The sequence below is a fragment of the Rhododendron vialii genome, chromosome 10a (assembly GCF_030253575.1).
Source record: "Rhododendron vialii isolate Sample 1 chromosome 10a, ASM3025357v1".
Lineage (NCBI taxonomy): Eukaryota > Viridiplantae > Streptophyta > Magnoliopsida > Ericales > Ericaceae > Rhododendron > Rhododendron vialii.
Window position 1 is genome coordinate 9702999 of NC_080566.1, and position 108468 is coordinate 9811466.

The window sequence follows — 108468 nt, forward strand, 5'->3', positions numbered from 1 at the left end:
GAATAAACCTCACATAATTGGTTCGTATTCCTTTACTTACAAATGTGATGTGAGCAAACCATACAATCAAAACCCTTGATCCCTATATATCCGGATCGTGGGCACCTATAATCATGGCAACACTACGTCATGATCATGATGACGCTTCCCTTCTACTTTTAGGGAACACGTACAGTAATTAATGACGGTTAAGTACAACAAATGATGTCGTGCTACAGTAATTCAGCCGCCTTACTTTGGGAAACAACAACTGAGAGCCCACTAACCCTATTAGTTGTCACGTCTTTTGATTTTTTACCTCGGGATAACTGTCCACGACCCACGTCTTTAGATCTTCCTTGGTCTATAAATACCAGCACTGAGTATAAGTTCAAACACTCATGTTTCTACACTATGGCCACCAACATCTCTTCCACTTCTCTTTCTACACAAATCACTCCCGCTCACATTAAGCAACTGGCCACCGAGCTTTCTTGGGCACTCATGGAAGATCATAATGAGTGCAAACGAAGGATTCAGGCTATCCACGATCGAGTGGAGGGCATGGCGCTTCGACTAGAAAAGATGGAGTCTGCCATCAAACTTGTGGTGGCCAACTGGGACACCATCGACTACAAGCCTCCTCCGATCGATCCTGCTAACATCAGGTCCTCCATGGCTGGCACCTCTAGTCAGTGGAAAGAATGGCCTAAAGAGTAGGCCTTCTTTTGTGGGGAAGTCCTGGTGTTTTTTTTTTTTTTTTGGTTAGATCTCACTTGAGATCTTTTCCCTTTTTGTAGGTTGGTCCCCACAGGGGTTTCTTTTTTTTGGGTTCCCGCTTTGGGTTCTCTCTTGTTCTGTTAGATCCTTCTTGGGATCTTTTTCTTTTCTGTTAGATCCTTCTTGGGATCTTTTGCTTTTGTTTGGACTGCCTCTTGTAATGCTGCCCTACTCATGGGCAGCTTCTGATTATGAAATGAAATATTTTGTTTTAACTCATGTTCTCCCACATAGACGGAAAATAATGCTTCAAATATTTACCATTAATGGTCCTTTCATGAAGGACCCCTTCGATTGATGCCAAATGATATGCACCTCCCCGTAAGATTTGAGCAATACGGAAAGGACCTTCCCAATTTGGAGACCATTTTCCAAATCTTCCCTTCTTCCTTTTTGAATCGATTGGGAGGATTGTTTTCCACATTAAGTCTCCAACTGCGAAAGATTTTTGTTTCACTCTTTTGTTGTAAGCCCTTTCTACTCTTTTCTTTTAGGCTTGAATTTGGTTTAGGGCATGTAACCTTTTTTCTTCCAATCCATCGATGTCCAAAAACATTGCCTCCTCATATTGCAAGTCTGGATCATAATGATGTGCCACCCTTAGAGATTGAACATTAATTTCGACTGGCAAAACCACTGCGTGCCCGCAGACTAATTCGAACGGAGTTACCATAGTACTATCTCTTTGTGATGTTCTGTATGCCCACAACACTCTGGGCAACAGATCATGCCATTCTCTTGGGTTATCATCGATTACCTTTGCCAAGGTATTCTTTATAATTTTGTTAGTCGATTCGACTTGCCCATTAGCTTGGGCATAGTATGGAGTAGAATTCAAAATCTGTATTCCATATTTTTGTGCATACTGGATAACTTCTCTACCATTGAATACAGATGCTTGATCAACAGTAATAGTTTCAGGAATTCCAAATCTACATAAAAGATATTCCTCAATAAAATCAATCACTTGTTTTTGTGAAACACCTTTTAAAGGTATTGCCTCCGTCCATTTTGTGAAATAATCAGTGGCTACTACCACAAATTGGTGCTGTAATGAAGACGCTGGGTGGATTTCTCCTATCATATCGATTGCCCAACCTCTGAACGGCCAAGGTTTGATAATCGATTGCAATTGATAAGCAGGTATCCTTTGGATAGGTCCATGCTTTTGACATTGTTGGCAACCTTTAGCATACTGAATACAATCAGCTCGGATGTTTGGCCAATAATACCCGTGTCTCTTAATTAATCATCTCATTTTATCACCAGCTTGATGGGCACCATAGGTTCCTTCATGAACCTCTCCCATGATCCTCATCGATTGGTCTTTGCTAACACACAACAGTAGTAGACCATCAGAAGTTCTTCTATACAAATCCTGTCCTAACAGAACATAATTGATGGATCTGCATTTGACAATCCTTTCTACTTTCTCATTAGGATTCAGAAGATAATTCTTTATTGGGAATCCAATCATCAGAAACGTCGATTACCAATGCATCCAATCGATCTTTTTCCCTTTCCTCTGAGAAGGGTAAAAACTTTTTTTGGATTCTGATCACTCTTTCCGTGTCCCCTTCAGGAATTTTAACTCCCGAAGCTGCTTGGGCCATTTGATTGGCCTCACTATTTTGAAGTCTCAAGATATGCTGAAAACATATCTCATCAAAGTTTTGAGCAAGACACCGAACTTTTTCAAGCTGCAAATTCAATAATGGGTGATTGCACTTATAATGCCCTGTAACTTGTCGAATGACCAATTGTGAATCCCCAGAGACTTTCAGATATCGTATATTCAAATCTTTTTCTATTTCCAAGCCTATGATTAAAACCTCATATTCTGCTTGATTATTTGTCAAAACTCTACTCTCATCGAGTTGGAAAGAGAATTGCAACATTTCTCCCTTTGGAGATGTCAAAACAACACCTGCCCCAACTCCATTGTCTGTTTTTGAACCATCAAAAGACAATTTCCAAGGTCTGAGCTCCAAAAAATGCACTTCAAAGGTATCCTCTTCCAGGGGTAAATTTGGATGCTCAAATAAGAAGTCTGCCAAGGCTTGTCCTTTTACTGCCTTTTGAGGCACGTATTCAAAGTCATACTCGATTAGGGCTAATATCCATTTCCCTTGTCTTCCCCTTAAAATGGGCCTAGACAAGATGTAATGATCTTTACCCTAGCTGGCAAAAGGTAATGCCTTAACTTAATTGCTGAAAAATATAATGCCAAACAAATCTTTTCAACACATGAATACCTTCCTGCACAATCATTTAACCTTCTGCTTAGGTAGTAAATTGATTGCTCTCGGCCTTGTTCATTATCCTGGGCTAACAGACTTGCAATCGAATGGTGTGTTGCTGATATATATAGCTTCAATGGTTTTCCATTTATTGGAGGCATCAGAACAGGAGGCGTCACCAATGATTGTTTTAAAATATCAAAAGCTTTCTGATGCTCTTGTTCCCATTTGAAATCCCTTTCTGACTTCAATTTTAATAATGGGGAGAATGCCATTGTTTTCCCAGATAGGTTGGCAATGAATCTTCGAAGGAAATTAATCTTTCCCAAGAACTGTTGGAGCTCTTCTTTATTGATTGGGGCTTGTGCTTTCAAAATAGCATTAGCCTTAGTTTTATCAATCTCAATCCCTTTTTGATGCACCAAGAATCCCAAAAAGTTTCCTGCTGTAACACCAAACGCGCATTTCAAAGGATTCATTTTTAAATTGTAACGCCTCATCCTTTCCAGAGTCTGTTCAAGATGATGTAAGTGCTCATCAACTGAATTTGACTTTACAACAACATCATCTATATAAACTTCCAAGAATTTATGTAAAAAATCATGAAAAATCAAATTCATAACTCTTTGATAGGTTGCTCCTGCGTTTTTTAATCTGAAGGCCATAACCACCCACTCGAACGTCCCTCTGTATCCAGGACATCTAAATGCTATTTTATGTGTATCTTCTTTTGCTATATATACTTGATTATAGCCAACATTACCATCCATGAAGGATAGCATTTGATAACCTACCGTTGCATCGACTAGCAAATCAGCAACAGGCATTGGATATTCATCCTTTGGTGATGCGGTATTCAGGTCTCTGAAATCAGCACAAACTCTAACTTTCCCATTTTTCTTTAACACTGGGACCACATTTGAGACCCATTCAGCATATTTGACCGGTCGAATGAACTTTGCCTCGAATAAGCGTTCCATTTCTTTTTTGACTTGAGGAAGAACGTCATCTTTCATTCTCCTGGGTGCCTGTTTAAAAGGTACATAATTCTCTTTTATAGGTATTTTGTGCTCGACTAAAGATCTATCTAAACCTTGCATTTCATCATAACTCCAAGCAAAGCAATCTTTAAATTTACGCAACAAATACTTAAACTTCTCCTTTATTTCATCAGGCAAAGTGGCATTTACATACGTGATCTTAGGATCTTCTGGAGTTCCTAGATTTACTTCTTCCGTGGGATCCTTCACTTGGGCCCCATCATCATCCAGCTTAGCCGGTGCTGGTTTCAAGTCTGCTAGACCTAACTCTTTCATGTTTAATGGACTATCATCAAAAACACATTCAGCCCAATTACAAGAAATAGGCTCGTCTGCCTGCAACTTTCTGTCAACAAGAAAAGAAAACAATCTTTTAAAAGTAGCTTTAACAGTAGCCAACTCTTCACTTCCTGTATCGAATAAATTTCTAAACATTAAAAACTTGTTGGTCGCTTTTGACAGGCCTTGATATAATGTTAGGCCTGGTGAAATCCTTGCTTAGCTCCTGGAATCCTTCCTTAATGTATGTGAGGAATTGACTCTCAGTTACCCCAACTTGGTTAGATCTGACTTCTGAGTCTTCTATCCTTGCTGGCCACAAATGTTCGTTGTAGAGATCTGCTTCGATGTTATTGGTCTCTGCTTTGAATGGATGTTGGTCTGCCCAAAAGACCTCCATCCCTGCTGCTTCCTCCTGCTTTAGAAAGATCAAAGCCTCATGCAAAGAAGATGGCACACAACTATTTATATGGATCCAATCCTGTCTAGTAAGGCATTGTAATTAGATGAAAAATCGATTACAAAAAACGTTGCATTCATCCTCCTAGTCCCAATTTGCAGTTGTAAAGATATGACCCCCTTAGCAGGAGAACATCCTCCAGTGAAATTGCCCACTATAACTTCTGTTGGGATCAAATTGTCATTGGTTTTGTTCAAGACTTTCAACATTCTAGAGGGTAAAATCTTGACTACTGCCCCATTATCGACCAACACTTTTGACATAGGCTGGCCATTCATATGCAGTTTAATATATAGTGGTCTCAAATGCCTTATGGAGGCATCATCAGGTGTTCTAAGAACCACGATACTGTTTCCGTGTTCATCCGTCTCGACGTTAATGGGCTGTGACTGAGAATGCTTCTCTTTATCCATTATTTTTACAATCGATTGGGTGGTATCTTCGACATCACCTGCCAAGTTCATAGGCTGATTTGGTTTTTCCTTGAACTGCTTTGGCAGAACTAAAATCATATTACACTGATAATTTATAGGTACTGACCCGAATTGGATTGCGGCCAGACTTTCACCAAAGGTTGCAGATCTCTGTAGAGATGGGGAAGCATCTTTGATCAGGTCTTCCTGTTCTGAACCCTCGTCAAAGAGATCATCATCGTTTGCTTCCATGAGTTTCTAGAATTCCTCCATTTTCTTCTTCAAGCTCTGCTTCAACTCTTTCCTACCCTTTGGTTGGGCAGTCGACTGGGGAGAAATTACAGCATTACTCTCTTGCCCTCCATGCTTGAGAGTTGGTTTTCCCTGCACACTGGCTTCTCCTTGCTCTCGGGTCCACACCATGTTTGAAACCTTTGATGATTCCACTCTTTCTCGTGGTTCGAAACATGATCCCATGGATCACCATATGCCCTGGCTGTAAATTTCCTTTGAAGCCTCCTCTTCTGTGAACTGGATACTTTGGTATACCAACCCTCTGCTGGGAATTTTGGGTGGTTAAGCGTGCTCCAATCCTCATGATCATGATTAGGCGGCATTACCATCCTGGGTTGGTGCCACCCACGTCCATAAGGTCATCTTCCTCGTGGTCCAATACCTCTTCTGGAACCAACACCCCTTTGATTAAGGTATCTCCCTCGATTGGGAAATTGGTACCCCACTACTTCAAGGTCTTGGCAAGAAGGTACCCCGGGCCTTACAGGCACCACTAAGTGTCCTCTGAATAGAAATGGTCCATCATCTGGCCCATAACAATGTTCTGACTCTATCCTATTGAAGAGCCCTGGGTCTATTCCTTCATAAATCAGTTTGGCCCCAACATATATCTGAAGATCATTTCCCCCCATTGTGTTGAACCTTAATCCGGACTTGGAGAATGCACTTTTCTGCTCCTTTTCTGCTATAATTGCTTCTCCATACTGGACCTCATGTCCACACCTGATACAGAGGTAATCGTTTGGGAACCTGGAGGTATGAGACTTCGCTGACTCTTCTTCAGTCTGCATTTGATCTTCATCCCTTTGCTTTTGTTTCTCAATATTGGAACCCAGCCTTTTAGCTAGGCTGGCCGTCACCATGTTCACTTCAATCTTTGGAAACGGGTTGGATTCAATACCTATCGGGTCCTTGTCACCTTTAGCATACTGCAGCAACCCCTTCTGGATCAAATCCTGTACACAATTCCGAAATGTAACACAATTGTTAGTATTATGCCTAAATGAATTGTGCCATTTGCAGTATTCTTTTCCTTTTCTATCTTTATCAGAAGGAATAATATGCCCAGGACTGAGAGTGATAAACTTTTGTTTCAACAGTTCATCAAATATTTGGTCAGCTTGTGCTAAGTCAAACGAATACTGTCTATAATTTGCTTGCCCCCCACGCCTATTGGGTTGGGATGAAGGCATATTCATTGGTTTTTCTGCTTTAACCAGAGTGTCACAAATTATGGGGGTCTTTCCAACAACTTGTGCTACATCGATTTCAATATCTCCTTCTACATCTTGGTAATATGTTCCTAGAGATGTATTCTTTAATTGCTCTTCTTCCTGCAGAATAGCTTCAAATTGAGATGCTCTCATAGAAAGCTCAAATAGATCTTTGAAATTAGATCCATTAAACTGCTTTTTAAAGTTAAACTCGAGACCATCCTGAGCTATTCGAACTATCTCGGTCTCTGGCACATTACAGTGGCACTGGTTTCTTAATCTCTTAAACCTAGTTAAGAACTGTTCTGCTGTTTCATTTGGCCTTTGTTTTAACTTAGCCAAATCAGCGATCGAAACCTCTGGTTCGTGCCTAAAGTATTGAGCATAAAACTGTTCCTCCATATCTTGCCACGTATGAATAGAATTCGCAGGCAAACTTATGAACCACGTGAATGCTGTTTTAGTTAATGAATGCGGGAACAATTTCAATTTAAAAACATCATCCAAGCCCAGTTCGCCTAACTGTAGGCAAAACCGGCCCACATGTTCGATTGTTGATTGATTTTCCATACCACTAAAGAGTGATAACTCAGGGATTTTATATCCCCTTGGTAAAGGCACACTGTCAACCCAATGTGGGTAAGGCTTCCTAAACATAGGTTTCTCTACCCTGCGCAGCCCTGGTCCGTACACATCTTGAATGACTTCTAATATTTGTGCCCTGTTAATATTCATGGGATCTGGGGCTCTAAGAACATTTGGTACGTGAGGTTGTACGAAAGGGACGTTCTGACCGTTTCCATTGCCATTATTTGGCAAATTGTGAATGTACTGACCACTATTTCCATTATTTGACACAGTTGGCATAGTATGGTACGTGTAATTGCCATGATTTGGCAAAGTTTGTGCAGAACTGTATATGCGCTGACCATTGTTCATAACATGGACCCCTGTGAAACCATTTTGAGGATTCTAACTAGGATTTAGACCATTCCCACTACTGTTTCCAACTTCATATATAGATGGAACATTCTGATAAAAACTGGATGGCCTTGCGGATCGTAAAGCAGTTGGACCTACAAATGGTCGACTATGCATATTCATATTTGAGTCGAATGCTGGATTTGAATATACCTGTTGAGGGGCCTGTCTAGGCAAATCACCGGATTGCAACTGTTCATGAACTACACCATTTGCATCGACATCTATGATAGATGGGGGTGTAACCACCCTTCTCATTAGGGTAATCAATTCCTGTGCCGCTTCGTCTTCTGGGTTAGACAAAACCTGTGCCAACTGCCTGGAAAGGCTCTGTATATCCATTGGCGCACTCAAGCCATTTCCTTGGCTATTCTCTGGCATCCTTTGTTCAGGATGCATCACATCGTTTAGGGTTTCCAAGCCTTCATTCTGAGGCTCTGTTGGTCGGTCGCCTTGCTTTCTTGTTGCCGGTGCCATTACTTCCAAATTAGTAAGGGCCCTCCTTCTAGTGCCAAAATTGTTTGTCTATTTTACTTACAGTCGACGAATCGACTAAGAGTTGATGAGCGTGCTGGAAATGTAGGTGTTTGTGGTGGTGGAGTTTGGTTCCTTGCCGTATTTCAGAACTTCTTTAGAAGCAAACTTAATGAAGTGAATGGAGATGGAAGAAGAACAACAAAATGGACTTTATTATTCCTCGAGGTAGAAGTCAATCGACTATGAGAACACAATCGAACAGACAGTTACGTTACAAGCTACTCCTAGAGCAAGAAATGTAAAGTACAGATAAAAGTAGAAGCCTTTGGGCGATTGATTGGGGGTTCTAAATATCTTCTATTCTTGTATTTATAGGCTGTTATCGACTTGAAATTCAAATCATATGGAATTCCCTCATTCGATTTGAATTAAGTGGCTCCATGCTCCCTATTTTTGCTCCACTATCTGCACGAGGCGGTTACTTCTCCATGGTCTCACATGTTCCCAACGTTGTAATTACTTCAACTGCCTGCTTGCATTAACTGTCATGCCCACGATATGTATGTGATGCATATTCTAAAACGTGTTCAGTTGAATATCAACCGTCGATCAATCCACTTGATTTAATTTTTCCTTAACAGGCTTCATACTGCATTTTATTAATTAGTCTAAAACGTGTTGACACATGTAACATTTTGACCCAATCGATCATATTAGACTAAATACTAAATTATGGTGTAAACAGCTAGTTGTCCAGTTTTAGTTATTTCTTTCGTTAATTTAGTGGGTTTTAATTTACTTTTTGCTCGTAGGGTATTCTGGTTCCGTTTTGTAGGAAATCATTCTAAGCAAGGGTCTTTAAAGCCAAAGCATGTTAAGACAATGGAGGTTCAAAAGTGACCAAGTTCGAAGTTATCGGAATCAAAGCCCAAGCATTTAAGGACCCGTCGGCTCACAGAAGCAAGCCAAAAATCAAAGAAGTAAGTGCTGGACACTAATGGCTTCAGTATTGATATCTTGAGATATCTCCTATCAATACCAAGATCATCATGCAGCAGCCCCTAATAGCCTCGGTATTGATACCGAGTGATTCAGTCTATCAATACCGAGTGGCACAGTGGTAACCCCTTAACCACTTCGGTATTGATACCACTTTTGGGCATCTATCGATACCGAGGTCATTAGCACAGCAACTTAAGGGCTTCGCGATCGATACCGAGGGCCTTAGGGATGGATTTTCAAAGCATCTTGGGAATATTCCAGGCGCGGATCCCCGGAGTATAAAAGCTTATTACATCATTTTATAAAAACAAGTAGATAGATTCAATAGTACAATTTTCTATATTAGATTTCATTGCAATTCAAATTGTTCTTGAGTGTTCTTCATTTTCAGTTTTAAATATTTCAATTTCTGCCTTTAGTTATTAGTTTTTGACATTGTCTCTTTAATTAAAGTTGTTTATTTTCTCTCGATCTATCTTAATCTCTAGTTTATTTCAAGTCTTGTTATTTCATTATGCTAAGTAGTTTTTCACTTGCTTTTATCTCTCTAGATATGGGTGAGTAATTTTTCAAGGTTAGGTCATGGGGTGATTAACACCTCATGGCTCGGGCGAAAATTACATTTTGCACCCAATAAAGCTTTAAACTTTAATTTAAAAATTGATGTGGGGTTCGGGTTTGTTTGTCAAATTACCGAGGTGTTAACCTCTTTGATCATGTGTAGGTGGGAGCATCGCCTACCCACCACACATGATGCTTAGAGCTCTGTCGCTCGAGGTATTTGCCAAATGAAATCTAGAGCTAGCTTGGTTCTCAAATCATTTTATCTTCCGATTTGAGAACTTTAATCAAGTATCTTAAATTGTGTAATTGGGTGAAGAGTGTGATTTAGCTCGAGTCTTGAGTGTTAATAATTCCTAGACCTAGCCTATCTTTTCTCTAGTTAATTCGTTTTTAATTTAGCCTTTTATTTCCACCGTTTAAAGTAAAACAAAGTTGGCTGTCTAAAGGACGAAAGCCCTTACTTGCATCTATAAATCCGACCAAGCCATATAATTATTCCCTTGGGTACGATCCCGGATTTCCGGATTATCATGCTTCAACTGACGTATTAGGCCCTACGCTTGGGGCGTTATTCCATAATATCGGAAGAAACGAAGCATTTTTGGTGCCGTTGCCGGGGATTTCTTATTATGGCTTTCTTGGAGGTTCGACAAACCACTGTAAGTATCCCGCTTTCGTTAAGTAGTAGTAGTAGTAGTAGTTTAGTAGTTTATGTGTTAGTAGTTCGTATTTAGTTTGGTAGATACCTCTAACCTAGTTCTACTAAACTTGAGGTGTAACGAAGCCAGGCTAAATATCGAATTTGTTTCTTAGTTACTTTAGGATAATTAATTTAGTTAGTTAGCTTAAATTTGATTGCATTGCTTAGCCGAGGTGGTGGCATAACCCCTCGCATATTCTATTTACTGAGTTGAGGTGGCGGGATGGCCTCTTCTGTCTAATAGTTTGTTGGTAGTTAGTTAGTATTTGTGCTTGTGTATGGGTGTTTACCGAAGTCCAATTTCAAATCGGCTTCATCGTTCTTCTTCGCCACCAAGAATCCGTAGCATTGCCAGGGCGTATCCTGCCCACTCTCTGCCTCGCAAATTAAATCGCAATCGCAAAGGCCCAATGGCCGAAGAAGTTCCAGTTCGTACTCTGCGTGATTATCTGAATCCAGAACGGGCTCCTCAAGTATCTCCTATCGTTAGTCCGACTCCGACCGCTGGGAATACATTTGAATTCAAGGCTGAGTATCTTCGTATAATTCCAGAGTTTCGGGGGCGAGAATTGGAGGATCCTTATTTGCATATCCGGGAGTTCGAGAATATTCTACACTCTTTTGTTACAGTTCCAGGGCAACTTGATCAAGCCCACCTGAAGTTGTTCCCATTCACTCTCAAAGACAAGGCGAAACAATGGTTCAACTCTTTGAAGCCTCAATCTCTGCGTAATTGGGGAGAAGTTCAGGATGCTTTCACCACTAAATTCTTTCCAGCCAGCAGGACAAAGTTACTTATCGATCAGATTCAATGTTTCAATCAAAGGGATGGAGAGACTTACCACAAGTATTGGGAGCGCTACAAAGACTTGCTTATGTCGGTTCCTCATCACAACCTTTCGTTGTATCTCAGAGTCAACTATTTCTACACAGGGTGTTCTCAAGAGAGTAAACAGCTTCTAGATACTATGGGTGGAGGTGATTTTATGGGAAAGACACCGGAGGATGCATGGGATTACTATGAGTCACTAGCTGAGAAGACCCAGTCTTGGCAGTTTACAAACCTGGGAGATAGAGCGATGTTCAATCAAGGTCCTACAGGTTCAGGAAAATTCTCTATTGCGGAGCATACAGCTTTTGAAACTCGATTGGAGGAGATTGCTCGAAAACTTGACAAGTTGGAATTAAAGAGTGCTCAATCTCAAGAAGTGAAAGCAGTGCGCCAAGTGGAGGAAGTTTGTGTTATTTATGAGATTGTGGGCCATTCTACCAAAGCGTGCCCCAATATTCCTGCTCTTAAGAACGTGATTAATGGGATTGCTCCAGAAGAAGTACAAGCCGTGCAACGCTTTGACCTTTATTCTCAATCTTATAATCCAGGGACAAGGCAACATCCAGCTTTCCGTTGGAGTCAACCTGTTGAGGGGGGTTCTTCTAAAGCTCCACCGCAAGCTCCTCAAATTCCTTGGAAGCAACCTCAGAATGCTTTCCGTTTCCCTCAAGCTCAAGGTCCGCCTGGTTTTGCTCCTTCTGCTCCATTCCCACATGCAAACCAATTTCAACAACAACCAGCACAATTTCAACAACCACCAAAGCGTTCTTGGGAAGATCAATTCAGTGCTCTCTTGCAAGGTCAAACTGCTATCAATGAGCAACAAACTCAGATGATGAATGATATTAGAAATCAGTTGGGCAAGTTGACAACTACGGTGGGTTTGTTACAACAAGAGAAAAGGGAAGTTTCCTACTCAACCTCAACCTAATCCGCAACCGAATTCTAATCCAACTTCTCAAGGTCTTCACTTTGCTAGCTCTTCGGTGATTTTCCCCGAGCAAGCAAAGGCTATTATTTCTCTTCGAAGTGGCAAGACGGTGGATTATCAAGTGGTGATGCCTCCGAAACCTACCTTGCTACCTTCTCGTATCGAACGGTCAATTTCAATCCTTGGGGAATCTCCCAAGGAAGCAAGTAAAGAGACCCTTGAAGAAGAAGGAAAGGATAAAGGCAAGAGTAAGGAAAGTGTACCGGACCCTCAGGTTATTCCAACACCGGCTCCGTATCTTAATCGTTTGAAGGCTTTGGCGAAATCAAATTTGAATACGGAGTTGCATGAGTTATTCAATCAAGTGAAGATCAACATTCCTCTTATGGATGCTGTCAAGTAGATTCCCTCATATGCCAAGTTTCTTAAGGATTTGTGTATTCGAAAGCGCAAGCTTAATGTTCAAAAGAAGATATTCCTTACTGAGCAAGTGAGTTCTATCATCCAGACGAATATCGCGCCTAAGTACAAGGACCCGGGGAGCCCTACTATTGCTGTCACAATTGGAGGAAAGCGTATCGAACAAGCTTTGCTCGATCTTGGTGCTAACGTTAATCTACTTCCGTTTTCTGTTTATCAAGAGCTTGGTTTGGGGGAGATGAAGCCTACTCGTGTCACTCTACAATTAGCCGATCGAAGTGTTCATGTACCGAGGGGAGTAGTAGAAGATGTTTTAGTGCAAGTTGATCAGTTTATCTATCCGGTGGATTTTGTGATTCTCGATACCAATCCGACCGACTCTTCTGCTGCTTCTACTCCGGTTATTCTTGGAAGACCCTTCTTAGCCACGGCGGATGCAGTTATCAATTGTCGAAATGGACTTCTCAATATGACCTTCGGTAACATGAAGATGGAGGTCAATGTTTTTAATGTGGGTAGTCAAATGGGGGATGACGAGAACGTGAATGAAGTGAGCCTTATCGATACTCTTGTAGAAGAACACGTGGATGAGTTGCTTTACAGTGATCCCTTGGAAGTTGCTCTTACAGCCGAAGAGGTAGAATTTCTCGAGTCTTCTGAAGTGAGTTATTTGAGTTCATTGCTTGGTGAGGAAGATGAAGCTTGTGCTATAAATTCTTGGACTCCAAAGTTTGAAGAGTTTGAGGAGCTACCACCAATTGAGAAGAAGGTTCTCCCATCTAGTGTTGAGCCACCGAAATTGGAGTTGAAGCCCCTACCTGATACTTTGAAGTACGTTTTTCTTGGAGACAATGAGACTTATCCTGTGGTTATTTCCTCTTCTCTTGGGAATCTCCAAGAGATGAAGTTGATCAATTCACTAAAGGGGCACATGAAGGCTATAGGATGGACAATTGCTGATATCAAAAGGATTGATGCTACTCTTTGCTTTCACCATATTGCTTTGGAGGATAACGTCAAGCCGTCCCGCCAACCTCAACGTCGTTTGAACCCGATTATGAAGGATGTAGTTCGTGCTGAAGTTTTGAAGCTCTTGGACGTGGGAATCATCTATCCTATCGCCGATAACAAATGGGTGAGCCCGATTCTAGTTGTACTAAAGAAATCCGGAGTTATAGTTGTGAGAAATGAGGAGAATGAGCTTGTACCTACTCGTGTTCAGACTGGATGGAGAGTTTGTATTGATTATCGTAAGCTCAACGCAAGTACCAGAAAGGATCGCTTTTCCTTACCATTTATTGATCAGATCTTGGAGAGGATAGCCGGCCATGCATTTTATTGTTTCTTAGACGGTTATTCCGGTTACAATTAAATTGAAGTTGCTCTAGAGGATCAAGAGAAAACGACATTCACTTGCCCCTTCGGAACGTTCGCTTATCGTCGTATGCCTTTAGGTTTGTGCAATGCTCCGGGGACTTTTTCACGATGCATGATGGGGATTTTTAGTGATATGGTTGAGAAGATAGTAGAGGTTTTTATGGATGATTTCTCTGTTTTTGGCGATTCATTCGATTCATGCTTGGCCAATTTGGAGAAAGTCTTAACAAGGTGTGAAGAGAAAAATTTGGTCCTGAATTGGGAAAAGTGTCACTTCATGGTCACTCAAGGGATTGTCTTGGGGCATATTATATCGTCGGATGGTATCGCGGTAGATAAGGCCAAGATCGATCTTATTTTCAATCTCCCGACTCCAAAATGCGTGAAGGATATTCGTTCATTTCTCGGGCATGCCGGATTCTATTGTCGGTTCATCAAAGATTTTAGTGCCATCTCTCGACCCCTGTGCCATCTTCTTGTCAAAGACGTTCCGTTTGAATGGACCCCCGCGTGTGAGCAAGCTTTTGTTAAGTTGAAGGCTAGTCTCACCACTCCTCCTATTGTGCAACCACCAGATTGGAGCCTCCCATTTGAGCTTATGTGTGATGCAAACGATTATGCTGTTGGAGCCGTCTTAGGACAAAGGAAGGACAAGCATCCGTATGTTATCCATTATGCAAGCAAGACTTTGAATGACGCTCAAGTGAATTACACCACCACGGAGAAAGAATTACTTGCGGTAGTGTTTGCTCTCGATAAATTCCGGTCTTATCTTATTGGTGGCACCCCTATTGTTGTGTATACGGACCATTCTGCTCTCAAGTACCTACTTACCAAGCAAGATGCCAAAGCTCGTTTGATACGATGGATTCTACTTCTCCAAGAGTTCAATTTGACTATCAAGGACAAAAAGGGTGTCGAGAATGTGGTAGCCGATCATTTATCAAGGTTACAATTCGAGGATCCTACTCCAAGTTTACCTATTGTGGACGCGTTTCCGGATGAACAATTGTTTGCTATTTCGAGTACCCCATGGTTTGCGGATATAGTGAATTATTTGGCTACGGGACTCTTACCGCCACATTGGTCTCCTCAAGAACGTCGTCGGTTCCTTCATGAAGTACGAATGTTCTCTTATGATGACCCTTATCTCTTCAAGTATTGTCAAGATCAAATAGTGCGCCGTTGTGTTCCAGATTCCGATCAACGAAGAATTCTTGAGTTTTGTCACTCAGAAGCTTGTGGAGGCCACTTCTCTTCTAAGAAGACTTCTGCCAAGGTGCTACAATGTGGATTCTATTGGCCAACCTTGCATAAGGATGCTCATCACTTTTGTGTAGCTTGTGAACGTTGTCAAAAGCTTGGGAGTGTGTCTCGGAGGGACGAAATGCCATTGACTAACATTTTGGTGGTTGAGATCTTTGACTGCTGGGGCATAGACTTCATGGGACCTTTCCCCGTTTCTTTCGGCAACCTATACATCTTATTGGCGGTTGATTATGTTTCAAAATGGGTAGAAGCCATCGCAACGCGTACCAATGATGCCAAAGTAGTGGTGGAGTTTCTCAAAGACAACATTCTTTCACGTTTCGGGATGCCGAGAGCAATCATAAGCGATCAAGAAACTCACTTTTGCAATCGTGTTTTTGGGGCATTAATGAAGAAGTATGGAATCACTCACAAGGTCTCCACTGCTTATCATCCTCAGACGAATGGGCAAGCTGAGTTGGCAAATAGGGAAATCAAGCACATTTAGGAGAAGACGGTGAATCCAAACCGGAAAGATTGGAGTCTTCGTTTGACCGATGCACTTTGGGCTTATCGCACAGCATACAAGACCATTTTGGGAGCTTCACCGTATTGTTTGGTTTTTGGAAAAGCATGCCATCTTCCGGTAGAGCTCGAGCACAAAGCATATTGGGCAATCAAGACACTCAATTATCGTTTACCGGCCGCCGGAGCACACAGAAAGCTCCAACTCAATGAGCTTGAAGAAATTCGGAGAGATGCTTATGATAACACTGCCACTTACAAAGCAAAAGTCAAGGCTTTCCACGACAAGCGAATTCACCGGAAAGAGTTTGAGGTTGGACAAAAGGGTACTCCTATACAACTCTAAGCTTCATTTGTTTCTCGGTAAACTACGTTCTCGTTGGGCTGGCCCTTATGTTGTTGAACATGTTTATCCTCATGGTGCTGTTGATGTTGTGAATCCGTTAAATGGTAAATCTTTCAAAGTTAATGGCCAAAAGCTTAAACCATTTCTTGGAACCTTTGAGTTTGGAAAGCCGGATGAGGAGTTAATCGATCCAGTTTACACGGTTGATTAGTTTGATACATAAAATTGCACGGGGAGCGCAAGCGTAACCGCTGAACTTAACTGTTTGTCGGACCCGGCCCCCGGGTAGGGGGTACCCTCCATTGACTTGGGTATATGTAGCTTCGCACGCCGCTACTAAAAGAAGGATCGTGTGCCCAGCTCCGGTTCGAAGGGCAAATCATTTAATATCAGTGACATAGGGCTTTAATTAGCTTTTCTGATAGGAGTAATTCACAATAAACCACTCACGTCTCCCAGATTAGCCCCAACGGGGGCGGTATAGATCCTTAGGTTTGACCTTGATATTCCCATGCTTACGCACTTGGCTCTATCTTGTTTGCTTGCCTGGTTACGTTCTTAGGGGACGCTGGACTTCATTGTTTGGCTGAGTCTAGCTGTGACTTTGACGCTCCGAGCTCTGATATTAAATTTGAATATAATGTGCATATTTGTTCTTTCTTTCTTTCTTGCTTGATTTCTCTTTTAGTTTAGTTATGCATGCTTTGTTTTGTTGTGTTTTATTTGTTTTGTTCTGTGTTTGCATCAAATAAAATCTTGGAGATACATCACTTGCAAAAGATTTCATCAATGTGTTAGTGTAAAAAGGGCTTTCATTAGTTCTTCTTGGTAATAGTTTATCGTTCATGATCCATGCTCTCCGCGATTGCCCCTAATCGGAGGCAACTTAGGTCTGTGAGCGAGGTTTGATATTGCCTAGAGTGCACGCTAGGTTGTATTGCATCTTACTTTGTTTTGATCCTAGGGGACGCTGGACTTCATTGTTTGGCGAGGTCAAGCGATAGATTTTATTACGGGCGCTAGCATAACAAATTTTCGACGGTCTAGTATAGCCACCCATTTCTTACCCCAACGGTAAGAGATGGGAAGAAAAGTATGACTCGTGTGATCGCGTGATGATCGGGTGGTGCATTGCATTCCATTCTGTTTTCCATGTTTTTATTTGTTTTGTGTGTTTTTTTCGTGTTTTCTTTACCTTATGTCTTTTCACTTTTTGTTTTGTTTGGAAGCCGGATAAAATGGGCCGGTATTTCTAATGTCATTTGTTTTGTGGAAAGTCGTTCTCTTAAGTCTTCTGCAGGGTTTATTTGCTACCACACCAGCCTTGGTAGTCTGGGTCTAAAGACGGAGTGAGTGAGGCGTTCAGGAGCCCTAAGCATGGGTGTGGCTACGAGCCATGGTTGTTAGTCCGATAAAGCTTTGGATATGGCCCTGTCTGACTAGCTGTGGTTCTGAATTGGTAGAACCGAAGGAGTAAACCCTGGAAGCATCTAATCTGGCTGGAGCAAAACATTGACATAAAATTCTCCAACTTGGTTGAGGTATTTAGGGGTTGACATTCCCCTTGGACGGTACATTCGTGCACTCTTCCTCTTTCGCTCTTGTTCCTAATGCTATGAGGGCATAACATCGCTTTAAGTTGGGGGGAGGGGTTAGCTTATGTACTATTGCTATTTGTTTGCATTTTGTGAAAATTTGAAAATTTCAAAAACATTTGAAAATTGAAAATTCAAAAAAATTGAGAAAATTGAAAATTTCAAAAATAAATAAAAGGTTTTTACTTGCAATCCTTCCTTTTATCATGTTTTTTGTTCTTTTTCATGACTTGTTACATGCTCAATAATTATTAGTTGGCAAAAGTTTGTAGCAATTCTAAGAAATTTTGTGCTTCTCAATTTGTATGCTTAGTTGAAAATTGAATGGTTTAAGTGTTGAGCAAGTTTTTGAGCAAGTTTTGGCCCATATCCCCATCTTTCAATAATCGTACTTGTAGTGTAGGTGAATAATCGCATGTCCATCTCTAATTGTGTTTAATGTCGATTCTCAATCATTTTGGAATCCAATGCGCATTTAGGAAAGGATACAAGGCATTCTTTGCATAATCATACCACATATGTGTCACCTCGTCCCACTTTGCATCCTGTCTTTTCCCGTTCTTTGCTTAAACCTAGGTGACCGGTTGTTTGGAAGGTTTTTGGGATGAGTGTTGAATGTTCAAAAGGTGTTTTTGGGAGTGTTAAAAGAGTTATTGGAAGTTAAGGGGGATTTGTTCAGCATCGGTAGGATTAGAAAGTTTCCATCGGTACCGAGAGGGTCAAAGGGATTTGTTCAAAGCAACTCGGTACCGATTGGAATCAATTTAGTCCATCGGTACCGAGGATCTTTTGGCTACAGATCTGTCAGCCCAGTGCAGAACCGAAACCCCCCTTTCATCTTTTCAAACCCGACTTTCTTTCCTCATCTCCATTCTTTTCACTCCAAAATCCCTAACCCTAAACCACAAATCAACCCACCAAATCTCCCATAATCTCAACCAAAACTCTCAAATCCTCCATCTCCCTCAGGAATCTTCAGTTTCTCTCCATCAACTTCAAGGTTTTCAATCAAAAATCAAGGTAAACCCATCAACCTCTTTCAAATCCGAAATTTTTATTTTTTTTCCATCAAAATCCATAGTTTCCTCCTGTTTTCTACTCATAATCCACTCCCCACCATTTTTCTACCTACATTTCCTATTTTCCACTAAAAAAATCAAAAAAACCCTAGAAATTCCCCCATAAATCTGAAAATACCCAAAAATATAAACCCACAACCCTTTTTGTTTTCAATGCCAAGGATCAAAAAGACCGCACACCGCGCTACATCATCTCGGCCAGTGGTGGAGGAGGAGGATGCTGCTTTGGCCGGATCAGAGGGGGATGAAAATCAGTTTGGAGAGGCATCGGAACAGCGGAGTAAAAGAAAGAGGCGTACTCCGAAGGAAATCGCACTGGACAAACAGAAAAATTGGGAAGCAAGCATGGACAAACGAAAAATCAAGAACGAACGGCAAGTGGACGCCGAAGCTTTGGGAAAGGAACACCGGGGCCTCCGCATTGTTATGGGAAAAGGTTTGACTTTCTGGACTGAAAAATTAGGAGGTTACAATAAGAATATAGTTGTTGAATTCTATAAGAAATTGAAAGTGCCTGTGGGTGAGTGGGATAATGACCCCAATGCTACTGTTGTTTCTAGAGTTGCAGGGATAAATATTGTGATTACGCCTAATGATATAGCCCGTTATTTGAAATTCACTCGGCCGACCCCCAAATCCATTAACTATCCAATGAAAGATGCGCAAATTGATCTAGGAGTTATTAATAAAGAGCTGTATTTGGACATGTCTGAGGCTGAAATTCCCCATGTGCCCGGAAAATTCAAGGGAACTTACCGTTTTTTGAATAAGTTGATCCATCATAATGTTTATCCTAGAGGAACCGAGCACAAACCATCACGAAAGAGTGGGGAATTGATATATGCATTGGCTGCAAACGATTTGGTTATGGATTGGTCTATGATTATCTTTGCTCAGTTAGTGGATTTCAAGAACGATACCCTGTCTACAGCCCGCATGCCATTTTCATGCATGATCACAGCCTTGTGCAAAGAGCAAGGGGTAAGGGGTGAGAAGTATGAAAAGTTAGAGGATCTTGAACCGGGACCTATGACTGATACCTTTGATGAGAAAAGCATTTCACAAACTCATGCCGCCAAAGCTAAAACCGTTGGGTCAAGCAGCTATTTAACCACTTTGCCTTCTAAGAAATCAAAGCAAAGCACATGGATCAAGTTACTTTGTTGTCAAAACATCTCGATCATTAAGAGTTTGAGGAAAGAAAAAGTAGAAAGGAGAAGGATTTTGAGAGAGCAAGCTCAACTCAAGAAGGAGGTGGCAGGCAAACTACCATTCTTTAGAGTCAACATGGAGAGAAATATGTATCGGAGCATGAAGTCGAGGCCGAAGTGAGTGATGATTTCGGGGAGGAAGAAGCAGTGGATGTTGATGAAGTAGAAGGATGAAGGGGCAGCCTGATGTGGTGGTGATCCGATAGAGAGTCGGTGGTTCTAGAAATTCCCCTTACTTGGTCGGGGTCTTGATTGGTTGACATGCCAACTATCCTATCCTTTTATTTTGTTGCATTTCATTTCATTTCATAGTTTAGTTTGCACATTATTGGCCAGTATTAGTAGTTGGTTTGGCCGATTTGGCCCTTGACTTGGTTCATTTTATGTGATTGGCGGCGGTCATTCGGGTAGTTAACCAAGCTAGTAAAGACCGTCACCCCTTTTTGTGCTAACCTGTTCTTTGTAACCAAGGTCATTACAAGCTTAAAAAGACCTTAGTTGATCCTTAGTGCGCATGTGATTCCTTTTTGATTGACTGTTTGATAATTGCATAACTAGTTAATGGCATGCTTTCCTTTCGTTATCCAAATATCATTTGCTAGTTTTCAATTCTGTTGAATAAGTGCTTTCTTTGTTTGAGGCATAGTATTTCTTGCTCAGTGTTGCCTGTCTGTCAAACACTTCTTCGGTGGATATGGTTTAGTTTGAATTCACGAGTTTTGTGTCCCGTATCCTCTCATTGTTCGAGGACACAGACCATTTTGACTTGCTCTTAAACTTGCTTGATGCTTGATCTGTTTAGTTTGATGCTGAAATTGTGGATTGTAGAAAGGAAATAAAAAGCTGGAAAGTTTGAACTCTTGCTAGTATACAACATTGAGCATGTTCTGAGTTATGATAGTGGAATGGATTGCAAAGCTGTTAGTTTTCAAATTTCCTATAGTTTATTTGCTAGGGACTAGCAAACCTCAAGTTGGGGGGGTGTGATAAGCACCCGACAATGACATTAAGGGTGCGCTAGTTATCTAGTTTTAGTTATTTCTTTCGGTTAATTTAGTGGGTTTTAATTTTCTTTTTGCTCGTAGGGTATTCTGGTTCCGTTTTGTAGGAAATCGTTCTAAGCAAGGGTCTTTAAAGCCAAAACACGTTAAGACAATGGAGGTTCAAAAGTGACCAAGTTCGAAGTTATCGGAATCAAAGCCCAAGCATTTAGGGACCCGTCGGCTCACAGAAGCAAGCCAAAGATCAAAGAAGCAAGTGCTGGACACTAATGGCTTCAATATTGATATCTTGAGATTTCTCCTATCAATACCAAGATCATCATGCAGCAGCCCCTAATAGCCTCGGTATTGATACTGAGTGATTCAGTCTATCAATACCGAGTGGCACAGTGGTAACCCCTTAACCACTTCGGTATTGATATCACTTTTGGGCATTTATCGATACCGAGGTCATTAGCACAATAACTTAAGGGCTTCGCGATCGATACCGAGGGCCTTAGGGGTGGATTTTCAGAGCATCTTAGGAATATTCCAAGCGCGGATCCTCGGAGTATAAAAGCTTATTACATCATTTTGTAAAAACAAGTAGATAGATTCAATAGTATAATTTTCTAGATCTAGATTAGATTTCATTGCAATTCAAATTGTTCTTGAGTGTTCTTCATTTTCAGTTTTAAATATTTCAATTTCTGCCTTTAGTTATTAGTTTTTGACATTGTCTCTTTAATTAAAGTTGTTTATTTTCTCTCGATCTATCTTAATCTCTAGTTTATTTCAAGTCTTGTTATTTCATTATGCTAAGTAGTTTTTCACTTGCTCTTATCTCTCTAGATATGGGTGAGTAATTTTTCAAGGTTAGGTCATGGGGTGATTAACACCTCATGGCTCGGGCGAAAATTACATTTTGCACCCAATAAAGCTTTAAACTTTGATTTGAAAATTGATGTAGGGTTCGGGTTTGTTTGTCAAATCACCAAGGTGTTAACCTCTTTGATCATGTGTAGGTGGGAGCATCGCCTACCCACCACACATGATGCTTAGAGCTCTGTCGCTCGAGGTATTTGCCAAATGAATTCTAGAGCTAGCTTGGTTCTCAAATCATTTTATCTTCCGATTTGAGAACTTTAATCAAGTATCTTAAATTGTGTAATTGGGTGAAGAGTGTGATTTAGCTCGAGTCTTGAGTGTTAATAATTCCTAGACCTAGCCTATCTTTTCTCTATTTAATTCATTTTTAATTTAGCCTTTTATTTCTACCGTTTAAAGTAAAACAAAGTTGGTTGTCTAAAGGACGAAAGCCCTTACTTGCATCTACAAATCCGACCAAGCCATATAATTATTTCCTTGGATACGATCACGGATTTTCGGATTATCATGCTTCAACTGACGTATTAGGCCCTACGCTTGGGGCGTTATTCCATAATATCGGAAGAAACGAAGCATTGACCTGTCCGATCAAGTTGTGGGGTACAAATTTGTGGTAAAAAGAGGGGGGGAAAAGTGAACCAAGTCACATCTGAATATCTGATCCGTGTTGGTGGTACAAAAATGTGTTACAAGACCTTCCAATAAGTAAATATCTAGTGTCTAAATTTGCCGTTCTTTAAAGAGTTGAGAATGCACCTTTTTCGTTTACAAACGCTTCATGAATTTTCAAAATGAGGATACAAATACACCCAAAATATTTGGAAAAAATGACGGAATTGTACAAATATTACAAATTTCTTTTGTCGTATAACTTTCTAGGTGAGTTCTTGCCATAGTCTTTTAAGTTTCATTGACTCAGGCTTCGTTCTTGTAAACTTACAAGTCTAAAACTTATTTCGGTATTTTTTACTTTTCGTAATTATTTATTTAGTTTTTCGTCGTAATTTTTGGACCAATATTGAAAAAATTCAAATAAGACAGCTGTTTAATAATTCTTTTGTCTTTAGTGTTTTTTTTTTCAGTCATAATTTTGTACTATTTAAACTTCCGTCATCCAGACGCATGATTAATCCAAAAAATATCACACGAGTCTAACATAAATTCAGAAAAGATGAACAAAACACACAAAACGAAGAAGAAAATTAAGTTAACAAGAACGGAGTGCCAACGTTACTTGCAGGATACAATTTTTATGAACATGAAACGCTATCATAGCTAGACGCCATTAAAGCTGAGATAGCTAATGCTAGTTAATAATCGTCGTAACGCCACTTCATTTAAATTTTAAACCTCTTTTACTACCAACCTACTATATATATAAACTCAACGTATAACCCCGGGAACATTCAAACTCATCTATAGATCCCTAACTCCAAAAAACCACAAGTCCAAACAAGGAAAAAAACGAAAAACAAAAAAAAGAAGGCACCATGGTGAAGCTAATTACCAACTTCTCGATCGTGGCCATCTTGCTCGTAGTGATCATCGCGATCGCGATGAAAGCCAGAGTTACCTCGGGTGACCCGTCAGCGAAGGAGATCCTCTCTGATGCTTACTACGAGACGTGCAAGAGTAAGGTTGGAAGGGATTGCGGAGTAACGATCGTGAGCGAGATGTTCTTCCAGAACGCTACCACCGACGCTCCGTGTTGCAGGAAGGTGCTGACAATGGGAAAGAACTGTCACGCTAATATGTTGGGGAAGATTTTGCAACAGTCTCCGTTCAAAGAAAACAAGGCTCTTGCATTGGACAGGAGTAGGGCAATATTGGCTAGATGTTCTTCAATGAAGAACTAAATTCGGTCGAACCAACTACGAATAAATGGCGGATAAAAAAAAAAAAAAACCCACAAAAAAAATGTGGGGCACAAGGGCGGCTGACAAATTTTCGTCTAGCGGTGATAAAAATGTATAAAAAAGACTTTGTATACGAAACACTACACAGAATGAGCATATTTGTTTTGGTAGATAGGTGAAAAAATGTATGAAATAGACTTTGTATAAAAAAAAAAAAAACACTATACAGAATGAGCATATATGTTTTGGTAGAAAACTAATCAGGCCTAATTTATTTTGTTTATTGAGCTTTATGACCAGCCTACTTATTAATTTGAGTGGTTTATCATTTATTCTTGACTTGTACTAATAATTCAGACAATATTAGAAATATTAAAAAAGAATTAAAAAATGTACAAAAATATATATAGAATTTTAGAGCAATATTTTGAACCCAGGGTTCGCTTGAAACCCCAAAATTACTAGTGGAGCCGCCCTTGGTGGGGCATAAACCCTAGGACATAAGTACCTGCTAGAGGCGGAACCTCAATGGGGCCGGTCAAATGGGATCACTTGACCCACTAGCCTCCAAAATTTTCTATTGCTAACTCATATTTTTTCATGAATTTTGCAAATTTGCTAGGAAATTTTGGCTCCGCCCATGCATAGTGGAGCTTGTGTGCAAGTGCTCAACAAACTATTGAGGAACCACGTAAAATATCTTTGTATCTTGCGTTCTTATTTTTTGTTCTTTTGATTATTCTTTTGCGCTTTGTGTGTTTGTTGGCCGAATCCAATTGATATAAATTCCAATGGATAAATGATGAGTATTGCTAGGCAATGTGAGCATCACCAATAAGGGGTTGGTTTAGTGGTAAGAAGTTGAACTTGGTTGGTCAAGGCCCCGGTTCAACTTCCCGTAGCCCTAATCGGGGCTAAATGTTGATATCTTTTCTATATTGCTTCTGATCAACTAGTGCTTGTCCATGTTAGAATAGGTCCAATGAATTCGACTTCAAGAACATATAGGAAATCTACAATAAAAATCATTCAATATAGATGTACTTCATATTAGAATGTATTTGAGGATGGTGGACATTGTTTTTGGGACTCGGGGATCCTGTAGGGTGGGCTGATTCGGCCGTCTATTTCGACAATGGATGGCTCGGATTTTAATTCAAGTAATGGGCGGTCCAAATCAATAGGAGCTAAATCCGAGCCCATCGGCGTCGAAATGGATGTCCGCATCAGCTGCCCTACAGGATCCCCGAGCCTTTTGAGGTATTATCTTCCTGCATATGGACCTACAAAACTCTCCTTCCAAATGCTGACATGGGAGTGAAAGTGATGGGGGTCGCTTAATTAACTGGCAATGGTCCAGTTCTTACCTTTTTCTGGCAGATTTCTTTTGATTTGTTCTTAATTTAATTTCCTCCCTACTGTCATTTTTCTGTTTTTACCTATTCATCTACAACTGCAGAAACTTCGGATTAGTAACTTTAGAAGGCTAAACTATCTCCCAGGTATCCTCTCTTTGACTTATTTTGTTTCTTGAAGTGAACATTGAAGGCATTAATTCATTTTGTAATCCTGTCTCAATGGTGCACACTAGTTTATTTTTCTCTTTTTTGACACCAGTACGACAAATATGACTAAAATGCTGCTCAGTTATCTCATATCTGCATTACAAGATGTGGGTATTATGTGTTATCTGTCCTTGTTATTTGAGGATGCTGGGAGGGTTATTTGATGTAGATTTAAACCTGTGCATTGTAGTTGTAAAGTGGATGCTCCCAGCTTTTCTTCGCAAGAATCGCAACATACTCCAACATTTTATTTACACGGGTAGCATCAGTAAAGTACTATGGCAGCCATTATGATTTTCCAGGTTTATGAGTTTGGAACCTTAGAAACACAGCATAGCATTATGATTAACAGAAATACATGAAAATTGCATGCAACTGTAGAAACCTTTTCACCCAATCGACATCTGCTCACCCTTTGTGAGACGGTGCCAAATGTTTATCTGATTCGGGTTGAATCCTGGAAGCTTCTTTCACAACGAAGCATGTTCTCCTGTGAGCAAGGAAATTATTATGATGAATAAATTGATTGATGAAATTATGAAAAAATATTCGTGGTAACCGTTGTTTTGTGGTTTCTGCTGAATCCTCTAGTGAGAAGTAGAGTACCTAAAGACAAGATACCAAATTGCTGGTGTGGGTTTGTCTGCATTGAGCAATATAAACATGAATCCTTATTTTCACTGGATATATCTATTGAAGGGTTTACTTGGTTGTTAACTTTAGAGCCTCAGAATTAGTCGAGGTGCATGGAAGCTGGCCCGAACATCTGGTTATCGGAAAAAAAATGAAGGGCCCCAGGTGAAGTAATATTTTAGTGCCATTTCTCTCTTTAGTCATTGGAAAGTATAAATTGGATCCAAGACTGAATGAGATTCTTTTTTTTTAGTGAAATTACTTACTTTTCAAGAGTGTCAAGACTCTAGAAATAGAGAACTTTACCCTGATCTTGTAGCCTTTGGTGTCACCTCTTGACTCTGCTGCTGAGGTTGGCTTAGCTGGAGATGGATGGGCACATATGAGTCATCCGTAATGCTGAAACCATAAGAATTTTGTGTGTTTGTAGAAATCGCTATCAAATTGCTTGCTCCATAAACCTGCCCCAATAGGCCTTTCTTTAGTCAGGAACCAACTTACAAGCTATGCATGCACAGATGCACTGGTATGAGTTTTGCCAAGAATGTGAGAATATCGAGTTCGTTGATTAACCAAGTACCTTCTTATACAATTCCATGTTTTCTTGACGGATGAGGTTTACCTTCTCGTAAAGTTCTGCATTTTCTCGAGTCATAAGGTGTCCCTATAATGAATCAAGAAACGATTAGTTTATACAACTCGCACTATCCTTGAACAAAATGGTTGCTTAACAGATATCAGTTGGAGCCTTGGAGGGACCTTTCGGTTTTGCTCTTGTATCTCATCTGTTAGAATCTTGTCCTGTTGAAGTTAGAAAACCAAAAAAACGTCGTTAAGTATGAAGGTCTTCATCATAAATGGTCACGATTTCGAAGACAGGATTAGTAGTGACCTTTTTCATGCGGACACCTCGCAAACCCATCTCCAGTTGGCTCTCTAGATTTTGTAGATCTTTGGCAGTCAAACCGTATAGCTCTTGTCCCATCAACTGCCTGTCTCATACAATGACAATCTATTTATTTTGTTACTTTCAGGCAGCCCCGGATATTTCGGTATTTCAATTACTTTTAATTGAATTCAGTATTTTAGAGATTTAAATCATAAACAATAAAATTTGCGAGAGTTCTGCGTGTGATTTGTTATTGGAGCATAAGTTAGAACGTGGTTCCGCTTGCATGTGATAAATTCTTTGTGCTCTTATATAGCAAATTATCCTAGGGATATTTATCTTTCTCTATACGTATCTTATCTTACGTAGAGAGAGAGAGAGAGAGAGAGAGAGAGAGGGGGGGGGGGGGGGAAAGAGAAGGAAAAAAAAACTAAGGTGCAGGGCTGTTCTTCACGAAATTATTCAAGGTACCTAGAAAACTTGTAAATTTATGGTATTTTTATTGAAGGTTCATTAGTGTGTCTGATATATGGTGTTAAATTTTCATAATTTTTCGAAAGGTGTAGAAAAATATAAAAATCATAAACCTAACTATGGTCAGGATCCTATTGTTTAGGAGATAGCTTACAGAGCTGCGTCTTTTATCAATTTTTTTTATAATTAAGCGATCCTCCTGATTATGGGCCCTTATGAGTTTGAAATATTGATAAGTTGGTGATGTTTTGGCGTTGGAATTACTAAAAAGTATTAAGTATTCGATTTTTAATGAATTTTCGAACACCAAACGTTCTGCTGGAAATTGTGCTTCGCTGCACAAAAATTCTAAGTTTGGAGGTGATTTTGACTAGGTTTCTTTATTGTGAAAAATTGGGAAAAATCAGAGATGAACATTGGTGTGTACCAAATTTAGGGTTTATTAGATGCATATTCTAAGTTTGGCGGATTTTACAAGTTGATGCGTCCCTGCTGAGTTTTGTATTTGCTGCATTGACACATTTTGTGAAAATAGTCATATCTTTTAGCTCGGGTATCGGATTAGCGCACGGGTTATTGATTCTGAAACTAGACTCGTATGTCTTTCGAAATATGTGAAGGTCGTGGCTTAGTTTATGCCAGGTTAAATCAGTTTTTGATTTGAAGTTGATGGACGTGCAGAATCTGTGATTTCGGACAGATTTTTGTGTAATTTTGGACGAGCATAACTTTATCGTCCGGACTCCGTTTTTAGCAAATTTTATATCAAAATTCATGTACCGGAGGTTTAGTTTCTAATGGTGGTAGTCTCATGACCTAATTTTAAATCAGTAGGAAGTTATGGTCAGAATACGATAGGATGGTTATGATTTTCAAACCGATTTTAAGAGTTATGTCATATTTATACTCTTACGTTTGATTGGGGACATATTTGTATTCGTTGGGTATTGTCTAATACCTTATTAGTTTTTTAATTTGGTATCAAATGGTTGTTAAATGGTTTAGGAGGTGTTGGTGGTCTTGTTAACCTTTTTGACACTTGTTAGCATGGTAAATATATTATGGGGTGTATCATATATTTACTTAAACATTCGAAGGGATTTATATGCTAATAGGAGTTAGCTTGTGATTAGGTAATGAGCTGGTCAAATGGGAGGTGCCGAAACCGTAAGTTTGGTGTATCTCGGTCGATATAAAGGTGAGTGTGTTTGATATGATTTTTCTCCATATAATACTGTTGTGGTGGTGGGTGTATATCTTGCTAATCGTAGTTAGCTTTTGATATGGTTATCCTTACTGAGATATTGCTGTAGTGGTGAGTGTATATCATGTTATTGTTGTTTAGCTTTGATATGTTGTGAATGTGTGCGTGTGAGTCACACCATGTCGTAAGCCATATCGTTCAATGGACGATGGTTGGGAGCATGGTGTGAGGGACATGAGATTTGGTTGTGTTATGCGTATTTGATGAAAATACATACTGATGGGTGTTGATTGAACCGCCGAAAGTTAACGTGTTAGGCATACCATGTCATATGCCATGCCGGCTAATTGTCGGTGGATGGGAGCATGGTATGTGGGACACCTTATCTTGGGTTCATGGGATATGGTAGACGTGCCACTGCATGTGATATGATTACATTCATATTGTTATGCATTGATTATTATTGCTCAGTTGGGTGGATATCTTGATTATAATTGTTATATACATTATAGTATTTCAGTTACATTGGTGATGTATATTCATGTTGATATTCCTTCGGGTATTGTGGCATTATGTTGAGTATTTCTATATCTCACATACTCTGGCTTTCCTTTTTGGTCTGCTAGGTAGTAGGTTATTTAGAGTGGGTCCACTACCAGTCGTCGTGTTGAGATGTTTTGCTAGCGCCAGGTGGGGTTTTGGTTATGATGTTGTGGAGAGCCTTAGCTGGTGCAGAACTTAATTTGTAAGGAGTTGTGGCTAAGGATAGTTAAAGCTTTTAAATTGTATAGGCTGTAATTAAGTTTGGTCGATGGCTGGCGTTCTGTTTGAGATTTGCCTTGGACTTTGTGGATGGTCGAGTTTATTGTAGGTGATTGATGAAGATGGTTTATTCAAGTTGTAAGTAAGTTGTCGATGGATGTGTTGAAGTATAGAAATTTTAAAGTACTATAATACAGATGTTGTTGCTTAGGTATAATCGATGTTGTAGTTGGTTGGTCAATACGTTGACTCATTTTTATGTTAAGGTGATAAGTCTTCCCCTGGGTGTTTATTCTGACAGGTTATGAGGTGTGATTTGGTCTTCTGTGTAGAATGTCACGTGACTGCGTTGACTCGGACCCACTTTGAGTGCCGTTTGTGGGGCGGGGTGTGACATCTTAGGTGTCTTGAAGAGATAAGGGAAGCACTTTTTCATTATTCGTCCAGAGAAGTCTAGGAATCCTCTTTCTCTTTCTGCCATTTCGATAATCTCATTGCTTGTTAATCATTTCTTGTTCTCAGATTTAGGAGGAAACGACTAGATGTCTCAATTATGATGCGACCAAATCAAGGATTGGACTTCATGAGAGAGAATTCCTAAAGGGAATACAAAGAGTATAAGCTCTAATATGACGCAACCAAATCAAGGATGGGATTTCAGAAGAGAGAAAATCCCAAAATGTGATAGAAGAATCTAAGCTCTAATATTTGTTCTTTTAAAATGATCAAAAATAACTTATGAGGAGTCTAGACACCTATCTATAGACTCACTAGCACTGGAGGACAAAAATGAATTAAAGACTAAAATAGACTGCATCAATCAACTGAAAAAAGCAAAAAATCAACGTGCCATAAATAAGGCAATGTTTAGGGATAACCTTTGAAAAAATGTGGGCAGAATTATAGTATATAATATCTTGAGAAGCAGAGGCATGTCCACCAGCTTTGGGTATCAATTTCTAACACATATCAAGCAGGGTCATGACACTACATGCTCTGGACACGAGCCAACTATGCTTAATTACATTCCCAATTTTGTTTATTTTATGTGTATTAGTGGGACGTGTTTGGGACGCTACGATTTGTTGAGCACACAATGGGGACACAACAGGATCTTATAGACTTGCTTCGTTAATGAATCTTATTCCGTGAATTTAATATCTTCATAATGTTAATAATATCTGTCTTATACCATAGTTTGTATGAATGTACAGTATAATTAAAGTAAACGAGTTCCAACGAGTTCATGTTCTGATATTTGTATGATATACGTGTCGTGCCAATGTTTCTGTGTTCGTGCCTCAAACAATATAGTAGTCAGATCTTGAATTACTGAAGTTTGTTAGATGATCTTGTTATCAGTTATAGCCAAAGCTTCTATGTTTTGCTTAGGAATGTTTGGTGTAATTACATAACATGACCTGAAGTGGTGACATTACTAGCCGGTGAGGACATGGCAAATGTGGTACAACAAAAGATGTTGACTGGTACAATATTGTGAGAGGTTGCTGTGTCAATATGAGTCTCTTTCTCTTGTCAGAGGTTTTTAAGAAAGGTGCGAGTCATTGAACAAATCTATACAGTTAAATTGAAGTCTTACTTGAGTAGTTCTAATCCTTTCCTTTTTCGGCCAAATGGTGCTTGAAGACTAGACTACAATTTAGTAGGTGTTTGAGAATGTATGTTGGTATTACTGAATAAAAGAGTGAATATTATCATTGTTTCTTCTTCTTCTTCTTGTATTTCAACCAGAGCAGTATGGGAAAAATACGAGAGCAACAATTTGAATGGTTTGTTGAAAAAATCACGATGACCTTGTTTCAAGTCCATTGGCTTTTAACCTGTTGTTTTGATTGTAACAAAATCACAGCATTTCTGACTTGAGAGTCTCTTCAAATATGGATATTAAAATGCTTTTATTTCCTATTTGTCCTGCTTTTTTGTCTATGTATTTTATTGTACCTAGTCTCTCTATTGGGTCTACCGAATTGTGTTTGGCCTTTGGACCATTCCTTTGTAAGCTAAGGTTGTTGGTTGTCAAGTATGTTACAGGAAGAAAGCTAAACTGAGGACTCAAGTAAGCCTATCAGATAAACCTGTCTAAGGCTAGTAATGCCGCAAGCTAATCAGGCCTATGAATTTGTCGACTGACAGTAGAACCTTCATCGTTGTGTACAGGTTGCAATCGTTTTCTTTTTGTTTGAGTACTTTTGCAATGCCACCGAGTGTCTGCTGCAGTTATTATTTCTCCATTATCTTCTTTGATAATTGTCTCAGATATGATGGGGATAAATAGCAGAGAAGTTATAAACCATGCTATCGACATAGCGAACTCTTCTATGGAAGTAGTGCTGTTAATTACCGTTTCAATTACTACCTTGTCATTTGAAAGTAAGTATTTCCCGGCTAAAGGTGAAGGATTTACCGATGGTTTTCTTCCAAGTTGTGTAATTGTTGCCTCAAGATTGCTGCTTCCCTTTGCCAAAACTAGCACGTATGGTGGCAAAAATTAAGTACAACTACATACAAAAGAATTAGATACTCTACAGCATCATGACTAACTTCTATTTGATATGCATGTAGCACAACAGTGAAACAGAGGGATATTGTAGCATGGTAGGAAAAGATACGGTTACAGAAGAAGTAAGCCAAGCGACTAAAACAATGCATTCTCTAAGGTAATTCGACCTTTAACGGGTTTAGAATCACTTCGTCATTATGTTAATTGTATCCGATGAAAATTGGGCATCCTTTTTTATTTTGAAAATCTATTTAGAATCCATTATCCCCAGATTTGGTGAATTTGGGGAGCGAGGATTGGAAAGAATTCGTGGCCCTGTCCAGTGATGCACGTTAACATCTCAAAATCTGTAATAATAAATTTTCTTTCATTTCATGGCGTAATCCTACCCTACTTTTACCGATTTTGAGTTCTGTATACCTTCAATAACTTGTGGGATACTTCCCACGTAATCTGGATTGATCTCAGTTACATTGACTGACATATAAATTTGTTTACTTGTAGTGATCTTTTCATATAGTTGACAATACAAATGTGTCCCTATAAGGGCTTAGTAGTATTGATCTTGATGCTCACTCTGCCTAGACAAGATTGTACCACTGTTGTGCTTTTCAAGTGTTTTTTTCCCTTGCTTGAACTACTTTACAAGTTATTTCAGTTCATCCCTTCCCCTTGACCTTTGATTCTCTACTGCTTGCTCCTATCAATCATTCGTAATACAATTACGACAATGAAAAATTGTGTTCATGTTAAGTCGTAAAGGGGAAATGGGTTCAAATTATGTGTATGTATAGCATTGTGTGTGTGTGTGTGTGTGTGTGAAGCTATGCTTACCAACACTCCCATCATGTGCAATTCTAATTATATAGAGAATTCGACAAGATGAATGCATGAACTAAATCAAACAAATTTCAGACGAATGTATAGACAGGTAGGATCCACAAGTTGCTGATATAGTGATATATAGGTTTTGTCTCGAGAAGTAATCTGGTGGCACATCCAAATTTATCTTGAGAAGTTATCCAGCGACACATCCAAATTTGTCTTAGGGTGTTTGTTTATTTCAGAAATACTACAGAGTCAAGACAAACTAATTGTCTTTTAATGTATCTATGTCAATGATTTTGTTGTCATTCATAGGCTTTTCGGAACATAAACGGTGTAGACTATTCATGTATGGTACTCTTTTGCTCTTGCAAACGATTAGACATGAACTTATTTACTTGCCTTCATAGAAACAACATTCTAATTATGTGAGGTATGGAAGTAAAGAATTCTTTTGACTTAGAGTACTCATGTGGATAATTAGCTTAGATAAAGTCAAGTTGTCATGTTGCATGCTTCAATCTTTAGATGGTTAATGTGTAGGTTATGGAGTTATGCTTCCTTGATCAAAAGTTTCATCGATCCTTCAACCTACTATTATCGCCAGTGGCAGATGCAAAATTTGTACATAGTGGGGGCCCGAACCAATGTATGAGTCCCTATAATAACGTAAAGTAGTACATCTTTTTTTAGAGGCACTAGGCATGTATGTATGTCCAATAAATTTTCAGCACTGATGCTGGAAAGATCAAAGACAAAAAAAAGTTAGAAATGCAGTGTCAGTTTCTTCCAGAGAGGGAGATATAGGGTGATTAAAGAAAGTGTACCTTGACTTCTGATGCTTGATTATGTAGTTGATGATGCTCCTCTTTGGATTTGTTGTATCTTTCAATTACTGACTTCAAGCTGGCGAAGTAAACACCGAAGTGATTATATTCTTTTCAATTGTTCTATAGTGTCTAATACACAAGTAATGGCGTGCATAATGCAGAGCAATGCGCATACACATATAGAGATGAAAGGTATGACGCGAAAATAATCACTTTGTCTCTAATAACTGCTTAAGTTGTTAAAATCTATGCATTTGGGGATGCAACCTTTGAAATCCAGTTGATCGTTTCTAGATCGGGATATATAGTTTTGCATATCCTTGTGGTGGTTGACTTAAGATGCAACTATATGGTGCAATAAATGGATAGGTATGATGGAAACAGTTTCCTAAGATGGCAGGAGGAATATTGTGATGGGAATATGAGATCCACCCAAGGAGAGGCTTGAATCTAATTAGCTAGTCGGTATGGCAATAGCTTACCAAGGCAATGATCAATGTAGCTGGTCATGGTCATATAAGAGAATGGATCAGATTTTGGTTCAAATATATAGACCTGAAAACCAAATGTGGTTTTGGAAGTCAATTTTCAGCTATTTAGTTACAATTCCTAGTACTTCCCCAAACAAGTGTCAATTGTGTTTCGTGTTGCTCTTTCTTGTCTTAAGGTTAGCGTCAATTGTCAATGATTGTACTTTAAAGCCTTCCATGTACCTAACACGTTCTCCAAAGATCATGGTACGTATTTGGTATCAAAAAACTCATGACACTAACGAGGTTTTTTGAAATGCCAGTAGTTGTAGCTGTGGCGAGAGCCCATGCACCTTGCACCCTCTTTTGCAGCGAAAAACAAGCAATTTATTAATCTCAGACATAGTACAATAGCAGATTAGAAGGAAAAAATAAGCAATTCATTGCTTGTGAGTGTGTACTTGCGTGTGCTGATAGGCGCGTGTATCATAGATATAAGTGCCTAAGTAGGGCATATTAGCGCGTTAGAGGCGCGGTTTATTCTATTTTTCACTTGATGCCATGCTTTGTCTTGTTTTTGTGTTTTTATTAGTTTCGCAGGAAGTAAGGCGGTTATTGTGCCAAGTTTGGATTGCGAGGCCTTGAGGCCGTGTCAGACATCGCCATGGGAAGTCGTGACGGAGGCGTGAGGCGTCGGGTGACGTGATGGACACGTCGGGCGCCAAAAAGTGCATGCAAGCACAAAATTCTCACTAAAGTAGGCGGTAGGGCTACAGCTCAGAAGTGTAGCCCTACGGAGTGCACTAGCTGGGGAACAGAGAAACCCGTAGCCCTACAGCTATTCTTTGTAGGGCTACCGAAGGTTTTAACGGGAAAAATTGTATTTCAATTATTTTTAATTCTAGACTTTGGGGATTAATATAAATACCTCCCCAGACTTTGTTTTTAGGGTAAGAACATTACGTAGCAACTTTTTCTTACGTTCTTTTTCTTCCAGAGCTCTTTTCTTTTGATGTTTTCAAGTTTTGTTCAAGTACTCGCACTTCGGTAACTCGTATTAATTTTCGTCCTTCATTAAAGTTGTTCGTTGGAACTTGTTTTATCTATTTCTTCTGTTTGTTTTATATTCGGAGGCATGATTAATTGTAGGGTTTCTTTCTTTTTATTTTTAATAATGAGTGAGTAGCTTTTCTGAGGCTTGGTTGCTGGGTAAAGGCGCGCCACGACCCAATTAAGATTCGTCTCACAATTTTCTGCACATTAATTTAATTAAATAATTTAGTTGGTGAAAACTACGTCTGTTGGACGAATCCGAGGCATTGCCAGGGCTCATGTGAGCAGGAACGGGGGACCAAAACCTGTTTGCTGCTGTGTACGGGACCGGCAACCATAGGATTCGCATCTTTCGGAGTTTCCAATCCTCCCTAAATTTAACAGTTTTTAGAACTTTGAAAAGCGAGCGGATTCTGATTGGGTAGCGATCGTCGGATTCCCTACGACCATGCCTCTCTTTTTAATTATTTGAGCAAGTTATCTGTTAGTATTAGTTAAATCAATCAACCAAAAGATTAGGGGTGGCTACCTAAGAGCTAATTTTAATTTTACAACCCGAGGTTCCATAACACACACATCACGTCCTTAGTGGATTCGACTCCGGTCTTACCGGGTATTGTGCTATATCGGTCTCAGCCCTACGCTTGGGGCAACCCATTATTTTAGATCTAGGAATCGGTCAAGCATGTGCACTGAGGAAAAATAAAAGAAAGGCATAGATCAACCACGACAGACCCCACCCCTCTTAGTGAGGGAACACATAATTTATTTTTTCCTATTTTCGATTTACTTTAGGAGTTTCATCGAAATCCAAAATTTGACGGGTATTAGATCCTTTCTGCTGAGATTCATCTTCATCACACATCTTTGTATTTCATGAAAATTAGTTAGATCAATAAAGCATATAGTTTAGAACTTATATAACTTCTTTATTATTCCCTTTCGCTCACTTCTATTGTTTATTTGGGGTTGTGATGAATATGAAAGTCAAACGGTGGTCAGATGAAGCAGCTTCATCTAATGATGATACAAGAAGGCATATGGTAGGTTATACAGTAGAGGAGAAAGAATGGAACAGAATCATGTCCACTATTGACGATTCTATTCAACTCGACATTGATGGTATCCTCTACAAAGTCAAGGTTAGGGAAGAACCTCTTGCGTTTGGTGTTAAGGTTCGGAATAGGTCTGGTCAGAATACTAGTGTTGATAAAGAGGTCAGCGAAGGAGAGATGGCGGTCAACGTGGAAGATATGGTAGATAATTCATCTAATAATCGGGCTGAGGATGTGAATGGTGAAAATAAGGAGGCCGTAGTTGAGACAAATCCTAGGGATGATGAACCGTTCGACTTCGATGTAGACAAAGCTGTGTTGGAAAATGAGATGAAAATTGTTGAGGAGGTGGCAGAAACAAATGTGGAAGCTGAAAAGGCTATTGGGGCAAAAGAGAGAGCTTTACAGCTAATAAATGTAAGCATGCAAGAATGTAATGATAAGACAGCTAATTCTTCTTCGGGAGTTAAGGCATCAGCTTGGGGACGTGGAAAGGTCATGGATAGTATGAGAGTGATGGCAACAAATAACACTACACTCAATATCAATTTGGACCCACTAACTTTTGTAAGGCTGAATACGTTGATAAGCCCACAATTGTGGTTATACTCAGGCTTATCTCGCTCATTTTTGGTACGCGCGCGCGTATAACTCTATGTTTTTGAATGATATTGCGCGAAAGGTGAGTTTTTGGTGTTTACAGGTTCTTTTCATTAATAAGGCGGATTATACGCCGTGAACTTTTTCCATTGTGAATCGGGGACCCGGGAGGTATAAATGCATCGATAGCGGAGTCCGGAGGAGCTGTGTCGAAGCCCCGGAGAGTTTGGAGAAGCCCAGAAGAAGCTGAAAAAGTTTCATAGAAAAGGAAGTTCTACCAGTAAGAGATCAATGCCTACCGGTATAATCCCATTCCTACCGGTAGGAGGGCCTGCTCTACTGGTCCAACGCCTGATCAGAGAGGTCACAAATTTGCATCATTCAAGTTCTACCGGTAGGAGATCAATGCCTACCGGTAGGAAGCCAGATTGTTCAGTGTCCCCCTTTTGCTCGAAATCGTTCTACCGGTAGGAGATCAATGCCTACCGGTAGGAATCCCCAGTTTCTGCAGATTCTTATTTTCTTTTTGTTTTTCTTTTGTAACTTTAAAGGGGTGCTATAAATACCCTCTTGCACGTTTTTTAGGGGGATGTTATGTTATTGGACATGAGCTCTTTCTCTCTCTACCGCCTCTTCTCACCAACTCTTTTCTCCCTCATTAATGGAGCATTGATTTGGGGATTTGGAGGGTGATTGCTTTCATTAATGTTGTAAGTTCCTTCGGGATCCTTATTAATCTAGTTTTTCTTTCTGTTTTTAGCATGATTTCATGTTCTCTCATCCGAACCCTAATCCATATCACTTCTCCTTTCATTATGTGTGAGTAGTGTAGCAAGGCTAGGTTATGGGATGATTAACATCCCGTAACCAGGGGTGTGGCTCGTTCTCCTCTCGAGAACTCATGTTTTCCAGCTTAAACATGGCAAGGACCTATTTTATGAATCAAAACTTTGAGGTGTTACTCTCTTGGATCAAATGTAGGCAAGGGTTAATCTTCTTGCCACATTTGATACCTAGAGCTATGTCCCTCCTTGTGTTTGTCTAAATGCTTAAAAAGGACCCCAAACATGTTTAACGCTTTCGTTAAAAAGAGAAGAATCGAGCTTATCCTTGCGTTACGGGTGTTAGTTATCCCTAAACCGAGCCTTTAGTTTAATCTCCAGTCAAAAAGCCGTAGTTAGGTTAAGTAGCCAGTTAACCAAATCTTTCAAGTTGGCCGTCTAAACGCCAAAGATCGGTTGGCGGTCCTAACGCTAAAACTCTCTACAAGCTAATCTTTGAAACTAGTTATGGATGCGCTCCCTGTGGATTCGACCCCGGACTTTCGGGTATTATGCTTTCAACCAACCTAGCCCTACGCTTGGGGTATTCTTATTACAACACACATTAAGGTCGCAAGCATTTTTGACGCTATTGCCGGGGAGCGCTTTCTTTTATAGCTCATCTTGGAGGTTCGCCAACCCATTGTAAGTATCTCGTTAATTTTTACTTTGTGTGATTTGTAATTAATCTAGTGGATACCTCTAACTTGAGCCTCTCAAACGTGAGGTGTAACGAAGTTAGAGTAAGTACAAATCACCTTTTCATTCATTGCTTTTCTTATCGAGGCAGCGGCATAGCCCCTCTTGTCTGTTTTCTTTATTCTTGTTGTCCATTGTTTCTCGAGAAGGGTTTTTCAAGTGTATGCGTGGTGGTCATCATGGAGCCTTTCGAAGCCCAACTTCTAAAAGGCTTCGTAGATCTTTTTCTCCTCCTCGACCCAAAACTCCTCGTCGGGTTCGAGCAAGGACACCACCACCCCAAAGAACTCCTTTTTTTCTGTAAGAACCCCTCATCGAGAAAGAATGGCCGGAAACGGTGAAGGCGAAATGCCACCGGTCGTGCCCGAAAGGACCATGAGTGACTACATGAATCCGGCCCGTTCTACTCCACGGCCCACTATAGTCCTTCTGGCCGCAATCGAGGCGAATACTTTCACCGTGAAAATGCATCACATTAACATGATGCCATCTTTTTATGGCAAAGACAAAGAATGCCTGTACACTCATATGCGGGCATTCGAGGAGTTGGTATCCACAATAGTGTCCACGCCCGCTCAACTTGAGTCCGCAAAGCTAAAACTCTTCCCATTTTCAGTAAAGGACAAAGCCAAGATTTGGTTGAACAATATGAGGCCCCAATCTTTGGCAAACTGGGTGGATTTGTCAAAGGCTTTCTACATGAAATTTTTTCCCCCTCATCTTACAAAGGAACTCATGCATCAAATCCAAACGTTTAAACAAAAAGAGGGGGAATCATTTTATCAATATTGGGAAAGGTACAAGGATTTGCTAAACTCCATCCCACATCATGGCCTCCCGACTTTTCAAAAGGTCAAGTACTTGTTAAAGGGATGTTTCTAAAGTACTCGACACCTTATGGATAGCATGTGTGCTGGTGGAGTTATGGCAAAAACCCCTGAAGCGGCGTGGGACTATTTTGAGGAATTGAAAAAACTCAAAACTGGGATTGCTCAGACCCCTCTGAAAAGAATGTGTTTAATCCGGCTCCGAGCAATCCCGGTAAATTCCAATTGAATGAGCAAAATGAGCTAGCCCACAAGGTCGCCCAGCTTTCCCGCCAAATTGAAACTTTACAACTTAACAAAGTCGCTGGGGTGGCCTCTGTGGCCAAGGCGGAAGACATTTGTGTTTTATGTGAAGTTGCAGGTCATGCTACGGGGGATTGGCAAATGCTCCCCGCCATCAAGGATATTCTTCAAGGAACCGGCCCATCGGAGGTCAATGCCGTTAATCAACGGTTTGACCCTTATTCTCAAACTTTCAATCCGGGGTGGAAGATGCATCCTAATTTCCGGTGGAGCGATTCTCAACCTCCCGGACCGCCACAAGTCCCACCGCCTCAACAACATCAAACTTTCCGGCTTTCTCAATCTCAAGGAGCGCCGAGGTTTTCTCAACATCAACAACCACCAGGGTTTGCACCTCCGGGACCTCCGCAAGGGCCAAATCAATTCCAACCTAAGAAACGGTCTCTGGAGGAGATTATGTCAACTTTCATGCAAAGCCAAACATCCCTCAACGAGCAAACCACTCAAACACTCGGGGAAATCAAGAATCAAATGGTGAAGTTGACTAATACGGTGGGAATTCTCCAACAAGAAAATGGGAAGCTTCCGACTCAACCCCAAGCAAATCCCAACGGAACTCATTTTCTGGGGAGCTCTTCGGTGCCTTCTCCCGAGCAAGCCAAGTCAATTATAACACTACGGAGTGGCAAGGAAATTGATACGGCCGTTGTCCCCACGCCTAGCAAGCCACGGGTTACGCCAATTGTTGTACAAGCGCCGGATGTTCTTATTGACTCACCAACCTCGGAGCCTTCTCCCGTTGGTGAGCAATCGGCAAAATCTCAGGAAGAAGAACCCAAGGCTCCTATTCCTCCAATTTCGGCCCCGTTTCCTCAACGTTTGAAAGCTCCGGCCCATGCCAACAACAACTCTGAGATCTATGAGCTTTTCAAGCAAGTGAGGATCAACATTCCGTTGGTGGATGCAGTCAAGCAAATCCCTACCTATGCCAAATTTCTCAAGGACTTATGCACTCAGAAGCGTAAGTTAAATGTTCACAAAAGGGTTTTGTTGACAGAGCAAGTGAGTTCTATTATTCAAACCAACGTGGTTCCTAAGTATAAAGATCCGGGGTGTCCCACTATTTCCATCACAATCGGAGGCATAAAGATCGAGAAAGCTCTCCTTGATTTGGGGGCTAGTGTGAACCTGCTCCCGTATGCCGTTTATGAGCAACTTGGATTGGGGGAGATGAGGCCAACATCCGTTACCCTTCAATTGGCCGACAGAAGCATTCGTGTCCCACGCGGGATGGTGGAGGATGTACTCGTGCAAGTGGATAACTTTATCTACCCGGTGGATTTTATTGTGTTGAATACATGCCCTGTACCCTCCTCGCAAGTGTCAACGTCGACTCCGGTCATTCTTGGGCGTCCATTCCTGGCCACTTCCAACGCTGTTATCCATTGCCGAAGCGGTTTGCTAAACCTCACTTTCGGCAACATGAGGATGGAGGTGAATGTGTTTAATATCGGCAGCCAAATGGGGGATGACGAGTGTGTTCATGAAGTCAATCTTATAGATTCTTTGGTCCAAGAGCACGTCGATACTTTCTTATACAAGGATCCGTCGGAAGTTTGCCTTACCGCTGAAGAGGATGCATTTCTAGATTCACCGGCGGTGGAGTACTTGTATTCTTTGCTCGACATGGAAGATGTGTGTGAGACGGCTGTTTGGTCCCCAAAATTTGAAGCGCTACCGCCGTTAGCAAGCAAGAGTCTCCCTTCAAGTGTGCAATTTCCAAAGCTTGAGTTAAAGGTTTTGCCCGATACTCTCAAGTATGCTTTCCTTGGGCCCGATGCCACTTTTCCCGTGGTGATTTCTTCTTCATTGAATGAGCATTAAGAATCGCGACTCTTGGAGGTATTGAAGCGGCGTCGCGTAGCTATTGGGTGGTCTATTGCTGATATTCAAGGAATTGATCCCTCCTTATGTACTCACCATATTTATCTCGAGGATGACATCAAACCTTCCCGTCAACCCCAACGCCGTTTAAATCCCATTATGAAAGAGGTGGTCAAAGCAGAAGTCTTGAAGTTGTTAGACGTTGGCATTATATACCCTATCGCTGATAGCAAATGGGTTAGCCCGATACAAGTTGTTCCGAAGAAATCTGGAGTCACGGTGGTAGCCAATGCCGATAATGAACTAGTGCCCACTCGGGTCTCCACCGGTTGGCGAGTTTGCATTGACTACAGGAAGCTCAACTCATGCACTCGCAAGGATCATTTCCCTCCCCTGTTTATTGATCAAATCCTCGAGCGTGTTGCCGGTCATGCTTTCTATTGCTTTCTCGATGGCTATTCGGGGTACAACCAAGTCGCGGTCTCTCTGGATGATCAGGAAAAGACCACTTTCACTTGCCCCTATGGGACGTTTGCATATAGGCGAATGCCATTTGGGTTGTGCAATGCTCCGGGCACTTTCGCCCGATGTATGTTGGGTATATTCAATGATATGGTGGAGCGCATTGTCGAAGTCTTCATGGATGATTTCTCGGTCTTCGAGACTCTTTTGAGAATTGTTTACTGAATTTGGACAAAGTGTTGGAGAGATGCGAGGAGAAAAATCTTGTGCTAAATTGGGAGAAATGCCATTTCATGGTTACACAGGGCAAAGCCAAAATCGACTTGATTGCCAATCTTCCAACGCCCAAGTGCGTAAAGGACATCCGCTCCTTCCTAGGCCATGCAGGGTTCTACCGGCGGTTCATTAAGGATTTCTCCGCCATATCGCGTCCCTTGTGTCATATTCTCTCTAAAGATGCTCCTTTTGAATGGACCAGCGCTTGCAATGAGGCTTTTCAGAAACAGAAATCGAGTCTTACTTCTCCTCCAATCGTGCAAACTCCGGATTGGGAACTCCCGTTTGAATTGATGTGCGATGCAAGTGATTATGCTGTGGGAGCCGTTCTTGGCCAGAGGAAGGATAAGCATCCTTATGTCATTTCCTATGCGAGCAAAACGCTGAATGACGCGCAAATGAACTACTCAACGACGGAAAAGGAGTTGCTCACAGTCGTCTTTGCTTTGGATAAATTTCGATCATACTTGGTGGGAACTCCTATCACAGTTTTCACTGATCATGCAGCCCTCAAGTACCTTTTTGCAAAGCAGGACGCAAAGGCTCGATTAATCCATTGGCTCTTATTGCTCCAGGAATTTAATCTCACTATCAAAGATAAGAAAGGAGTAGAGAATGTGGTAGCCGACCATTTGTCTCGGCTTGAGTTTGAGGACCGTAAGGCCAATCTCCCAATTGTCGACACCTTTCCCGATGAGCAACTTTTTGCTATTTCTTCTACCCTTTGGTACGCCGATATTGTCAACTACCTTGTAACTGGGCAACTTCCTAGCCAATGGAATGCACAAGATAGGAAGCGTTTTCTCATAGAGGTGAAAAGATTCGGCTTTGATGACCCTTATCTTTTTAAATTTTGCCCGGACCTCATTATCCGGCGTTGTGTTCCGGAGGAGGATCAACAAGGGATCTTGCAGTTTTGCCATTCCAAGGAGTGCAGTGGCCATTTTTCCCATACCAAGACCATTGCCAAGGTCCTCCAATGTGGTTTTTACTGGCCCACACTTCACAAGGATGCGTATTCCTTTTGTCAAACTTGTGAAGCTTGTCAGAAGTTGGGTGCAGTGACTCAGAGGAATATGATGCCCCTCACCAATATCCTTGTCGTTGAAGTGTTTGATTGCTGGGGGATTGATTTCATGGGGCCATTCCCCATGTCGTATGGTTTTCTCTACATTCTCCTCGCGGTGGACTATGTTTCCAAATGGGTGGAGGCCATCCCGACCAAGACCAGCGATCACAAGGTGGTGCTGGAATTTCTCAAGGAGAACATTTTGTCCCGGTTTGGCACACCAAAGGCCAATATAAATGATCAAGGCTCTCATTTCTGTAATCGGCCTTTCGAAGCGCTCATGAAGAAATATGGGATCACGCACAAGGTGTCCACCGCATACCACCCTCAGACCAATGGCCAAGCCGAGCTTGCAAACCGTGAGGTAAAACGCATTCTAGAAAAAACCGTTAATCCAAATCGCAAGGATTGGTCACTCCGTCTGACCGATGCCTTATGGGCATATCGTACCACGTATAAGACCGTTTTAGGCGCTTCGCCTTATCGGCTTGTATACGGTAAGGCATGCCACCTTCCGGTGGAGTCGGAGTATAAGGCCTATTGGGCCATCAAAGCTTTTTTCGATTGCGCGCCAGCGCAAACTCCAACTTAATGAACTAGAAGAAATCCGGAGGGATGCATACGATAATACGGACATTTACAAATCTAAGGTGAAGGATTTCCATGATAAGAACATCCAACGGAAAATTTTTGAAGTCGGTCAGAAAGTTTTTCTTTACAATTCAAAACTTCATCTTTTTCCAGGCAAGTTGCGGTCCCGTTGGGTTGGTCCTTATGTTGTACAAACCATTTTCCGCCATGGGGCAATTGAAGTTGTGAACCCTTCAAATGGAAATGCTTTCAAGCTTAACGGCCAGAGACTTAAGCCGTTTTTGGAAAATTTTGCAAGTAATGAAATAACGGAGGATTTGATCGCTCCGGTTTATGTGGATGATCCATTGGTTTGACTTTTCAAAAAAATGTTTTCACGGGGAGCTTTTGCGTACTTCTGGACTTAATTGTTTGGAAGGCCCGACCTTTTCGGAGGTACCCATCATTGACTTGGGTTTATAGCTTCGCATGCCGCTATTCAAACAAGGCTCGTGTTCCCAGCTCCGGTAAGTAAGGGCAAATCTTTTGTGGTCCGGTATAGCCACCTGTGTTTCGCTTAGGGTGTTGTCTATTTTGCTTTGCGACACCTTATGCGAACCATGGGCAGAAAAGTAGTACCCATTTAATCACGTGACGATTCGGTGGTTTACATACTTGTGCATAATAATTTTTGTGCCGGGCTACCATGAGCCGGAGGTACTAATGTCATTTGTCTCCTAGTAGGTAGTTGGTTCTTCAGTCTTTTGCAGGGTAACATGCTACCGCACTAGCCTTGGTAGTTTGGGTCTAAAAGCCAGGGTGAGTGAGGCATTCAGGAGCCCTAAGCATGAGTGCGACTCTGTGTCGCGGTTGTTAGCCCAAGAAAGCTCCGGCGATGGCTCTGTGCGACTAGCTATGGTTCTGATGGCGGGGCCGAAAGAGTGGGCCTTGGAAGCGGTTCCGATGACGAACGGTGGCATTGACAAAAAATCCTCCAACTTGGTCGAGGTATCAGGTGGTTGACATTCCACCCCGTCGGTACATTTTTGTTCTCCCTTCCTGTATTTTCCGTCTCTTTGCATCGAGGGCGCTGCATATTTCAAGTTGGGGGGGATTGATTATTTATGGTTTGCGTTTTCGATTTTGCATAGAATTTTAAATATTGTAAATTTTTTTGCAGAATCTCCCCTTGTTCTAAGTTACTTAGCATATGCTCGTTTTGGTTTCGTATGTAGTAAGGACATCGATGTGAATGCATCTCTTGAAATTTGTGCAACTCATCTCGTTAACATGCCATGAACCGTGTGGAACAAATCTTTAAGTGCATTTGAGTCGGTTGAGCATGTAGAGTGGAGATTCATTTTTGTTGTATCCCATGTTTCTTTTGATTTTCGTACCCTTAGAGTAGGATTCCATCTTCTCTTGTACATACTTTGGTATTTTTTATTCCGGTTGTGCATTGCAAAGGAGGCTAAGGTGTGTTTGAAAGATGATTCAAGGCATTGTTTTTGTGAATAAACCACATATTGTCACTTTTGATCCATATTTGAGCTGTGTCCGAGTCCAATTCTTTTGAAAAGCTTAGGAAACCGGTTGTTGGAAGGGCGTTCGGGGTTGCACTTTTTGATTTTGGGTGTGGCTGGGAATAATTGGAGGTGGAGAATTGCTTTGGGGAGTCAATCTGCAACTTTCAGATTTCCAGAAGTTCTACAGGTAGGGAGGTCGAGCCTACCGGTACAAACAGCAAGCAGAAAGGCCATCAAACGGTTCAACAGGAGTTCTACCGGTAGGGGATCAGTTTCTACCGGTAGAAATGGCAGTTCATAAACGATTCAACAGGAGTTCTACCGGTAGGGGATCAATGCCTATCGGTAGGTCGGCTGACTTCCAGAAAAAATTTAAAAGGCCCCGTCGGTTCATTTTTGTTTTAAACCCAACTCCTCCTCTCCCTCCTCTTCCAAACCGACGGTTACCAATCTCCTCTCCTCCTCTTCAAAACCCATGGAAATCCACCTCTAACCCTCCCAAATCCCACCAAAACTTCACCAATCTTCATTAATCCCAAACCATTTCCCCAATTTCAAACTCGTGGATCCACATCTCTCCACTGTGCACACCCAGGTAACTCTCTCGCTCTCCACTCGAAATTTTCCCAAGAAACCCACCAAGTTAACACCCCAATTTCCATTTTCTCATCTTCTCTCATCCCTAATCCTTCATAATCATTCCCCCATTTGTCCTGTAAACCCCAATATCTCAAACCCCCTAGCCCTAGATTCAAAAATTTCTGCCTTTTGCCATGTCGAATGTGATGTATTCGCGGGATAGAACCGGGAAGAGAGTTGATCTGGGTAAGCGGAAGAGGGACAGTGGGCCATCAAGAGACCAAGGGGAGGAGCGCAGGAAGAAAAGAAAAGAGGAGGGAGAGAGGAAGAAACACATCGAGTGGGTGGCCACCCTTAAGGGGCGGAAAGTTACATGCGAGCGGCAAGTTTGCGAGCATAGCTTGGCGAAGAATGGGTACATCAGCGTCATCCGGGAAAAAGGTATGCAGCATTTCTTTAAGGAGGTTAGGGGCTATGTTAAGAACTGGGTTGTTGATTTCTTTTCACGTATGAAATATGATATTGAGAATTCAGAAATTGAGACCACAGTTGGCGGTATTGACATGATAATAACCCCGGATACCATTGCTGAATACCTGGGTTATAAACGACCGGAGGCTGAGACCATCACGTATCCTCGACCTGATGAGGAGGATATTGATATGAATGTAGTTTACGCCGAAGAATTTGAGGGGGGTGTTTTGGGGGAAGCAGGAGGTGATTTGAAAGATGAGTATAGGACCATGAACAAGGTCCTGCATTACAACCTTTATCCCCGTGGGACGGAGAAGACACTGGGAGATTTGGAACTTGAATTGATGTATGTGTTTATGAATCCGGTTGAAACCATGGACTATGCTAAATGGATTTTTGATCAATTGGTGCAATTCAAGCATTCATACAAGAAGGGGTTGAATTTTCCATTTCCTGCAATGATCACCCAGTTTTGCCTAACCAACGGTCTCCGCCTAGACAACCAAAAGCTTGACCCTAGCTCACCGGGCATTATCAACGCTACTTCGGAGCATAAAAGCAAGACGAATGTGACAAGGGCTCGGGAAGCCCGTGCCCTCGCCCTCGCCCAAGCCCATGCCTAGGCCCAAGGCCAAGCAGTTCCTCAAGCCGGCCCTTCCCAAGCCCCCTCAGGTTCCGTTCCTCAGAAGAAAAGGATCAAATTTAAAGAAGCTCCTGTCTAAGCTATTGTGCTGTGCGGCTGAAATTCAGGAGGACCAAAGGAGGGCGGATCACAAGGCAAATTTTACTATGAGCAGATGGCTGAACAGTCGGGGAGGAGGTACGAGCCCCCAGCGGAGTTAGCAACGGATCGCGCTATTGGGGAGCATCGTAGCCCGGAGTACCCGGAGGATGAGCTTAATAAGGATGAGATCCGTGAGTTGGAGTAGCAATATGACCCGATGGTTTTTGAGTGCACCTTTGGCCCGGGAGCTCAGTGATGGTGGTAGTTTATGGATGTGTTGGAGAATGCGGGTGTTAGAATTAGCTTTTGTCGAGTTGGTGATTGAGTCAAGTCCTCGTTTATTGAGTCAGTCATTTACTTTCCGTTCTTTATTTTTGTTTGGTTAGGTGTTTGGTGGTTTGGGTAGCCTAGGCTGTGGTTCCTGTCGTGGGTAATTTACCAAGCTAGCATAAGCCAGGAATCACTTTGTTTAATCTGTTTTTCATTTCCCGTAATTCGTTATAAGCCAAAAAGCCCTTAGTTGATTTCAGGTGCACTGGTGTGCTTTTTGCAATGCATTGTCGGAATCTTTTATTACTCTAGTTATGTCTTGTTTTGAATTTCAATAATCTTTGTTTTTTTGGTTTTTTTGGTTTTTTTTTTTAACTATAATTCTCTGTCGAGCGGTTATTTGTTTGCATGCGTAACTCTTTTGTTCCCGTTATCGCATTAGCCTTTGGTATCTGATCATGGGATATGTTTTGCATAGCGGTTGCTTCGTTCAAGCTTAAGAGTTGTTGAGTGTTACCTTTGTGAGTGCTGGAATCGAAACTTGGTCGTGCTTTCCCCCTCACGTGGTTCACTTGAATGAGATTTGTTTAATATAGTTCATGGCCTGGTTGTGAGATGATTGTTGCACCCTTTTGAAAAACAAAAATTAGTTTGATTCTTGCTACTTTGAAGTTGAAGCATATGTTTCGTACATTGTTATGTTGGGGAGATTTGGTAGTTGCTTTCGTAGTGTACATCTTTTGCTAGGGACTAGCAAAGTCCAAGTAGAGGGGTGTGATAAGCCCACAATTGTGGTTATACTCGGGCTTATCTCGCTCATTTTTGGTACGCGCGCGCACATAACTCTATGTTTTTGAATGATATTGCGCGAAAGGTGCGTTTTTGGTGTTTACAGGTTCTTTTCGTTAATAAGGCGGATTGTACGCCGTGAACTTTTTCCATTGTGAATCGGGGACCCGGGAGGTATAAATGCATCGATAGCGGAGTCCGGAGGAGCTGTGTCGAAGCCCCGGAGAGTTTGGAGAAGCCCAGAAGAAGCTGAAAAAGTTTCGTAGAAAAGGAAGTTCTACCGGTAGGAGATCAATGCCTACCGGTATAATCCCATTCCTACCGATAGGAGGGCCTGCTCTACCGGTCCAACGCCTGATCAGAGAGGTCACAAATTTGCATCATTCAAGTTCTACCGGTAGGAGATCAATGCCTACCGGTAGGAAGCCAGATTGTTCAGTGTCCCCCTTTTGCTCGAAGCCGTTCTACCGATAGTAGATCAATGCCTACCGGTAGGAATCCCCAGTTTCTGCAGATTCTTATTTTCTTTTTGTTTTTCTTTTGTAACTTTAAAGGTGTGCTATAAATACCCTCTTGCACGTTTTTTAGGGGGATGTTATGTTATTGGACATGAGCTCTTTCTCTCTCTACCGCCTCTTCTCACCAACTCTTTTCTCCCTCATTAATGGAGCATTGATTTGGAGATTTGGAGGGTGATTGCTTTCATTAATGTTGTAAGTTCCTTCGGGATCCTTATTAATCTAGTTTTTCTTTCTGTTTTCAGCACGATTTCATGTTCTCTCATCCGAACCCTAATCCATATCACTTCTCCTTTCATTATGTGTGAGTAGTGTAGCAAGGCTAGGTTATAGGATGATTAACATCCCGTAACCAGGGGTGTGGCTCGTTCTCCTCTCAAGAACTCATGTTTTCCAGCTTAAACATGGCAAGGACCTATTTTATGAATCAAAACTTTGAGGTGTTACTCTCTTGGATCAAATGTAGGCAAGGGTTAATCTTCTTGCCACATTTGATACCTAGAGCTATGTCCCTCCTTGTGTTTGTCTAAATGATCAAAAAGGACCCCAGACATGTTTAACGCTTTCGTTAAAAAGAGAAGAATCGAGCTTATCCTTGCGTTACGGGTGTTAGTCATCCCTAAACCGAGCCTTTAGTTTAATCTCCAGTCAAAAAGCCATAGTTAGGTTAAGTAGCCAGTTAACCAAATCTTTCAAGTTGGCCGTCTAAACGCCAAAGATCGGTTGGCGGTCCTAACGCTAAAACTCTCTACAAGCTAATCTCTGAAACTAGTTATGGATGCGCTCCCTGTGGATTCGACCCCGGACTTCCGGATATTATGCTTTCAACCGACCTAGCCCTACGCTTGGGGTATTCTTATTACAACACACATTAAGGTCGCAAGCATACGTGCATTCAGACTCCAAAAGCAAGCCTAAGTAATTTGGTTGATAATCAAGACAGTTGGGTGGAGGATTCAGTTAAGGAAAATCCAGTAATTGCTGAAAATTTAAAAGGGGAAAATGATGAGGACGATAATATTCCTGAACATCATATTGAAGCATACCGAACTGAAAATGGACCTCTTTCTGCCCCAATCAAAACTGTCATAAATGGGGTAAAAGGGAATAAGAAAAGGAAGACAATTGATGAGATTCTGGGATTTTCAAGGGTCAACTCTCTCAACAACAAGAGTCGGAATAACAAACCAAAGTGTGCAGTTTATAGGTCTGCCGTTGCAGCGCTAGCACTCTCTGCATCTATCTCTTCAGACGGAGTTACTAACAGAAACAAAATAATTCTGGACGAAGCACAAGCAATTTGGACCTGCAACAAGATCATGGGGTTGGGATATGATGGTGAGGAGGATGAAGTCATAAGCAAATTTGCAGGTATGGTAGGTGAAGACTTGGACATAGCTGACAAAGTGACAGGGCAAGCCTAGCTTTCTATTTCATTGCAGGTCGCTTTTTGAGTCTTGTTTGCTGAAATTGGGGTTGCAAAGTGTCTTGATTTTTTGGTGGGTGGGGTGTCGTGTTCTATGTGGGAGGTGGGAGTGTCTTGGTTTTTGGGTGTGTGGGGTGTTTTGCTGTTGTTTTGGTTTCGTTGGATCCTTTTGAGAGTGGAGTTGGGCGTTGTTTGGATTGATTTCTTGTCAATTCTTGAATCTTGATTTCTTTATTAATATAATATCCTTTTTTGCCGTTAAAAAAAAGAATTCTTGATTTGATCACGAATCCTATTTTGGATATGGTATGGATAAAAGATCTTTCTATAGTACATTGCTAAATTCTCAACAATGAACTGATTTGATAGGGGGGTCCGATACTTTTATTCATCCAAAATGAAATTTTTTATTGCTTTCTTTATCAGGTCCTTGCTCTAGATTCTAGTTCAAACTGTTTTGGCAAATTACTTCAAACCCATGTCAAAAAAAAAAAAAAAAAAACTACTTAAAGAGCAACTCCAACAGGCTAGGCTAAGTTTTTGTTGAAGGGTATAGGTTGAGTTTTTGCGAGTGTCAACATTGGTAGAGTCCATGTCAACTCTTTGAAGCTCTCTCATGCATTTCTTTTCCTATATTTATGATTTCATTATTCTATCTTTATGATAAATGAAAATTTTCTTGGGCGATAAATAACAATTCCTCCAACAAGCTAGGAGAATAAGGTGAAAAATGTAATGTGTGCATGCATACTATAAATAACCTTAGATACGGTGTCGTCATTTTGAGAGATTATTCATCGGAACCAAGTCCTGATGCCATTCTTTGGTTTCAAGAATGGAAAGCGGTTTTCGCTAGGCATAGTCTTTTGCATGTTAATCAACCGATTTGTCTAGATATTTCTCATGATGAAGAAGGCCCAATCGTCGCAGAAGAATCAATCGGAGACATTGCAAATTCGTTTGGAGCGTTGGTGGAAGAATGATCTCACGAAAGTGAAGAGTGCTTAACCACTAAGGCTAATTCTCATGTCACAACTCACAAGTGAGATTTATCCATTGCAAAATATGGAGGCTTCGGATGAATCGATTGCGGCTATGGGAAGTTGGCAAGATGTCATCTCCCGCATGGCACAATGTTTCACGTACGATTCTGTGCCACACTCCAATTTGTATGAAAATCGTGGATTGATGTCACCTCCACCAGGTTTTGAAGGAGCAAGGGAGAATGTGTCTGCTCCGACTTCCTTTATGTCAAATGCGGACGTTGGAAGCAGCGAAAAAAGAACATCTTGACGTTCTCGTTCGCAGACGGCCGAGATTTAAGCTCACGGCATGAAACAGTGTTCCTTGTCATGCTTCTCTTAAGAAGATCAATTTTGCTATAAAATAAGGATTTTGTAGTAATTCTGTGTTATTGAATTCTTATGGTTTAGTATCTGCATACAGTATAGGCTATGTCCACACCCAACATGTTAGTACTTACGTGATCTTTCTTTTATTATATGCAGTTTAATTAGGTATTATTGTATGTTTTCGTTTATGTAATTTTTTTTTATCGGCTTTGCTTATGTAATTTTTGCTTTTCGTTTTTTCAAGGGCGGCTTCACTAGGGTTTGAGGGGTTCAAGCGAATCCCCCGAGTTCAAAAAATGTACTAAGATTTTGTATTTTTTTTTGCATATAATTTTTTTTTTTTGCTAGTGTCGGCACTGTATCAGTTGTGCAAAACAGAGTAAATACAAATTTATTGAAATTTGTGGGTAAATAGATCATATAGCTCAATAAAATAAAATAAATTAGGCTCGATAAGTCTTCAAGTAAAGTAAACATAGTTATCTTATGCAGTGTTTTCGTATGCAACTTTTTTTTGTATACATTCCTGTCACCATTGAGTTTTTTTGCATTATGACTAGATCGATTGGTTACATGTGTCATAGCATGTAATTAATATTTGGTCATACATAAACATCTCTAGGTATATAAGATATGAGATTGCATGATTCTGGTGTTTTGGTTCATAGACTCTCACTTCATCAATAACAAGATTTACTGGACTTGTATTTCAAGATATGCAGAATTTATTTATTTTTATTTGTAAGCCATTTTGAATTAAGCTGTACATAACATAAAATGTTTGTAGAATTTACATGCATGTTTTCTGCATAAAATAAACAAAATGGTGCATGTAAAGGATTCTTATAATGAATGGGTTTATTTTTTACACTTTTACCAAAAGACACCTCTTTATATACATGTAATTAACTAACATAATATGTTGAGGTTAATGGGTGGAAGCCAAAAGGTGTGATTCTTGGATTTAAATTAAAATGGTGTGATTATTGGAGGCTAAACCAAGTGGTGCATGGAGTTCTATAAATAGGCTTTGGATCATTCAGTTTTCCCTTTTACATTCTAAATTAAACCTCAGACTTTGTTTCCTTGTAAAATTATGCTTTGCTTTCAAGTTTCTTTTGAGACCGTTAGATTCTAAGTATGAATTTACAGCAGATTGCGAGTGCTGTTTTTTGCATCAAGCTACGTCTGAGTGAAAAACATCGACTGCCTTGTGCTTTCTCATTTTACAATAGTTAGATTTTTAGAAACTCGAAAAAGATTTTATTAGAAACTCTGTTATGTATGTGAGGTTGCACTTATATAGTTAGATGATTAGTTTGAATTTGTCCAAATTTTTTGTAATGAAAGTGTAGCTGGGCAATTGTTAATATAATCTTATCAATTTTGTCGGAAAAAGTAGACGTGTATTTTGGGACAATCAAAAATAAAATGTAGGAGATTAAATTATTTACATCGCTGGTATAAACATTTTTTCCCCCCAAATCAATTACATTGCATCACGTCGCAATATTCTATTAATTGGGACCACTGTTTTGATAACGTGGAGCAATGTGATTGATTTGAAGAAAATAAATATTTACACCGCCAGTGATATAATTTATTCTCAAACTGTAGACTAAAATTATGGGATGGATAGACTATGATTGAAGGATTTGTTATTCTTTGTTTGCATTCATGCAACAAGTCCACGAAGCCAGCTTATTTGTCAATAGGTTTTTTTTGGGGGATAGTGGAAAACCTAGTTCAAGTTTATTTTATTTTAACACGAAAGGGTAAGAGAATGATTTCACTTACCACCTTCACTAGGCAATGTTGGAAAAACCTAGTTTAAGTTACATTTGTATAGATGCATGGAAGCCAAACATCTAAGTCGCAACGCTCCCACATCTTCTTTTTCCTTTTTCAACTCAGGTGTCTGAGCCAGCCTATGTCTCGACTAATTTTATGAGACCAATCCCACTGCCCACTTACGGAGGACTCCATTATGAACTTGCCTCAAAATAATTTATAGTGCATGAGAGGTTTCGATATTGTGACCTTAGGAGAGAGCAATCCCCTAAATCCTAAGCCTTGACAACTAGGCCAGTCCTTGGGCTTAAATGCTTCCCACTTCTACGATTAAAGAAAGGAACGGAGAACCAGAACACAGACAGAAAGTTACCAAGTCTACATAGTTGATCCAGTTCATGGGTTGAACTCCACGGGGTTTGGCCATGTGGGAATCCGAAAATTAATCAATAAGTGCTTATCTTCTATGGGGTCAAACATTTCAAATTTTGGCTTTTGGGCCATTAGATAATTTGTTTGATCGCTAACTTCAGGACCCCGATATTAATTGAGGTGTGCACAAACTAGTCCAGACATGCGGATATTAAAAAATAGATACGAGACCAAGTGTTATATATATACATACGGACAGGTCAAGGACAAAAGGTCTTATTGATGCTCTCATCAAGAAAGAGAACTGTACATAACATATTACTTGTTTGTTCACTTCTTAATATGCATGTGTTTAATTAATTTCGAGGAATTATTTTCCCGAGTTTCTCTCATCTCTTCACTAGAGCATATCCTTGAAGCCAATCAATTTCATGGTACTGTTAGATATACATTATTGGGTCTGTTTTCTAACAGCTTAAGCTTTTAAGAGAGTTAGTAACTTAACATGGTATCAGAGTTCTAGTTGATAGAGATCTTGGGGTTCAAGTCTCTATATATATCTGCATTTGTCCCTTCGTTTGCATTATGTTTCTAATCCCATTCATATTTTAATTCTCTCTTTCTATGAAAATTTGCATCTTCACGTGCAAAATGGTTTTGCACGTGAGGAAGGGTGTTATATAACATGATATACATTGTTGGGCCACTTGCGTAACTTACATTTTTGGGAGAGTTGGTAACTTAACACTACTTCCAAGCGCTAGAACTTCTGTGTTGTATAATAGTACAAGGGGGACAAGTTATTGTTAACCTGGCCTCCACCCTCTACAAGTATTACTGGAAAAGCTTGAAATACCCAGATATGGTTTCCTTCTATGCAATCGAAGGTGAATACAAAGAGAGATTAATGAAACTTGTACATTTATGATCCCCTAAAATGTATATCTCATGGAACTCCTTGAAAAGAATTGCATGATTTGTTGGATTTGTCTTTCTGGTGGAACCTAACTTGGGTGGCTCATTCAAATGTGTTGGATCTATCTTCTTGGTGGTTTTCATCTCGGTTCAAAAATTTGGAGAAACATATGTGGGAATGTTGTTTTTATACAACATTATGGTCTATTTGGATTGCAAGGAATGGTGTTATTTTTAACAAAAAAACTGCGGATCGTAACCAAGTAATAGAGCTAACCAAGCAGCTTTATGGATCAAAGCTAGATTTGATATCAAAGTGTATACGGTGAAAGATATTAAAAGAAATTTTGATAGTGCTAGACGACTCATTATTTAGGAGTATTTGGGTGTAATTTTCCTTTCATTTACCTTGTCTTTGTAGGGCTGGGTTGAACTTTCTGGTTCTCCCTTCTCTTTTACTTGATGTACCCTCTTTGAATTTAATAAAATTTTCTTTTGCCGATAAAAAAAAAAAGTTGCATGATTGAACCACTTGATTTCTATTGCCTCCTTGAAATTATAGGAGTTGGAGTTAAGGCTATATGCTTGTATAAAGAACAAGTTACTTGAACTTGAGCTCGACATCAAATTGTTTTGTAACCAAGCCTAGCTCTGAGCATATTTTTTTCATGATTCAAAGTCATAGCCATCGTTGTTAAAATAGGAGATCCAGATGATCAAATTACAGAAATCAGGACATATAGAACAGGGGAACAAACTCCCAAACAAGCACTATGTTAATTATTTCTTGAATCTAGGTCAGTGCTTTGAGCATATTTTGAGTTAGCTATTTCATTAAGCGTGCTATGCAGGTCAATTTATATTGGCACTATAGTAGGGAAGAAAAGGTCAGGCTACTGAGATTCATCTCTAATCATACCCATTTAAATCCACCTGAAAACCTAAAAAGTACTCAAAAAGTACTCATGCTGCTTTCGAATCGGCTTGTTTACAACCATTGTCAAATGAGCTTGTGACTTAAAGAACAAGACCTTAATTTGTTCGCGATTTTAGATCGTTCTTATCCCCAAAGTAGACATCATGATATTAATATCACACCATAAGATCACATACTGATCTTTAAATTCTTATGAGAACTAGTTGGATTACTGATACCGGTTGAGAGAAATTCGCAACTGGTTCAAAGGTCTTGAGTCATGTGTACCTATAATTATCGTTGTATTATTCAAGTGAAACGTTGCAGTGTTGTAAATCTAGCTAGAACACAAAACTATCGTACCAAAATAGAATGTGAGATAGCTGAGGCCAAAGTACTTAAAACAGTTAAACTCTAAGGTAGCTCATGATACTAAATTGTAAAAGTGATGTTCGAACCTGGTGCTTGAATACTCATACAACTTGCCGGTGCTGGAGACGATGATCAGACCTACTTCTGCGTCACACAGGATGCCCAGCTCCTTCGCCTTCTTCAGGAGTCCGTTCTTTCGCTTGGAAAAAGTCACTTGTCTGCTCGTTGTGTTATCGATCCTTCTTATCACAGTCTTTCCTCTCCCCATGCTCTCACTTTCTAGATTCTAGGGTTTCTGCGAGTACTGTTGCAAAGTATTTGCATTTGAGAACTAGATATTAACAACACATACATTGAATTGCTAGATATTAACAAATGGAAGACAGATATAAAATAAATACATTAGCTGAAAATGAAAGAAGATCCAAAGGAAAAAGCTTACAATGGAACTTCAGATCTGAAAATGGAATGTATGAGTACTTTTTGTTGTGAGAGCATTTGTTTCAGGTTGAAGTCAAGGTCTTTTTATAAGAAGAAAAGAAGCACTGCTATCAAGGGCAGTGGGAATGGATTCTGCCCTGAACTATTCCAATTTTTTTTTTGGTGGGTTAAACAATGTATATAATATGCATACGGGTAACCTCTATGAAATAACAACATAAGTGCAAATTTAAGCACACCAGCTGATTTAACTGGGTTTTCATGAAATTTCTTGAGTCTATTTAACTGGGTTTTCAGTTTTCAATAATCAACAAGAACCATCCCTTGACGGTCGGTGGTAGAGAGAGAGAACGACAGAGAACGCAAGAAAAGAAAGAACGCAGGAGAGAGGGAGCTAGAGAACGTATGTTAACAAAGAGGCTGAGAAGGCTGGGCCAAAATGGGTTGGTGGGATAGGTTGAGCTAAAAGAAAAAAATGAATTAAGCTAAAATTATAAATATAAATTTTTTTTTTTGGTTTTCCAGAAAACCACCTGGGCTATTGCCCAATACAGCCTACATGTGGTTCCGCCCTTGACTGCTATTAAGGGAAACAATATTCCACTAACATGAGGGCGGGCTTTTTATAAACTAAAACAGCAAAAAGATAAAGGTTTTTAAACTTGAAAAGATGATAAAATGAACTTTAAACACTGGAGAGATCGAGGGCAAGTTGGGCACTTTTTAAAATTTAATTTAATGAATCCAGTTCTTTGATGGCGCCGCCGCGTATCTCGAACCGACACGTGGGGAAACGGTCTAACCTTAATGCCTTCTAAAAAGGGAAATAATAGAACATTTCTTGTTAAAGTTGGTCGCACGTCCAAGTCATGGCGCAACTGCGCCATTTTCTTTTCTTAATTCCTCCATTGATGTTGTCAAAATTTTTAAGTAATTAATACTGTACAAATTTCGAATTCCTTTATAGTAGTATTCTAATTATTTTCTCTGAACGTTTCCTAAAAATTAGTTGAGGAATCAAATGGGTATAGTATTCTTCCCATAAAAGTATTAAAGAGCAATGTATATATATACGGTATGCGTCATATACTGTATAAAATAGCGATAGGGGTGTACACGGTTCGGATTGGTCCGGTTCTCTAGAAAACCAGTAACCGGACCATTTCAAACGGTTCTAGAAAATTGGGAACCAGAACCTAACCAATATATACATGGAATCTAACCAGAAACCAAACCGCAAGACCGGTCCCGTTTTGGTTCGGTTCCGGTTCTATCCAATAAGCATAAAACACTTATTTACAAAATATGAACTCATAAAATTAAAGAAATAGAAAGATAATTTTATGGAATAGGATAGGAAGGAAGAAAATAAAAGCTTTCCTAATAAATAAAATTTCATCTCTAAATAAATTAAGTTTAGTAAGAAAAAGATTAACCTTCCAAATTCGAGTACATATTTAATTACACACATATGTATATCTATATTTATCTTAATTTTAAATGGTCCGGTTCGGTTCTAACCACGGTTCATTACTTGAGAACCAGTAACCAAACCAAAATTAACGGTTCTTATTTTTTTGGAACTATAACCTGACTATAGAACCACAGAACCGGACCAAATAGGACGGTTCGGTCCGGATCAGACCGGTTTTACAGTTCGGGCGATTTTCTTGAACACCCCTAAATAGCGAATCCAAGTTTTAGAAATAAATTACACAGGTGGTGCTTACCAATTTTTCCCTCCATCGAAATCGACAGAAATTTCGGGACACAATGCCAACAACAAAAATAAGGGCGAATGCGGCTATGTCTCCACAAAATAGATCCGTGGTTCCACGCCGTATTTCAGGACTTCACCAGAGAGAAATGGCGGTCGAGTCAAATGCGAGATTAGTGATGAATCGACTCGGAAAAGAAGACTGTCACCCGCCAATCTTCAAGAACAGAATCGACCCATCAATTGGGCGGAGTGAATTGATGGTTTAGTGAAGTGGGATGGAGCGGAAGAAAAATAACAAATGGACTCTGGTATTTTTCCAAGATAGAATTACAATCAAGAAGGACAGATCCTCATTGAAAGTAAGAAAACTAAGTTAATCCTACTCCTAGGAAGACAAAAAATAAGAACAAAGTTAAGACTTTGATTTGTTGAAGGAGTTTCCAATGAAGCCAAAAGAGGCTATTTATAGAAAAACCAAATGTGCAGGAAATAACTTTCTAACTTCTCACTACTCTTCATTCTTCTAATCATCTTCCAAGTGTCCAAATAACTTCCCACAGACTCCAAAGTGTGTAGGAGTATGCCACTTGTCCAAATAACTTCTCTTCAACTTCATAGTGTGTAGGACGATGACAAGTGTTCTGTACTTCATTAAAATACAAACAAATAAAAAAAATAAAAACTAGTTATATTATTAATACAAAATAATAAAATAGGAAACATTTTCATAATTGTCACCTTTCGGTTGATTATTGACAGGCGGTAAAATATGGTACATACAGGTGGCAAATGTTGAAGTAACAGTACGTTATGTGAATCAGGGTCATCCCTAAATTTTTGGGGGCCTAAGGCGTTTTGTAAGTTGGGACCCACTCTAAGTACTTGAACATTGTTGGAATTTGGGTGTCCGGGACCAAATCGGATCGCTCATGTGGGCATGACCTGGTGACTCATTAGTTAGAGATTTCTATCTTGTCTTGGAGATAAGATAGGAGAAGTTGAAGTAATTCTACACTCTTTTTTTTTGAAAATGTCAATTTCATTTCATAACAAGCCCGAAGGCAATACAGACTCCATTAAAGATACAAGAATGAACTAAAACTACCAAGACTTCGACACAGGCACCCCCTGCAGAAGCAAGACCGACGAAACGCCTAGATTAGGAACCAATTTAGGTCTAGGTAGTAGAGAATCCCAAGGGACCACAGCTCAAAATCGAGAAAGCGCAAATGAAATCTGGACATCGAAAACTCCCAGCTACAATACCCCAAACGCAGCTGAAACTGCTGGCACAACCTAGACGTGAAAGGAGGCCCTAATCGCAGCTGAAAACTCCGGCCAAACACCCAAAACATAACTAAGAAAGATTATTCACCCACCACCAATACCCACCGGATCTAGAAACTAGACCAGTACAGACCGGGCAGGGGAGACCCGCCGGTAGAAAAACCAAGCCAAAATAGCCGACAGAGAGGAAAATAAAAGGAAAACCTAAATCTCATCCTCACCTTTATTAACTAACCCACGTCCGCCGCTTGCCGGACCACCATACGCCGTTTCCTCAGCTCCGATCTGCACCGAAATCGCCGAACAATACGGACGGAACTCCGTCACTAGAGTCGGACCATCGGATAGGAAAACGGAAACACCAAAAGAACGAACGAGAGGGCAAGAGGGGAAGCAGAGAAAAACGGAGGATAGTAAATCTAGAAGGAAGGAGAAAAAGGGGGGGGGGGGGAGAGGAGGGAGAGGAAGGCGGCAGCAACCCCCCTCCCCCAAACCAGGCTCGGAAGTTTTTTTTTCTAGAGAGAGAGAGAGCAGCAGGTTAGAGAGAGAGAGAAAGTTTCAATTCTAATCTCTTAGGATTAGAAGACTTTTAAAACATCTAGGATGCTCTCTCTCTCTCTCTCTCTCTCTCTCTCTATATATATATATATATATACACACACACACACACACACACACACACACAACATAATATAAGAGATATACAAAATAATAAAGTTTTGTGAAACTCTCTCTTTTCGATAGTTCTCTCTCTCTTTACCATTAAAGAGCAATCCGAGCTTTTGCACCGTGGAATAGATGGTGATGCTTGATCATCGTAGTATCACTCCATCGCAAGAGTTTGTAGTTGATCTAGTACGTGATTGAGAGTTTGTAATCCATCCACAAGGTCCGGTTTGGTTAAAGTTCTCAGGAGGTAACCCAAACCATCCGTTTCTGCACTATTGTTATATTTTTCTAACAAACATAATAAAAGATATCACTGACGAAATTAGAAAGAATACTCTATGGTAGTGTAGAGCTAGTCTAAGGATATCAGTCGAGTAGCAGCATAAAATCAATTAAGTAAGGGCTGTATACAATTTCAACTCTCATCGATAGGAAAAAAAAGCTCTTGGTGACACTAGAGGTTTACCTAGTTATATAGTTGCTAACTTCATGACATCAGAATTAGTTGATATACATGCACGCAAGTTGTCTCGAAATGACAGATAAAGGAACCATAATATGAATCAATTCAATTTGCCAAAAGACAACTAAAGAATCGGAAGTAGGCGATACTTCGGGCATTATATATCATGGCAGGAAAAGAGAAATTATTAAAAATTATATTGAGATGGAAATGGAGGATGGTGAGATTTCAGATCGATAAAGAGCTTGAGGCTATTGTTGATGGTTATGATGATTTGGAGGAAGGTGCTTCCATCTCTGAGGAGTTTTGATACCGTTTTCTTCTGTTCCTTTTGGGTTTACGTTTGCTAGTCCTGCTGTTTTTTCTGCTCTCTTTGTTGTTGGTTGGCTGTTTTGTTTTTGGTGTTTAGGGTTCTATGCTGCGGTTGTTGGGTTGGTTTTTCGGTTGTTTTTCTTGCTGTCTAAGGTCTTTTGGGTTTTTCTTGGCTTTGATGGTCATGGGTCGCTTGCAGTTTGCTACTGTTTCGTTTTGGCTGCGGGTTGCTTGCTGTTTGTTGTTGCTAGTGTTTGGTTTTGTTGGTCTTGGTGGCTGGTTTTTGTTGGAGTGGCGGTTTTTTTTGTCTTGTCTTTTCCTTGTTGGTTTCTTGCCAACGTATTGGGTCTCAGGTTGCCTTTACCTGTCTTTGTCCCTTTAATCTTTGTATTCCTTTCAAAGATTAATAAATTTCTATTGATGAGAAAAAAAAACTAAAGAATCGGACACTAAACTTTGTAAAGTACTCCCTCCGTCCCCTTTTTAATGTCCAGTATTTCATTTTTGGTTGTCCCTTAATAAGTGTCCATTTTGTAAAGTTAGTGGGTAAAAATGGGTACATTTTCCATTTTGCCCGTAAAAGTAGATTCCATTTTGAAAAGTTAATTAGTGAGTAAAAGTGTAATGATGATGTCTCCATAGAGGGTAAGTAGAGAAAGTGGATGTAAAAATTGATATGAAAGGTGTAATGATGATATTTTTTTAATAAGTTAGAGTTACGAAGCGGGACACTTAAAAAAGGACGGAGGGAGTAGTATTTTGATTTACGATGTGCGGCATGTGCCCTACCCGAAAAAGCAAATACACATTTTGAAAGAATAGTATGCTCTATAGTCAAATGATGTTGAGAACGCCTGATAAAATCATTTTACGTAGTTGAAGTTACTTAACCAACCTAGTTGCGATTGTGAATTGTGGATAGTTTAAAATGTCATTTTCTCTTGACGTTTTAAAGCCTTTTCAAATTCGGTACAAAAGTAGGAAACTAAGGATGCATGCATGCGAATTCACGTCCAAAAGAAAGTAGGGTGGTTAGTAGATAAACCTTCCAAAGAGTAAAAAAGAGAATAAAAGCATAGAGGGGGACTTAGGGGTTTGCCTGATTAATGTTTGGGATTTAGGGGGCTTGCTCCCTTCTAAAGTCTCAACTTTAAAATCTCTTAGATGTTATCAACTTCTTTGGAGTCAGCTCATACAAAGCTTTGCTCCGACTTTAAATGGACTCCCAATAAGTAGACGGTTGGATTAGTCCTCGAAAATAAGTCGATGTGCGTGTAAAGTTTGCCCAGACACCTGAGTTGTCGCAAAATAAAATCATGGAGGAGAGGGGACATGCTTTTCGTTCCAAAGTTTCCAAAATTAGGTGAAAAGTGAATGATGCATACACAGAAGCCATCTTATTTCTCCTCTGCTAGCTACTTTAATTTGTTCTTTACAAACAGCTGCTAGTTAGTAGTTAAACCTACCAAACTTCTATTTGAAGATTCAAAATCACTTTTTTTTTTCATACTTCTCTCAATATGCAAATTACTAATGGTTTCCTACTTTCCTTATAGTCAGATACACTGACGGCTCCAGAAATTATTAATAAGGTGTTCAAAAATATTACTAAAGTTGTTATTACATGTAATATAGTAGAAATTCAAAGTATGGGAATTGGGGGTTAAAAAAATGTCGAAACTAAAATAATTACATGTAAAATAGAAATTTTTTCAAAGGGTGTTCATTTGACCACCTTATAGAAAATGCTACATACGATCATATTTAAATGTGTATAGTTTCGACTCCTTTAATTAATTTAACATTTATAACATTCGTGCAGCAAAAAGTCCTACAAATGCATAATTTTTGTGCATAATTTCATAACAATATTGACTTCATAATATTTGCATATTATGAGTTTTTATCTTGATGCATGTTACAAGTTTTTAAATATGAATTATTATCAGTTCAAGGGTTATGTACCGTACACTTCCAAATATGGCTATACATTGGAGCATTTCAATGCCCAATTAAGGTACTTAATAGTAATAGGCTTTATTAATATTCTATTTTCACACATTATCAATTTTCCCATCTTAATAATTAAGAACTAGCGCATTAGATTCTTTTAATACTATATATAAAAGTAAGATTTTACAGTGCCTAACCATCTTGCTTTTACCAACGGGCTTGTAGGCGCCCAATGGTAACACCTAGTCCTCCCACCATGGTAACTCTCTGCTTTCTCTTGTGGGAAATCAGGATTTGAGCCCCATCTTAGGCGTTTGTGGGTTCAGAACTATAGACAATTTTTGAGCTCTTTGTGAACTAACACCCTCTAACCTCATTGAAGTACAAAGTATGGGGAAAAAAAAAAAAACCATCTTGCTCTTACCCCATAATTCATTTTTTCTTGGTTGTCCCAAGCCCACGTGAACAAGATTTGACAAATCAATGAGATCCATTCTTCCCAAGTAATTTCTAAATAAGGTAGTATTAGAATGGCCCCCAAAACCTAGAAATTGTTTCTTTTTCCCCCATAAAAATCATTGTACCAGACTTCACATATGCCTCCAAGTACGAGCTTAGCCAGGTGTCAATCATCAACAAATCATAGATCCACAAAAGCCAAGAAGATAGGTGGTGTAAGATTTGCACATTTGATCAACTTTTTTGATTTTTGAAAATATGGAGCATTTTGATATAAAAGAAATAAAGACAAGTAGCACATGATCAACTTTATTGTGACTGTTCATCCACCCAAGTAAAAGGAGGTGGATATTTTTTGGAAGAGGAGAGGTATGTCCGGTTGAAAGAGACCCATGCCCACATGCTGCAAAAAGTTGTTAGCAGTTCATAGAGTGTAGTGGGCCGAATATAATGATTCGAGCTTAGTGGGTTGAGCCCGGCCGAAAAAAGTCTACAAGCCCAAGGATGGGCCAGAATGAAACGGGCTGAAATGTTTTGATTCACCTTTCAAATGCATTTCAATAGTTTAGTAGTAGTAAAAACTAATGGCATTAGTACTGTCAAATTAACGAAATGAGGGAATCTAGACAATAATTTGTAACGTATAAGGGAGTTTAGTGCAATTATCAGAACCTCATGCGAAGTTCCTTCATTTGTTAGAAACCTCAGGGAGGTCAATAAAATTTACCCAAAACAAAAAGAACAAAGGAAAAAAAAAAAAAAAAACAGGCTGGAAATATACAATTGACAAAATTAGTCCCCGCTAAATTCCAGATAAGTAAACAAACATTACCCACCTCCTTATTGATTGATCACAACTTATGGGCCGTACTTTATTTTAACCTTGGTTATGCATCCCATAAAGAGTAAAAAATAAGTTTGTCATTTTATTTCGGTCAATTCGAAAGAAATGCAACACAAGAACAAATAAGTCTTTCTTACTAAGTTTGTCATTTTTTATTTCGGTCAATTCTTTTTTACTTTTTAGCTCCACTCATCAAACCATCTACAAATAACAAAACTAATTAATAATTTTAGCAAAACTGAGAAATGCTCAGTAGTGAACACAGATTCTGAAGAAAAAAAAGGCTATTTGTAGTGGGGCTGTGGCTTGAAAGAACGTTCATTTTTGTTGTAATTGGTGGTTGGGTTGTATAATAGAAATTTTTATTTCATCATCACTTTTATATATATATGCTTTTGCGAAGTTTGGAGCAATATATTTTTTCTTTGAAGTTTTAGTCTTGCATTTTAATTTTGTTCCAATACTTGAAAATTTAAAATTCTTGCACCCCTATATATTACTCCCTCCGTCCCTTATTTATCGTCCGGTATTCCATTTTAGGCTGTCCCTTAATAAGTGTCCATTTTGTAAAGTTAATGGGTAAAAATTGGTGAATTGTCTATTTTGTCCTTAAAATTAAGTAGATTCCATTTTGGAAAGTAAGTGAGTAAAAGTGTAATGATGATGGGTAAGTAGAGAAAATGGAGGAAATAGTTGATGTGAAAGGTATAATATTGATGTCTTTTTAATAAGTTGGAGTTACGAAGCAGGACACTTAAAAAGAGACGGAGGGAGTAGAAATTTTTATTTCAACATCACTTTTATATATATGCTTTTGCGAAGTTTGAAGCAACTTATTTATATTTTTTCTTTGAAGTTTCAGTCTTGCATTTTAATTTTGTTCCAATGCTTGAAAATTTAAAATTCTTGCACCCCTATATATGAGAAAATCTTGGTTCCGCCACAACCCCACTAATAGTCCAGTAGAATTACTCATCCTATGACGTATATTCACTGTAGATGACCAAATTACTTATAAGAGATGTAAGTCCTATTGCTACTCAACCAACCAATAAGCAATAAATAGGAAGCGAAGAACGACAACGATCACAAGATATATGTGGAAAAATTCTAAATAGGCAAAAATCACGGGAAATAATCAAACACTAAAAATAACATCGTGCGATTACAAACGACCTTAACTCCCAATTAATTGAGAATCCTCTCAATTGACTAAAGACCGAATGCCGAATCCTCGGTCACCGCTTTAAGTGTTTGATTGCTGATGCCTCGAATCCTCAAACCTTCTGAAATACTTTCAGAAATTCACTGAAAGTCGACTCATGTAGATGTATCTAGGTTTGTGTTAACTTCTTGGAGTTGTATTTGATGCTCAACGATCAATCAATCTTACTCGGACTCCAAGAATCAATCAAACGAACCTCTTAAATGTTCCTCCTCACAGAACTATGTTTTTCGGCTGCTCTCACCAATATTGTTAGGTTAGACAATGAGTGAAAGCGAGTATTTATATGTCCAGTTTTTCGACCCAGTCGATTGATCGACTTTCAATGTCGATCGACTGACTTCCCAAAATTCAGAACTCACAAACTGGACGGTAGTACTCCGGTGGATGCCCGATCGACTGCTCAGTTGACCAACTTTGTCTCGTAATTGCCTTTCCAAAAGTCTGCATCACCTCGAACCAAACCCGTCTACTTTCAATTACAAGAATGAATCATTCTACTCTAATCTTATATACAAACTCACTATGCTTAAAGAAATGAAAAAAAGAAAGTTACAACTCAATTAAAATGGGATGCACATACATGTGTGATTTTGTCAATGGAATTGCCAACCGAAAAAGGAGCGCGATTTTTTGGAGCTAACAAGAGACTTCGTCCAAAGAATAACTTAGGCTGAGTTTGAAACTTGGAAAAGAGGAAAGACAAAAATGTGATTAAGACAGAAATTCTGAAAAAGCTTACTAAGTTTTTCTTTGTTTGGCTTTGTAAAGGGAAGGAAAGGAAAGTCAGAAGGATATAACTTATTACTTTGTTTTACTATTTGAATGAGAAAATGAGAAGAAAATAGTAGGCAGGAAAGGAGCTGGTGGAATGAATGAGAAAGGGCTGTGATAGATACAATAACTGATTACCATATATATATTAATCGTTTCTTTCCTAACGGCCTGTGTTTGACCGGTCCGAGGAAGAAATTAGTTGATGTGCACGTATATAAGGTGGTCCGAACACCCCTAACTGGCAAAAAACAAACACAAGCGGGGGGGGGGGGGGGGGGGGGGGGTAGACATTCTGGATTCTAGCAAACAATGAGAGAAAAGAAACTTATATTTATAAAAACTTTTACTTGGAAAAAGTCGACCATCTCGTGTAAACCCTCTAGCCTCTTGAAAACCTCTTCGTGGTTGGTGCTCCGGATCCTTTGTGGAGTGGTCTAGAGTACCACACTTAACGGTGCCTTTCACCAATAAACAAATGTTTTTAAAACCGCTCCGATATTTGACTAGTTAAGTAGATGCCTTGAATTACTATATAGTGGTACCACATGTAGTGGTTCTGATCATTGTTGTTGGTCCAAAATGGTCAAAAACTAGACCGGATTGGTTGGAAGCAAATTGGACAGGACCATTTCCCACAACCCTCTTTTTAGTGTCAGAGCCAGCCCAACCCCAAGGCCCAAGAGGTCTGGGCCTTGAACATCCCAAAAATTCCAATTTTCAAGGCACTCTAATATTTTCATTATTTGAGTTTGAGTATAACTCTTTTTAAGTCCAATAAAATAAAAAAAATGCCCAATTAGAAGTAAGGAGTTAACCCATCCTACCATCTTATAAGTCCAAGTGCCCAACCCACTAAATACCCAATCATTTCCCCCAAACCATCGAATAACTCCCCAAAATTGTTTCCCCCCAAACTCACCCCAAAATCTTGACGATCTCGTATTTTATATTCGTATGTAATAATTAGTAGAACTTTATATTGGTTTGGTTTTCTCGTATTGTGATTGTTGCTATAAAAATTGTTAAGTATTAACCTTTTAAGGACACATTTTTTTTAATTGACCTTGGGCACTAAAAACTCTTGGATCGGCCCTAAATGTCACTATATATTTATAGTTTTGTCTCCTACTAGTGGAACAAGTTTTGATTATATTGGCACCCCCCATTAAAGGCCCAAAGTCAATTTAAATTTTAAAATCGAAGTAAATTTATATTGGGCTTTGAGTTTGATTTTCTAACCTACGAGTTGGACTTTTATTTTAGTTTACGGAAATAAATTAAGACTTTCTATTCTATTAAGTTTGTACACTGAAATGAAAATTGTCTTGAAATTCAACACAAACACAGTCATAAATGACTTTTGCGGCTTGAAAGAGAGTTTTTTTTTTTTTTTTTTTAATCGGTGGTTATAGCAGGTGGTTGGGTTGTATATTAGAAATTTTTACTTTGTCATCACTTTTATATGTGCTTTTGCGAAGTTTGGAGCAACTTATTTGAATTGATTTTTACACTCTCATTTTTATAATTCATACTCCATTTTTTTGTCTTTATCCACTTGAATTTACTATTTTGCTCTTTATTCAATATACATTTTCACACATTCAAGGACAATATTGTAAATTCATATGAATAAAAAAAAATAGGAATGTAGATGGTTAAAAGGGAAATGTAAAAATCATTTCACTTATTTTTATTTCTTCTTTGAAGTTTTATAGTCTTACATTTGAATTTTGTTCCAATGCTTTGACATTTAAAATTCTTGCACTCCTGTATATTGGAGTAAGAAATTTTGGTTCCGCCACAGGCCCACCAATAGTCCGGTAGATCGAATTTCTCATCCTATGACATATATTAACTGTGGATGACCTAATTACTTATACAGAAAGTCTAAGGCCACCGCATAAGGCACCGCACGCCATGTGGGGCCTACTCCGGGTCCCACAAAATACAGAAAATATCCATAAATTTTAAAATATTTATTCACGGTACTATGTAAAAAAATCATCTCCAGCGGCTATCGATATATATATATATATATATATATATATATATATATATATATATATATGTTTTCTGAATTTTCGCATTCACGAATTCGGAAAACATACCTCCTAATATCCGTTGGAGTTGATTTTTTATAGGGCCCCATGAATAAATAAACTAAAATTTATGAACATTGTTTTATATTTTTGTGAAGCCTGGAGTAGGCCTCACATGGCATGCAGTGGACGTAGCACGTTTGTTACTTACTCCATTCGTTCCAATTCTTTAGTCTCATTTGAGAGTCCGTACCACTTTTCAATTGATTATATCCTGCAATTTATAATCTTTTGGGTAATTTTGAAAACTTATTTGAAAAGAACTTATTGAGATCTATCAAACAAGATCCATATTGCATATAAACAGTACTATCAACTAAAAGTTATAATCAATTATTTATCCGATTAAGATAGAATGAGAGACAAAAGAATGGGGACGGAGAGAGCATAAGAGACTTCATCCAAGGCTGCGTTTGAAACTTGGAAAGAGGAAAGAAAAAAAATGTGATTAAGACAGAAATTCTGAAAAAAAGTTGAGTTTTTCTTTGTTTGGCTTTGTAAAGAGAAGGAAAGGAAGTCAGAAGGATAAAACTTACTACTTTGTTTTATTTGAAAGAGAAAGTGGGAAGAAAATAGTAGGCAGGAAAGGAGCTGGAATGAATGAGAAAGGGTTGTGATAGAGACACTAACTGATTACCATATATATTAATTGCTTCTTTCAAAACATGGGATTAATATCATTAATTATCCAACCATTGATATGAAGTCACCATATACCAGCCATATTTGACAAATTAAATGACATGCTCCAACCCGCTAACTAACTAACAGGGCTTCGGGGTTAGTTCGGTTGGCTGGTAGGTTTACTCTCCACACTATTGACAGGGTTCGATTACTTGGGTGAGGCCGCAAGAAAGTAACTTCCTGTGAATTTTCTAGTCCCGACGTGGATGACCTATCTTTGACCGGACCGGAGAAAGAATTAGTTGAGGTGCACGTAAGTGAGCCCAGACACCCCAAGCCATCGGGGAAAAAAAAAAAAAAAACACACAGGAGTTGCAAGTGGACATTCTGGATTCTAATAAACAATTAGAGAAAAGAAACTTATATGTATAAAACTTTTACTTGGAAAAAGTCGACCATCTCATGTGAACCCTCTAGCCTCTTGAAAACCTCCACGTGTTTTATGCTCCGGATCCCTCTGTCACCATTCATTAAACAAGTTCATATATGTTGGTGAAGTGATCTGGAATACCACACGTAGCAGTGCCTCCCACCAGTAGATGAATTTTTTTATAGAGCCGATCCGATATTTTACCAGTAGTTAAGTAGATGCCTTGAATTGCATGCTATAAAGAAATTAATTAAAGAATCATTCTTCACTAGTAAGGCACTAAATCCAACTAATCACAAACCTTAACAAATATAGTACTAATTCCGATACTAAAGAATATACGTCGTATAACCTGGAATGAACCACTCTTTGAACATGAGCCTCTACTTTTGCAAAGGTTTGCCCTTATTCTCCAAGTAAAAGTAAATCAATTGCACTGAACAAAACTCTTTTATATACTATCTCTCACCTTCCTCAGGTAGATTCTGTAATCCCAGTAGTAATACTAGACTGGAATATGTTCATCAGAAAAGACTAGGGAAACAACCATTCAAAAGTCAAAAGGGTGAGGACTTTACTGGAAACAAAGCCTTTATTAACAAAGGTTATTCCTCAGTGCACTAGCCTTTACTTTATGCATGTGAAACGCTTTAGCTAGGGGAGTGATCCCAAATTGTACGTTAAACCGACACTCCCCTATGGGAGTGCGAAAATCAATATGAGTTGATTTTTACACCCTTAAAAAGTTAATAATATGAGTGCGAAAATCACTTTTTTTTTTTAATTGTTCATAACTCAAGTACATAATCTAGAGTAATTCTTTCTGTTATGAAAACTTCCAAGAGCTAGCAGATTTTAGAAATTTACCTTTTGAAAATGGGTTGAGAGTGTTTGTTAAAAATTCTTAAAGGTAGATTTTGGAATTCTAGGAATTCCTAAAAGCTGAAAAGGATTTAAAATTTGACTATAGAGAAGCCGGGTTTGGGGTGTTTTTAGATCAACTTTTAGATTCTAATTATTCCAGAAGCTGATTTTTAATTTCTTATACTCCCTTTTCTATTTTTAGACTTTGTGGTGTCCCAAAAATGTTTTTCTATTTGACTTTTGAGTGATTCAAGTTTTCATTTTGTCTTTTTTGTTGAGATAAAGTAACTTTTTAAAAAATAAAAAAAGTTAAATTTTTAAAATTGGACAAACAAATTAGGATGGAAGGAGAACAATAATGATTTTTAATACAACTTAAACATAATCTCAACCAACTGGGGTTACCTTAGTTGGTCACGACTCTTGCATCTCATTAGAGGTCATGAATTCGAGTCTTCTCACCAGCATGGGTATTCTTCTCTTAGAAGGCTTTTTCTTTCTTTCCCATTCTTTGTTTCTAGTACCATATAATAGACTTACTTTTTGTATTAATTTAGTTGTTGGGCTTAGTTATCTTGTGAATTCTCACAATTGATCTAATGTCCCGAATTTATACTATGTACTTCGTATCTGATGTAAAATGATCTCTTCTATCGATTGAAAAGAAAAACATAATCTCAAATCTATTGTATACTACAAGTTTATCTGCTTCAACTAAAATTCAAAATCTCTAATCTGCAATAGAATTTGAAGTAACATTCAAAAATTTGTTTCACAACTATCAAAAACACCCCCTTTCGTCAACTAAAAGCATTTTATTGGGCAAAAAACTGCAAATTATGTAAGACAAACTCTTTTCGTTATACACCTGTTGATGGCTTGGAATGTTTCATAGTATCATACAAAGAAAAGATCAAATACAAGTTCATACAAGATCACTATAACAGATACGAAAGATCATAATATATAAGTCCAAGTACGATAAATCAAACAGAGAGTCGCAGATAGCTTGACCGCTTTACCGGTCTATGAAACACAAGCGGATCAATTTGACATTTTTCAATATTAAGCATAACTTCAATGCGATGCGACTTTGAAGTTAAAGGACTTATTGAGCCATGTCTTCCAACTGCTTCCACTTCCCTTCTCAATCATCTCTGACCTTCCTTCTGTCATATTTGGGTGCTTCTGCTTCTTGCACAGCATGAAATTCCTTCCTCCAGTCGATCCAATCGAATCGGATGGACCCAGAGCTGTAGAAGATTGAATACCCTCAATTTGAAAATTCAAAAAAAGCTCAAAATTCGAAAAAATTTATGATGCAAATGGACCCGAAACAAAGCCTGGATATTGCTTTTATTTATTTATTTATTTAATTAACTCAATAAAACGGTAGGAAGGGGAACCGGCGTAGCAGCCCTCCTTGGGTTTAACCATAGGGGTTCCTTGCCAGTTACCAGTAGCCGGTAGGAAAATGTTTGGCTGGGAAGTGCTCTTGCGAGGTAGCCACTGAACCGAAGGGAATTGTCACCACAGCCCCACTAGAAGTCTAGTGCATGAACTGAACAAGGGTTGTCCTCTCTCTCACACGACATCTGGTTCACGAGGACTACAACTGCAAGTGGGTTTGAACTTGCGATGGTGTGGAGAGGGAGGGAGTTTCATCCCGCACCTTTCCAATTCGGCTACCACCACGGTTGTGGTATTGCTAACTCAAAACTATGTCCCTGGTTAATTGGTTCGCTCTCTTCATAGTCTTTTCTATGTCTATATTTTCCATGACGTCTGAACTTCCATTTTTGAGAAATCTAAATACATCATTTTCGAAAACATGTTATGATCATGTTCAAACAAAACATTACTCCCTGTTTAGAATCAACAAGATATGAAAACGATAAAGAAAGATTTAATTTCTGAAAAGAGATTCTAATAATCGTTTGGCGAAACAGATTCTGAAAACTGCAACCTGAATAATAACATGTTTTGAAGGAGGTTTTTTGGGTAATGAGTGGCAAGAGAGATAGAGAAACGAGATTAATAATTTAAGAGAAAGCTTATTTGAGACCATACGCAGAGAGAGGGGTTGGGTTTCGAGACCCAAAGCGAACACAGTCTAAATAGTTCTCAGAAGATCAGGCATGAGATCGAGGACATACCGTCGGATCCTGCATTGGCTGGATAAAGGAGGAAGTTACTGACATCAGAACCAAGAATAGGAAGCCTCCCTTCACGAGCATACATTTTCAGAGCCGTGTCGATCACCCCCTTCACATTGTCTTCCTCGTTCACCACAAATCTTATCGGCCCGGCGCTTCCCAGAACGTTGACCGTAATCAAGAACCGATTCTTCTTCGAACTCTGCTTCTCCACGCCCTTCTTCTTCTCCTTCTCCTTCTCCTTCTGCGCCAACATTTTCTCGGATACGCTTCTATTCATTTCTTAACTTCCTCTGTACGTAATTGCACTTTCTTTTTGGGTTTTTTTTTTCCTTCCCTTCCTCTAGATCGAAAATTAAACTAAAAAGGCTTTAAAACGAGAGGATAACAATTGGGTTTTAGAGAGAGAGAGAGGATGGGGGCGGGCTCAGGGGTCGACGCCAAGGCAGCGGTAGTACCAGGCTTGTTTGGAGGAACCGAAGGAGGAGGAAGATAGGAGGAGGAAGAGAATCGAATGATGCGCCGGTTGCGTACGCGCAGCAGAGGAGGAAGGATTGGGTGAAGGAGAAAGCATGAAATTCGAGTCGGTTTCTACCATTCAAGAGATGCGAATTCGAGGTTGGCTATGAGCACAAATTTTAGTAGAAAACAGAGAGAAAGGAAGAAGACAGACGGAAATGGGGAATTTGGTGAGAGGAGAGAGTTTGTTGCGTGGAAAACGATTTGGGGAGCAATGCTTACAAGTCGTGTCTATGCTTTATTGCTTTTAGGATATTTTTTTTTCCTTTTTTGTCCCTTTTTTTTTTTTTTTAATGTGTGTGCTTGTAGGGTTGTTAGGGCGGCACACAACCCATATATACAATGATACTTTATTTTATACAGTAATATGGTGCTACATACACTACCATTCATCCACTACACCATCTACTACATTTTTTATGGGGCTCATTCCGGGTTTCAAAAAAATACAAAAAATTATCCATAAATTTTAGAATAATATTTTCGAAAATGATATTGGTACCGAAATCGTAGGGACGGCCGCGCCGGGCCGTCTCCGGCCACCAGACATATATACACGAAAAAGGGGTGCTCGGATCAAGCACCCTACACACCTCGGATGCCGTTGATTCTTACATAAGCCCCCATATATACAATGATACTTTATTTTATACAGTAATATGGTGCTACATACACTACCATTCATCCACTACACCATCTACTACATCTTTTATGGGGCTCATTCCGGATCCCAAAAAAATACAGAAAATTATCCATAAATTTTAGAATAATATTTTCGAAAATGATATTGGTACCGAAATCGTAGGAACGACCGCGCCGGGCTGTCTCCGGCCACCAGACATATATACACGAAAAAGGGGTGCTCAGATCAAGCACCCTACACACCTCGGATGCCGTTGATTCTTACATAAGCCCCCTCGTTTTTTTTTTATAGAATTTTTTGACGGCTCGGATTTGCCGTCCGGTGGCCGGAGACGGCCCGGCGCGGCCGTCCCTACGATTTCGGTACCGACCCCGTTGGTACCTGTAGCACTACTCTAATATTTTATGGGGCCCTGTAAAAAATCAACTCCAACGAATATCGGTAAGTATTATTTCTTGATTTGTATGGGCGAAATTGCTCAACTGTACAGTTTCGCCCATACGAATCAAAAAATAATACTTACCGATATGTGTTGGAGCCGATTTTTTACAAGGCCCATAATATATTATTTTAAAATTTATGAACATTTTTCTGTATTTTTTTTAAAACCCGAGATGGGCCCTACAAAAAATGTAGTGAATGATATAGTGGTTGGAGGTAGTGTACCTAGACTTATTGATTGTTATCAGAGGTAGATAGGTATTTATCGGGGCAGGTTTTGGGCAATGTGGAAAGATGGGGGAGTGGTTATTTAGTGTACGTATCACGCAGTGTACGTATGTACTAAGCCGGTAAGATGGAGGAGTCATTATTTAGTGTACGTATTACGCGGTGTACGTACGTACGTACTAAGCCGGTTTTACAAGTAGACAGTTGATATATGGTGCGTATACTTACTTGGTCTTTGGCCTCGCATCAATGTGCGTTGGCAGAGCAGTGGAGGATTTTTTGGTAAGATGGCTTCCTTACCTATTTGTATCAAACATTTTTGAAATATGACGTCAAAAAAATGAAGAAAGATAAAAAGATGATTTTGAGGCCCGTCCGTCGCTCCCCCGCCACCCCCCCCCCCCCCGCCCCCCCCCCCACACCCCCCCCCCCCTCCCCCCCCCCCCCCCCCCCCCCGTTTTTTCCAAACGAAAATATTGATTTTGATCTTTGCATCCAACGCGTAAGTTGCTCTATTGGAAAAAGTTTCTTCTTTTTTTTTTTTGTTGTTGATAATTTAGGGTGTTCAAAACAGCTTACACGCATTCCAATTGATTTTTGAGGAATAAAATTCACCATGAAGTAGCGGAGAACCCTTTAAACTTGGCTATATAGCACCAAACTTGTATTGGATAAAGTTTCTTTTTGAGACGAACAACTTAATTTATATTAACACAAAAAAGTAGCAAGTCTGGTACTGCATGTGGTACAGTTTTACAAAACGGGGAACTACTATCCCGAGCTGATCTTTACAAAAAGTTTCCAACAAAAACCCAGGTGCACTACTATGTAAAACAAAACGCCCTTGAGTTGTTACAGTGTGTTTGGCTAACGAGTTAGCTACCTCATTAGCCTCGCGATAACAAAACACAATCCGTAGCGAGGAGAACTCAGAAGCAAGTACTAGAATCTCTCGCGATACCCCCAGCGGAGCCGACCTGTTTGGACCTGCCTCCCACATAGAGCATTGAACACAAATGCGGAATCAAGTCTCAACAACTATATTAGCAAAACCAGAACGACAGGCAACCCATAACCCATCTCGCACAGCCCACATTTCTGTCATCGTATCGGAGTTGACATGGATATATTTTCCTAATTAGAAATTTGAATCAAGTGCAAACAAAGAACTCTATATTTCTCTAATGAAAGATGTTATTGAATATTGAGCTTATTTTTGCTACCAGTGAACTGAAGTTTTGGAGGTCTTTGAGGCCGCCCCTAGTTGTAAGAAGATCTCAGTTCCGCTTTGTCCAGGACAACTACTGTTTGTTTGTTTGTTTGTTACGTTGTGGACAAGTCAACTCTGTCATCACCAGGCCCGACTAGATCTGCTGTACATCTCTAGAGAATTTCTAACGGAAAGCCATACCAAAGACACAAAAATAAAACGGCTTGAAGGAGAAAATTTTTAGTACTGAGTGGGTACGACGTGGTGCCCACTCGGCGCATCCGGGCTATCCATTTCTGTTTTGGACGGCTCAGATTTAGAGAGAGGAAAAGGAGTAAGAAAGAGGAGAGGGAGTGGTGGGGTGAGAGGAGAGGGTTTCAATCTAGGCTGTCCAACACACTTTTGGACGGCCCGGATGGGCTGCTCGGACACCACGAGTTACCCACCCGGTACCCAAAAATTTCTCAACTTCAAGACCATTTTGCACCTCTCTAATTGCTCGGTTATTTGGCCGGGCAAATGTTCCCGGCCATTTTTTCCCAATGGTTGGGATTGAGAGAGATTCTTTGGCTATGATGTGGTCGAGTAATCCAACTGCTACAAATCAAGTTGGTTAAGAAAAGTAGTTTTGGTAGTAACCATTGGAGCAGTTTTGTCAAAACTTGGCAAAATGACAGTGTAGCAAGCCGAAAAATAGATTTGGCCTTTCAGAAATTGGCTCCAACCACTGGATATGCTCTAATTAATTGTCAAAAAGAGTACTGTACTACTAAAGTTTACAGTCTACAGTGTGATATTTTGAGTTGGTAAAGACACATTAGTTTAAAACTTTGAGAGGACAAAGTGAAAATTTTCACTAAATCCGGGATAGGATTTTTTATTTTTATTATATTTTTTATCTTTTTGGTTTTTGAACAGCTCACTGATGGCCTGATGGGTGGTTGTGCTTTTGGCTTTTGTGTTTCAATTTGGATAATATTATTGTAGTTCCCTTGACTTTTAGCCTAGAATTGGATTAATATATATAGGTTGTCTATTGCTCGAGTTGTTGTCTGGACCTCCTTCTTGGCTCCTTCTGTTGGAGTATGTAATGTAAGGAGAAAAATCACCTATCGCCAAGGAGCGTGCACAAAATTTTTATAAGACCTTTTTCCTTTTTGATAACCAAGTGAGCCAGCTTGCGCGTACATTGACTAATTTGGAGAATGAAATTAACGATCGGACAAATCTCAATGGCTCCAAAGGAACTGATAGCACCTGAAAGGTTTCAGTACTATGTATATATGCGTTCCAAAATTAGCTCTACTCCACCATTAGGAATTCAAGATTTTAATGTAAGAATACTATGCTATTTGTGACCGGAACTATTGATGCATCCCTTTCCACTACACCTGAATTGGCCGGTGCACTAGTTTAAAAATATTTAAGAAAATAGTCTGACTTCTGAAGATGTGTGTAGTGTGGAGAGGGTGTCCCGACACCACGTGGCCGGGGTGTGGATAGACACATGGACCATCGTCATAGGCACACGTGGTAGAATGATGGTAAAAGTGGCAATAAGTACTTACTTCCCTCAATATGCCTGATCAGGAGTTGAAATGTCCACTCTGGTCGATTGGGACTTCGTCATGGTATTAGCAAGACGGAGAGAGGCCATGAATATCATATACGGAAATGCAAGGGATCTAGCGTGAAAGAGACCGCTGCAGAGAAGGACTCACAGAGAAGTTACTTGCGGGATTTTCACCAATATCACGATTTTAACGTGAACGCACTAGCATTTGGTATCATGGCCTGACCACTTAATTAATTAACTTGAAAAGGAATTAGTATTCCAGAGATTTTTACTAATTTGCTTTTTTTCGAAGATAGGTCCAAACTGCTGAATATTTCCCACTGTTTGCCTTGTTCCGCGCGATCACCCAGCAAGTCCACATTGTCTATAACACAAGTCATTTCCTCAAATTATAACCAATTTCAGTTCTTGATTCTTGCTTGAGCCGGATGATGAAAAAATTGTCAAGTCCGGTTCCTTCGGAGGATGGACACAATTCACGATCACCGGCTTTGATCATGCCGCTAGCCATTTGATTAAGACATTGCACAATGATCCGAAGACTTTGTCGCACTCTCTTCGACATGAATACAATAACAATCAATTATTAGAGGGGGGATAATTTTTTATTGGAGGGAATCTAATTTCATGTGGGGGCGCGATTAATATCCTCCTAATATTCTTTTTCCATTAGTTGCTTTGCTAGGCAAGATCCCCCAACTGTCCCTTGGTTGATTGTGACCTTTTCACATATTCATTTCGAACCTCCTACTACGATTCTATAGTAGCCTAGAAATTAAGTTCAATTAATTTGTTTTGCTATCCCTTTCCAATATTCCTTCCTTTCCTACCCACCCTAGCTGTTCTTTCAATGCATATATACCCATGCCTCCCGTGAATAAAGAAGGCAGAATCTTTAAAGCAAAACAATAATTGTATGGACGCCGACAAAGCATGTACCGATGTTGCATGGATTGGTGTGTGGGGTTTATTTTTGGGTCTCACATAAATGATCCAAATTGTTTCTTAATTTTAAATGAAAAGTTCACGTAGGATCTATCATTTTGAATGAAAAAAAATTGGTGCGTTAGATCAAGCACTTAAAGTTATCCGATTAAGCTGACTCTTTTTAGAAGATCCCAGTTGAAAAGTCATTTTAAAATTAATGAACGATTTGAATCATTTATGTTGGATCTGAAAGTAGGCTTGTGCGCGTACTAGCGGTGCAACCCGTCAAGACCCATAGACGGGTTGCTTTTTCTTTTTACTTTTTTTCCAAGCAAAACACATTAATTTCAAGCACTGATTAGCCCCCTCTATTAAACAATCATGGCTTGACACGTAGATTAGTTTTAACTCAGCTCCATAATAATCACTACTACAAAATGGCAAAAAGATTACGGTCCAAAAACTAAGAAGATTTTAGTTTTGTAAAAGCGTACGTAATAACATATTATGGGCTATAGTTTTAATCTCAGTTATACGAAAAAACTGAGCTGGAATAATTTTTTAATCTTGTAATTTAAAAAGTGAGATTGTAACTTAAAGAATAGATCTCATTTTCGAAAAACTGAGATTGTATATGAAAGAATATATCTCGTTTCAAAAAAACCGAGATGAAAAGAGTTTTTAATCTCAATCATCTAGATACTGAAATCGTAAGTAAGAGAATACATCACGTTTTTGGGAATGACTTCGGTGTCCCCGGTCATTTTGGGGACATCATAACTTTTGGCATAACAAAATCATTATGAGCATAACCAAAATCCATTACAAGCATAATAGAACCATAGCAAAGCATAACCAAAACCATAGCAAGGCAAAACTTGTTTGTTATGCTTTAGTTGGGTTTGGTTACGCCTTGGTTGGTTTTTTGGATATTCCTTGGTTATGTCTTGTTTAGGTTTTGTTATGTTTGTAATGGGTTTAGTTATACTCATAATGGTAAAGTTATGCCAAAAATTACGGTGTCTCCAAAATGACCGGGGACACCATAGCATCACGTTTTTTTATTTGGATTGTGATTAAAACTCTTATATAGAAAAGGGAATGACTTCGGTGTCCCCGGTTATTTTGGGGATACCGTAACTTTTGGCATAACAAAACCATTATGAGTATAACCAAAACCCATTACAACCATAACAGAACCATAGCAAGACATAACCAAAACTATAGCAAGGCATAACTTATTTATTATGCCTTGGTTGGGTTTAGTTACGCCTTGGTTGGTTTTTTGGATATTCCTTGGTTATGCCTTGTTTGGATTTTGTTATGCTTGTAATTGATATTAGTTATGCTCCTAATGGTTAAATTATGCCAAAAATTACGGTGTCCCCAAAATGACCGGGGACACCATAGCACTATAGAAAAAGTTGAAAACTGCTTACCCCTTAATCTAATTCGCGCGCCATACCCCTGAATAAATGTCACGATCAACTTCTAAAATTTAATCCTCCATTCTGGTTCGTCTCTCTCACTCTCAACTGTTCTACAAAAAATATTTCGTCGCCAAATGGGGCGCTTTCGGTGATGAAATTGTGTTTCGTCGCCAAATGGGTATTTTTGGTACAAAACTTTTGAAGGTTGCGTTTCGTCGCCAAATGTATTTCGAGCATTAACTCTTTGCTCAGAATTCTAATTGAGAAGGGCGCATATGTTATATATTAGATATTTTAATTATATATTGAAAAGTGTGTGTGGTGAAATTAGTTGAAGTTTCTGCACAAAACTCAGGAGACCCAACAAGAGAAAGAAAGTGGTTTTTTTTTATTTTTCCATAGGAAAATGCCACTTTTTAACCTTGGTTTTTTCAAAAACTGAGATTATATCTCTCTAAACAATCACGGTTTTACAATAAAATTGAGATATTAAGCTGTTAAACGTCATGGTTTTTACAATAAAACTGAGATATTAAACTGTTAAAGGTCAAGGTTTTTACATTTTTAGTCGCGGCTTTAATGAGTTTTAATCACGGTTCTATCTCGGGGTTAAAAGATAGAAACTTTTAATTACATCTTGATAGACCACGATTTTGAATGCGAGATTAAAAGTCAAAAACCACACTAGATGACCGAGATATTTATCTATTTTTCTAGTAGTGATTGTTCTATCATGAAAGTGAAAGAATTGCTACCCACTGATGGAATCACCATAGAACATTTTTTATCGATCCCAAATCTATGCATGTCAGGGGGCAGTGGAATCAAGTATTTAACTAACGTTTGGAAAAAGACAAATGGAACAATTCTGGTGGGGTTTCTACAAGAAAGTTTCTCAATAGTTGTGGGGTTAAAATCGTATAACCTTTTCACTTATACTGATACTGACAAAATTACGCAGGTGGATGAGATCAAGTTATCCCACTTGTCATGCTATGATTCCGACTTTGAATGCAAAATCAGTGTCGCATGCCTGATATATGTACGTATATATTAAATTTAAGTAAAAGTATATCATAATTTACTTGATATTAAAATTAATGTATTTATGTTAATACACTTGTATATATGGGGCTTTGTCTTTGACTTTTGTGAAGATCGAAAGAACAAATCACAAGAGGAGAGAAAACATATTTGGAGGAAATTAAGCAGGTTTGTGTCTAAACCCCTTGAACGATTTCTAACTCTGTACAAAGAGTATCACCTGATGTACATACAAGCTAAGATTAATTAAAAGGACTAAGCTACCCTTAGAAGAAAACTTGATCCAAGGGTGAGAAATAATCCTGGCCGGTTGCGTAGGGAGTCAGATCCTGCATTGGCTGGATAAAGGAGGAAGTTACTGACATCAGAACCAAGAACAGGAAGCCTCCCTTCACGAGCATACATTTTCAGAGCCCTATCGATCACCCCCCCTTCACATTGTCTTCCTCGTTCACCACAAATCTTATCGGCCTGGCGCTTCCCAGAACATTGACCGTGAAGACATGTAAAATTTACTGTCAATCACAAGTTGCCACGTGTTGTGAGACCTAGTAAATAGGGCACGGTAAATGGCCAATCAAATATTGCTATGTGTCTCGAGATCAAAAGTCAAGATGATGCGTATAAGCCAATCAAATGGTGCCACGTGTCAAAGTGACGCAGTTATTATTTTTATTAAGCTCGGCCAATCAAATTAAGCCACTTGGTAAAATAATAATTGTGTTTCTCTTTACAAATAATTGTCTTTCTTAAAATAAAAGAAAGAAGGATAATTATTGAATTTTAATTATTTCTTTTACACTAAATAAAGAAATAATTAAAGGGAGATAAATATGAAGGAAGCAGAGATTGGTCATGACTCTGCATCCTACATCTCTATAAATAGAGGTGCTCTCCTTTCATATTTTTCCATCAACACATTGAAGCATACAAGCTCTAGAGTTCTGAAAATCAAAGCCCTCGAGCCCTTCAGAAGTCTTCAAGTTTGCATCCAACAAGAAGGTTTGATCTTGAATCCAACAAGAAGGTTCTTCAGATCAAAGCTCCGAAGAACATTCAAGTCAAATCCACATCAAACTAGGCGGTTATCAAAGCCTCCAAGCCCTTCAGAATTTGCATTCATCCGTCACACGCAAGCTTTCGGAGTTCTGAAGATTAGAGTTGCGAAGGCCCTTCAGAATCTTTCAAATCCACATCAAGCCAGACGCTCTTCAATTCAAAGCATCCAAGCCCTGACGTTCAAGTCAAGTCCACCAATCATCAGTCTTTTTCAACCACCTTCAACCAAATTGAGGAAGATCTCAACGACCGATTTGAGAAGAAGCTCCAAAGCTCTCAAGTCAATATCCACAAATCTGCCATCTTTTTCAACCGAATTGGAGAAGATTAAGCAATTCAACTTGAGAAGAAGCATTGAAGCCCTCAAGTCAAAGTCCAACAAAGTCGTCGTCATCTTTGCAAAGACCGCATAAGATATCGCCGTTCAAATCGAGATCAAGCTGTCAAGCCCTCGTTTCAACATCCGAAGAGAAGAATCAGAGGATTAATTTTCTTTGAAAATTGCATCAGAGATTGTAACCCTAAATTTCTCAAATTAATAAAATTGACCTTATTCAGCATTTTTCCGTCTTTTTCGCAGACTCGAATTTTGCGTTCAACAGACCGTAATCAAGAACCGATTCTTCTTCGAACTCTACTTCTCCACGTATTACCAAATTTTCTGATTTCTATCCAATTGACGGAGAATGCCAATCGACAGGAAACTATTTTGTAATTTTGCTGGAATGTGGGGTGTAAAAAAAAGGTGGAGTTTAGTTCCCTACCGTTTTCAGGATTTCTTTGGAAACAAACAATGAAGTGGATGAAATATAGAAGAATAATAATAAATGGACTTTATTAATCTTTAAAATAGAAGTACAGCCAACTAAGATAGTCGAGTGAACGATTACAAGTTATAACTACTCCTAGAAAAGAAAAGATAAAAGCATGTTGGTGTTGTTTGTTGTGTGCTTGAAACTACCATAAACTCAAACATAAATAGGCCCTCCTAATTTTGAATTTGAATCCTTCCCTCCATGGTGTCAGTTTTTTCTTCCATTCATGTCTTTGTAAAAATAACCTCCACAAAGGAGTGATACAAATAACTGCCATGAAGAAAAAGTGTGAACACGTTGCATAACCGCTCTTTTGATCATGGGACACCTAGAAACATCTTCTTTTGCCACTTAAGATCCAATCGTCAGAGGCAAGGAAACTATAATAATAATCAATTAACGGAAGAATCCAAATCTAAATATTTAATCTATAAGGCCTTATTATGTTTTTATAATAATCACATTAATTAATTAGATCATAAGTCTCATTGATCTTCCAATAATACCTTTTTATTTATGTCACGTGTCATCCAATCGACAGGAAATATGAAAATTACAGATATGGTACAAACACCACGCCCTTCTTTTTCTCCTTCTCCTTCTACGCCAACATTTTCTCGGATACGCTTTTATTCATTTCTTAACTTCCTCTGTACGTAATTGCACTTTCTTTTTTGGGTTTTTTTTTTCTTCCCTTCCTGAAGCTTGAAAAACAAACTAAAAAGGCTTTAAAACGAGAGGATAACAATCAGTGCCGGCCCCGATATTTGGGTTGTCCTAGCCCAACCCATACTTTGTTGCCCGCCTATTATTAAGTCATACAAAATTAAACAACAAACAAGTAAAAAAAAAAATTCAAAATTACAGTGTTATTTTAACTTGAATAACATAAAGAAAATCAACATCAAAATGTAAACTCCGGTTATAGTGTTCTATGATTAGCGCGATCCACTACAAAGAAAACATTTTTTGAAGCAAAATTTTCAATTGAGTCATCGTAGAACTTGAGGGCCGGGTCTGTTTCAATTGAGGAGAATGACCTGTCTCAAAAAGTATAAAATATTAAAAATGCCCAAAAATGCTTATAGTGGAACGGCGCCTCATTTTTCCATTTAGATCATAGCCTATTTTTTTAATCTCTCTAACAAAATGGTAGTTTAAAGATAAAAATAAAAACTGTGCTAGTTGGCTAGATTGATTTAACTATGACTATTTTTTTAATCAAATGTAAGAACATATCCCTTATACATCACTGTTGTGTTTGTTTAATCGAAAATTTCCAACCATGTAATTTGATTTTTGTAATAGTGGGCAGGATAAGGGATTGCGGCCGTGAATACGTATTGGTTCGGCAATATTTTGGGCGGAGGGGGTTGCGGTGGCGGCGACGACAGGTGGCTTCGCCGGCTGCCGTGCCTCCGGTGACCGTTTATGTTACTAGGTACTTCTATTGTTACCCATGTTCAATTTACCTCTTTGAAATTATATGGAGCAGATTTTTAAATCAATTTGAGATTAAAAAAAAAAGTCTACTGAAATTACAAATTGGGAAGAAATTATATCATTTTGATAGGAATGATTTAGGGCCCGGCTAAATATAACTACGAATTTGCTACATGAAGTCAATTCATAAGGAGAAATCCAAAAATTTCCTCTTATGAATTGGCTACGTGTAAACACCATTAAGAACAAAACTCAGAGCTTTGGAACTTTTAAAAACCTGATCTTTGGAGGGAAATGGACTGGTAGGGGTTTTGCGTGGTTTGATTTTGGAAATTTTTAAGCATCTTAGGAGTAGTTGTTTTTGCAAATCAGACGGGCAGGGAGTGTTTTGTAGGAGGAACAAAAAAAAAAAAGAGGTTTATGGGGGGACGTTAGGGATCGAACTCGGTCGCCTCGAGTTTTAACAACTTGTCCATAACGCCAAGTAAATTGCTTGTGATACATTTAGAAACTTTTTATATTTATACCTAAACTAAAATTTTATTTTTTTGGGTTACCCAAGTCCGAGAGCTTGCGGGGCTTACTCCGGGGCCGGCCCTTATTTAACAATTGGGTTTTAGAGGGAGAGAGAGAGCGAGAGGATGGCAGCTAGTTCAGGAGTCGATGCCAAGGCAGCGGTAGTACCAGGCTTGTTCGAAAAAACCGAAGGAGGAGGAAGAGAGGAGGAGGGAGAGAATTGAATGATGCACCGGCTGCGTACGCGCAGCAGAGGAGGAAGGATTGGGTGAAGGAGAAAGCATGAAATTCGAGTCGGTTTCTATCATTCAAGAGATGCGAATTCGAGGTTGGCTATGAGCACAAATTTTAGTAGAAAACAGAGAGAAAGGAAGAAGACAGACGGAAATGGGGAATTTGGTGAGAGGAGAGAGTTTGTTGCGTGGAAAACGATTTGGGGAGCAATGCTTACAAGTCGTATCTATGCTTTATTGCTTTTAGGATATTTTTTTTCCTTTTTTGTCCTTTTTTTTTTTTTTTAATGTGTGTGCTTGTAGGGTTGTTAGGGCGGCACACAACCCATAAATACAATGATACTTTATTTTATACAGTAATATGGTATTGTATCACAGGTAGATAGGTACGTATTTATCGGGGCAGGTTTTGGGCGGGCAAGGTGGAAAGATGGAGGAGTGATTATTTAGTGTACGTATCACGCGGTGTACGTACGTACTATTGTACTAAGCCGTTTTACAAGAAGTCAGTTGATATATGCTGCGTATACTTGGTCTTTGGCCACGCATCAATGTGCGTTTCCTATTTGTATCAAACATTTTTGGATTATGACGTCAAAAAAATGAAGAAAGATAAAAAGATGATTTTGAGCCCTTTTTTTTTTCTTCTGGTCAAACAGAAATATTGATTTTGATCTTTGCATCCAACTCGCAACTTGCTCTATTGGAAAAAGTTTTTTTTTTTGGATAATTTAGGGTGTTCAGAGCAACTTACACACATCTTAACTAATTTTTCAAAGATAAAATTCACCATTAACTAGCGGAGAACCCTTTAAACTTGGCTATATTAAACCAAACTTGTACTGGATAAAGTTTCTTTTTGAGATGAACAACTTAATTTATATTAACACAAAAAAATAACAAGTCTGGTACAGTTTTACAAAACGGGGAACTACTATCCCGTGCTGATCTTTACACAAAGTCTCCAACAAAAACCAAGGTGCACTACTATGTAAAACAAAACACCCTTGAATTGTTGCAATATGCTTGGCTAACGAGTTAGCTACCCCATTAGCCTCGCGATAACAAAACACGATCCGCATCGAGGAAAACTTAGAAGCGAGTACTAGAATCTCTTGCAACACCCCCAGCGGAGCCGACCTATTTGGACCTGCCTCCCACATAGAGCATTGAACACAAATGTGAAATCAGTCTCAAAAACTATATTAGCAAAACCAGAACGACAGGCAACCCATAACCCATCCCCCACAGCCCACATTTCTGTCATCGTATCGGAGTTGACATGGATATATTTTTCTAAATAGTAAAATTTTGAATCAAGTGCAAACAAAGAACTCTATATTTCTCTAATTAAAGATGTTATTGTTTTTGCTACAAGTAAACTAAAGTTTTGGAGTTCTTTGAGGCCGCCCCTAGTTGTAAGAAGATCTCAGTTCCACTTGTCCAGGACAACTACTGTTGTTTGTTACATTGTGGATAGATTTATGTTGTGTTTGGATAGGTTTTTGAAAATTTTTGAATTTAATTTTTTGAGTAATAAGTGGAGAGAGATAGATAGAGAAATAAGAATAATAATTGAAAAGTGGAGAGAGAAATAAGAGTAATGAGTGTTTTTTGAGTTGAAGTTTTTTTTTCAAATTTCCATCCAAACAAAGCATAACAAGTCAACTCTATTATCCCCAGGCCCGACTAGATCTGCTGTACATCTCTAGAGAATTTCTAACGGAAAGCCATACCAAAGACACAAAAATAAACACTTTGTTCGGTTCCCAGTTATTTTTGAAGATTCCAGTTTTGGGTCATTTTTCAACCTGTTTTGACCACCCTTTTTGTCCTTTGGACCCACTCTTTAAAGCATAGGGTTTTGATTCCCTACATTGCAAGTTTGATACAATTTGCAACCTCTCTTGCGGCCAATTCTCTCCGTCTCTCTCTCTGTATCAATTGCCCCCACTTGTGCACGCCAACTCTCTCTCTCTCTCCCCACGTTTAATCATCTCTCCATTTCTGCACTTCCTTGTGCATGCAGTTTCGTAATACTTTTGTTATTGAGTGAAATGTGCTAAGTTCTGCTACGATTAAATGGTAGGTACAAAATCAGGATTAATAATCAAACCCATCAAGATAAATTGGTGCTTCACCGTTGCAATCATACCACAAATGAACATGTCTATAGCACACCATTCATTTAATTATCTACAGCTAGTTAAGCCCAAACTACTCCAAACTCTCTAATTAATTAAAGTTTCAAACTACAAATAAAAATAGTGCACAATACTCCGTTGGAAGACCTACGAATAGATTCATACAAAAGAACTCAGAACCACACAAGGATATCAAAGTACTATTATTATTATAATGGCTACCACCACACCCAAGGAAAAAACCATAGCAAGAATTAGGCCGAGTCCAAACCAATCTCTAGCCGGCTGGGTGTAATTTGTTGAGGATCCACTCGGATCAGCTGCCAACGGGAGAAGAGAAGGTGGCGCCGTGTCCGCAACTTGTCTGGTGAAAGTCACCCAAGCATTGTAGGCCTCATCCCATGAGGTGAATTTTTTATGCACAGCCCCTGAAAACCTATTAACCTGCTCACTACAAGATGGCCAATCATTGTAGATGCCTGGGTTCCGACCCACGAACACAACATAGAATTTTTGGCCTCCCATACTTACTGTGTAATACTGCATAAAAGAGGGAGTCCAATCGCATTTTAGGTAAAGTACAAAAGTAGGAACACATAATCGTATTGGAAAAAGCCGAACAAAACCAAACATAACCAAATATCATTCCAGCAGGTTCACTATGGCCAAATAACACAAAACCCAATTGAGAAATTGCACTTACAGTTAAATGTACGAAACCCATTTGTCCATTGACAGCAGGAATACCAAAACCAACAACTTCTAACATCCAAGGAAAATCCGAATGCAAACAACACTTACAATTAGTCCAGTGGTACAACCCATTAACAAAAAGCTAAGTTAAGTGGCCAATTTTCATGCAGCGGAACTAGTACAATGCAATAAAAGTCAATATGCATCCCACATTTCAATAGCCATTTGGTCTCGTTTTTGCGCCATCAATTCCAAACCCACACGAGATGTGTTCAAAGGCTCTACTTCACCCACATCATCATCGTCAACCTCTTCATCAGTTTCTCCTTCCCATTCGATATCTTCATTGTAACCGTCAAAATATTCATCTCTCCCATGATGCATTAAGATAAAGTTGTGGATAACACAACAAGCCGTAACAATTGTTGGTTGACGGGCATTGTCATAATTAGGCATACCCTTTAATATTGGAAACCTCTTTTTCAAAACCCCAAAGCATCTCTCAATTACATTTCTCAAGGACGAGTGCTTGTAGTTGAATAGTTCGTACGGTGTGCGGAATATTGTATTCGCCCCATCCCATTGGTCCCTGTGATATCGTTGTCCTCGGTACGGAGCAAGATAACCCGGCATATTGGTGTATCCAGAATCGACCAAATAGTACTTATCTAATTCAGAAATTACTCTAGTCAGTATAGTGTGTTTCCTACTAGAATAGATCAAAAAGCAAATATGAGAACAATCTTCTTCAAATTTGAACTTACTAAGTGGTGGATGTGGGAAGTGAAAGTCCGGATTCGATACTGCCGCAAAGAAAACACGTCCATCGTGGGCGCTACCCTCCCAACCTGGGTACACAAATGTGAACTTCATGTCGAAGGAACACACGGCCATTACATTCTGTGTTTTCGTGGATTTTCTGCCGCGAAATGCTAATTCTCTAGAAGCCGGTACCCAAGCATCTATGTGTGTTCCATCTATTGCGCCAACACAATCCTATGGAGATTTTGAAAAAAATGCATTAGTGTAAGTATATATTTTTTCGGTGTGATGTGTACGGTATCGTATGTAATACATGCTTACTTGGAACCATGGATAGTATCTTCCATCATGGAGAATTTCAGGAGGCGTTTCTTGAAGATTTGGTGGTCGAATAATAAAGGGAGCTAGATTGCAAATAGCACGACGCATGATGTTGAAATGCTTGCTTATAGTATCCAAAGAACGCTGGAAGCGGTCAGCAACAACTCTATCCCGTGCATTTTGTCCACAAATGTACAAGAACATAGCCAAAGACTCCTCGACTGAGAGGTTCTTATGATCCCAATTAAGTAGTTCTCGTCGAACTAGCTCGACCGCCAATGCTCTAAACGTATGTTTGTCGACACGTAAAATATCCTTTATGTTTTGTGGATGGGAGTTCAAAAGAAACGTGGTATATTGTTGTCCTGATAAAGGACATGTTCTTTGTGGAATTTTTTGTTTCCCATCTCGTTCCATCATAGCGAGTGTTTCAAGTTCCATCAAGTCATCATCATCACTAAAATCGTCCTCGAGTTGGTAAGGCGGAATTCCACTTGATGACATGGTGATTTGCTAAAACTGTAAGCATAAAAGAAATGTCAATTGACTTTGGAATATCTAAAACTGTCATCGTTGGATTTTGACAATAGTTGTCAAAACAAGTCAATGCTTTGGCATGTTTACAAGTGTTCCATATGTGTAAGAGTATTTTGGGTGGAAACAAGGGTAGTGAGTCACACTCCGCTACTGTTCAAATCAGAAAGTCAGAGGAATGTTTTCGCCGTTTCAGTGGGAACTAAACAAAATCATGTTCCAAAACTAGACTATGTCTAATATTCTTGGCATTTCAATTATGAAAGCATCTCTAAATTGATTGCCCAAATATGCAGAGTGTTTGATAGGTTATTTGTCAGCCTTCAAATTGGTTTTTGGAAGGATGATAAATAAGTTTTTTTGGGTAAGTATATGATAAATAAGTTACTGGAACAGAATGTACATAGTTCCAATGATATTATCCTAAATGAATGTAATCATGCATTTTTTGTGCATCAAGAAAAAAACCATCATCAAGTACAGTGACTGTTTCGACAAATGGAAACAAACGTACCAGTAAAAGCAAGTAAGGAAAACAGACATAAGGCTCCTCAAGTGGAAAAATAGACATAATGCTCCTTCCATACAGTCAAGTACTGAAATGTAGCAGTCACAACAGCAATTGTTCCTCAAGTGGCCAAATAGACATAAGGCTCCAAAAAAAACAGTCATAGCACATAACTATTGGAATTTTAAAAAAAGTCATCGACTCCCTAGGTAAACAACCCATCAATTCCCGGATCCGAAGCGACTGATCCAACCCAACCTGCCATCTGGAGTCAGCTTTATAAAGCCTTCCCTATAATTGACTCCCTCAAGAAGCTTGTCATATGCCTTATAGAAGGCAGTGTCACTAACAAATTCCTTCAGTGGGTTCATTGCTAGTAGACATGCCTCAATAGAGTAATTTTGGGCCTGAAGACGTTGTTGTGTCAAGGTTTCAAAATACTCTCCCTTTTTTTGGTTCGCGAAAGCCACTCTATCATATGCCTCTTTTTGCTCACATCGCATTGACTTACTGCTTGGTCCACCACTTCCATCAGACATTCGCTTTCTTCCATCAGAGAATGTGCTATCACTGAACTTTATGGCCTTCCCTTGATTCCTCAATTGTTGCTCCTGCTCCAACGAGGGGGCTCCTAGGGGGCTGGGTTGGCCAAAGATGCCTGTGGCCAACGAGCCGTCCAAAAGCTCGTGCAAAAGGTCATAATGGTCAAGCCCTTTACCAATAAATTTTCCGGCATCCTTATGTGCCTACAACGAATAGGAAAATTGGAAATTAGCGTTCTAAAAGGTAGAATGGTGCTTGTATAAGTCAAATCATGGTTTTCTAAGGTTTAAATACCTGCAAATAGGTTACCCACACGTCCGCCGATGCAGTGACTGTTTGCATAACCGGGTCCCAACCCAACCCACTTCGCTCGGTCAGGTCTTTGAATAGCCTGTAGTCTTTTTTCAGACGGTCAAATTTCTGGTGGATCTTAATAGTTGTGTAGTCAGTCTTATTGGTCCTCTTCTTTAACTCCTCTAGGATTGCCGTCCATTGTAGGGTATTAAATGCGCGACGTTTGTTTGAGTTTGTTCCATAGTCTTTCCTCGCCTCTTCTACCATAATTTGAAGGAAAATTTCGGTGTTCTCATAACTCCAGTTGTCAGAATCGATTTTTTTACGAGTCGTCATAGGCTACCATGTGGGAAACAATTCACGCATGTTACACATTACTACAGTGAGATGAAATATGCAAGTTCATGTCATGCCTAATGAAATCAACATTACTAAGGAGTAAGAGGAGTACCACTTGGACACTGTTCTCGCCGGTGAATGAGTTTGCCGAGGGCGTAGGAGAAGAAGTGTCACGTCTTTTCCTCTTTGAAGTTGGAGTTGAGGGTTCAAATTTCAGTGATACTGGTTGGCCTAACAACAACGAACAAGAAAAAACAAATTACCCCCAAATAGTTGAAAGAAATTACAGAAATGTGAACCAAAAAAAAAAAAAGAATTTCCAGTCAGGTGTTTGACGTTCTAAAAAAAAAAAAACAGCTGCAAAACAAATCGATGCTGAACACAAAAAGCTCATTTTCCTGCATTTTAGCCCATAATTCCTGCACATATCAGTGATTTCCATTAATGACAAACAATTTCGGCATGCATATAGGAGTTTTCAGCAACCAATTAACAGATTCAGCATCTTTATGTGATATTTCTTGCACCTATTTCTAGTTTCAGCAATATAATTCCAGTTTCAGCAATTATAGGCTATAGTATCAGCACTTACAAGCAATCTCCGGGTTCATAAAATAGAGACGAGGTCATAGCAGAGTAAACGAACGAACAAAACATCAGTAGAGTAAGCTTCCAACCATAAACATCACTTTGCAGTTCATTTGGAATCGTAATTGCTTTCAGTAATTCGCAGGAATGAAAACAAACAAAATTTCACAATATGCAAAAAAAGTACTTTGTTTTCATCTGAAAAAATGCAAAAAAGCTGATGTACACTAAAATGATGCATAACATAGACCATAGTTCAACTGGAACTCATATAGTTGCAGTAGAGGAATATATATTTGCAAATTTCCAACCCCAAAAAAGAAGAAGGTGGGGGGGGACTAATATACTCTTCCTTCATTGCCGATAGGAAACCCTAATGTATTTTCTCACAAACAAGGCAAAACAAACATGTATGGAAATAGATTTGGACAGATCCAGAACACACATAACCCAACAAAAAATCAAACTCAGAACCGAGAACACATAAACAAAATCAAAGCGTATATTAGGAAAAATTGGAAAAGAACCCATGAACAAAATTTAACCATACGTCTACGTCTTCGAACGCAGGTTGATCGGAGAAGCCATCTACCACACTGAACCCCGTCTGTGCTTGGGCCTTCCGTTTTGTTGGAGTAGGAGGTAAGCAAAGAGGGAGACGAATCCTGTGGACGGTCCTTACCCATCTTTATACACCAAATGTCTTGTAATGAACAGGAATCAGTCAAATACCAGCTGTATCCGCCGACGCTATGGAGATTATCGTTGTCTTTTGAGATTTCTCAAAGAACACGGCTAGAGAGAGACCCGGCTAGAGAGAGACAGAGAGAGATAGAGCGACAGAGGGTTAGGGCAAATCTGATTCCAGAAATCGGGAATCAATTCCTCTTCAATGAGATAGAGAAAGAGCAGGACAGAGAGAGAGAGGAGTAAAGGGCAGGGAAGTCGGGAATCTCTACTGTAGCTCTGTAAAAGGCAAAAGATGGAGAGGACAGAGAGGTAGGGAGGGCAGGTTAACGTTAATGAGGGACAGGGACGTAGGGAGGGCAGGTAAACGTTAATGAGAGAGGGGAATAAATGAGGGTAGTGAGTCGCAGGGGATAATTTTCCCAAACTGGGTTCCGAACAGGAGTTTCAGTTTTTGAAAACTTAAAAACTGGGATCCGAACAAAGCAAAAATGGCTTGAAGGAGAAAATTTTCAGTGCCGGATGGGTACCACGTGGTGCCCGCTCGACGCATTCGGGCCATCTATTTCGGTTTTTGGATGGCTCGGAGAGAAAAAACTGAGAGAGAAAGAGGAGAGAGAGTTGTGGGGTGAGAGGAGAGGGTTTCAATCTAGGCCGTTCAACACACTTTTGAACGGCCCGGATGGGCTGCTCGGGCACCACGAGTTACCCACCCGGTACCCAAAAGTTTCTAGACTTCAAGACCATTTTGCACCTCTCTAATTGCTCGGTTATTTGGCAGGGCAAATGTTCCCGGCCATTTTTTCCCAATGGTTGGGATTGAGAGCGATTCTATGGCTGTGATGTGGGAGTAATCCAACTGCTACAAATCAAGTTGGTTAAGAAAAGTAGTTTTGGTAGTAACCATTGGAGCAGTTTTGTCAAAACTTGGCAAAATGACGGAAAAATAGATTTGGCCTTTCAGAAATTGGCTCCAACCACTGGATATGCTCTAATTAATTGTCAAAAAGAGTATTGTACTACTAAAGTTTACAGTCTACAGTGTGATATATATATTATTGATGGCCTGATGGGTGGTTGTGCTTTTGGCTTTTGTGTTTCAATTTGGATAATATTATTGTAGTTCCCTTGACTTTTAGCCTAGAATTGGATTAATATATATAGGTAGTCTATTGCTCGAGTTGTTGTCTGGACCTCCTTCTTGGCTCCTTCTGTTGGAGTATGTAATGTAATGTAAGAAGAAACATCACCTATCTCCTAGGAGAGTGCACAAAATTTTTGCGTAGTTGGTAAAAGAGAATAAATAAAACTTATTATTTAAGAGCTTTTTTCTTTTTGATAATTAATCCTGGTCCAGCTTGAGCGCATCTCGACTAATTTGGAGAATAAAATTAATGACCAGGCGAACCTCAGTGGTTCCAAAAGAATTGATAGCACCTGAAAGATTTCGGTCCTATGTAAGTTAACATCTGAGCCTGCACTATGTGATCTAAATTTAGCTCTACTCCACCATTAGGAAATTCAAGATTTTAATGTATTAATCAAAATTAGAAGCGATAAGCTGATGTACTTCTGTCCATAATAATAAAATAATGTTTTATAAAGTCATTGATATTGTGATCGGAACTATTTGATGCATCCCTTTCCACTACACCTGAATGGCCGGTGCACTAGATTAAAATATATATATATAGTCTGACCTTGACAATTTTTACGAAAAATAAATAAATCAAAAAAAGCCAAAATTATAGTATTAAATTCCCTTGACTAATACACACACAGACACACACACACACACACGCGCACACACACACACACACACACACACATATATATATATATATATATATATATATATATATATATATATATATATATATATATATATATATATCGGGGCGGTTCCGGGGACACCCAAAAAAACACCTAAAAAAACACCTCATAGTTCCTAATCAAATTTTGATGATCTGAGCCGTTCAATGTGATCAGAACGTGATTTTAAGGGTAACTATGAGAAATCAGCAAAAAAAATGACCGGGAAGGGCTTGATCCTAACAGTTTCGAACAGTTTTTTATTGAACGATTCAAATAAAAATTGCTCAAATCAAACCTTTTTCAGTCATTTTTTTTGCTAATTTCTCGCGGGCACCCTTAAAATCACATTCTGCACACATTGAACGGTTCGGATTATAAAAATTTGATCGGAAACTATGAGATTGAGATTATTGGTGTTTTTTTAGGGTGTCCCTTGAACCGTCCCGTATATATATATATATATATATATATAAATGTCGGGGTGGTTCCGGGGACACCTAAAAAAACACCCCATAGTTCTCGATCAAATTTTGATGATCTGAGCCGCTCAATGTGATCAGAACGTGATTTTAAGGCTACCCGCGAGAAATCAGCAAAAAAAAATGACCGGGAAGGGCTTGATCCGAACAGTTTCAAACAGTTTTTTATTGAACAGTTTAAATAAAAACTGCTCAAATCAAGCCTTTCCGTTTCATATTTTTGTTAATTTCTTGCGAGCACCCTTAAAATCACATTCTGCACACATTGAACGGTTCGGATCATAAAAATTTGATCGGGAACTATGAGATTGAGATTTGGGGTGTTTTTTTAGGTGTTTTTTGGGGTGTCCCTTGAACCGTCTCGTATATATGTATATTTCAAATTTTGAAATTTCCCTTCAAAAAAATTTTAATCCCGATACTTGCTGCTCAAGTGTTGCTTTCACGTGCAATCACTCTGTGAGCAAGAGGAACAGGTGGAGTAGAGGACTTTATAGATGAGCACTTTGCCAATTGAGTCTTTGCTATGTCGATGTGGGACAAACAAGTTGTAAAACAAAATCTCTCACCTATAGTTCCACATCACTAGTTGAAGGAAACAATGAAGGCGAATAATCTTTTATAGGTAGAAGGTCATATTGCCTCAGTACCAATGGTCTAGAAACTGGGCCTTGCTTCTCAAATTTGGAATGGGCATTTCCTAAAAAGAGTCATACCCAACTCAAATACTTAAAAAAATTGAGGTGTCCAAAAAATTGAACATTTTGGAGATGCCCAAGGCCCAAGCCTTGTGCCTAGGCCGGCTTTGTGTGGATGGGGTGTTCCGACATGACATGGCCGGGTTGTGAAGAGACACATGGACCCTCGTCATAGGCACGCGTGGTAGAATGATGGTGGAAGTGGCAATAAGTACTTCCCCTCAATATGCTTGATCGAGATCGAGTTGAATGTCGATCGAGAGTTGAATGAAAATGATGGTGGAAGTGGCAATAAGTACTTCCCCTCAATATGCTTGATCGAGATCGAGTTGAATGTCGATCGAGAGTTGAATGAATGTCCACTCTGGTCGATTGGGAGCGGTATTAGCAAGATGGAGAAAGGCCATGAATATCAAAACACGAGAGTTTTTATTATGAGCCATGCCCCAGGTTACTAATGATGACCCATGCATTTAAAAAATGTCCTAGTTTGAATTTTGCTTTGGTTGATGCGAGCTTCCCACTGTTTGCCTTGTTACGCGTGATCACCCAGCAAGTCCACACGGTCTATAAGTAGTAAGTCATTTCCTCAAATTTTAACCAATTTCGGTTCTCACTTCTTGCTTGAGCCGGAGGATGAAAAAATTATCAAGTCCAGCCGGTTCCTTCGGAAGATCGATGGACATAACTTGCAATCATCGGCTTTGATCAAGCCACTAGGCAGTTGATTAAGAAGACATTGTCCAATGATCCGAAGACTTTGTCGCATTCTCTTCGATCGATACGAATACAGTAATGATCAATTATTAGAGAGGGGAATTCTTTTTTGGAGAAAATCTAATGTTAATGTCCTCCTAATATTCTTTTTCTATTACTTGCTTAAGTTGCTTTGCTAGGCATGATCCCCCAACTGTCCCTTGGTTGATTGTGACCTTACCTCAACCAAATCTCCCTCACATATTCATTTCAAACCTAGCTCGTACGATGTTTGTTTAACGAAGGCAGAAATTGATTTCAATTAATTTGTTTTGCTATCCCTTTCCAATCCTTCCAATATTCCTTCCTTTCGGACCCACCGTAGTTGTCCTTTCAATGCATATATACCATGCCTCTCTTCACATAAAAAAAACAAGTAAAAATATACCCGTGCCTCTCGTGAATAAAGAAGGCATAATTTTTAAAGCAACAATAATCCTATTTTGGCCGGGGGAGGGGGGCCGCCGCCCCCTCCTTTCTCCTCCTCCCCCTCCCGGCTCTCCCCCCTCCCCCTTTCCCTCCTCTCCCTCTCCTCCCCTCTCCCCTCCTTTCCGTTTTCCTGTTTGGACCCTCTCCATTTTGGTTCTACCTTGTGTTGTGCTCTGACAGATAAGTCTTCGGCCGGCGGCCTGTGTTCTCCGTCTATTCCGGCTCCTCCTTGGTTCCCTGATCTGGTAGCTTTGGCCGGCAGGCTGCGGGTTTTGAGGGCGGTGGTTATGGGTCGATAATAAGGTGTTATGAGGTTTGGGGGTTTTTTTCTTTTCTGTTCTTCCGGAGTATCCGGTTCTTCTCTGACTGGTTTTCCCAGTTCAGTTGTGTTCCAGTTCGGATTTTCCCCGGATTTGGAGAGTAGAGGAGGTGGGTGAATAACATCGCCGGGGTTCGGTCTCCTCAAAGCACTGTCGGTCTGAGGCTTCCTCAGATTCGCCGGTGTGCGGTGGTGGAATAAGCTCGTGGTGTGTTCAGCTTCAGCGACTCGATCCGACAGAAGAGCGTGCAGATCTTCAAGCGCCATGGGTGAATCAACTGTTGGTTTTGCTCCGGCATGAGAGCTGTTTTTCTCTTTTGTTGTTTCTTAGTTGTTGTTGCTTTTTCAGATTTCAGTCGTGCTTTAATTTCTGCGTGTTTGAGGTGGGGGTTCGTTAGGATTCTCTACTACCTGGACCTAGATTGGTTCCTAATCTAGACGTTTTGTTGGTCCTGCTTGCAAGGGGTGTCTGTGTCGAAGTCTTGATAGTTTTGATTCTTTTTTGTACCTTTTGATGAAATCTGTATTACTTTCGGGCTTTGAAATGAAATTGACAGTTTCAAAATAATAATAATAATAATTTTATGAATGCCGACAAAGCATGTACTGGCGGTCAGAACCCAAAATGGGTTGCTTTTTGTTTGTGTTTTGTTTTTTTGTTTTTAAGCAAAACACGTTTCAAGCACTGATTAGCTCCCTTTATTAAACAATCAGGGCTTGACACGTGGATTAGTTTTAACTCAGCTCCATAATAATAATATTGTTCTAATCAAGAAAGGAAAATTCTAAAATCAGCCAAATGGGCTGACAATAGTGAGTGTGTAAATGTATATTAAAGGGTGTAAAAAATGCACAGAAATACGTATTTTTTTTTGTCTTCTAGCGCTTTTATCGTCAGCCTAGTAGACTAACAATAGCAAGACCGATCAAGAAATTAAGTGAAAAGATTGCTTTCATCACACATGACTAAAGAAAATTAAATGGCATCATAGTCAATGTAGAAAGAAAGTACAATTAGTACAATACCAACTGATTGAATCACCAGAGAACATTTTTTATTTTTTATCTTTGCCATACAACATCACCATCGATCGATCCAAAATCTATGCATGTCAGGGGGCAGTGGAATCAAGTACTACTATTTAACTAATGTTTGGAAAAAGACAAATCAGAAAGTCTAGGTACACCGTATGAAATGTGGTGATCGATCCACCGCACGCCTTTTAGGGTATCTGGTGGGGTTTCTACAAGTGTAATTTTTTCAATACTTGTGGGGTTAAAACCATATATCCTTTCTACTTATACTGATGCCTGGAAAAATTACGCAAGTGGATGAGATCAAGTTACCCCACTTGCCATGCTACGGCTCGAATGCAAAAATCAGTGTCGCATACATGATATATGTACATATATGTTAAATTGCAGTAAAAGTATATCATAATTTACTAGATATGAAATTAATATTGTATATATGGGGCTTTGTCTTTGACTTTTGTGAAAGATCGAAAGAACAAATCTGAAGAGGAGAGAAAACATATTTGGAGGAAAGCAGGTTTGTGTCACCCCTTGAACGATTTCTAACTCTGCACAAAGAGTATCACCTGATGTGCATACAAGCTAAGATTAAATAAAAGGACTAAGCTACCCTTAGAAGAAAAGAAACTTACAAGGCATTAATATAAAAAGACAAAAAAAAAAAAAAAAACACCCTTTCGTTTTCTCTCAACTTTAATAAGGCACTTGCTAATGAGCGGTGAGATGATCCCCTGAAGGTTAGATATGATAAATCCGAACACCATGAGTCATAAATAAATAAAATCTCCTGACATTAAAATTGGACCGTAATGGACACTAAAATTGGTTGAGAACTTCATCCATGGAATCCCACCATCCTATGGTTTTAGCTAATTAAGAAAGATGTGAGCCCATTATATATAGATAGATTTATGTTCTCATAACCTTTGGTTGTGCAATAAATCTACCACCACAAACAAAGACACGCACACATACATAATGTGTGGAACTTGCACAAACAAAGACACATACATACTCACATATTGTGTGGAAGCATGATTAAGACAACTAGATAAGCACATGATTTTGTAATCCATCTTTCTAACTTTCAATTTCGTGGATTAATAGAATTTCTTATAAATCTGCTCACAAAATCCGTATAGATTTGATCTAGAAGTAGAACAAATCATAAGAGATTTTCAGGAAAGATTCAACAAGCACAAGACAAGAAAGAATCATTGATTGAGATATCTGCCTCATGGAAACTTTGCATATTCTCTAGAATGTTCTTTTCTTTGACGCGGATGATTTTGGCATGATCTTATTATTACCTTTTAGTTGTGGCGTGGACGTACGTAATCCGAATATTATAGGTTTGTTAGTCTTCTAATTCCTTGATTAGCAAGAATAGTCTTTTAATTATCCAAAAACAATACTCCCTCCGTCCCACAAATTTGGCACCTTTGAGAATTTCAACTTTTAAGAGAAAACAATTGATGTAAATTGAAATGCAATCTTTCCGATACCATTATAATACATTGAGGAGCATGTCACCCTAAGAAATAAGTAGACCCTCCAACATCAACACCACACTTCTAATGATATATATATATATATATATATATATATATATATATATATATAACTTTTTTTTTTCTCGACAAATGAAACTTTTATAAAATTCAAACTTGAAAGGGGTACATCGAGAAGGAACACAATAAGCACAAAATGCTTACTCGTTTAGGAAAAAAGAAAAAAAAAGAGGAGAAAAAGAAGAATATATATACACACACACACAAAAATACACACACACGAGCATCCAACCGAAAGTTGAATGGAACCACACCTAAAGATCTACCATACTAGAGTTTTCTAATGCGATAAAACCTTGATGAAAAGGACTTATTGAGCCGTGCCTTCCAATTAAATATCATTGTGACCTAGCTTTTGGATCCTGCTTGCACGTACAACACAAATTAAATTCCTTGCTCCAAAATAAACCCCAAGGAAAATGAAGAGGAGTGTGTCTGGGAAAATATTGTTGGAGAAGGAGAAGGAGAAGGAGAATAAGAAGAGTGCAGAGAAGCAGAGTTCCAAGAAAAATCGGTTCTTGGTAACGGTTAACGTTCTGGGTAGCGCTGGACCGATACGATTCGTGGTGAATGAGGGAGAAAGTGTTAACAAGGTGGTAAGTATAGCTCTGAAAATGTATGCCCGGGAATAACCCTTACTCTCCTCTCACGCGAGATGATAAGTGCATGTTATCGTTGTGGCGGGAGAATGGGATTTGAGGTTGCTGGCGTCTATCGGGGCGTTTTTGGGATCGGCAACACACGGCAGGTTCACGGCGATCCTCACAATGGTGCTTCGGTTTACATTTCTTCGGTGGGATGGGTTTAATTGGGCAGGGTTTTGTTCAGGTGTGGTAACAAATCGGGAGATAGGCGGCATTTCGGGTTGGGGTGTTTTTGTAACAACCCTAAATTTTTTTTATAATAAAATTTAATTTTTTATTTGAAATTCTTTCATTTAGATGTTAATTTAGTACTCTTTTAATAAATGACTCGATTTTTATTATATATTATTTAAAAGAAAATACTAAAATCCTATTGAGTAAATATGTAAAGCTATATGGATATATATGTACATGCAAACCCTAACCTAGATTTTTTTTTACAAATCCTAGCAAGCGAGAGAGATTTATATCCAAGTATAATCATGGTAGATAAAGAGAGAGTCATAATTTTTATCTTAAGGAATCCTAGAAAAATCTAGCTAGGATATCCAAAATCTAGTTAGGATCCTAGAAAATCTTATCCAAGATCTAGTTAGGAACCTAGAAAATCTAGATATGATATACAATTTAAGATTTTGATTCCCTCAAATCTAAGGAATTAATTATAAGAGATTGAGAGAGAGATTTGATATAGATTTGTCCTAGATTTGATAAGATTAGATTGGATCTTATTAGATATGATTAGGATAAGATTAGATTGGATTTCCTTAGATATGATTAGGATAAGATTAGATTGGATTTTATTAAGATTTTGCTAGATATTCTAGATATGATCTAGATTCTTCATTCACTAGTATAAATAGGCATGCCTTTCACCTTCCTTCCACATTCACAAGCGCACACACACCACCAATCATCCACTTCTCACATATTCATTAGTATGAGTTTGGAGAGTAAAAGAGAGAGAGGTTTCGGCTAGAAAAAAAGAGAAGAAGAAGAGGAGGGAATTAGTTCAATGCCACCACCACCTTGCCACCTTTCCTACACCACTCAAAACACCATTTGATCCTGATTTTTGAAATCTATAGAAATATTTGTATTTCCGAAAAAAGAAAACTACCTTCTTTTTATTCTTCGGTCAAGCCGAACCGACGTTGCTCCGCCCCCATTTTCACCCGACGTACTCCGTAGCCGCTCTACCGTCAAGAAGAACGGTAGAAACCTCTTATCTTCTCCCCTAAATATAGTAGTGCTACTTGTTCGTTTGATTTTAAAAAGTATTGTTCTATAAAAAAAAAATAGATAGTTTTCTAATTACCAGCATATATTAGTTTGATGGAAGAATTGAAGATGTTAATCTAAGTTATCATAGCTAAATATTCAGATGATTGGAATTGAAAATATTGGAGTTAGAGTATGATCGTTATAATCTTTGTTAATTATAAAGAAATCAATTTTTAAGCTAATTGTATAAAAATGAAAAGTTACCTGGAAACTTAGAATGATATTATATGGCTAGAACAGTTGGTTCATTGTCATTTATTGATTTTTACTAAGAAAAGCATGGCTTAGAAACTAGGTAATGGAAATTTGAAACCAACTGGTGTACATGATTAACTTTAGTTGTAAAATATCAAGTGTGTTTACCAACAAGGTGTTAATCCTTAATTATGTGTTGTTATAGTATTTGATGTTAATGAAATTAGAATCGCATGAAATAGAAATCTATTTTACTGCATAACTTTAGCAAGCTTTGAAAGAATAATGTGAACGAGCGAAATGATGTATGTGTACGAAACACGAGATACGAGAAATGGAATACGAAAAGAAATGAGAAAATGAAATGTAAAAGGGTTGATTATTGTGTGAGCATGAGAACCCGGTAGGTCCATTGAAGATGGTCAGCGGAATCATGGCTCACGTGTGTGTGTGTGTGAGCATGAGAGCCCGGTAGGTCCTGAAAGAATGGTCGACGGAATCATGGCTCGGGTGTGCGTGTGTGGCCTAGAAGCCCGATAGGTCCTGAAAGGATGGTCAGCGAAACTAGTGCCGTTTATGAGTTATGAAATGGAAAATAATTAAAGACTGAGAACCCGGCAGGTCCTGAAAGAGACGGTCAGCGGAATCAGTACTTTTGAGTGGCAAAATCTGAACTTAGCCTGAGAGCCCGGTAGGTCCTGAAAGATGGTCAGCGGAACCAGTGCTTGAAAAAATAAAATGGAAAGTGGAATCGATACTTGGAAAATGATGACACGGTTTATGATACGCTGCGATAACTCTGAAAGACACTAACACCTTTGATTATTTTTTGTGATGCTCAATTTTTTTTTTAATAAATTGTTATATGTTATTTTTGTTAGTTTATGGGACATAGAGGTAAGAGTTAGCTATTGGGCTTAATTGCTCACGATGTTACTTTTGTGACCCAGGCATCTTATGCCAGAGTTTAGAGAAGAACATGGGGAATTTTATAATTTAGAAGAGTTCGGTGTTGAGTAGCATAATGCAGAAGAAGACGGACTTTCAGAGGAGTAGAAATTACCCTAATACCCCTCCCTTATCTATTTAAATAAGTGTAACACAAATTTGGGAATAATTTGGCTTGTAATAACTTTATGTTTCTTTCTACTCCCTCCGTCCCTTTTTAAGTGTCCCGCTTCGTAACTTCAACTTATTAAAAAGACATTATCATTACACCTTTCACATCAACTTATACCTCCACTTTCCCTCTTTACCCTCTATGGAGACATCATCATTACATTTTTACTCACTAACTTTTCAAAAATGAATTTACTTTTAGGGGCAAAATGAAAAATTCACTCACTAACTTTACAAAATGGACACTTATTGAGGGACAGCCCAAAATGGAATACTGGACTCTAAAAAATGGACAGAGGGAGTATTTAATAAATGTGGAAAATTTATTAAATTAACGTTCTTAAAAATCGGGGCGTTACAGTTTTAGGGTTTTGTTGTTTCTTGTGCCCTTGTTCTTTTAATCTCTGTAATTTTCGAATTCGGTGATTAATAAAAAAAATTAATTTGCTGATAAAAAAAAAAGTGTTATCGTTGACGATAATGTGGGTTTACATTCTTATTTTATGCGCATTTAAGGCAATTAGTAAAAGAGTTTTCATAGATAAACTCAAAAGAATAATTTGCACAAACAATTTTGGACAAAATCCACAAAATAACGCCATTATATATAATCAATTAAACATAGGGCAACTAATCGCAGCCCCGTATTTTCTCTCTTAATCCGTTAAAAAATTTCAATTATACTCGACAGTAAGTTACCGAAATTGAGATACATTTTCAGCATATAATTACAGAAATATAACATTTTTTTCAACAACTATTTACCGAAAATGTATGTTCAGCAGTTGTTTACCGAAAGTTGAACATATTTTCGATATGTAGTTACCGAAATTTAATATTGTTTTCAGCAGCTATTTACCGAAATGTTATGAACAACTATTTACCGAAATATAGTGGGCTGAGGGAGAAAATACGGAGGTGCGAATAGTCGCCCCCAATAAACAAGCTTGGCTCACTAATTTATACATACGAGAAAGATCAAATCGAAGGCCATATATTACATTTAGCCCCCCCAAAAAAGAAACTGTATACAATCAAGACCACTATATATGATACATTAAGGAACATGGCACCCTAAGAAATCGGTAGACCCTCCAAACAACACCACACTTTTATTAATGACATAAAACCTTGAGGGAAAAGGACTTATTGAGCCATGCCTTCCAACTACTGCCATTTCCCTTCCGAGCAATTATCTGTGACCTAGCTTCTGTCATCTGTGGTTGCTTCTGAATCTTGCACAGCACAAAATTCCTTGCTCCGCTCGACCCTATCGACTCGGGTGGACTTAGAGCTGCAAATATTTTGAAAAAAAGAGAAGTATTTAGCAGAGAAAGCCAATTTTGGAGATCAAAAGTGATCAACAACTTCTTTACTACCATACACACAATTAATTGCCCGCAGACATATTGAATTGAGGCCCCACACACATGCATTCACATGCTGCAATGTGCGTGTGGGGCTCCACCTGAACGTCACTGCGTGCAAGTGTTGGTGTAAAAAGTGTACAGTTTTAGTCTATTTTTGATAGAGTAAATAGGATGTGACAATGGCAAACGTGCTTTTATTGTAAAAAAAAAATACTTTTCAAAAAGTACTTTGCAAATTGATAGAAATCCTCAAATGGTTGGGCATAAAAGGGGTGTGCTTCAGGGAAAAAATTTTAGTGCGGAGCGGGTATCACGTGGTGTCCGCTCGGCTCATCGAGCCATCCATTGAGTTTTTGAACAGCTCGGATTTGGAAAGAAAAAAAGGAGAGAGAAAGTCTTGGGATGAGAGGAGAGAGAGGGTTTCAATCTGAGCCGTCCAAAAGTGTATTGGATGGCCCGAATGTGCCGAGCGGATACCACGTGGGATATACCCACCTGGCATCGAAAAAATTCTCGTGGTTTAGACCTTTCGTAACGGTAAGTAGGATTGTAAACGTCGAGGCGGTTTTTGTGGGTTTTTTTTTGTCAAACGAAAATTGATGCATTAACTTAGACGATCAACGTGAACAAGATAAATAAACGGCATACAGAAAATGTTCAAAAATTCTACAAGAGTTGTAATCTAAGTCCTAAGTTGACCAACACCTATAGCATCTGCCAAGGTGAATTCCCCAGCTGCAAAAGGAATGGAGTTAGAAACCAGTAAATCTTGATCCTGTTATGATCCAAGTCTTATCAGGCAGTCAGCAGTTTGGTTAGCTTAACTTTTTGTGTTTTCAAAAATTACAAATCAAAAAGCACTTTGCAAATTGAATTGTGAAAACTATACAACCAACTTTGAAATTCTCAAATGAATTTGCCACAAAACTAAAGAGAGAAAATCAAAATTCAGGGACAGGTATGATCAATTAAGGTACCGTCGGATCCTGCATTATTGGCTGGATAAAGGAGGAAATCAGAGACTACAGAACCAAGAACCGGGAGCCTCCTTTCCCGGGCATACATTTTCAGAGCTATACTTACCACCCCCTTAACACTTTCTCCCTCATCCACCACGAATCGTATCGGTCCAGTGCTACCCAGAACGTTAACCGTTACCAAGAACCGATTTTTCTTGGAACTCTGCTTCTCGGCACTCTTCTTCTCCTTCTCCAACAATATTTTCCCAGACACACTCCTCTTCATTTTCCTTGGGGTTTTTTTTTCGGAAATCGCGCTTTCTTTTTTCGGTGTTTTCTCTTATACCCTGAACGTGGAAGTGGAAACTTTTATAGGTACTGGAAAATATGCTACATATTGTGTGGAAAGGGGGATTGGGGTTTACGGATCGAGGCCGAGGCAGCGGAAGTACCAGGATTCTTTGAAAGAACCAAAGGAAGAAAAATGGAACGGGGAGAGAAGGGAAGAGAGTATCGAATGATACGCAGAAGAGGAGGAAGAGGAAAGCATCAAAATTCGAGCCGATTAGAACTAGTTTTTCACTGTAAAGAAGACGGCCGGGAAAGGAAGATATGGAACTGGTTGAAAAGACTCGAGGTAAGACGATCGGGCGATCGATGTTTTTCCGATGGCTTGTAGGATTTTTGATTTGTTAGGTCACATATATGGATACTTATACATGCACACGCGTGACGAGTGTGACATGTGACATAAGATGTCCGTTACTATGAGCAAAATCGTCGAATGGGGAAATTCAATCTGAACTAGTCTAAATCGGATAATTTTAATCCGTCTTATAAAATTGTGGTTTTGTCCTTGTTTTACGTTACCGGTTTTGGTTTTAAAACAATGTGAACCGTTCAGGGCACTTATTTCTATATGCACAACTATAGTTTTACCGAAAAATCCTTTAAATAGGGGCTGACTATTCGTAGTCCATATTTTCTCCCTTAGCCCGTTAAAAAATTTTAATTATACTCGACAGTTAGTTATCGAAAAATTGAGATACATTTTCAGCATAAAATTACCGAAATATAATATTTTTTTCAACAGCTATTTACCAAAAATGTATGTTCGGCAGTTGTTTACCGAAGGTTAAACATATTTTCGGCATGTAGTTACCGAAATATAATCTTGTTTTCCACAGCTATTTACCGAAATGCTATGTATGATTTTCAACAACCATTTACCGAAATGTAGTGGGCTAAGGGAGAAAATACGGGGCTGCGAATAGTCGCCCCCTTTAAATATTGATTTAGTTATATGTGACATTATTTGTGGTATTTTAATGGTTTTTGGTGATTGGTTCAATATCTATCTTAAGCTGTAACAATTCAAATTTCTTTAGATTTTTTGTTACAAGCTATAACAATTCAGAATTTGAACTCGAGCCCAGCTCGAGCCTTAACGAGTCAAGGTTAGTCATTTACTAAACGAGCCTCTTTAATCGATTTGAGTCTCTCTTAACGAGCCGAAAATTTGAGTTCGAGCTCAACTCATTTTTTAGTAAATGAGCTGAACCAAGCTCGCGAGTTACTCGATTCATTTGTAGCCCTACCTACGACCCCAAATGTTTCGGACCGAGTTAAGATATCCCATCCAACCAAAAAGTGAGAATCGATCCTCATAAACTTTATTGTAGAAGGTGGTTAATCATGTACTCGGAATAATTCAAGAAATATTCCTCATTGCAATATTTAATCAAGTGATTAATCTGACCAGGCCTTTTTATAAATTTATTTTTCAATCTTTAATATGGAGCTTTGAATCGTGTCTTGTTCCGATTGGAGGGGGAAATATGTGGGTGAAATCTATTTTGCAGAAGCAATATCCTGAAGCATGCACCAAGATATGCTTTGACATTTTAATTAACGTTTATGCATTTTCTTAATATTATTCGTGTTTCATTTTTTTATTTTATTTAGAAGGATCAACTGCATTTGATCCACACAAAAAACAAAAAAAAAAAAACTGCATTTGATTAACTTAATAGCATTGATTGGAGAAGTTCTACGGTTGGTCTACACTAATTTTGTGGGCCGGGACTAAAATAGGGTGACAATATTCATGTGGCGCCCCACTGCTCCTCTCGCGAAAAATCTGTAATTAAATCACCTGTCTGAGGACAGTAGAATTAGTACATCGAATTAATTAATTGGTTTATTGGGTCAAACAATCATTTATTAAAAATATAGTTCATAATTAAAAATGAAGTTTACCATGAAAGGAAATATTTTAACTAGTCGAAAATAGCGAAAACAAATCGTCATCATATAGTTACGAGGTCAGGGACAGCCAGAAAATAAATTTCATTTCACGAGGCCAAGATAAGTGTAATTAAAATTAAAATTCGAGCCGTCCATTGCCGAAATGGACAACAGAATCAGCCGCACTACATGTTAGTTTATTATTCATGTTTCCTAGTTAGGTAGAGTTCCACTAAGCAAAATGTGAGTTTTGTCCTTATTAAAAAAAAATCTCGTTTATTAGTTTTGAGTCAAACTTTTGTGAATTATTGATTCATCTCGATGAGAGGAATCAGAAAACCCAAAATTTTTTACTTTCACCCAAATGTTTGGGTAAATATCCACTTTTAAGCTAAAAATTGGATATTTCCAAAAATATTTGAGTAAAAGTAAAAGTTTAGCTCAAAAATTATTTTTCCGATTCCTCTCATCGAGACGAATCAATAATCTATACAAGTTTAGCACAAAACTAACGAACGCGAAAAAAATTTGAATAAGGACAAAACTTCCAAAAAGTCCTAAAAGTTAAGCGAAAGTCAACCTTAGTCTTGGTTTTTTTTTTACAATACATGTTTTTTTAGGTTTCTTAGTGACCAAGTCTTGTAACCTATATAAAGGCATGCTGGGGTTATGTTTTAGACACAATCATGGTCTCAGCTCTCTCTTTCTTGTCCAAAGCCTCCCTCGCAGCCCTCTCAGCCATCTCTTTCTTCTCCCAATCAGATTTCATTTTCAAACCCAGCGTGATACTACCTGAAACTGCTGTAACAACTGTTGCAGCCATTTGCACTGTGACACCGTTAAAAATAGAACTTTTCCAACGAGAAACCTGGACAAATAGATCATTTGTGTGAGTGTGCTTCCCTTGTGTTTTTCGTCTTTTTTGTGTCTTTGTGTGTTGTGTCTGTGTGTGGTGTTCTGTGTCCTGTTTTGAGGTGGTTTTGGGGTTGTTTGGTGTGCTGGTTTTGTGTGTCTTGCTTGTCTAGTTCTGTCTTGTCCTGATCTTGGGTTTCTTGCTGTGTTTTCTTTGGGTTGTTCTGGGGGGTGTGGTGGTGTGGTGTGTCTTGCTTAGTCTACTTCTGTTTGGTCTTGGTCTTGTTCTAGTTTTTTTGGGTTGGGAAGCACACTTGGTGTCTGTCTCTGGGGTTGGTCTGTTAGGTTTGGGGTGTCTAAGAAGGGTGGTTTGGTGTCTATGTTTTCACCAGGTGGAGTGTTGATGTTAATTGGCATTAAAGTTGTCACTGAAGGAACGACATTTTGGGTCCAAGTCTACTATGGCTTAGGATCAACTCAGGGATGCATGCCGGAGCAGGAAATTCATATTGGTGAAAGCTGAAGGTTTGAATTGGACTTCTATAAATGTACAAGCAGAGGGCCTGATTAAGGGATTGGTAAAACTGGGGATTAAGATTAAACTATTGCTTAATCTGGTTTGCTTTGTGTGTGACTGTCCTACTCCTACAATCAATCAATTATGTACGTTTAGCAGAATCCCTCTCTGCTCAATATTTTTGCAGATGGCTTGAGATATGAGACGTCATCCGTTCCAAAGAATTCATCAGCCTCCTTAATAAGGGAGATGAGAGTTTTACCTGTTTGTTCCAAATGGAAAATAGAAAGAAAAAGTCGTTGATTCCATATTTAATATTCAGTTGCTTAGTGAAACCTTAAGAGCACTTACAAGAGTGGAAATCAACCAAATTTTGCAATCCATCACACTCAGATTACTGTTGTACCAGATCCAAATGTGCTTCCTCACTTTTACAATTCCTTGTATGATGGAGAAAGGTTGCCGAGACGTACCCTTTTATAGAGGAACCAATATGCACAAGGATTATGTTCTGCGCAATCTTCCAACGACTACCGATGGTGCGAACCAACAACAAATATATGACGAAAATTGAGAGAAAATAAGAAGAAAGAAGAAGATTGAAGTCAAAATTGTTTCTCAAACCATTATGATGCAGATTTTCCGATCATAAGTTACCCATTTAGATCCTATCAAAACCAAACTTGCCAGTGGCGGCGGTGGGAGAGTTCTATTATCTCTAATTTCTATTTTCTTGCACCTAATTCAAATAAGAAACGACAAGGGTTTTTTAGACTGGAAAGTAGTAGAAGCGTCTCGAAGAGAAAACAGAGAAAGGAAAAAAATCTTCTCACGCCTGCTTCAAATGAGAAACGTCAAGGGTTTTTTAGACCGGAAGAAGGGTCTGGAAGAG

General features: G+C 39.2%; 7 protein-coding genes, 1 long non-coding RNA gene and 1 other non-coding gene across 10 annotated transcripts; 3 read left to right on the forward strand and 6 right to left on the reverse strand.

Annotated features, from left to right (window-relative positions):
• The first annotated feature begins 12313 nt into the window (after nucleotides 1-12313).
• On the forward strand, nucleotides 12314-15739 carry LOC131302862 (uncharacterized). The gene is made up of 6 exons (XM_058329654.1): nucleotides 12314-12491; nucleotides 13182-13267; nucleotides 13337-13745; nucleotides 14469-14663; nucleotides 14868-15225; nucleotides 15472-15739. The coding sequence occupies exons 1-6, from the start codon at nucleotides 12314-12316 to the stop codon at nucleotides 15737-15739; spliced, it is 1494 nt and encodes a 497-aa protein (XP_058185637.1).
• A 7517-nt stretch (nucleotides 15740-23256) lies between these two features.
• Nucleotides 23257-23760, forward strand: LOC131303298 (uncharacterized). The gene has a single exon (XM_058330102.1). The coding sequence runs from the start codon at nucleotides 23346-23348 to the stop codon at nucleotides 23709-23711; it is 366 nt and encodes a 121-aa protein (XP_058186085.1). The 5' UTR covers nucleotides 23257-23345; the 3' UTR covers nucleotides 23712-23760.
• A 690-nt stretch (nucleotides 23761-24450) lies between these two features.
• Nucleotides 24451-56478, reverse strand: LOC131303297 (MADS-box transcription factor 23-like). 2 transcript variants are annotated; one of them, XM_058330100.1, is made up of 9 exons: nucleotides 55910-56478; nucleotides 55554-55771; nucleotides 33412-33490; nucleotides 31664-31725; nucleotides 26802-26901; nucleotides 26669-26710; nucleotides 26490-26573; nucleotides 26216-26370; nucleotides 24451-25766 (listed from the first exon to the last, which is right to left on the reverse strand). In XM_058330100.1, exons 2-9 carry the CDS (start codon nucleotides 55733-55735, stop codon nucleotides 25685-25687), a joined length of 786 nt encoding a protein of 261 aa, XP_058186083.1. In that variant the 5' UTR covers nucleotides 55736-55771; nucleotides 55910-56478; the 3' UTR covers nucleotides 24451-25684. The 2 variants fall into 2 exon arrangements, with proteins under 2 accessions (XP_058186083.1, XP_058186084.1); XM_058330101.1 differs by having other exon boundaries at nucleotides 55554-55762; nucleotides 55910-55971.
• On the reverse strand, nucleotides 38842-38948 carry LOC131305769 (small nucleolar RNA R71). Its single transcript, XR_009193328.1, has one exon. It is a non-coding gene; the product is annotated as a small nucleolar RNA R71 (small nucleolar RNA).
• A 13951-nt stretch (nucleotides 56479-70429) lies between the features above and the next one.
• LOC131303299 (uncharacterized protein At4g22758-like) lies at nucleotides 70430-72541 on the reverse strand. The gene is made up of 2 exons (XM_058330103.1): nucleotides 71791-72541; nucleotides 70430-70887 (listed from the first exon to the last, which is right to left on the reverse strand). The coding sequence occupies exons 1-2, from the start codon at nucleotides 72068-72070 to the stop codon at nucleotides 70712-70714; spliced, it is 456 nt and encodes a 151-aa protein (XP_058186086.1). The 5' UTR covers nucleotides 72071-72541; the 3' UTR covers nucleotides 70430-70711.
• LOC131303300 (uncharacterized) lies at nucleotides 70760-80198 on the forward strand. The gene is made up of 2 exons (XR_009191942.1): nucleotides 70760-70889; nucleotides 80131-80198. It is a non-coding gene; the product is annotated as an uncharacterized LOC131303300 (long non-coding RNA).
• Nucleotides 80199-86854: 6656 nt separating this feature from the next.
• On the reverse strand, nucleotides 86855-88298 carry LOC131302863 (protein ANTAGONIST OF LIKE HETEROCHROMATIN PROTEIN 1-like). Its single transcript, XM_058329655.1, has 3 exons — nucleotides 87795-88298; nucleotides 87476-87707; nucleotides 86855-87379 (listed from the first exon to the last, which is right to left on the reverse strand). Exons 1-3 carry the CDS (start codon nucleotides 88296-88298, stop codon nucleotides 86907-86909), a joined length of 1209 nt encoding a protein of 402 aa, XP_058185638.1. The 3' UTR covers nucleotides 86855-86906.
• Nucleotides 88299-88955: 657 nt separating this feature from the next.
• Nucleotides 88956-91339, reverse strand: LOC131303302 (uncharacterized protein At2g29880-like). Its single transcript, XM_058330104.1, has 4 exons — nucleotides 91151-91339; nucleotides 90125-90243; nucleotides 89674-90012; nucleotides 88956-89582 (listed from the first exon to the last, which is right to left on the reverse strand). Exons 1-4 carry the CDS (start codon nucleotides 91284-91286, stop codon nucleotides 89058-89060), a joined length of 1119 nt encoding a protein of 372 aa, XP_058186087.1. The 5' UTR covers nucleotides 91287-91339; the 3' UTR covers nucleotides 88956-89057.
• An 11183-nt stretch (nucleotides 91340-102522) lies between these two features.
• LOC131303303 (uncharacterized) lies at nucleotides 102523-104655 on the reverse strand. The gene is made up of 2 exons (XM_058330105.1): nucleotides 103979-104655; nucleotides 102523-102925 (listed from the first exon to the last, which is right to left on the reverse strand). Exons 1-2 carry the CDS (start codon nucleotides 104244-104246, stop codon nucleotides 102747-102749), a joined length of 447 nt encoding a protein of 148 aa, XP_058186088.1. The 5' UTR covers nucleotides 104247-104655; the 3' UTR covers nucleotides 102523-102746.
• Between the last annotated feature and the right edge of the window lie 3813 nt (nucleotides 104656-108468).

Excerpts from the sequence above, each read along its gene's own strand:
- LOC131303302 (XM_058330104.1), bottom strand. The coding sequence starts at position 91,286 with ATGGGTAAGGACCGTCCACAGGATTCGTCTCCCTCTTTGCTTACCTCC. Across the intron at positions 90,244-91,150 it reads CTGCGTTCGAAGACGTAGAC|GCCAACCAGTATCACTGAAA; the intron begins GTATGGTTAAAT and ends CGTTGTTGTTAG. Across the intron at positions 89,583-89,673 it reads TGTGGGTAACCTATTTGCAG|GCACATAAGGATGCCGGAAA; the intron begins GTATTTAAACCT and ends TATTCGTTGTAG.
- LOC131303303 (XM_058330105.1), bottom strand. The coding sequence starts at position 104,246 with ATGAAGAGGAGTGTGTCTGGGAAAATATTGTTGGAGAAGGAGAAGAAG. Across the intron at positions 102,926-103,978 it reads CAATAATGCAGGATCCGACG|CTCTAAGTCCACCCGAGTCG; the intron begins GTACCTTAATTG and ends AAATATTTGCAG.
- LOC131302863 (XM_058329655.1), bottom strand. The coding sequence starts at position 88,298 with ATGTCATCAAGTGGAATTCCGCCTTACCAACTCGAGGACGATTTTAGT. Across the intron at positions 87,708-87,794 it reads GATACTATCCATGGTTCCAA|GATTGTGTTGGCGCAATAGA; the intron begins GTAAGCATGTAT and ends AAATCTCCATAG. Across the intron at positions 87,380-87,475 it reads CTTCCCACATCCACCACTTA|ATAAGTACTATTTGGTCGAT; the intron begins GTAAGTTCAAAT and ends TTTCTGAATTAG.
- LOC131303299 (XM_058330103.1), bottom strand. The coding sequence starts at position 72,070 with ATGAATAGAAGCGTATCCGAGAAAATGTTGGCGCAGAAGGAGAAGGAG. Across the intron at positions 70,888-71,790 it reads AGCCAATGCAGGATCCGACG|CTCTGGGTCCATCCGATTCG; the intron begins GTATGTCCTCGA and ends AATCTTCTACAG.
- LOC131302862 (XM_058329654.1), top strand. The coding sequence starts at position 12,314 with ATGCCTCCGAAACCTACCTTGCTACCTTCTCGTATCGAACGGTCAATT. Across the intron at positions 13,746-14,468 it reads CGCCGATAACAAATGGGTGA|ACGTTCCGTTTGAATGGACC; the intron begins GCCCGATTCTAG and ends TTCTTGTCAAAG. Across the intron at positions 14,664-14,867 it reads GTATGTTATCCATTATGCAA|AGTTCAATTTGACTATCAAG; the intron begins GCAAGACTTTGA and ends TACTTCTCCAAG.
- LOC131303297 (XM_058330100.1), bottom strand. The coding sequence starts at position 55,735 with ATGGGGAGAGGAAAGACTGTGATAAGAAGGATCGATAACACAACGAGC. Across the intron at positions 26,711-26,801 it reads GAGGTGTCCGCATGAAAAAG|GACAAGATTCTAACAGATGA; the intron begins GTCACTACTAAT and ends TAACTTCAACAG. Across the intron at positions 26,574-26,668 it reads TACAAGAGCAAAACCGAAAG|GGACACCTTATGACTCGAGA; the intron begins GTCCCTCCAAGG and ends GATTCATTATAG.
- LOC131303298 (XM_058330102.1), top strand. The coding sequence starts at position 23,346 with ATGGTGAAGCTAATTACCAACTTCTCGATCGTGGCCATCTTGCTCGTA.